This window comes from Ambystoma mexicanum, chromosome 14 (genome assembly GCF_040938575.1).
Source record: "Ambystoma mexicanum isolate Mex_15411 chromosome 14, UKY_AmexF1_1, whole genome shotgun sequence".
Lineage (NCBI taxonomy): Eukaryota > Metazoa > Chordata > Amphibia > Caudata > Ambystomatidae > Ambystoma > Ambystoma mexicanum.
In genome coordinates, this window is record NC_090940.1 from 387,908,308 (window position 1) to 388,052,486 (window position 144,179).

Genomic DNA, 144,179 nt, shown 5'->3' on the forward strand with positions numbered 1-144,179 from the left:
CCCCCGCATCAGAAGCAGGATGGAGAGTTCGTCCTTCCAGACCCTAAGGTGAGATGCTACGAGGAATCACAGAAGGGTTTCGAGGAGGGTGAGAGGGGAAAGTGGGAGGCCGATTGCATTACCCCGCATACAGTTAATCCCCTATTTTCGCCTACAGAAGGATACTTCTGCGAGCCAGACAAGCCAGATTTGGGGGCCCGGTCCAGTCCGCCTTCAGAACCCTGCGCATCACCTTAGAAGAGGTCACAGCAGCGCGAACCAGGCCAGCGCCTCCGTGGGAGTCAGGTGAGCGTAACAGAACGCGAAGCCTTCCTACAAATTCCCACCCAGGCGCTATGGAAAGTTCTGAGACTGATCAGTTGGCCCAATTACTGGGGGAATTACGGGCTGAAGTACATGCCGCTCGTCAAGAGACTAATGCCCTCAGGAGGGAATTAATAATATCAAAGGAAAGAACTGATGACCTGGCCAGACAGCTTTTGCAAGGTCAAGCTGGGCAAACTCCCCGCTCCTGTGGTTTCCAGTAACCCGTTGCAGATTAATCTACCTGGAAACATGCCGCTGGCCCCACCCGAACGCTTTGCTGGGGATCCCAAACGATTCGCCGTATTCATGAATCAGTGTCGTTTGCACTTCCTATGCAGACCTGGGGCCTTCCCTAATGATCAGACCAAGGTAGCCTTTGTATTGTCATATCTCAGCGGCTGCGCTGCCGATTGGTCAGTTGCACTGGTTACTCAAGATGACCCGATTCTCCGTGATTTTCAAAGGTTTCAAGCAAGCATGGAAAGGTTATTTGCTCGACACTCTCAGGGGCAGGCTCTGGATGACGAACTTCTATCCCTGCGACAGGGCAATCAGGACCTCCTATCCTATATTGCAACCTTTAATAGACTAATTGTGGAGACGGGATGGCCAGAGGATAAAAGAGTCACATTGTTTTATCGAGGCCTATGCGGAGAACTTAAAGATGTCTTGGCCCAAGTTGTAAATCCACCCCAAGAATGCACAGAGTATATAGACTTAGTGGTCCAATTGGATCACAGACTTCAAAACAGAAAAGCAGATCGGTCCAGGTTTGAGACCCGGATGTTGGTCAAGACCCATGCTAATCCCAAGGGAGTTAATGTCTCTGAGCCTATGCAAATTAGGGGTTAAAGGACCCTTAACTCAAAAAGAACGTGAAAGGAGGCGGCAGTTAAAATTATGTCTTTATTGTGGGAATTCTGGACACTTTCTACGAGATTGCCCGGCAAAACCGCCCCGAAAGGCGGTAGGAGCCGCTGATAAAAACCATGAAGACTCTGTTCCGGGAAACGACTCCGCCCGACAAGTGTAGGGGTTCGCTTGTCGAGCTTGAAAACTAACTCTCAGACCTCGCATTTCATTGTGCCAATGGTTCTCGTAGATCCAGAACAGCCTAAGCGGTTGCATGCAATAAAGGCATACATCGATAGTGGGGCTATTGGAAACTATGTGGATCATGAATTGGTCTCTAGGATTAACCTCCCTCTCCGTCCTAAAACCAGCAAAGATGTCATCACTACAGTCCATGGAACTGAAATTGCCTCTGGACAGGTAACACATTCCACCACTGAGGTGACTCTTATTGGTCCCGACGGCCATTGGGAGGGTGTTCTGTTTGATGTAATCAAGGCTCCACAGTTTTAGGTTATTCTTGGAATCCCTTGGTTAGAGACACATAATCCTCAAATTGATTGGCGAGCTAAGAGAATAACCTTCCCGGATTGTACACAAACCTGCTACCCAGAAAACCTGAAGATTAATCTAGCATCTGTAACCTCTGCCTCCATGCAACTACCTCCGGAATACCAAGACTTTCAGGACCTCTTCCAAAAGGAACAGGCCAACACGTTACCTCCTCACAGATCGTACGATTGCCAAATCGATCTGGTGCCCGGTGCACAACCCCCTTGTAGCAGGATTTATGCCCTTACCGAACCTGAGAATCTGCATTTGAGACAATATTTGGATCAATAGCTAGCTAATGGTTTTATTCGCCCGTCAAAGTCCCCGGCATCCCCAGGCTTATGTGAATCAGGCGTTATGTGTGATGTCATTGCTGCTGCTGTGGCCTTCCTAAAGGCACCAACATTAATTCTGTATTCATATATCTTTCATGATATTTTTGGTATTCTGTACATTTAAACAGTGGTAACCTTGCTAGCTATCTATTGCCGCCTTTCACTTGAGGGTTGTTAATTGAGGCGTGAGCGCAACAGAGGACTGCTTTCAATTGCTCTGCGCTTACTATAATTCATGCATGTCTGTTCCTACTCACTTGCGCACCTGAGTCAGCCCTCTCTGTATCCTTTGTGCGAGATGGTTGACATTGCGTGCACCACACTAAATTGTTTACATTCATGATCCGACTAGGCCTTGTGCCAATCGGCAGTGGTAGTGCATAGGGTTAGCAAGGGGTACCCTAATGGTGTACAAGTGATCCAGGAGGGTGTTAAGATGCATTTCTAAACTCTTACCTGATGTAAGACGCTAGGATCATTAGAACATTTTTTTTAAGTCTTTCCATAACTTTCGAGTTACAGCCCTCAGCAGTGTGTCAACTTGTTTTCAACATTGCAGTAGCGGCTGAAAGTGCACAATTGTGCCGCTTAAGCAAAAGTGGTTCTTCTTGGGAAGTCTGTGTCAAGTCAGGAAGGGGCCTAAAACTAATGAAGAATTGGTTCCCACTATTCGATTAGGGTGTGCCCTTGGCGTCAGATCAGTTTACAAATGGTGAGGATAGCTGGGGAGCGCAGGATAACCAAGCCAACATCGAATGTCTGCCACTGTCTGTCTGCTATCTAGGACTGAATGTGCTGCCGTCACTGTGTCTAGAGCTCTGGTTTTCTCTAGGCTGGACTATTTCAACAGCCTCTTTCTGAATCTGCTTGCTTGTACTCTCCGCAATACCTCCAACCCTCTCTTTGGAAATACCTTCCTTCCTACTCGAGCTCTTCACTCCTCCACCTCCAACTCCCTCAGGGTCTGCCGCTTCTACAAGCAACAAGTTGGCGGTAGATATTTCTTCGGCTGTGGCCTCCCTCTGGAACAGCCTGCCTGCCTCTCTGGAACTTGAGGAGAACATCTCCAGTTCCGGAAGCAACTCAATACCTACCTTCATCTTTGTCTCGGCGTTCTCTCTTCCTTCCTCTTGCTTGCTTATTTCTTGTGCCATACTGCACTGCTCACCCAGCCACCCTATGAATTTGGGCCATATGTACCTGCCTGCACATACGCACACCCGCAGTGGCTCCTGCAATCTCAGTATAATGTTGTACCACCTGACTTCAGGTTAACGTAGACAGAGCTGCCAGGCTTGTGTTAGGAGGGAGAGGGGGCTGTAGAAATAGTACATGTGAAATTGTAATACAAAAGGTCCAACGAAACACTGAAACACTATGTATTGAAAAGAAAAACGGTTTATTTAAAGACGATTAGCCCTACAAAATGATTGGGCCACATAAGTAATATCAGAGTGTATATAACCACAGTAAAGAAAACACAACACTGTTCTTTAAGGCACACAGACCAAACCATATAACCTTATTTAGAAAACCTAACAGTAGTTCTTTTGAAGTCGAAACTACTAGTTACATTGAAATTACTTTGAGTAATACAAGGGGTGTAGACCGTATCGATTGCACCATGATGCTGAATAAGATATCAAAAACTAGAATGAACTTCAATTGAATTGATATTTTATTTGTATCGCGCTCAAGTGTTTCAGATTGCGACGAGGCAGGGGAGGGGAACAAGGGAGAACAAAAAGAATGATCTTACTAGGCCCAGTGACATTGATAACGTGCAAGTGCAGCGGAGAGGGAAGGGGGAAAGTGCAGGCGGTAAAGGGGAAAAGTGGAAAGTGCTAAGCAGGGGAAAGTAACAACAACAAAGTGTTAATGCAGCCAGCAAGTTGCAAGTGTTAGGTGTAAGGTGCAGACAGGGGGTGTCTGATAAGTGCATAAAAAGGGGGGGACTGTAGGGTTACAGATACAGACCCAAGTGCAAGGGTTGCCAGCAGGCAGTGTAGGTGCATGGTAGGGTGAGCAAGTACCTGGGCCCGAAATCAGAAGGTAATCAGGTGTGGAATGCCAAAGCAGAACAGATCAACAGGGAAGAGAAGCAAAGGCAGAAGCAAAGAGGAGGGCGTTGAGGTGCTTCCGGAACCGGGGATGGTTCTCCTTAAGTTTGAGAGTGGTAAGGAGGCTGCTACAAAGGAAGGTCTCAGCTGAAGACAGATATCTACCCCCAGCATGTTTTTTTGAGAAACGACTGACCCTGTGGGAGTTGGAAGTGGTGTAGCAAAGAGCTCAAGAGGGAAGGTGTTTATGGATGGAAAGTGGAAGGTATTTTGGACCCAGGTCCCAGAAAGCCTTGTGGACAATGCAAAGGGTCTTGAATTTAATCCTTACAACCACTGGGGGCCAGTGATGATATTTCAGGGCTGGAGAGATACGATCCCTGGGCTTGAAGCCAAGGACAAGTCTCACAGTCTTGTCCTGGATGAGTCGTAAAGGGTAGAGAGTAGAAGCAGGTAGATTTAGAAAGAGGCTGTTGCAGTAATCCAACCTAGAAAGAACCAGGGCTTGAGAGACAGTGAGCTTCTGGGGGAAGGAAAGGAAAGGCAGAACACCTCTGAGGAGGTGCAGTTGGAATTTTGACTTTATAGAGACATTAGAGATGTGGGCAGAAAAGAAAAGCGTGGAGTCAATGATGACCCATAGGTTCTTAGCCTTGCAGGTGGGGGTAGGAGGAGGGCCAGGGGAGACCGGCCAGAGGGTGACAGGAAATGAGGGTGAGGGTGTGCCGACGAGGAGGATGACTTGACAATATATTTCTCTGATCTAGTGAAACTCAGGTAATAAGCACAGAGTAAAACCAATTACTCTGATGCAGGATAACACATTTGTTAAAGCAGAATTAGACCTTGGGGTGTAATATTCAATTGCAGTTTATTTTGAGTTGAAAATGTTACTGTGAGCGCATTTTATAGAGAGCTAGAAATCTATTGAATATAGAAGTCAACGTTTCGAAAAGTTCTGATTTTGGTGGACAAGGCTCGTTTGCAATGTTTTGTGGCATTGTATGTGTCCTGGGAACAAAATCAGCATCCAGTCCATGAGTATGCATGGCCAACACAGCCAATGTCAGGTCTTTGACAAATTCAAAATCCATTTCCTCGTATATTGGCTTGGCAACCCATTGTTTGCCTTGTTTGGTAAACGCAGTGACGTAACAAAGCATCCCAAAAGTTCCTGAAGTTTTCACTTGATCCCTCCCCACGTTCTCATTATGGGCAAGTACAGCAAGTCTTGTTCTGGCCTCCATACAGTCTATGCCAAAATGCAACCTTTTAGGCCTGTACTTTATGCACATATTATGGAACACCTCCAAATCTCCAGTGTGACAGAATTCTGTGAGTCCCTTCACGTCTCTTGAAAGAGTTTTATCGTACACAATCTTTGAAAGTGCTTTGTGTGTAGGTGAACATGGCACTAACCACTTCTTTCCTCCTCCCTCGACAAATGTCCATGTGCACAATCGTGGAAATGTTGGTTTTCTGTCCATGAGTGTACGTTGGAACAATGGTCATCAATGAACGCCATTTCTCAAGTAGAATTTCTAAAGATCCATCACAAGTTTTGGAGCACCACCAAAAATGGTTTCTGATAGACTGACACCACTTTAAAAGGCTTTCTGAACCCTTCTTTTTACCAGCAGCTATAATTTTTTTATTAATTGATTTGGCAACATGGCATACATCAAATTGATGCTGAATGTGTGGAAACTGCTCTCGCATGACCTTGGCTAATGAAACATGCCTTTCAGTGGCTATCAAATCTATTTGCATTCCCCTGCATTCCAGTTGTTTGATGGATTTAATGAAACCATGTTTCCATGTCTTGAAAGTGGTAAGTGAAGTACTTTGTGGAAAATGCTGGACTGTCACACTGTCAGTCTCCAGCTAGCCAGAAACGTTTGCCAAAGAATGTACTATCCATTGACATCTGTTTGACATTCCAAGCTTGACTAATAGCAGGGGATAAGAATTCCCATTGGAAATTGTAGTATTGGGTAATAGCAAGGAACTCGAGACCCACAAACTGACAAAAACTGGAAATCTTGCTGAAAAGTAAAGCTGCTGAACAAAGTAGATTTCCAGCTGGCACTTTGCCAAGTATCGGTTGAGCGGACCATGAAAATGTATTATGGAGGTGGACACAGGTTGCATGGATTTTCTGGTTGGTGCCTTGAAATGCAGGAGACACATTCATCAATGGCTCACTGCATATGTTGCCTCTTGATGTATGATCACATTTCAGCATTTGTACAATCTCTAGCAGGCAGCTGTCAAACAAAATCTATTTTTGCTCCTTTAATAGCCAATCGTTCAGCTGTAATGTGTTTTGTGAGTCGACAGTGGTGGACAAATCCATAAAACATGGCTAACTGATGAACTTGCTCAAGTTCTCGACTTCAGTCAATTGCGTTGAAGCATCAACCTCTGTCACTTCAGGCTCTGATAATTCAGCATGAATTGGAGAAACAGGTAACATTGAATGTTTTGGGGTACAACATTTTTAACAGGTGTAGATTGTGTGAAAGGGTCGGGGAGCAGTTGTAATGCATCATCATTGCCATCATTTTCAACTGTTCGAGCTTGCACAAAGTAGCAATGGTCCAGGGTAACTTTGTATGGCTTGAATGTTAGATTCCATTCATTTTCTGGCCACTGGACAAATGCATCACTAGTCTGAATTTTGACTGTGCCACGCAGCGCCTCAGATAGTAGTTGCTCTATTGTGAAATCCGTTTGGCAAGCAACACTTTTGGTTTCTTTCGATGTCTGTGTCTTTATACTCCTCATCCTTCTGGGCTTCTAACAGAATAGAAAAGATGCTCAATGTATTGCACACATACAGAAAATACGATGTTGCAACTAAAAACATAAAATGATGGAAACATCCGCCTAAAAACTTGTCAAAAACAAACTGGTACTTTCTTTACCCTTGTTGTCTTCATTTGCTTCGAAACCGTGGCCTTCTCTTTGCAGATTACGAAATCGTGCTGCAAAAAGTGTTTTATATGTTTTGAATACAGCAAATTTCTTTTCAGCGCAAACAAACATATGTACATATCTACAAACAGAAACAACTAGATAGCAATATTATTAAAATGTATTCATAATTCAATGTGATGCGAAATTTCACTTCATATATGAATACCTCTGTTCCATGCGCCTCTTCAAATTCCACATCTGGAGTCCATTCCTTGAATAGAATAATATTTTTAAAAAATCAAATGTCAACTGAAGTGCTGATTAAAAATGTTCATTGGACAGAGCACCTCCAAACTAAGTATTTTACATAGATTGCGAACCATATAGTGTTAGGTTTGTTTTGAGAAGAACATCCGGGGATGGGACTTGCCATTTTCTGTTGAATGTACCCACTCCGTGGAATAGAGCACATTTTGGATAATCATTGTGTTGATATACATTTAATGTGGATGAAATGAAATGACAAAGATTATGTGGGGCTAATTTATGAAGTGCTACCACATATATATTGTACTAATAGTTTGGTTCAATTTTTACTGTGAGTGAATGAGGCTGATTGACATGAGTTGCAAATGATGGTTTGATTGTTGAGGAATGATGGTTGTGTTAGGTTTTTTATAATCTGATGTCTCATGCTCTCCTGCAATATTTATGTAATTTAATGTGTGTATTCATTGATGATTAACTCATTGTCGAAAATAATGTATCTTAGTAAATACATTTTGATACCTTTAAAAATAAAAACAACCTCTGGACAATTTTTTAGTATCCTTAGGTTTGTTTTAGCAACACAAATAGAACATTAGTATGGACAGAACCTCAAACAGTGTACGTGACTTGGTCATAAGGTTCAGTTCATATTTCACCTGATAACCATCCGAGATGACACATGGACTTGTTTTGAGATAAGCCTGTAAAACATAGTGATTACAATGTTGCCCTGAAACGTATTTTGCTTTGTAATGTGTCCTTGGTGACTGTGCTGCATTAGGGAGGAAGTGCAATATTGGGACCAAAATCAGAAAAGCTTGAAACAGTGCACGGTTACATGCATTTTAGTCTCAAAGTATATCCATTGTAGAATGTACTCATGTAGGGTGGACTCTGATTCCTGCAAGTGAACTGTAAATACAAATACCTCAAACTCTGGACCTGTTGCAAAGGAGGAAGTGATTGCAGTTGAAGTTCCAGCATCCCCCTAGAAAACAGCACTTGTTTAAATACGGATTAAAAAGCAAAATGAAACAGAAAAAATGTGATGCAGACGAAGGTGCATACTAAACTGGAAAACTGAGATGCAGACTATGGTACACACGTACAGACACCCATACATGCCACTTTGTTTCAATAACCAGTACTACACATAATACATTTCAATAGGTTCCAATTCAAGCATAACACATGCAAGTAGTTAAATCGCATACAAAGAGTAGTATAATGTAATTACTTGGCAGGTGAGTGAGGTTGATGTTGACCCCGGAAAAGTAATTGATGCAGAATCTTGCTCCTTAATTTACAGACAAAGTCCGAAAATAGTACAATGGAAAATAAATTAGTACTTGAAATGTGGCCTCATGAGACGCTATAACATTTAATTTTGTGCAGGTCGGTGGTGCTCACCATTGGGATACTAGGCGTGTCAGTGGTTTCGTCACTGTCGAGGGTCTGCGCTTCCATCATTGTGCTCTACGCAAAGAAGGGTATGTCAACCAACACATTTCGAAAAAACAATTTCTAAGGGGCACTCTGGATGTTTTTATCAAGGGTCACATTTCATTTATTGGTTAGGGGCTCCAGAAAGTGAGGAAAGATGAAGTATACTAAGATGAAAGATTTGAAACTTCTGTTGAATCTGTCGGCTATGCAAAATTGAGTCATAAAATATTGATGTAGATAAACACCAATACACTACTTTAAATAAATCAAGAGATGGGTGATAATACTTATTAATGCAGTCCATCGTCCTGCATACCAACAAACATAACTAACTCAACATTCACTGCTCACCTCACCAGCTATCCACGGATATTTTGTTGGCATTTGGAAGCAATTTACAAAGCATTCGCAATCAATGTATTTTTGTGTACTTTGATTGTTCGTACATATCCTCGGTAAAGTGCAGGCTGCAGACGCGGAATCAATTGGCCCTCACATCAGCCGAGATTTCCTTGGTCCTACTTTCAATTTCGTCCACTTCAAAACTGCAATTTTTCATTCATCTTCTTATTAAATCAATATCCTTCGAGAATACATGCAGGATAGTACCCAGAACTTTGGCGTGGCTTGCAGAAGTGCAACCGACAACAACACATGAAGGCATTCTTGAAAAGTGTGCAATATCTGTATAAAGAAATATGAACAATACCACGAATAATACTGTATGAATGTGAATAAAGGAGTTATAGCAGAGTTTTGTCTGAAACATTTCGCCATGAACGTTCAGAGCAACGATCGATGAGCATAGAGAAGTAAATAGGTGATTTATCCTAACTTGGGTGAACAAATGAGCCGATTCAGTAAACAGGAACAAGTATCCAATGAACAGGTGGCTGTCATGATGCCCGCTCCCGGGGAGCCGGTTCAAGCCCTGCGTCCCCGAAAGCGGCCATCCAGTCCCCAAGGAAGGACCCAGCAACCCCATATAGAGGCCCTTTGGACAGTGTCCTGGCGCCTATGGCGCCAGGCTCATAAAAGACATCAGTCCTGGCGCCATAGGCGCCAGGCTCATTATGGGAGTGCTTGGGTGCACTTACCTGATACAGACCATGCTGCAGGATCCCGGCCTCCTTGAGGCCTGAAAGGAACTACTTTACCTGTGGGACTAATTTACCATCCGGGCGTGGTCGGGGAAGGATACATACCTGATTGGAGGAAGGATACATACCTGGAACTTCTTCCAAGGCTATTTAAACCCCACCCGAACAGCCACACTTCTGCCACGCCTGCCAGCACCCTGGATCACCTGCAAAGGAAGAAAAGAAGAGAACAGAAGAAGGAAAAGTCCTTACCTGTTAAATCCGCATCCCGGAGACATCTCGCCGACAATCCTGAAAAGGAAAAATTTTTTTAAAAGCTCATCGCGTCGATCGCTGCAGCGCCGCATTCCACTCACCTTTACAGGGCGCCTCCATGTTCTGCAGCAATCATCTGGATTCGCAGTCACGCCCCAGCGCCTAGGGAGAAAAAGACCAGAACAAAAAGGTGAGAGAGAGAAGGGAATAAGGAAAGCTAAATCTCCATGTTAAGACTTACCTGTTGATTCATTCCCTCTTCATTTCAGGTTTGCGCCGCATCCTGGCATTTCCGGCCCCCGGCCCCTAAGGGGAAAAAAGAGACATCAGCGTTAATGAGCGAATGAAGAGACATTACCAAAAAACGCTCATTAAAGACTTACCTGATTTCTACAAGGATTTCACCTCTCATCTCGGGTCGGTGCCTGTTCCGCGGCATTCCGTACCCTGGCCCCTATGGGGAAAAAGACACTAGCATTAGTACATTAATGCATGGACACAAGGGGAACCTCTTATCAAAAAATCTTACCTGGAAGCCAAGTAAGTTTGGTTCTCACCAATCCGAAAATCCAGTGAAGTAACTGGATACCAACGCGCCCCTGCATCAGAAGCAGGATGGAGAGCTCGTCCTTCCAGACCCTAAGGTGAGATGCTACGAGGAATCACAGAAGGGTTTCGAGGGGGGTGAGAGGGGAAAGTGGGAGGCCGATTAAATTACCCCGCAGACAGTTAATCCCCTAATTTCGCCTACAGAAGGATACTTCTGCGAGCCAGACAAGCCAGATTTGGGGGCCCGGTCCAGTCCGCCTTCCGAACCCTGCGCATCACCTTAGAAGAGGTCACAGCAGCGCGAACCAGGCCAGCGCCTCCGTGGGAGTCAGGTGAGCGTAACAGTGGCTCGATGACGGTATATTTTGTAGATCTCTGCAATGTTCGCCAGGTAAATCTCAAGGTGTTTATAAAGGATTACAAAAGTGGGTGTGTATGTGAACGTATGACATGTTTGTAGACACCCACTCTGCCTCCATGCCAATGATTCCCATCTTCCATATGCACCCACCTTGACGCCTTGCGAGCGCACAGGCGTAGGCCTACTCGTACAGCATATAGGGCAATAGGGCCAAGCTTCTTTCACAAATGCAAACATGCTTGTGTGGGTCTTTGCTTTTTTTGAAAGTGGCATACTTTTTTAGGCCATGAATACCAGTTTGATGACTTAGTTAAATATCTGGGTAGTAATAGTGAACACTGTTGCTGAATATATATTTTTTAACAAGCACAATTTGCATCTCCTTTCCATCAAAATACTCACCTTTGGGTAATATTCAAACTGTGCCCGAAAAGGAATTCATATCGACTTGGAACTGTGTGCCACGTATCAATGTTATGGCGCGGTACTACCCAGTACATAGGTGCCGACTGCCATTGATACCAGGGAGGAGGATGGATGGGGACGCGGTGAGCGCAAAAGGCATGGAACACGGCTCAATGGGCAACAACATATCTTGATTGTAGCGACAGGGTCTTGAACGGGGGAGTCTGGAGAAACTGGCATGGCCATGTGGACAAAATTAAATCATCGGCCCTGCAAGGCAGCTGCCAGCAATTGCAAGAGAGCCCACCAGACAAGATGTAGGTCCACAACACATGAACCTGATAGCCCACAAAGGATGCTATCAGTGAGCTAAAGAGGGCCAGTTCCTGTTTCACGGTACAAGTGTCCAACAAGTACAGAACTAGTATAACAATGCACACCTGTTTATTTGCGCATGATCTTAGGTGCAAACTGCCATCGATACTGAGGAGGGTGGGAGGGAGGGGGATGGATGGACTGGAACAGGGCAGTCTTGAGACACTGTGTCTGGGGAGGCCATGTGAACAATGGCCCCTGTGCAGAAGATCCCTTTGAAGTGCACATGGAGTTGGCAACTTGAGTGGTCCCACCCACCCAGCCCCCTTGAGAGCACACAGTCATAGGTGTGAACTGCAATTGATAGTAGAGGGGTGATGGATGGGCATGAGGCGAGCACAAAAATCCTGGAACAATGCTGAAGGGACACAGCATTTTATTGATTAGGGGGGCTGGGTCTTGAAGATGGAAGTCTGATGACACTGGGTCTGGGGAGGCCATGTGAACAATGGTCCATGTGCAGACGATCCCTTTGAAGTGCACATGGTGTTTGGTAGCTTGAGCGGTTGCACCCACCCAGCCCCCTTGGGAGGGCATGTACATCGCTGTGAATTGTCACTGATACTGTAGGGGGGGATGGATGGGGATGAGGTAAGCACAAAAGGGCACCAACCAGGGCTGGTCTGGCCTACAGGGTACTGTGGAGATTTCCCAGTGTGCCTATGCACCCTGGGCCTATTTTGTATTTTAATTTCACATTCTATCATAGGCAAAGGGTTGAACAAGCTCAAAATGTGTACATGACACTCAGATGATTGAGTGTTTTCTTGACTCACTGGAAACTCAAACAACTATCTGTATATGCTCAGTTGTAGTTTATTTAATATGGTGATGTTGATGGCACAAACTAACTACAAATTATATACTTTAGGTTGGAGCACAGTTTGGGAAATTCCTTTTACTGTCCTCTGTCACTGGGGAATTTGGCATTAATGGCTCGAATGACACAGGCGGGTATTAATCGTCGAACGTGGTATCCAAGCCTCCCAGGAAGCCATCACGTACAGGGGCGTAGGAGACACATAAAATCTGGGGGGGACCGGGGACATCTTGGGGACTTTGCTTTATTTATTTATTTATTGTGTTTTAGTCAAAACTCGATTTTTCACAAAATTTGAATTAAAATAGCAGTACGTATTAAATTACAAAAATCACTGTATAAAACAAGAGAAAAGAAGAAAAGAAAACAGAAGAACATTGAAGGATGGAGCAGCAAAGAACATGTCTTTGTATGTTGCATTTCTGGATTTTTCATCTGACTCTGAGCTCATGGTAAGAGAGAGGAAATAACAATTACTTCCAGTGGGCCACAGCTTGGACGCCAGCTCGTTAAGAGGCAGGTCACCTGTAAGTGGACTCCTGCCAAATAAAGGAGTTGCTGCCTTTTCTACCAACTGCAAGTTGCAACTTTTTTTGTGTGGGGCAAAGAGACGTGTGTGTCTCGTGGAATGGAAGGATGGGGGTTTCAAAGAAAGAGGAAATCTTGTTTGTACCTCTGAGTAAGTCTGTTATGGGAGTAGAGGGACCAGGAGTGTGATGTTGCTGCTTTGACTGTCCGGAGGTGGGAGGGGTACAGCAAACAAGGAGGATGAGCGATTGCAAGCCCACCTTCTTATAAGCACTCCCAAGGTCTGCGGCTGGATATGTCGGACCCGGGGGGTGCCTAGTCGGTGGGGTGTATGTGGAACCAGGGGGGTTTTCAGAGGGGCAGCCTGCTAAGTGGGCTGCCCTTCTAGCGCCCCTGCGAGGACCGGGCCAGCCTATCACGATGAGTGCCCTCTTATTCCATCTCATACTGGCTTCAGAGCATAGCCTTTCTTTGCCTTTGTTATTCTGAATGCAGAGCTGGACTCTGTTCCTTTCTCGTTCAACATTTGCTGCAAAGCCTGGTCTTTTTGATTCTCTCATATGTTACTAGGACGTCAGAGCATGGGTCCTCTGCCCTGTTACATTATTCAAAGAGCCCCTCTGGCCTTTCTTTGCCTCTCCCTTGTCTCACTGCTTGCTTGCTTAATACATACCTCCTTGCTTGAACACTCAACATATTCTCCCTAGCACAGCAATGGCAGCTGCAGTCTGTCATAACTTCTATTTGTTCTGTGTCTTGAACTGGCCTCTTATTTCCACTTTTCTGTCTGCAGGGCAAAGGCATTTGCCAGTCACTGCCATGATGGTTCTACCTGGCCATAAGAGGGCAACAGCTAGCCAATAATGGAAGAACATGGCATATTATGCCAGAGGCTGGCAACTGCCTTCCTAATGTCTACACAAGAGACACAACTCTTGCCTTTGTTTCTAACAGTAATTCAGTGGATGAAGAAACGCGAAAACACACATAAATCAAGGGGATGATGTCACACTTGGTTAAGACATTTTGATCACGCCAGGAGCTAATTTCCAGCTGCAATTAAACGATTACCTTTTAGACTTCTGGCTTTAAATAACATTAGTATCACCTGGAAAGCACAGAGGTTGCTCAACAGGGTTCCTGGAGCACGAGGGGTACCCTACTCGTGGGCATGGATGATTGGAGGATATTCTTGCCCTGGTTTGGAGCCTGGCCCCTACAGCCATGATGGGTGGAGAGGCCTATTACTTTTGTTTGTACATACCCTTTGAGGGTGGGCAGACATTGCCTCCTGCTTTGCCCTGTGGGGAAGACACACACAGAAAGAGCAAGGCACAGTGCCCTTGTGGTTTTTCACACTTCTTCCTCGGGGGGTGGGCACAATTTACTCCGCAGAGAACGTGGCACGTGCTGGGCACATTCTCCCACTTTGACAATGTCACCCAAAGAACGGAATTGGCCATTTGAAATACCTCTGTCGACTTATTATTGTGCAATCCACACTGATGGGTTTAAGCACGTGCTTAACGCGAGATGGCAATTAAGGGCGTTTGCCAAAGCACTCAAGAAGCACAAGACACAATCTTACCAGTGACATGCCATGCTCACTCATTCTGATCATGAATTGCCATTTATCTGGGGTCATGTTAAATGTATTTATTTATTACATGTGTAGCATCACCCAAAACCCCCAAGCATCAAGGTGCAAAGTAAACTGCATGGAGTGGACCACTTCCATTGGCGCACGTTTTTACTCTTCTGCCACAAAATGGAAGATTTTAGCGTAAAAGGCAGGTGAAATCACATTGCTTTTCCACTTTGGAAAAGTGTAAATACCTCGCGCAATTAGCGATTGCTGCCGGAATTGACAATGGCTTCCTCTGGACTCCGCCCACTTTTACCAGGTTTAATTTCCAAGCAGATCCCAGAGGAATCCCTTTCCTTATTTCCAGCATGAGGATCCATGCTGGCAGTAAGCCTGCATTTGTCTGGTGGAGCGGGAAATACAGACGGTCCTGGTGTGTCTACTCGGCTCCTGAACTTCACCCAGAAAATGCATGAAAATCTGGCCAATTAGAAAAAGCGACAGTAATAGTGTTTTCCACCACTTTTTCTGAACCAATTGACCTGGAAAATGCTGTGTTGCATCGGAAGCTGAATGCATTTGCTCTCCCTATTATCCCATCGGAGGATTAAGCCAGGTGCTGAACACAGGTGTTACATATTCCTGTGCACTGCACTTGGAGCATTAACTAACTGAGCTACCTTAAAAATGATATCTCCTCTGAGGCTTTACCTGCAGACTTGGGGTATTTCCCCACAGTGCCACAGCCTTTTTTGGTGATTTCGTTATGTCGCCATTCAATCTCTTGTAACTTTTTTGTTACATGAGATATCTCGCCCAATGTTGGCCCCTTTTTTCCCCACATGTCATAACACCACCCAGGAATCCTAGTTTGCTGTAGGGGGGTAAGAGAAAATGACCAAAAATGAGAACATTTGTTTTTTTTCAGAAAATGCCAATAAAATGTTGTACAAAGAAGCCTGTGGTGTTTTCCTTGTAAGAGCTAGCAACAAATGGTTTGCTGCGCTGGGTTCGCCATTTTCCAGGCTTTCAAGAACAGATTGAGTGGAAGCCAAATTAACATATTTTGATATGCTAATCAGCCGTTTTGTGAGAGGTAGGCGATTTTGGCATTTTTTGTCCAATAGGACATGTGTGGACGGAATGGAAGAAAAAGGTAGGAAAGCTGAATGGGAAGCCAGAAAGGCATAAATTTCTGAAAAGTAGGCAATATTCCAAGTTTAGGGAGGGGTGATTTGCGGAGGTCAGTTAAGAACTATGCAGGGAAAGATTCCATAGTTTGGGGGGAAATCGGGAAAATGACAGAAAAAAACACAATTTCCGCACATTTCACTCTGGTCACCGACCGAAACACGCAGCCAACAACACATGGCCTACCTTCCCGCATTACCACAGGTTTCCCAATGAAAACGGTACCTCACATGTGTGGGTGCACCTACCTGGGTGCAAAGGGAAAAGCCTAAAACACTGGTACCCCAAGTCTTTTCGCAAAGCCGATTTTCAGGAATTTTGAAAACCTGAAATTTGGTGGAAAAAACACAATTTTCATTTTGTCTGGGAATGTGGGTAATAAATTCTGGGGCAATGCGCGCAAGTCAGACCTCTGTGTATTCCCACGGTTGTCTTCTTTTCAGAAATGCATGGGGTACTCTGTTTTCCTTTGTGGCTTCGACGGCCTAGGCCCAAATCTGTAGGTTGTCTCCCCAAACCCTTTAGGGGTTACCAGTGATTTAGCCTTTTCACTTTGTGCCCAGGTAGGTGCACCCACACATGTGAGATACTGTTTATGTCAGGACACCTGGGGGAACGCAGGAAGGTAGGACTCTCTCTGCCAACCCACCAAAACACGCCAACAACAACAAATGTCCTACATACCCCCGTTCCCACAGGCATCCCGACAAAAACGGTACCTCCCATGTGTGGATGCACCCACCTCGGCGAAAAAGGCAAAGGTTAACCCACTGATAACCCCAAGCCTTTCAGCAAAGCAGATTTTGCTCATGTGGACAACCTACAGATTTGGGCCTAGGGTGTCGAAGCCACCAAGGCAAACGGAGAACCCGATACATTTCTGAAAAGAAGACACACGTGGGCACCCCCCTTTCCACTAAAAACATCCATGGTGGTTTAGTGACCCCCACACCCACCCGGTTTTATTTTTTTAAATTTTATTTTGCCTCTTTCCTAGGGGCAGATTGTGCTAACAATCTGCCCCCAGGGAGGGCTACATGAGACTCCCCCAATCCATTTGGGGTGGGGGGGAGAGGGCAAACCCCCCTTCCACTAAAAACATCCATGGTGGTTCAGTGGCCCCCCCGCCCACCCAAAACAAGTTATAATTTGTTTTATTTTTGTTTTGCCCCTTTCATAGGGGCAGATGGGCACATCTTGGGGGGGATGTACTGCCCCAGGCTTGGGGGTTGGATCTGCCAATATTCGCAGTGACCCCCACCCCAAATGGATGGGGGCATCTCATGTAACCCTTCCTAGGGGCAGAAATCTGTCCCCAGGGAAGGCTACATAAGGTGCCCCATCCACTTAGGGTGGGGGAGAGGGCTGCCCCCCCTTTCAATCACATAAAATCCTGGTGGTCTAGTGGGCCCCCCACCTAAAACAAATTATAAAATATATATTTTTGTTTTGCCCTTCCCTAGGGGCAGATGGGCACATGTGTGTGACCATCTGCCCCCAGGGGGGTGACAAAATGTACTGCACCAGGCTTGGGGGTGGGGTGGCTCTACCAATATTTGCAGTGGCCTCTCCCCTCACCCCAAATGGATGTGGGCATGTCATGTACCCCTTCCTAGCGGCAGAAATCTGCCGCCAGGGAGGGCTACATAACGTGCCCCCCCCCACCCACTTAGGGTGGAGGAGGGCCACCCCCCTTTCAAACACAAAATATCATGGTGGTCTAGTGGACCCCCCACCCAAAATAAGTTATATTATATATATTTTTGTTTTGCCCTTCCCTAGGGGCAGTTGGGCACATGCGTGTGGCCATCTGCCCCTGGGGGGGTCAAAACGTACTGCCCCAGGCTTGGGAGGGGTGGCTCTTCCAATATTTGCAGTGGCCTCTCCCCCCACCCCAAATGGATGGATGAAATCTCATGTACCCCTTCCTAGGGGCAGAAATCCGCCCCCAGGGAGGGCTACATACGTTGCCCCCCATCCAATTAGGGTCGGGGGGAGAGGGCATGCAAAAATCCCTGGTGGTTAGTGGTCCCACCCACACCCACCCCACCCAAAACTACATTTTAAAACAAAATAATCTTTTTTTTGTTTGCCCCCTTCCGGGGGGCAGATGATCACCCATCTGCCCCCAGGGTATTGCCCCCATGCTTTGGGGGCCAGGGGGGAGAGGGCAGCTTACATAGTAGGCAGCCCCTTCCCCCACTTCAAAAACAGATCCCTGCACGACACACCAAACATATTCTGGGGGGGATAAATGACATTACATCCCCCCACTTAAGATTGTGGGGGGGACTTGTCCCCCCTGTCGCCCCCATGTCCTTCGCCCATGATCACGTAAACAAACAATAGGCCACAAGCCTGTACCACCTGTGAAAGAGAAACATACATATTTCAATTGAATGAACCTGATAAGTGTACCACCTTACTTGAAAGTGCATCCTAAATTTGATGGCATAGTTGCCTTTAGAAAAGTAACTTTGCGGTCTGCACAAATTACAAAACTGAACACCCATTCTAGATTGAACGGTATGGGCCATAGAAAAATATTGTTTTTCAGTTGGAAGTGAAAGACACGTAAGCGATAAACACTCTGATCTCCAAAAAGTGCGAGAAATGTATTCAGTTTACAGACTAAATTCATTTGTCAGTGATCGATTGAAGTTACGACAATGCAGGAGAACAACATGAAATGTTAGTCATCTCAGTGGTCAAAATTAAATCACATCTAGAGTATACTTACTCGTTACTTGGATTGCGAGGGCGAACTGTTGCAGAAGGTTTATGCATAAGCACCATCATAATCCTCAACATGGACCTTGTGAGGCAGGCTGCCCTGAAGTCATGCAGCTTGGTAACGCATAGCGTTTGTGTGTCTTCTTCTGATATGTAGACCAAGCATCCAGTTCTCCACCTCGATTGGCATGACCTTGCAACGATTGCAGGTATACCAGGTGGAAACGTCTTCCATGCGACTAGCCTGAGGCTCACGCTCGGGTGATTCATCTTGCAAACTATCGTCTGATTCCCCATCGTTACCACAGCTTTCTCTTTCCATTAGTTCCTCTTCGCAATACTCAGGCTCGTACTGGTAGGGCTGTATTGTTGCCATTGTACGACAGATATTTCACCAAAACGCAAGTAACAAGTGAAATCAGTTCTGCTAGTGTAAGTACCTGTTTCCAGGGGCTTTGTACTAGGAATATAGCTGAACGGGGCAGAAACGAGTCACAGGCGATCTAAACTAAACACAGCAAAACTATTGACAAAGAAACTCCAATTTTGTCTGATCAGAAAAGGTCTGTTTATAGTTATTGGGGAAAGAGGCGTCCTGTCGTTTCCATGGAGACACGTCAATAGCTTGCGCACAGAGAACATTCAAACGAGACGTGCATTGGCATTGTGAAAAGGACCGAGCGCTTCTAGTGATGTCAGCTTCATGGGTGGGCGATCTGTATTGTTGCCGCGAGGGCACTTGAAATTAGGACGAGGCATCTGCTGATAAGATTAGCACAAAATGGCCAAGGCCAACATGTTTTGGCATGCGTAAAAGTGAGGAAAAACTAAAGTAAGATGAATAGGAAAAGGTTTTATGATCGATCACAATATGCTAAACATGACATGCCCGAACGATCGGGGCAATACAAATTTTGAGCGCACTTCCCCTTAAAGAAAGTTTTTAAAAACGCAGTTTCGGCTTAATCCCCATTGATTTTTACATAGAGAAAGTCAAATGTTTGCTCAAGGGCACAACCAAAACCACTGGACGAAATTGGATCGGTTATGAAACAACTTGGGCAATAAGCATTGACTCAATTTCCAGGAGGGGTCTCGGATCATTGCGTCCAGTCGTTTTTTAAATATTTGAATGAGATGCCCCATTATCCCTAAATAATAGCTATATCTCCCATGGTGCATTGCAGCAGAGAGGCTGACATGATTTTCAGAAATGCAAAAGCGGCAATTTCTTCCAAAGATTCTATTGCTATTAACATTTGACTTGCCGGATGGATTTGGATGACATTTTCAAAACAAAAGGTTTGTCAAGGGCTCCTCCAACCCGCACATTTTGGGTCAATACGTTATAAGTCACAGTTTTCAGCCAATTCATTTTCCCATAGAGAAAAAGTTCAGTATTTTAACAGCCCTAGCGCGAAAAACTGCTGGCGAGATTTGGACCAAATAAGAAACAACATGGGCACAAAGCATTGACTTAAATACTTTACTGGTTTGGGATGAATCCATCCAGTAGTTTTTAAAAGATTTGACAGAGAATGGGTGCCCCTGCTCCTTAAAACCTTTATAACAGCCTTGGTGCTTTTTATAGCAGAGCGGCTGAACGTAGCTAATATCTTTTGACTTGCTGGATGGATTCGGATGAGTTTTCCGTACAGTGTATCAAGAGCCCAGATAAACTGGAAATTCTGGGAAAAATTTGTTAGAAAAGGAAAACATTATTACGAAACATAAAAATGCTGTTTACAGCCTGCTTGCATTCATTTTTCTATTGAGAAAAAGTTCTGTTTTTGAACAGCCATAGCTTCAAACACTTGGCAGATTTGGACCAAATAAGAAACAATTTAGACACAAAGAATTTACTTAATTTTCTTGACTGGTTTGGGGTACACACATCCAGTATTTTCTATAATATATGACCGAGAACGGGGTGCTGCCTACGTTTTAATACCTTTCTATCAGTATTGGTGCTTTGCAGGAAAGACGCTTAGAGAGGATAACAACTTTTGACTTGCTGAATCAATTTGGATGAAATTTTCTAAAGCAACAGATTCTCAAGGGCCCCCCAAACTGGAAATGTTGGGAACGATTTGTCAAAAAAAGGCAAGGTTATTAAGAAGGCCATGACTAGTGGCCAGGTAGAGTTTTAAAATATACAGTGGGCAGAGCCCAAGGCAGTGCTCACTGGCTAGGGGCGAAGGGGCTGGCTAGTGGGCCCAAAATACTTGTATAGTGGCCACGGCCAAAGGCTGTGGCCACCTAGTGGGTGTAAAAGAATTGTATTGGGGCAACATACAGTTGACACGGCTGAAGGCCGAGGCAAGTGGCCTGTCAAAACATTAAGGTATAATAAAACCCTTGAAATTCACTGAAAAAACTTGAGTTAAAGTGCTGTTAAATTGACCAGATTTAAAGCAACAAAACCCTTGAAATTCAGCGGATGTGGGAAGTCATGACCAGCCTTGGTGCTTGTTCACAAAAAAAGTGAAACACAACTTCCAGGAACTAAATCACGCTCACCATACAAACTAAGTTTAACATTTAGAATGTCCACATACAAATGGTTAAGAAATGTATTTGTGTAAATGTGCGCCCTGATGAATGCGGGCTATGGTGCAGTATAAATAAATAAATAAAAAAAATAAATAAATAAACGTAAATGCTGCAGCCATGTTGGAATCCAATGGACATTCACGAAATTAAGATATGTTCTCCCAATATCTGTGTGACTGCTGTCATGATTAGCAATGTTCATAACTAGATATTGAAATGCATGGTGCCACAGTGCAAGCATTATTTATTTATATAATAGATTAACACGAATAAAGAAAAATACCCACACCGTGAATATCCTCCAGCTGCCCAAATGACTGAGAATAAATACATTCTCACAATGAAGTGCGAAGTGCTCAGCTGCTAGAAAATCAAAGCAGCATAAAAAGTCAGACTGCAAAATACTTAACTGCCAATGAAATAATGGATAACAGACGAGAAAGTCAAAATAATGACTTAGCCCCCAAGTGCAAAATGCAAAGAAGGCCGGATCACAGGAATGAATAATGCCTGTGAATCCAGAAGCAGGAAGATCATAATCCAATGTAATGAGAGCCTGAACATGAGCATTATAATAACCTGAGAACATATAAAAACCTGATTGCATAACACTATCAATAACATACAGTGCAAGATGCATGTAAAAAGCTCAATTGTAAAGTGCATACTGCCCCGGTGCAATTCGTTTTTTAAACATAAACAAAAGGAATATATACATCCTATATTCCCTCCAAAGTTGCCAAAGCACCCGAAAAGACACAAACTCTCGTGATAAAGTGCAAAGTGCTCAGCTGTTAAGCAATAAAAACAGCATAAAAGTCAGACTGACAATAAAGTGAAAGATGCATAGATATGATATATTTTATTTATATCGCGCCCATACACAAGTGTTTCAGGGAGTGACGAGGGTACAAGGGGGGAACAAAACAATGATTTTACTAGGCCCAGTGACATTGAGAACGTGCAAGTGCAGGGGAAGGGGAGGGGGCGAAAGTGCAAGGGGCAGGGGAGGAGTGGAAACGTGCTGAACATGTGATCAACAACAGGTAGTGTTGCCAGCAGTGGCAAGTGCAAGAATAAGGCACAGACAACAGTCATCTATTAAGTGCAGGAAAGGGACTGTAGGGTTGCAGATACAGACCCAAGTGAAAGAGTTCCCAAGGAGACAGTACGGCTGGGTAGGCAGGGATCTGGGCCCGGAATCTGAGGGTAGCCAGGTGCCCAGTGCCAAAACAGACAGATCAGCAGGGGAGAGGAAGAGAGAAGGCAGAAGCAAAGAGGAAGGTCTTGGGGTGCTTCCGGATCCAAAGATGGTTTCAACGGAAGATAGCTGCCAATAAGTGATGAATCACGCAGGAAAGTCCACTAATTGCATACCCAAATGCGCAATGCCCAAAAGCCAGATCACAGAGATAGTTGATAACCACAAATCCGTTAGCTGCAAAAACATAATCCAAAAGACTGAAAGCCTAAAAATTAGCATGATGCTAAACTGAGAATACACGTGTGCAAAATTACATAAAAGTAACAGTGATGTGGAGTACAGGATAAATGCGTGAAAATTGGCAGTGCAGAATGCAAACAGCAGCAGAATCAAAAGCAACCATAACATACACACATTGTAAAACAACATTACAAAAGACCTGTAAGAAAATGCAAATAAGAATGTCAACACTCAAAAATAAACATAAAAGTAGTGAGAGCCACTTAACAGGACATAGATTCAAGGAATGCTCAGTTACCAATGAAAGTGTATAATTATTTGTCAATATTGTGACCCCTGGGTGCTTTAATTTCAAATCTAAAATAGTCCTCATAGCCAGTTGATGTAATTTAAGAGTTCTATCTCCACCACGGGAATGCAGGGGCACATGTAAAACTCAAAAAAAAAAGGTGAAACCATCCAAACACCCCCTATGATGATCAGGAAAATGCAAAGTCTGATTTTTTCATGGCTCGTACACGTTGTAAGATCCAAACTCAACACACATACCAGAAACTCACTATTACAGGTTATCATCCCCTGAAGGGTGCATGTAATCCCAATAACAGGATGTGAATTAGTGGAAAGCAGAACAGCAAATTGACATACCTTACAGTACACTTTAAAAACACCTTTCTTGATTGTTGTAGCCATGTACTGCCATCAGCAATACTGTTGCTGGAAGATATAAAACTGGAAACAAGTGTATCCTTTAAAGCTGTAGTTTAGCCATGTCTAACTCCTGGAAGTTAGACATGGGCGACTGGGTAGAACATGTGCAAGATCTTTATCAGTTCCAAATAAATGACAATGCTTAGAAATAATCTTGCACAAAGATTGAGACTGCACACTGAAAGTAATAATTAACCTAATGTCTAAGGTTTTGTCACTAAGACCTCTTTTCTCCTCTTTGGTCAATAATGTATCACAAATTAAGATTCTAGCATTAGAAAATGCTCTTTCATTACGTTTTTAGAATATCCACAAGATGAAAAATGGGATGCTGCTGCAGAACATTCCAAGTCAAAGTTAGAGACATCCAAGCAATTTCTGCATAAACGCACACATTCTCCATTTGGAACGCTCCAGAAACATGTAGCGGGATGACTACTGGTGGTATGTAAGGGAAGATTCGAACTAGCAGGTTTCTATGAACAATAGTCGGCAGACCTACATCAGTTAGCCACACATGAATATAAAGAAAAACAATCTGTAAGACTATGGGTTTCAGTAAATTGTAAATTGATATTGTTCTGATTCAGAAATCGCGCAACTTCCAACCATCCATCCACATCTCCTATCCAGATAATAAAGAGTGTCAATAAAACACAGCCATGTAATGAAATGATGGGTCATAGCTTCATTTTCTGGGGACCAAACATGATGATGTTCCCACCAGCCCATAGTGAGATTGACATATGCAGGGGAAAACGTAGTCCCCATTGCTGTTCCTCTTACTTTTCAGGAGTAAGACTCATTAAAAAGATAAACATTGCTATTAAAGCAAAAATAAGTTATTTCCAAAATCATTTGAGTGTGGCTCAGATAATTCAAACATCAATTATTGAGAAAATGTTCACATGCTTTCAACCCTATACAATGCTCAATCGAATTGTATAGGGAACTCACATCAAGTGTGGAGAGTACAATACTTCCCATGGTATCTCTCATGTATAAGTTGAAAAACATGTTTAGGACCCCTTAAAAAAGAGGGCAAAGTAGGCACAAGTGGATTGACAGTTTCATCAATAAATTTTGACACATTTTCAAGAAGTGAACCAGATAAGGTGACAATCGGTCTGCCTGGAGACTTGGTCATCGACTTATGGATTTTAGGAATAAAATAAATAGTGGAAGTGACATAAGATGAAGGTAACAAAAATGTGTAGATATCAAGATACAAAATACGTCGTACATACCATTTCTGAAGTAAAACAGAAAGATCACAAACAATTTCAGAAAACTGATTGACAGATAACTTGATATAACAACCACAGTCACTAAATTGCCTGTTCACTTCAGCAATATAGTCTGATCGATTAAACAGGACTATACTGGAACCTTTGTCAGAAGGTTTGATGACCATGTCTGCAAGATTTTGTAATCCTGCCAAAACATTTGACCCTTTTTGGGAAAATCTGGAAATAGTATTAGACTTAGAGTGCCTTTGTTGGTTAAGATCACCAATTCCAAAGTCTTGAAAAGTCTCCAGGCAACCCCCCATGAGTGCTGGATTTAATTTGGATTTGTACATAAGTTTAGAACTCCTAGACCACCATATTGATATCAAAAAACAGATAAATTGACATCATAATTAAAGGAGGTATCAGCTAAATGAGCCAAATCTGCCAATGTTGGCAAATCCGCAATAGTGAGATTAGTCTTGCTGACACGGATCAGACATGGAACATCTTTCTTTGGATTCACCTTGAACAATTTAGTGAATTTCAACTTCCTCATAAACTGATCAAAATCTAACCCAGTTGAATATAGTCAAAGCCTGTACTGGGACAGAAATTCAATCCCAATTGTAGAATTTCTGTTTGATTGCCAATCAATACATGTGTAGATAGATGAACCACTTGCTTGGAAGAGGGGTGTACCATTTCCTGCCCCGTCCTCCAAAACATGTTGATCTCTCTGGAGCATTTTTTCAGATTACCCCACTTGCCTTGATGAGTTTTCCATGTTGGGAAGAATTTGCTCACTTTCCTCTACCTCTGCCGTGGCCCCTTTCCCTTTTTTGTATTTTGCCATCTAGGCAAAACTTCCAGGAATTTAATCATGTTCACTATACTAACACAGTTTAACAACTAGAACGTTCACATACAAATGGTTATCATACAGGTGGCAACCATGTTGGAATCCAATGAACATTCATGAAAATAGGACATGTTCTCCCAATATCTATGCGACTGCAGTCATGATTAGCCCACGGTCAAGGGTGCAGGCATTTAGCTCCCTGGGGGCTCATCTCGTGGACAACAGCTGCCCACGCCCCTTGCTTCAAAAGGATCTCCAACTACCCACAGGGTGCATGTGTTTGGCTCCCACAGGGCTTTCGGCATGTGGAAAGGCTGCCCTGTAGAAATGCAGTGACATGGACAAAGCAAAAAACGCATAGCGAGGCAAGGACACATAAAAAGGCTGAGATAGTGATGAGTAGTGTTCTTTCGGAGGCCCCGCTCCACACACTGCCCATAGAACTTTTCTTTTGCCCACGTATCTTACACTACAGGGCCTTGTGGCTGGGATTGTTAGAGCCTTCTGCGATTGAGGCTGTATTCCTCTCCTCACGTCACTCCATCATGCTGGCCCGACCAAAACGAAAAACACCAACTGTTAGATGGAAATTGTTAGCGCTGCCACTTCAAAAGGCACCAACGCTGGAAGTACTGAGGCACGGCTATGTGCACCGACCATGCTCATGGACGAGGTATGCACAATCATTATTTACTTTACAAATTTACTTGGGAGCAACCAGGATGCCTGGGGGAAAAATATCTTGACCTGAACATAACGCAGAAGCCAACCTTTACATTAGAGGAGGCAGCAGTGTGACATTGACTGTAAACAGCATAAAGAGCGGGAGTTCGGACAATTGTGAAGTTAATCCCATTCCAAGCGGACCAATACTCGAGGATTGATAACGCACCCCAGGGAGATTCACGCTTGGCATAAGGGGGTCGCAAGTCATCTATTCCAACAGTTATAGCCCCAAAGTGCTTTAATCAAAACAAGATTTTGATGACCAGCACACAATAACCCCAACACTGTTACTGCTCTAAATATCGCCATAAGCAGGCCAATTGCAGCGGAAGAAAACTCGGCCTCTGATCCTATGAGGGCTGATCAGAATGCAGCACCCTGCTTGCCGTTCTGCCGAGAACTGGGGGGAGAGTCGTTGCCTTTTACAAACAGCTTTCCAACCGACACAAAAGATAAGGGTCCCACAACCCCGCAAAACATGCACTCAAACTTGCTATTATTGTTATCAATCCTGTCACCAACTATGTCCCCAGTTGTGCATGCAATGAAAATGGAGAAAAAGGGTAATGATGATGCTGTAACCAATTTCATCGCAATCACAGTGGTGGCTCTCCTGGTAATGAGATTGACCCATGGAAGAAGCGTTGGACTATGTTTGCTGAAAATGGCTCCCAGCGGTGTCCTAACTCCCCCTATCACCCTAACCTCCCTAGAATGCTCACTTTGCCAACCTCTGACCAAGCCGATGAGGGAAGACGAATGGTAGAGGGATGTAAATGTAACCTTGTCCTGGTTCAACTAGCAGCAGCCTTAAAGAAGCGGCTTATGCTTATCCTCAACGCCCAAAGAAGTGGCGCAGTCACGGGGGAGGGACAACCCAGTATGGAGGACAACACAGGGGTCTCCCAGCCAACAGAGGGAGGAGCCCACTCCAAGTTCTGAGTTTTTTTTTACAAAAACGAAGTTGGTGCGCGGCTGCTGGATTTGGTCGGTAAGCCCTCCTTCAAAGTGCCAGGGTGCAAGAGGGCGGTGAAAAAATAAAAATAAAGTGGCTGCTGTTTGTGTGCTTCAGGGATAAGGAAGGGTGAATTGTGTGCCCAGTGGGGGAAAAAAGAGGAAGATGAAAGGTGCTAGCTCTGCGCTCTGGATCAGAGTAAGAAGAACAAAAGATGAAATGAGAGTTCTCCTTCACTTTGCTCCGTGCCGGGTAGCAGCAGCACCCAATAAATGCAGCTTCTATCTGGGGGAGAGGAAAGTGCTGCATGTAAGCTCTGTGGTAGTACCTAAGGAAAGGACAGCACCTGCCTGGGGGAATGTGGCCCAGACACCCTGCCACCAGCGTCATGCCAACAACCTCTGCCTGGGGGGGCGGAGAAGAGTGGCTGGTGCCACTCCATTTAGGTGATACTCATACCTGGGGGAGCAAAATATGTAGTGCAACCCAGATGCCCTGCCACCAGTGTCTCACTGCCTGCCCCAATATCTAGGCACTAAGTCGATGTGGCCCCTGGTGTCCAAGGAGTGTGGTTTTGCCAGCTTACTAGCTGTGCTCTTAACTATCCTGGACTGATATGTGTATGGTCAAGCTGGTTGCATGCAGCCCCACTAATGTTCAAAGAGGACTATATAAAAATGTACTTTGGGTGCTGTGAGCCTGCATGTCATTGATGTGCTTAAAGTGCTCCCAGTAATTGTGTGTGAAGCTGTGATACCGCATTTTGTCGGCATACTCAATATGGCTCCAGTGACTGACAATGGTATCGTCCGTTGGTTGAAGTTTTTCCTTCTCACGCGCTGAACAATGTTTGCCTCAGAATGTGGTAGACATACCAACAAGCCTCCAGCAGTCCACACACTCTGACCATCACCTGCAAGATATGTAAAAAGTGGTCAGTGTATGTTTTAATGTTTGTAACTGAGTCGAAAATGTATGTGGTTATCGTTTTATCTCACGGTTTCTAAGTGGACCAAATATTGTTGTTCTTAACTCTTGTTTTAGTTAATGTCTAGGTATATTGTCTTTGTTTTCTTTTTATGAAAAAGGAGGAATGTGGGGTTTGCCCCTTTAAGGATGAGTCATGCGATGTCATGACATACAGTGAATGAAAGGAGCCTCGGCCAGCACGTGCCTCAGAACAACGGCAGACTCCATGAATGACACTTCTGTCTCGTGTCTCATTGTTGGGCATGCAGGCTGACACTGTGTGACCACGGTCCTGCCACATTGCTTATCTGGGTGCCCCCAGATCACCATGTGTACCCTGGGAGCCCCCAGGCCACTGTCATGCTGTCTGATCACAGCACAGCTGCTAGGCCGGGAGCCCCCTGATGTATTGCTGTGTGACCACAGCAATCCGGGTGATCCCTGCAACTGTCCATGCCGTGTGACCACGGCACTCTTGGTAACTGCTGGGTGCCCTGAGCACTGATCAGGGCTGGCCTGTGTGAGCCATCCAGCAGATCACTGCGAGACCGCCAGTGAACCCCTAACTCAACCGGGCACGGATGCTATCGACCAACAACCTTGAACAACTCAAAAAGAAACCCACACGGGACACCCAATCTACCCAAGCTTGCCTTGAGAAAAACCATCGGTCGAAACACGTGTCGGCACCCAAATCTAAAGCGTGCAACTTATGATTGCATTTTGAACAATGTACGCACTAGGATGTATGTCACACAAGTGACAACCTATGATAACCCATGAGCATAATTGACCCACTGACACAATAAAAACACTTTCTCAAAGCCTAAAAGGTGTCAAATATTATTGAAAAATAAACTAACGTACTAACATATGACAACGGGTCAAAACTCAATCCAGCGCCAGCATGCAACAGGGTTCCAATCCCCACAACAAGTACAGTCCCAACAGTATATTTTTTTACCTCCTTGATGATTTTTTAAATTGTGATCGCAGACTATGACGTCAACTTGTGATGTCATGGGTGTTCGTATATCATCGAAATGCCCTTCCTTGAATTGCGAGGTTGAAAGAGCATGTGATGTCACTTCCGCTAGCTCGAGGATTTTGCTAAAATAAGGCCAATCTAAACATTGGGTGGACCTGTGAAGGCGTGAGCTGCTGAGAACAGTTTCCCAGCAGATATGATATTTATAACCGCCTAATACCCAGAGGTTTTTAAGCACGGACTCAGGGATTGAACTTGTGTTGCGCTGTGTCGTTTTGCTTCCAAGACGAGCACGTTGCCCCTGAGCTACCTTCCCAAGACGAATAGAAGGTGTCTCTTACTCTTTCTTAACATCGTTATTTGTGGTGCACATCAAAACCAAAGCAACATGTGTAGCTGAGGGTGGCGATGATTTAATGCGGCCGTTTGCTTTCTCCTGCGGGATTCTGTAAGAAGCAGGTGTGTCTATGCATCCGCTCCTCCTTTGTGCCGTGGGCTCCATGCGCACAACTCCCTGCCTGCCAAAAGCCTTCAGTCTGGAGCCATCAGGCCAGTGATTGATGGGTCACTGCTTCACAGGTGACAAGGCTTGTTAATTGCTGCTCATTCTTTTCTATAAAAAGGCCCGTTATTTCACATTACACAATTCCCCATTTTTTTTTTTATTTAGAGCCACCGGCCACTTTCAGCCGCTCCGAATCTTTCATTACTCAAGGGCAGGAACAATCTTATCTCGCCCCTGCTTCTGGTTCCTGCTGTACTCTTCGGGACTAATCCATTTTCACAGCGATTAAAAGGGCAATCAGGATACGGCGCGCTAATAAATAGTTTATGTCAACAAAAGTGACAGCATTAAGGGTCTCGCGGAGCAGGGGAGCAGCAAGGAACTTAACGGTTTGTGTTATGCTTCCCAGCCTCCGTGCTGCGTATTTGTTTTTAAAAGCAAAGGCTACATGCGCGAGAGCAAGGCGGGCGTGGCGTGTTTGTGCTCGCACACTTGAACATGACGTTCCTGGCTTGTGGCCACATGCCTTTATTTTATTTGATATACTTAAACAGTTGGAGTCATAGAAGAAGAACCAAAACATTGACCGTTATTTGAAAAAAGGGAAACATGCTTTTTTACATTTTTTTCTTTGTTATTTGGATATACGTGGTGTAACAGGCTAGTCGACCTCAGCTGCACACGTGCCCCGCTACCGGGTGCTGCACCTGGTGTGTGTTGTGGTTTTACTCTCCATGGGCATTCGCCTCTCCGTCTTTCTCCTCTTCTTGCTTATAGGCTGGGGTCCTGTTGCCCCGCTGGGCCATGTTGTGGGGCCGCACAGTCATGCAGGGGTCCTGCTGAGATGCCCGGTCATGCAGGTGCCATCGCTCCCACTGTTCAATGGAACAACTCAGCCCTAAATGATCTTTTAATCTTTTTTTTTTTTTTATTTTTTTTTATTTGTATATAATCAAAATTAGATTTTTACAAAAGTCGAGATTTTTCTTTCGTACTTAATCATCGGCTAAAGGGAGAGGTCAGACGAACAGAACAGACTCCTATGTTTTAAAGACGTGTTCAGAACACCGCAGGTTGGTGCTCATCAATTTCGGGTTTTTGTTTTGATTTAACCGAGATTTTTTCCAAAACAATGTTCATTAGCATGGAGGCTGCTATTAACCAACTAGTTTTACCCCCCGTGATCAGTCGGTTCCACCATGTATTATAGTCGACAACATAAGAAGATGGATTAACTATATGTCCAAGATAGGCTTCTCTTTCATGGTCAATCGACGGGCACGATCCTTATTTTGGTACCATTTAATGGGTGACCTCAGAGGATAGGTTTCACAGAAGATTCCTCATAATGTATGGGGGCTCCTGTCCTTAGGCATGGGGTGCCTGGGGCTGTTGCCCATTTCAGAGACAATTGTGTTGTTTCTTAAGAACTTGGGGCCACATTTCAGTGAGGAACTATTTTTTAACTAAGGATATCTCAAAAACCTACCCGGGATACCCTGTGAGCAACACCATATAACTCTGCACTATGGATGAAGTTCGTTGCTTTTAAATTCTTCCTAGAATTGCTGGTCGCCTCTCATTGTTCTACATGTGAGATGAAGCAGATTATGATCGCTTTTTCCCATTCTGATTACTTCGAAGGACATGATACTACGATCAATGTTTTCTGAGACAAAAATATAGTCCAGAGTTGCTGAGGATTTTTCACGCTCCCATGTTGGTATAGTGGGGTGGTTTATGGAATTCGCCACGTTGCGTAGATTTTTGGAGGTCATTAAATTGCGCCACTTAGAGCCTCTTTTCAATGCGGGCGTTGACTCAGTTTCTTTTTTGCAATTACAATTCAGATCACCACAGATGTGAATATTAGAGGTTTTATAGACTATCATAATTTCATCGATGATCCTGATAGCTTCATCGCAGAATTTATCGGTAGACGTTCTTTGGGGGTTCCAATATATATTAACAATTGCCCAAAGCGCAGATTCGTTTTTATGGGTCGTTCTTATAAGCACTCCCAAAAAGGCGTAGGTGGCTACAATGATCTTAAGGAGTTGAAGATTGGACCCAGACCGGATAGCTGTCAGGAGGCCCGAAGACGGTCTGCCAAAAGGGCCCTGTACCGCCGGAGAAAATGCAATCGTGTAGCCATCAAGTGCAGGTTTGTTCAAGAGCCATGTTTCCTGAAGGCAGATAATATCGTGGGTTCCCAGATTATAACTGCCGATTTCGGTCAGATGCTTATGACCTCTCGTATTCCAAGACGCTATCAATAATCTTTCATTTGTTTGTTCTTCGTTTGTAAAGTCGAGACACGACTCGACGTTAGAGGAAGCTCCTCTTTGTTGCTATTTCTTTTGTCCCGACATGAAGACATTTCGGAACCAAGACCACGAGTCCTTTATGGTTGTTTCTTCTCGGTGCGTAGCAGGTTGGACAACCTCTTGTTTTTTCCGAATGATGGGCACTGGCGAAGCTGGTCGTCTATTTTGTCGGCGGGGAAAATCTGGTGGCGAGATTGATCTTCTTTGGTCCTTCCAGTATTTCGGATCATTTCTGTCCGCCTTTCTTTCGTTTACGTTTCGGTAGTATCTCGAGTGTGTGGATCTTGGTTGGACTGTCCTCGACGTTCTAATTTCATGGGCGGCTGGTTTTTCCCAGCGGGGTGGTGTTCGTTCCCCTCTTTTCGATCTATAAAGATCTTCCGTTTGTGATTTGTATCTGTGTGTTTTTTTTTTGTTGGTGCCGGAGTTTTACTGTTTTCCGGGTGGCTATTAATGGGTTTTTGAGGCATAATCTCGGAAAGGATGAAACCTTCTTGTGCCACTTTGGCGTAAGCCTCTTGAGGGACGACCTGGAGCGCTGAATTCCTAATGTGTAAATAAGCCTTTGCTTGATTTTTTCTGTGATACGGCTCAATAAGCACGAAATCCTCGGACTTCAGCGTGTTGAGTATATCGACCCTTTTCAAAATTTTAAGGACGGTTCTCCTGTTCAAGATCATATAATGATCATCCACTGAATCCTGTTCAATCTTGAAAAGCCGCACAGAGTCTTGAGTCTTTTCGTTGGCTCTTACAGAGGATTCCTCTCGAGGTATAAGTTTAGCCTGTTTATCCTTGTTAGTTGGAGATCTGTTCGAGATAGAAGTATTGGTAGATTTTAGTTTCTCATATAACTGATCAATACTCAAATCCACAACCTGTTTAGTATCAATTTCAACCTTGCCACTATGAGTAAGTGTAGGTGTATTTCTATCTTCTTTTTTTGGTGGAAGCTTAGTTTTTTCCGGATAGCTGTTGTGGGTTTCCGTCGCCAGATCTGATTCAATCGCTTCGATCGAGTCATCATGTTGAGAGACATCCATCAAAGAACTTTGGCAGATAAAATCCTCCACCGAACGAGGTGATCGGGTGAGCTGGTTTATGTCAGTGGTCACTTTTTCGTATGCCATTTCTATATCTGTTAATGGTATTTTGGTTTGTTTAGACAACTCCTTGGCGGTTGTTGCTTGCTCCGTTATAGATTCAAAGTGCCTCTTAGGACAGTCTGGTGTTGAGATTTTTGTTAGCTTCAGTAAAGGTTGTGGGCACGATGATAACAGAGTTTTTTTAGTATTTGCTTTTGTCGACACTAACTTTACTGGATCAGCTCTTCTGTCTGACGGAATAGGTTTTTCAATGGAAAAGATCAGTGCTATTTTAGTAGAGATTAATTGCGGTGAGGTCGAAACTTCTTTGTTCGCGTGTGGGTTTTTTCCAGGATTTATTGTTTGAAGCTGTCGTAGTTTTTCTTCCAAGATTGATAGCTTCGCGTCCCAGGTTTCTCGGTGATTCTTATTGGTTTGTTCCAAGGCGGTGATAAAACCTTCTACGAAGATCAATTTTGTATGCATCATTGCCGACACCGTAATGCTATCCTTTAATGAATCATTTATGCTTTCATAAAGCTTCCCAAAGGGGGCTAAGGAATTGTGATTGCCGACATAATGGTTGCCAAATCATTTTTTTTCGAAGGAGGGGGGATTATTTCACTGAATCTCCTGTTTCTTGGTGGCGAGCGAAAACGTGGAGAAGAGTGTGATGGTTGTTCCGAGGGAAATATGCATTCATCTGTTTGGGTAAACTGATCCTGGTTTATTAGTGGCTCTGAGAAAATTTGGTTGGTGGGGTCTGGGAAAGAAGGAACCGGTTGGTCTTTGTCACGTTTTTTTCCCGGAGGTATATTGGTAGATTGAGGTAACGATCCGCCCAATTTGTCTTTTTCTTTAGACGGTATCACAGATTCGATGTTTATTAGTGATTCCGGTTGATCAAGGTTTATCAGAATTGGTAGCTGTTGTTTCGCAGGCTTACCTAGATTAAAAGAAAGGTTCTGCGTACTTTCAATAAGGTTCAATTGACTGTTTCCTACTTTGGGTTTTGTAGACAAAATTTCTTTGTTTTGGAGATTATCTGCATGCATGTCGTTTTTGGTACTACCTGGAGAATCCGTAGTTTTTTTAGGAAACAATGAAGTTTTTCTCGCTTTGGTTGCCAGAGGAAGGTCTTGTATCGCTTCCAAAATTTCTGCGTCCGAAAGTTCGTTAGCTTCATCCAGTTTTCTTTTGCATTGTTTTTTGAAGACATTTTTTAACGCTGATGATAGCAGAGGACGAGGCAAGCCTTTTCTCCCTACATCTTTTTTCTTATGTTTTTTTTTCAAATTTGGTATTTTTTTTAGATGGTCCTCTGGATTTGGTATCTTGAGGGTAGGTTTAAGTATGGGAAGTTCCATTGGCAGTTCTTCTGCTATCTCCTCAATGTGATCTATTGAAGCATTGGCATTGAGAGTTTTGTATGGACCAACGATCGAACAGTTTTTAAGTCCTGAGTAGATATCTGGAATATTTTCTTTCAATTGAATCTTTAGCGGAGGGGCATCACTGGAAGCATGTATTTGGACTGAAATTTCCACCGGAGACCGGTGAGTGTCGAAAGTTCCCATATTTTCCCTCGGGCTCTTGCCGAGCTCCGTTAGATCGATTATTCGGTCGTCAGTTACATCGGAAGTTTCCTCTACAGCAAACGGAGCGCTGTCAGGAGGCGAAAACCTCTGCAGACGTCCTTGCCTCAGTGCTTCTGTATTCGTGGTATTTGCCGTAGGAAGTCCTCCGTTGCCAGACTGGAAGCCCTCACTTGACTCCGCCCCCTCTCGGCCGAGCACCCGGCCAGAGAGCACAGGTGCAGGCGCCGGCGGTCCTCCGACCGCCGAAACGACCGCAGCTCTCGCCTTGTTTTGGCGGGGAGGCTCGACAGACTGGATGCCGGCACGGGAGGGCGAGAGGGAAATAGAGCCCCTCAAGGGAGACAATTGAGAAGCCGCACGGAGACCCAGCACCTGGCATCCCGACTGGTCCGTACAAACAGTCACGTCGCCGCCCTTTTCGGACGATCGTGGGCGCACCTCGAAGGTACGTATATCCTGATTTTTTCCGTGGGGGTGAGGATTCTGCGATACATCATCTGTTTTGGGGACCGTTGTGATACAGCTCGACCGCACCGGTGAAGACGGTGAAGACGTAGGGGAGGAACATGGTGAATGATCATTCTCAGAATAAGGGTTTTCAAAGTCATAGCCTGTTTTTCGTAGTGGCGGGGTACAGCCAGGAGTTATACTGGTCGCCGGGGTCAACGTTATGATCCTTGGGATCTTTGGTTTTGGCTTACCCGATGTTGCTAGCGTTGCCATCATCTTCATACCAGAGGTTTTATAATTGCTTCTAAGGAGTCTTTGCTCTGCTATAAGCTCAGAGCGCTCTTCTTGCGTAGGTTGTATAGCTTGTGAGCCCGTAAGTAAAAGGGTCGCTGGACCTTCGGCGGGTGTGGACACAGTTGGTAGAACATGGACCGCGGACATGACCGCGGACTGCCGGAGACTGCCTCTACCTCGCCTCTAGCTCAGCTCGCCGCTCCGCTCTGCAGACAGGTATATGTGGGTCCTCCCACAAACTGAAAAGAGTAAAGAGGGTAGAGAGACTGCCGGAGACTGCCTCTACCTCGCCTCTAGCTCTGCTCGCCGCTCCGCTCTGCAGACAGGTATATGTGGGTCCTCCCACAAACTGAAAAGAGTAAAGAGGGTAGAGAGACTGCCGGAGACTGCCTCTACCTCGCCTCTAGCTCCGCTCGCCGCTCCGCTCTGCAGACAGGTATATGTGGGTCCTCCCACAAACTGAAAAGAGTAAAGAGGGTAGAGAGACTGCCGGAGACTGCCTCTACCTCGCCTCTAGCTCTGCTCGCCGCTCCGCTCTGCAGACAGGTATATGTGGGTCCTCCCACAAACTGAAAAGAGTAAAGAGGGTAGAGAGACTGCCGGAGACTGCCTCTACCTCGCCTCTAGCTCCGCTCGCCGCTCCGCTCTGCAGACAGGTATATGTGGGTCCTCCCACAAACTGAAAAGAGTAAAGAGGGTAGAGAGACTGCCGGAGACTGCCTCTACCTCGCCTCTAGCTCTAATCTTTGATTTTTACAAAACAATGAGGAAAAAAAGTAAATATGTAATGTTTAAAGTAATTCAAATGATAATTCCTGTTGGCAACATCTTTAACTGAACTGTTTGTTGGTGACGTCACAAAGTAATAGAGAGTACGCGTTTCGCAGTGGACCCTTCTTCAGGAACTTGGAATCATCAACTTCTTGTATGTCCTCTATTTAGAAATGTATCAAAAATATGCTCTATGCACTTCATGCTGTATCAGTCAATTGTTATTTGTATGTATCAAATACCCAAATTGATTTGGTGCTCAGACTATATATCCTTGTGACAACAGCAATGATCTTATGCAGAAAGTTAATGTCCCCTCCGCGTTAGTTCTATGGCTGTAGACACATAACCACACGCTATAAAAAGAAGTACATCGTCACATATCTATCTTTCTGTGGCTGTAATCCAAGCTCTCAAATGTTGTCGAAATTACCCCTCTGTTGTCTTATTTCACTTAACGGCTTGGGTAAATGTATTCAGCCTATTTAAAATAGGTATGGTACCCCTTAACTGGAATAAAGCTAAAAAGCTTCATAAGGCCTCATAGAATAGCGAACTTTAGACTTGCTAGTTTTACTCTACCCCCCCTACCCCCCCTCCCTCTCCCCTCCCAGCCCTGTATAGTCTCATCTGCATTGTGGCAAGGAGAAAAAGGAGTGTGGAAAACATCTTTTGTTAAATATGGTCTTTAACCGGAACTAGTTGTCATCAAGACCGGAAGTGGCAGTAGGCGCCATGCTGGTAGTTTTCATAGAAAACGTCCTTCGTAACATATGTAACCCACTGCAACACTTTTGCTGCATTCAGTATTAGGAATGCTAAGTTGAAAAAGGGAAAAAGGGAATGTGATCTAATGATACTAAGGATTGCAAAGAAGATCCTAGGATTGATTTACAATTACATTCTAAAGAGAGACACTAGATTTGTTGTGAAAAATACAGCTAAATTGTGCATGCGTTCCAAGACCAATTTACAAAAAACGGAACTGGAAAGATACTAGCTTAGGTCAATCGGTTATTCGATCCAGACACAATGATCCGTTTGCCTGTTTAGATATCCACATTGATGGCAAGCAGCCCTTATAAAGGAGAGACGTTCAGTTGCACACTTATATATACATATGTGGGATGACAATTTCCATATCTCACAATGTGTAACACAGACCTAGCCAATTTCTTTCACTGCAATAACATGGGTTATATTAGTAGTCACCTCCTATAAACTGTTGTGCATAAGTCTGTTTCGAAAGCCGCCAAATCATGTATGTGATTAATTGTCAAATTGGAAATTTTGAGCAAATGCATTTTTCAGCTGACGATATCCATATCTCTCAATATATGACTGATCTCGCCAAATACTGGCACTGTAATAACATATAGTATATTGCTGGTCATTATAATACATTACCTGGATTTGCAGATAAACACAAGTGAGCACAGTTTATTAACGAGTCCTCTATGTCAAACCCACAGACAGAAATAATGTACTACATTCAGGGAGTTTTCATCCCTAATCTGCCATCACGGGACTACCATTTGTTAAGGGTCAGACGAATTGTATCGGAACCCACTGAATTGCAACGTCAGAGAACAATCCTGTTTTCCCATTTCGAGAAGAGGGGTTACAACGAACATGTACTTGAACAGACTTCTAGGAAAGTCCAGTCAGGACAATCAGGCCTATCGGAACCGGGGGACTCGTGGACCAGTTTTGGGCTACACTTTCCAGTGAAAACCGGAATGCAGGAGCACGTCTTCCAGAGTCGATACGGCCATGTTTTACTAGCTTTCCAAGAGATTCTGTTGAATTTAACACAGATGTATGCCATCACATAACCCACCTTGGAACCCACCTTGGACTCATTAGGAAGAGTTTCTAACTAAGTATTAGTATCCAGCATTGTTCATTTTCTGGGGATGTTACTATTATGACGCACAACAGAGGATATGACAAGAGGCTAAAGCCGTGTTTGGTTAGGGTTCTGTGTATTTTTTTGTAAATGTGGAGCATTTTCTTGTAACAGTCCAATAAGCATACTTTTCAACTAACACCTGATAAATATATTTGGTGTTGAATGTAGATCCACGGTTTCCAGTCTAACAGCCACAGACAGCTTTATCAGAAAGATTTGGGAGTATGCCTTTTCAGGGAGCAGTACAAATCTTATTGTTTTCATCTGCCAATTATGCATTATTAGTACCTGGCGAGGGAGCAATCAGAATGAAACAAGCATTCTGATTGGCCCTCGCTGGGGCACTACCCAGCCAGGAATCCCTGGATTCCATGCCTTTAGTGAGGGGCTGCCACGCCCCCCCATCGTGGACAATGAGAAGGCTCGAAGCAGGGCCATCCCCGCTCTGAGCCTCCACATGGCTGGAGGCCGCCTTCGTCCCCCGCCGGGGATTCAGCTATGTTTTTTTTCTTTTTTTCCCCCTCCCCTCCCTGCCCTCCTACCCCCACTTACCTTCTGCCTGCTTTGTTCCCGATGTTCCTCGCAGCAGGGGCATTACCGACTCTGTTAATGCCCTGGGGCCCATAGTTATAGGCCCGAGCGAAGGGCATATTGCTTAATTAGCACCCTGCGGTAGGGGTACCAATCAGGAGGCTAGGAACGCTGGCTGAAACTGGCACTCTCAGCCCACATTCCAAGTCGCTTGATGGCTGGTTTGCCCACCCCTTTCATCTTCCCCTCCACCCTCCGGTCCCATTTTTAAAACATTCCTCTCCCTCTTCACTTACCTCATTTTGGCAGTGGCATGTGTCGCAGCCACAGCTGCGCCTTCCGCTCTGCTCTGTATGGCCACCAGGGAAAGTGAAGAGGGGCTCTATATGAAGCTCTGCCTCCCCTTTCCATGGTGGCCATCTTTGAACAGTCTTTTCTTTCCGGAAACAGGAAGAAAATAGTTTCAATTAGCATCCTCCCTGCCCATGGATCAGGTGCTAATGTCATTAACCACCCGTTCCAGTTACTGGAACAGGTGGTAACGGGCCCGTGCCATTACCACCCATTCCAGCCACTGGAACGGATGGTTAACGCCATATTATTATGTTATTTTATTTTGCTTCAATAGCGCTTTGTGCCAAAGTGCTTTACAAAGCATAATGAAATGGTACATAAAATGATATGACAAAAATGAGCCGACCGAGAGAAAAATCCAGCACAAAGAACAAAAGAAAACCACGCAAGAAGAAAACGATATGAGGAACTAAACAATTTATCACATTAGTACCAGGCGAGGGTCAACCAGAATGCAACATGCATTCCGATTGGTCCTCGTGGGGCATTACCCGGCGGGGAATCCCTTGCACGCTGTACGTGCCTTTGGTTCCTGGCGGGGGACGTGGCACCCCTTAGCCAATGAGCAGGCTCGAAACGGGGCAATCCCCCGCTCCGAACCTCCACATGGCTGGAGGCTGCCTTCGTCCCCCGCCGGGGACTCGGGTAAGTTTTTTTTTTTCCTCCAGCCCCCACCCCTGCAAACTATCCCCTTCCCTCCCTCCCAACCCTACTTACCTTCTTTTTTCTTCTTTTCTCAGAAGCGGACGTGCTGGGAACAAAGTGTTCCCAGTGCATCCGCCCCCGATGGCCGCCATGGAAAGGGAAAACAGACTATGCTTTCCCTTTCCCGGCGGCCATTTTTTTTTCTTTTCTGTTCCAAAATGCGTTTCGGAACAGATAAAAAAGCAATTAGGACCCCGGTCTAACAGGCCGGGGTACTTATGGCTATAAGCCCCTCGACGGCGGGCCAATAACGCCCGCGATGTATGCCCTGGGGGAATTACCTGGGGCGGTATTGGCCCGCCGTCTCATGGCTTATTGCCACAATAAAAGCCCAGCAATAACATGAACGTGAAGGCCAACAACAGGCCACCCCTCACACATCTTATAGGACAACTAAGATGAGAGGCCAAGCATAAAAAATAAATTGACTAAATACACTGCTGATGTAGGCTACACTACCAATGTCCCAGTGTCCACACAATAGACAAGTGTTGACGCTAGTTCTAGGAGAGGATAATATTTGATTTAATATGTTCTTTTGTTATTATACCTGGTGGTGTTTTCTGTTTCTTTGTTTACATAAAAGCCCTGTCATCCACCATAGCAGAGAGGTGAAAGGGCTGCCTTTAGGGGTTGGTACCTCTGATTAAGAAACAAAAGGAGAGACAGTGCACTGCTATCATACATTTTGGGGAAATTATTCCTCCTTTTCCTCCTGAACCAGAAGTGCCAACCCCCCGCAGGAAGCTCTTCCACCACATGGGAGAGACCATGTCTGTTTCGGTCCAAAAACTGCCTCCAGCGGTCGTCCCCTCTAGGGCTAGTGAGGTGAGCCCCTCATTTCAAAGGTTAACTCCAAAGTGGTATATTCTGAAACTTAGGACTGCAAGGGTGATGCACACAACATTATTGATAATTTATCTCAGTTTCACAGGAAAGCCTAGTATTGGCAAATATTACTTTAGCGGTCTAAATCTCCCAGAGGAAATCTCTTGAGGTACCCACCAATGTGGTCTCTAGCAGCACTAATCAAGATGTTCCTGGGAGTTTTACTTTTTACTTTACTTTATTTAATTTATATAGCGCAGCCAGGGTACCCAAAGGCTTAAGGGCGCTTACAAGACCAAACAACACAGATACAAGCACGAAAACAAAGACCAAAAATGATACATTCAGTATAAAAGATACAGAATTAATTCAGGAGATTACAACAGACTCAGGAGGTGTAAAGGTCTGTAGCTTTGTTGGTGAGTAAGGAGAACAAAGAGGTATACTCTAAACGTTCATCAGAGGATCAAATTACAGCTCGAAGGCCCTCTGGGTAAATATTTACAACAGCTAAGAAACGCAGGTAGGGTACTGTCCCGACAGCCCACTAAGACACAATCACTGTTAGGTTGGGAGCACCTGTCACTCTGGTCCATTCTGCGCAGGATTTTTAAATCGGAAAGTCTGACCACACCAGGTCCAGTTCTCTGCCGCAACCAGGCAAGAACCTTATTGCGCAGACCTTCTCTAGTCTCTTTTCCTTCTATTTTGCGAATGTTGGTTATAACAAAATTTCTTCGGTCCATGATGAAATCGTACATACTCGTGTGCTTTTTTGTTGGCATTTGTGACTTTTTTAGGCGAATGTTCCATGTGGGTAGAGACTCACAATTAGCTTTCATCGATGTGGGCAGATTGGACGTTTCTCGAACGGATTTCTGGTCAGATGGCAAAGAGGGGAGCAATATATCCTGTACTAGGCTCTTGGGGGACGAAGTGGAGGTTGTTATTTTCTTCCTGCTGTCTAATATAGGCATAGTGGAGTTAGGCGGCCTCTCACTACAAACATCAGTTTGTATGTCTTGATCTCTTATCTCCTTTAAAATACGGACTTGCCAAGCATCGTTGACCTTTAAAATCTGCGGTGGGGCTTGAGGACTGAACAGCTCGTCTGTTTGTGACGCAGTATTCACTTTAGACGGTCGCATGCCCGCCACCCAATCATTAAGGGCGTCAGCCAGTAGACCAAGGTCAAAAGGATCCTTGCATAGAAGTAACTCTTTGGCTATACTGGCCATGAGAGTGGACCATTGTGAGGGGTCAATGTGCTCAAATTGAGCTAAAATAGGCCTGGCACGACTTGGGGAACATGGCCTTGATTGTTACCAGTGTAATTCATTAATTTTCCCTGACATTGGATTTGACTGGGGTTAGAACTGGCACCGTGGTCTCAGCAGTGCTAGGTTTTTGTAGGCACTCTGGTGACACAGGTTCTAGGGGGCCAGTTTTAAAGGAGGAACTACATGGTTCCTGACTGGGTGTTGGGTGGGTTTCATGGCCACATAATTACAACATTTGTATAGTCAAATGTTAATTAAATCATATGTCTATTGCTGATAAGAAGATAATCCAGTACTATGCCTGATCCTCTTGTGACAGAATGCCATCTGTGCAGGCAGGCAGCCCCAAACTGTTTTTCATTTTTGTAACACAAAATGCTTCTGGGAATTCTGCCTCTGCTAATTAGGTCTTACTTTCATAGTGTTCAGTGATGGAAACCATGTATCTCTGCTGGAGCTGTCCACTGACAAGCCCAGTCCCTGCCATGTAGTTTGGCTACTTGGCAGTTACAGAGTAACGTGAATGCATTCCTATAAAAGTCCTTCTGGAACCCGAAGCTCCAACAGCCAGGAGATGCACTTAACCGTGGGCAAACCTGATCATCCCAAAGGTCTGGTGGCAGAGTCATTGGTAAAATATAAATGTAAAACCATATTGGGTTTAATATGGTGGCCCATAGAAGATAATCTTATACTGGATAAAATGTGTTTGCTGTAATTTTATTGTCAACCTGGTTTGTAGTGACTCATTAAACAAGGTTTATGTATCTCTGGTAGGGATGAGTATCACCCAAACAAACTATGGGGTCTAGCCCTAGAAGCTCAGTTTGTTCTCTGCTTGGAAAGCTTGTCACCATCCCAAGAGAATGACATTCCTCCATGAGATAAGTAAGGGAACAGTGCTTCAAAGGAAAGCCCTGCCGGCGCAATGGGGAAGGCAACCTCTGTGGCAATTAATCAAGTCGCTTTGATTTAAGGCAGCCAGGCAGACGGAGGAGTTAGAATAGCTCAGGAGGGAATTTACAGCCAAGAGACCAGTCCTGCTAGCTTGGAATTCTTATGCCACTCACACTTCTTGCGCCCTCTCCCAATGTCCTGAAAACAAAGCACTTTGTGACATGTCACAGCAGTCAATATTGGACCCTTACAGAAGTCTTTAAATGGACAAATCGATTAGTGTACAATGGGGTGAGACCCTCCTTCATTGAAACATCTTTGGATCGCACAGTGAAGGCTTCTTCACCTGGAACTTTATTGGGGTACAGTTTGCCCAAAGTCCTCTGCCATAGAGGTGAAGAAATATAATTGAAATGAGGGAGCAATACCCTTCCCTGACCACTTCAGAGGACCATTGAAAGCAACTTGCTGCTTGTAAAAGGTCTGCCTGCCAACCCCTCCAAGTGCTTTCTGGCAGTCTTCCTGCCTGGGAAGGGCAGAAGAAGGAATTGCCTAATCCTTTGTGACCCTGCAATCGGGCTCCACAGCAACCCAGAAGCAAAGATACAGTATTGGGCTCCAGTATTGGGCTCCACAGCAACCCAGAAGCAAAGATACAGCATTGGGCTCCACAGCAACCCAGAAGCAAAGATACAGCATTGGGCTCCACAGCAACCCAGAAGCAAAGATACAGCATTGGGCTCCACAGCAACCCAGAAGCAAAGATACAGCATTGGGCTCCAGAGCAACCCAGAAGCAAAGATGCAGCATTGGGCTCCACAGCAATCCAGAAGCAAAGATGCAGCATTGGGCTCCACAGCAACCCAGAAGCAAAGATGCAGCATTGGGCTCCACAGCAACCCAGAAGCAAAGATGCAGCATTGGGCTCCACAGCAACCCAGAAGCAAAGATGCAGCATTGGGCTCCACAGCAACCCAGAAGCAAAGATGCAGCATTGGGCTCCACAGCAACCCAGAAGCAAAGATACAGCATTGGGCTCCACAGCAACCCAGAAGCAAAGATACAGCATTGGGCTTTTTTATCTGTCTCAAACTGCGTTCAAGCTGGCTTGACTGCTTTCTACTCATTTTCATTTGATATAAAAGCTTGATTGGACATTTCTTTAATTTGGTGCCACAGTGCGATTGCTGCTTTGGATGCTTCCTTGCTGCGCGCACCGCTCTTCAAGAGTGTAGCCTGCCCTAGGCCCATACTACCTTTGAAGAGGCAAAGCAGGTGTACCATTTATGGTGTGCCAGTTTCACTTTTGTGATTGGGATCATTGATGGATTAGTAATACTGCAGGGCCTGAGTAGCGGTTTAAAAACCACTACTCATCCCTGTATTCCTGTAGCCTTTATCGTCACCCCAATATACTTTTATTTTTTAAGGATGTCTGTGTATTGGGGACTGAACATGCACACTCCCTGGCTTCCTCTCATAATCCCTCCTCTTCTAAAACTAAGCTTCAATTTTGCCCTTTGTCCCCCAATGGAGGTGCAGGTGTCACAGACATTTTATCCTTGCATCCAAATATTGAGGCAGCCAAATTGAGTATGATGGATGATTGTTACACACACTTTAATTTTCGTCTTGGTTGTGTGAAATTAGCACAAAGCCCAGTGTGCATTATGCATTTAGGACTGGCATCTGAATGAACACACAATCCTACTTGTTTCACCTCAGCTCCAGCAAATTCAGCACAATCGCTGTTTTTATGTACGAGAAGGGGCTTTAAAACAAGGAGATGCAAGGACCGCCATCTTGAAGACAGTCTTTGATGCCCTTCTGCCTGGATGACATGGAGGACCTGGCAATCAGTTCAGGGTATTGATTGCAAATCTGGCATAGGGGAAATGAGGAAGGTGAAGGTGGAAGAGGGCCTGTCTAGGGGGGGGTCTAATACAAAACGAGTCTGGCATCATTAAGAGGGGATTTTGCAATTGTGTGGCTGCCACGCAGCGTGATTGTATGCTTTTCAATATTACCCACTCACTGCCTCTGTTATGCCACATTATCATATTGTCAATGAGCCGATGTATCAGGCATTTCTTTTTGGTACAGGTAAGTGGTAACTAATAGTTTCAAACAATCACGCCATCCATCATTGCCAATTTCTGACCTTAACTCACCCGACTACCACACCAGGGTCATTTATGGTGACCTAGCTCCAAGGTAATGCAGATCGTCTCAACACATAAAATCTAAAAACTCAAAACGTATAATTGAAACTGTAAGCTTCAAACAATGAGTCTACCTGTTTCTATGCATTTTGCTGAGTGCTGGGACTGGGACTGCTGAAGCTGCTGTCCAGTTGGATTGCCAGACTACTGGACACATTGCATAGCATTAAGAACCTGGATCAGTGGTCTTTAAGCTGTGGGCTTATCCACTTATGGGAGCCAGAAGGGTATTCGGGGTGGGGGTCTTTAAAAAGGGATTACGTTGACTGCTTTTTTTTTCATAGATTCTTTTTATTGGTTTTATCAGTGCAAGCTGCAGACATGTCGTCAGACATCGGTTAAATGTACAATGATTGGTGAAAAATCAGTAAACAAATAGTTGACTATAACAGTAAAAGTCCTTGGGTTGCGGCGGAAGTGGGGAACCGGAGGGGGAACATGGAAACACTTGACTGCATATAGTGTTATGTGAGGGATAGCTATTACATCTTAGGGTTCGGTTGCAGTACACATGTGGTGGAGGCTAGTAAGATGCATTGGTCCAGGGTCCGGTTTCTTCATGGAGCCTTAGCTTGGCGCAAGGCGCCTAGCATATGCTCGCTGCTCTCCTCTAGTTCTTCAGTCCAGTTTTGCCGTCCAACAACGGGTTAGGGGTTTTCTCGTCACTCCTGGAAATTGCTGCCTATAGTCCTGAAACAGTGCCCAGGTGTTGTAAAACCTGCACCTATTACGAAGACAGAAAGCTGTAATTTCTTCTGGCGCCACTATGTCCCAACACTTAGACCACTACATGGGAGTTGCCGGGCCTTCAGGATGTTTCCACAGCCTTGCGATTGAGATTTACGCTGCTGTGAGTAGGTGCATGCACAGGTCTGCTATACGACCGGTTAGTGGCAATTGGCCATTGCCTGTGGCTCCCAGCACAACTATGCCTGGGTCCCATCGGATCGTGAGACCAGTGATCGATTTGATTTGTTCCAGGACTTCTTTCCAAAACTGCTTGGCTTTGGGACATGACCACAAGAGGTGGAACAGCGTGCCTGTGTCCAAGCAGCCTCTCCAGCTCCTTGGTGGGATTGTTGGGTTGCATTTATTGACAGTGACTGCTTTTTATAGAACATATAAACATTTGTAGCTTGTAGGGGTCCCTGAAGCAATATTCGCACCCAAGGGTGAGCTCAGTATCCAAAAGTTTGAATACCATCAACCTAGATGGTTATGGTAAACTGTGACATTGAATTGTGGATTTGCCCAGCTCTGTGAGGGCCTGAGAAGCACAGTGGAGAGAAATAATGACTACATTGTCTTTAATCATACCAAATCTTTCATTTGCGGCTGGCACAACCGGAGCCCATGGATTTGGAGGACGCTGGTGGGGGCGTTTAGTCATACTGATTTATGTCATGATCTTTTCAAAATCATTGAGTGCTTGCTGCATCTTGACGGTTCGGCCCTGGTGCCCAATTGATTCCGCTCAGCATGACCGGGCTCACTGGCTTGGAGGATGCTAGCAGCTATTACCTCTGTTGAGGCTTTGAGACTCTTAGGCTTTCAGGGATTTGCCCTGTACCTTGGTACCCAACTTCAGGCGCACAGTGCAACTGGGGGCTACTGGACTGGAGGACGATATTGTTAAAGATATCCTAAAAAAGGTTGTTTTTGGAAACATTTAGAGCTGTCAGTATCTGAGAGGGCTCCTTCAGCAGAGGCTGTATGCAGATAAGAACCGGGAATGGGCTTTACAATCTGGGCTCTTATTGACTTTCTTCCATGGTCACACCAAGTTAATAGGACAATTTGCATTATTGTAATTTTATTTGATTTCATGGATTTCAGTCGCCAAGAGACAATAATTGATTTTGAGATGTTTTAACTGCTTGCATATTTGACGTAAACTGTTATCTAGAATTAGCTCTAATTTTTGGGGATAATTAATTATTGAATTGATTATTGAAGACACATTTTTAGGGTCACCTTTATCAGATTATACTTTTTAATCTACAGTTTAAGAATAGTGAAAAGGAAAGATAAGACCCATGATTTTCCGGATCACGCCCAGATGAAGTCTTCAGTTATTGTGGCCCCAATCGCTCAGGCTAATGCGTTGATCGGGGAGACTGAATTCTTATAGGTCAGTTTGGATAAGATGATTGACAATGTGGAAGCACTAATCAGAATGTTTGTGTACACGCCATAGCCAGGTGGGAGAAAGCTAAAGCTATTGACAAGACATTTAAACCACAATTCACCCACTAACGGCTTAATATTACGAGGGTCAGAAAAGTGTATTAAGGGTCCCCAGGAGATTTCATTAGAGTTCCCTAAAGAAGCAAGTACTCGGGAGCTTTTTCTGAGAAACATAAAAATGATGGTTGGTAGCCTAGCAGTAATCGGAAATCCTAGAGAAGACCAGGTTATTGGGGGGTGGAGGAGTATGTGATCCCAGTTAAGGAACATGCTTTTAATGAAGCAAAAGAATCCAAAGTTCCATAGAGACAATGAAAGAAATGCCTGCATGTAGCAGACCTCATGACCCTCATATACCTCAAATAGCATGAAATATCACACTGAAAAACAGATATGAAGTGTTATCTGATAATGAAGGCATCTTAGAACCAGCTGGAGTAGGGGAGGCGCATTGAAATAGCTCTAGCTCCAATATTAATTGATTAGCTAACCCGCATTCTGGTGGCAAGGGTAGAAGAAACGCAGGTGGCAAGAGGAAGATCTATCAACCTACAGGACTGGGGAAAAATGAAAGGCAAAAGCAAATGATCAGGTGACCATGAGTCATATAGGGGAGTCACGGGACACAAAAAAGAACAAGACGAAAGAGACTTGTAAAATGCACCTGCCCGTCCACATTTCAAAATGGAGCTTAATATTACACGGGTGTCAATTGTCCCTCTAGAATTCTCATTCGAGATACTAAGGATCCCATGATCAGCGCTAAATAAAAGAACCAATCAGGAAGTGTGCCCTGAAGACATAAGTCAGTGTGCTACAGCACAGAGAAAGTCAGAAGTGTGAATCAGTGATCAAGCTTGCAACTAATCAAAATAAGCTTACTACCAAGAGCAATGTGAAAAGTGGATGTTCACTTATTGATGCAGTCCCTTCGGTTACAGATAGGTTTTCTGCTTCAAGCTTCCCACCCCCTTAATGTTTGTGTAAAAGGGAACACTACTGGGGAAGGACGTTGATAAAAAGAGTAGATTGAGTGCTATTTATTTATATATTTAATTTATCTCTAAAGCATGATACAAAAGCCAGTGGGCATGGATGCGCTAAGACAGGACAAACAGACACTCAAATAACAAAAGGGGGGAGGGGTCATTCAAGACCATGGAACTCATACCAAGAAGCAGGTCAGCAAAAAAGCCTGGTTTTCTTTCCTTTTGAAATCCGGAAAAGCTGCACATGCATGCAAGTCAGGATTAAGAGCATTCCATAGACAGGAGCTGCATTTGGGAAGGATGCACGAGCCGCGCAGGACAGTTTAGCGCACAGGATAATCAACAAGAAAGTGTTATTAGAGCAGAGGGCTCTGCAAGCTGGTAGTCAAGTAAGGTGTTTAGCCAGATGAACGGGACATTGTCCATAAATGCAGCGATGGGAAATGCAATGGACCCGAATCAAAATGCACTTGCTCACAGGGAGCCAATTTAGGGCCCGACGAGCAGCTGACACATGATCTGTTCTGAGAAGACCTTCTACAATGCGCACTGCCTTGTTCTGGATGATTTGGGGCCCAGATAGGTCTCCACTGAAAATGCCCAGCAGGAGACTAGCACAGTTTGTTTGTTTGTTTGTTTGTTTGTTTGTTTGTTTATTTTTTTCGTAATGAGTAATTGAGTGTAGAACCTATAATGGCGCGAGCCACCAAGGCACAGTTGTTAACCTTCAGGAACGCCCACACTTGAGCAAGCAGCTTCAGATAGTATGAAGTGGCCGCCACCAGGGTATTTGCCTGAGCCCTCATTGACAGCTTCTGATGTAGTGTAACGGCCAGCATTTTTAGTTTGGGTTGCATTTTAAACAGACTCCCCGCCACATCAAATTGCTCATATTCTTTCCCTAGTTTATTAATTTGGGGCCCAGTACTGACCACCATGAGTTCGATTTTGGTGTTATTTAGTGCTAGCCTATTCGCCAGCATACACATTTAGATCAGACTGAAAATGTTATTTAGGAATTTGGAGTCAACATCATTGTCGCCTGACAGGGGCACCAGGCACTGCGTGTCATCAGCATAGTTTGCATAAATGGTGCCAGCAGCGTCCAGTTCATCAAATAGGGGGCACGTGAAGATATTGAATAAAGTAGGGGACACACAGGATCCCTGTGGCACCCCACAAGAAATCAGGATCTCCTCTGCACAGGCATCTTGGACACAAACTCTGGTTTTACGCTCAGATAGGAAAGAGAGTAGCCATTGATCCGCCTCCACTGAGAAGTGCGCTGTGCTACATAGCCTATCCACAAGGATGGTGTGATCAACAAGATCTAACAGAACCAGCAGAGCTGTGTCACCCCTATTGAAGATGTTTAAGATGTTAGATTTAAGATCTAAGAGGGTACATTCTGTACTATGTGCACGGCGGAAGCCCGATTGTTTATGTCCTAAGATGTGGAATCCGAAACATCGCTGTGAAAACCTTTGATATGGGCAATATCTATGGATTAGGAGAAACTGCACAAACCTAGAAGACTTCTACAACCATGCCCAGGATCTTGACCGTGGACTTGCTCAAAGGGGATACCCCTGCAACTGGTTATGAAATCTAAAAAACTTGCAAGATTCTCCGATAGGGAAACCCTGTTGATTTCAAAAGAAGGCTCAAAACATGATGAGAGGATAACATGTGTCATCACTCATGGGACATACACTTTCCAAATCCGCAAGCTAATATCGAAATACTGGCCACTCGCCAGACTGAACCACCCAAATGATCAACTACATAGGTTTGCATTCAAACGTGCAAAAAATCTCCGAGATCACCTGGTCCACTCTAAAATGTGTAAAACCGGCACTGTGCTTGGGACTCTGGAACCTTAGAACTACAACCGTGCATTACCTATGCGGTAGCTGCACCGCATGTAGATACACTAAGAAAATAAAGGAATTTTGCATTAATGGCCAGATATGGACTCTCCACAACCTCACCAATAGCAAGACCAAACAGGTAATCTACTGCCTTGAATGCCCTTGTGATTTGAGGTACGTGGGCCAGACAACGGGACCTGTTCACATTAGAATCTGTGAACACAGGTCAAGGATTAGATTCCTGCACCACTGGTAAATCACTACATAGAATGCCAGCATTGATGACCATGATGTGTCCTCGATGTAGTCACTCAATCCACAAATATTTAGGTAGTCTACTACAAAAAGAAGCTAGGTGAATTTATAGATTGGTCTCCTTTCACAGGGGCCTCAATGAGGAATTTGTACCGTCCGTCTGACTGGCTACCCACATTTTGTAAGATCAAACAGTTTAAGTGATTAGGCTCTCTTTGATTTTTTTGCCCGGGCCATTACATGATGGGATCCCATGCGCTCACAGCGCTATATTCCCATCAGCCCTTGAAATATGGGGCTATCTCCTAAATAGATTATTGTAACAAATTGGATGGGTTCCATCAGATTTGCAATCTCTGCACCCACAAATGCCAGAAGGGACACATTAGCTTACCATTAACTTTGCTCGGTGACTGCAATTTTTTCCAGCAGACCAAATGTCACTTCTATCTTTTCAGAACCTTAAGGTACTGAAGCATTTATTTTCATTGATATATACAACCTCTACCTTGATTCACGTAGATTGTTCTAAATAGGAAGCCTGCACTTCATGCTAACCGCACCGTGCAGCCATCTGCGTTACTACTTTAAAAGCCTATGAGAGCCTTTAACGCTCTAAGCATTCATATTTTCGGACCTCTCTTGTTTGCGCACACTGTGGACCCCGTACCCAAGTAAAGTCCATCAGCAAACTAGACATTAACACACAACAGTCTGTTACATACATTCAGATACTAGCAGACACAAGTCTGCAGCCGTGACAGCAAGTTGCCTTGGCAACGTAAGTATCATACGGACTCCCCTCGCACAGCCGTATTCACCACTATCTTGACTGAACTGTGAAATCGAAAGCTAGTCACCGTGGCAACCAGAGCAGCAGCACGGCAATGCCGCATGTAGTACTTTGCGCGATCATTAACTATGTGTATAAAGCTTTAGATCACTATGACAACACAGGGTTGTCAGACGGCACGGACACGTGCTGCGTCTTCATAACCTGCGGAATTCAAATAAGGTATTTCACAGTCATGATGTTTCGTCCTTGATCACTGTTTTGCATTTATTCCATTGTACATTACATTACAACGGTTCTATTTTTATCCAATTGCTCAAGATCAGTTTGACGATCGTTACACGGCGCCCTAAGTACTATCAGTCCCTGGTCACCTTTATAACTTCTAACGTGCCAGCATGAAAACTAAAACGACAAGGTAGGATATTATCGTTGTTTTTGTGCAATGATTGCAATAACTCCATATTCAATGCTACTGCATTGTAATGACTTTTTACAACATAACTTCCATTGGCAGCAATGACCTTTTAGCATATATTTTCTATTGGCATACTGCACGCATCTACCACATCCTTGTGTCCATCTATGTTCAGCTACAGGGACTTCAAGCTACCTTCCTCCGCAGGGCTCTGATCAATTGTCCAAGAACTAAGATGTGCTGCCGAGCATTATTCCTCCTTATCACTAACCAGGGGACTACAGGTACATTTTATCACTATAACCAATTGTTTCTCATTTTATCACTATAACCAATTGTTTCTCACGATATACAGATACATGGTCCCCATGTACTACACAGATTGTATATGTTATGCATTTGTTCTCTTGCATGCCACATGCTTTTACTGGCTTTTGAGTGACACGTACGATTCTCCATTTCTAGTTACCATTAATTGGGACTCCAGTTGGACCTTGAGAGAAGGGCGATGACCTAGTGTGAGGAACCCGCAACTTTGGACATACCCCTTCACACCCCTGCGTGAAGCACAGGGTAAGTGACATGAGGGGTACTCATAACATGATGGGCAGTGAAGTCAACAAACTGCTGAGTATCTCAAAATTTCCCCAAGATTTTTCTTTTAAAACACCATTCCAGAACAATTCGTTTCTGCCCCTGCTAGGGTACGTTTTCCCGCCCTGAGTAAGGCGTGTATGGATGTCATCACTACAGGCATGCCGAAACATGCATTAATGGTCAGAATACAAGAAGGGGCACTGCTAAACATTCACGTCTCGCCCACGCTATGCCATGATGCAGCACCTGCATCATGGCATAGTGAGAAGATCAGCATCCTGCGATTCACAGGTGATGTGCTTCTCATTTCAAAAACTATTTGTGGGCTTAAAAAGCAAATGGCAAACATTGAAGAGCAATGCAATATTAAAGGGACGAGAATGTTAATGAATGCAAACAAATTGAGGTTAGGAAATGCAAAGGAAGAGATTGAAGAAGTGGCATATTTTGAGTACCTAGGCATCAGATTCAATAACAATTGGTCCAGGAGTAGGCAAGTCAATAAAAGTTAATGATTGAAAAAAGAGCAAGGTCCTGAGTACACATATTTGGATGTTAACAATACCATTCGCACCACCCCGGCGGTATTGAAGATGCACAAGGCAACACACAGCCTTCCACAGGGCCAACATTTGGATACATTCTGCAATAAAACATCTTATTAATACAGAAAAACAGTTTCCCCCAACAAACATATAACTACCCTGCAAGACGATGTGAGAGCAACTTGATGTGTATTGAATGTCTGGTACAAAATAAACCATTAAAATAGTGTATATGATTATGGTCCAACCCCCAGCAAGAAGTATACAAGAGGGCTATATTGGATGCCTTGGCAGGAGCGGGTCGTTCATCCCTTTCTTGGGTACAGCATGTCAGAAATGTATGTAAGCCTGTTGGCAGAGAAATCATCTATGATCTATGCATGTACAAAAGAAGAGGTCAAAGAATTGTACAGCAACTATGTACTTATGAAACTTGAGAACATTTATTAAATATTTGCGAAATAAATTAGGCATATAACACCTCCAATACAAAATTGAAATGTATGATCGCATATACAGTCACAGAGGGAACGTAGACTATCCATTAAATTCTGGCTAGGTTTATTTCCAAAGACCATCAAACATTTGTTTTATTTAACTGCATCAAATGTAATGATAGTAGGATGCCTGATGTGTGTCATGGCCTGATTAATTACAAAGTGCAAACTACACAAATGGCCATGAGTTTGTGTAGAGTGACCATGCATGCAGATGTCATTTTTGATGTCTCAACTAATTTATTTAAAGCATGAATATGCATACAAAAGTGCAGAAAGATTATATTGATATAAGTAGACCAATTATTGCTATTTGCACATGTCTAACCGTAATGAAATTTAAACTTCTATTTGAAAAAGGGGTAGGCATTATTTTTATTTGTGAGTGTGACATGATTTTAATGGTGCCTTATGTATTGTATGGACAATGGATTTTGATTTCGATAAGTTGCTTTTGTTTTATTATTGTTGGTGATTTCATTGTAAATGATGCTTTTGTGGCTTTGCTGAAATAAAGCTGAATTGAATTGTCTTCACTGATGCAAGCATAGCGTTCTTTTTATCACTGATATATTTGCCAAATATAAAGATCTGCAGCAATTTTGATGTTCTTAAAATGCTTGTTGACTTTATGCAAAGTAGCCATGAACCTTCATGGTGTTTTTTGTCCCCTTCAATACTCTCTTGGATTTAGCAAGGGTTCAATAGGAATGAACCAGAGTGTCCATCTTGAATTGATAAGTCTTTTAGAAACTAATGCACAGGGTTCTTTTAGAGAGTGCACTGTTCTTATTAGGACTACACTATATCCTGGAAATGATCATTAGACATAAACATTGTAACATTTTAAAATGACCCAGTTTACAATGTTGGTAAAATTAAATATATCAATTTTTTAATAGTTTCACTTACAAAAATACACACCATTTTATGTCTCAAAATGTCCTCCAATCTTGAAATACTCAGATAGAAAACAAAGAATGTTTCTTTTGTGAGGACCAGGACAATGGTTAAGGCGTGTTGTCCACTGATTGACAATGCACCGTTATAAAAAAAATTGAAAAAAACAAACACAGTTGTAGACCGTGCAGCCTGTCTGTCTGGCCCCTTTAAGGGTTTGTCAGAACCCCAGCACTGCTACAATCTGCATACCTATGCTCAAACCTTAAGTTAGTATAGTATGGAAAGGATTGTATACATTATTAATGAAACTTTGTTTGAATTGGACCACATATAGATTGGTGACATGCTGTGCAAAAATAGCTTACATTAAACTCCCTTTTGTTTGGGGAAAAATGTGTACTTTGGACATAAAAGGATTCCTGGTCATGGCCAATTTTGCAAGTCTCAAAATAAAGTCCCTTAGGACAGACTGAGGAGTGGGACATGATTTGAAAGTGTGTGCAAGGATTTCTAATGTCCCTAATTGAGTAATGTTGCTCAATAGACTTTCTATGTCAATGCAATAAGGATATCCATGAAAGTGTTGAAAGGTACAACTTCGATTTTGTGATCTTTTCTGAAGAATCACAGATACGTGTTGGTATTTGAGTAACAAAAGGCTTGATGAAAAAATCCAAAAAGGTGGATGGTTTTTCAAGAACCAAGCATCTTCCTGAAATGCATGGCCTACCCAGGGAGTTATATATGTGCTTTTATGTATGTTGGGAAGCAGACTGAATGCAGGGGTGATGAGACCCTTGTTTTTCAAAATTGCTTGTTCATTTGCTCTAATACAATCCTGTAATAAACCAACACATTTCTTCCGTAGTTGTTCAGTTCTTTTGCCTCTAGCAGCCCGGTTGTATGAGCACAGGTCTAGGAGGAGTGTGGGGCCTTACTTAATTTCAGGTGACTACACTGTGAAGGTTTATGCCTCTAAATAAAGTTTTAAATTATTGAATAGGGCTAAATGATCCCAGCAAGATTAATTGGGAGCTCCCGGGATCCATGCAGATACTTTGTAAGGATGTACATTTTAGGAATAAACAACAACAACATTGGCAGATAAATACATCAGCAACACAGCTACCTCATTTGTTTGTCTGGCAATGCTAATACCACCTATATGTTTAGATCCTTACATATGTCAATCCCCAAGTAAGTTGTTTGGGTCACCATGTCACCAGTGGTATTCCGACACATAACGTTGTCTGCATATAAAGAGCATTTCATGTCTGGCTCTGTCAGCCTCAAAAGGAATTGCACCCTAGGATTGATGGACACAGGTTGCAAAGGTCTCTAAGTATTGAGAAAAGAGCAGAGCAGACACGGGACACTGTTGTCATGTTTCTCATGTAATCTAAAAAAAAAAATGGCACCTCTTACTACCACCATGACTCTTCGCTGGTAGTAATGGGCATGGAGGCTTCCACAAATAAGATTCAATGGATTCAATGTGGTAAATAATTCTTCCCAACGGACCCTGTCAAATTACTTTTCAGTACCTGAAAATATAAGGGCCATTTAGGAATGTTGTGTTGTGAGTTCCTACCTAGATATAAACCTGTATTGATCATCCCAAAATAAGTCATTGCTTGCATCTGATAAGTACACTTCAGTTATTGGCCTGTACAAAGATATACATTGAAGATTCTTACTGTTTGGGGAAGATGATAATTTCCACCAAGAATCAGGATTCAGAGTTCCTGTTGTGGCATAAAGAGAAAGAAACATACCCTAAAACTTACCATAATATATTGCACTCTTTGATCGGGATACCATACTCAAAGAGACTTTACCTGCTGGCAATCCATTCATGTTTTTAAAACAAATCTGTTTCTGCCAATTGTTTTGTCAGCTACTACTTGACATTTTTAGACAGTCTGAGTAAAGGAGCACTGCACAACCAATTGCCAAGTTTAGCCCTTCGCCATTGACTATGTAGTCTTCTTCAATCTACTGCAGGCAGGGTTCTACCCCGTAGGGGGACTGAGTCAGTTATTTTGTGTTTGTTGATTTACACATAGAACGGTGTCACAGCCCTGTTCTTTTTCATGTGTCTTCTGGATTTGACACTGTTAACCATTTGCTTCTTTTGTATAGATCGGAGAATGCATGATTGTACTGTCACCTTTTTTCTATGGCCCATGCTTACCCCGTCTTGAGTCCCTGTTTTTAATCTGAGCAGCTTGCACTTGTTTGTTTGGCTCCCCAGAGGTATTTGCTTTCCTAATTAGGCATTCATGTTTATATCCACCAATTGGCTGGATTCATACTTTATTTCATCCTCCACTCTTACGCTTATGTTTACAATACCCTATTCTGCTTCATATGTATAGTGACAGGATATTGTAGGCCAATAATGTTAATTAATGTCGGAGTCCGTTGATGGCTGGATTGGCGATCCCTGGTTGAGAAAACACAAAAGAGGTGATGTCTGGAAGGTTTAGAATTAATCTCATCCTCTGGCAAATGCTCTGGGCAACCCTCCAAACCATAATTCTTCAGCCTGTCAACCCATCACAGAGAGGGGAAAGACCATGGGCCTCCTTACTAGCATGGCAGTGAAATCGGCGGTAATTCTGCCTGATGGAATTACTGTTACCACTGTGTTTTCCAAATTAGGAATCGACGGTGGCGTGCACCGACCATAGTCGGTAACAGTAAATCCGTCAGCGGAATTACAGCCCAAAATTGAAAGACAGCAGTAAATCCATCAATTTCTGGCAGATTTACAGTTACAACATACTCGTCCGAATTACTGTTCGGTAATTCCGTTTGCGGAATGGAAAGTCATCATGCCTCGAACGGGAAGTTCAGTGGCGACCAATTAAATAATTCAATTCACTCAAAATCACCATTTAGAATTTCTATCTGACCCTAGAAATCAGCCAAAACATGTCTGGGGGAAAAAGCAAAGCCAACGTTCCAGGAATGCTGCTTCAGAAGTCAAAATTCAGTGAGGAAGAGAACAATGTGTTCGCTGACCAGGTTGGTGCCCATTTTCAGGAGTTGCATGGGGCCAAAAACAGAAAACTCCCATCAGCGCAAAAACACCATTTGGAGCGAGAACCGAGACAAGGTGACGGCCGTTGGGAATGTCCCACGGGACTATGAGTACATCAGGAAGAAGTGGAATGACCTCAAAGCCAGGGTCCTCACCCTCATAGCCAATCACTGTCATGAGTCAGCAGCCATTTGAGGAGGTACACTGGAGTCACAGCAGCTCACACCGTGGGAGAAGGCAGTGAGCACCATCTTTCACATGGCCTGGGGGGTGTTGGATCAGCAGAGGTCAGAGCTGGCAGCCAGGAAGAACCCGGTGATGAAACGTGGGCCCACTTCACACCATTGTCAATATAATGTCAAAATACACACTTGCAGTCATCCAGCAGGAAATTGGCACAACGTATGATACACCACAAGTCTGTACATCAGGGGGCAGGGTAGGCCTGAACCAACCAAAAGGCCCTACTATGCTGAACGAAGAAGGGCGACCCTAGGCTCTGGACCAGGGTATTATCATACCAGTATATACTGAATAATTTTCCAGAGGAGACTATTCAGATATTGCGTACCAAAAGTATTATTTATTGAACTTGAATCAAAATGTACAAAAATAAATCAATCATGTATTACTAAACGCTCTAAATTACACAAGGTTACAGGAAGAACACAATTTAAAACATTGCAGACAATCAAACACATAGCTGCAATTAACAAATCAATCATTCATCAACCTACATTCTCATACATACAGAAAATACATCCACACAAATGTGTTTTAAATGTAAAGACTTATTGCAATTCATAAATTCACATCTCCAACAATCTTCAAGATTGTTGGCGATGTGAATGTATTAATTGCAATATTTCTGATCCATTCCAATATTTGGTGACATGTCTCTACATTTCTGAAATATTATGAAATTCTCTTTAAATCTTCTTCATGTCATTATCTGAAAGTCTTTTTACACGAACGAGAACATCTCACAAGCCATTACCCGCACCCAGCAGCACATCCGCATTGGTGAACCACCCAGTTCTGTGTCGGCCACCCCAACAGAGGGATCTGTGGCAAGCAGCCCACAAAGGCGCTTACAGCGCTCAATCAGGCGTCCAAGCACCATAAACCAAAAAGGTGGCAAGATGAGGAGATTGTGAACATGTACATTTGACTGGCTGCATTCCACGAGTGCGTGGGGAGGTGATGGTGTTGGGGATGAGGGTGTGCACATATGGAATAAATCACTGGTGAGTCCAGTCAATGTATACAGTGTTCATTTAACTGAAGTGATGTATGTGCATTCAGTGAATGGTTACAGAGAGAGCTGCATATGTGTGGAATCAAAAATAGTTGTCCATTGGGTCCTGGCAGACAATGCATTGTTCTCTTACCTCCCCACATATATCATGTGGTTCCCTGGTGTCACCCACAACTTCTTCATCAGATTCAGGGGTGGATAGTCCTCATCTGGAGGCATTGAAATGTTCAATCGTATGCAGATGTTGTGCAGAATTGCACATATTATGATGATTTTCCCAACTTTAACAGGGCTATAGATGAGAGTGCCACCTGTCCGGTGTTGGCACCTGAATCTTCCCTTTAGCAGTCCAAATGGGCACTCAATGCACATCCTGGTCATCTTGTGTGTACCGGGGTCCCTCACACGTGTTATCAACCAATGCAACTGCGGATAGCCTGAGTCACCGACAACAAATTGAAAGGACAGTGTTGAACATGACTGTCTGTCAAAGTACATATGTATTGTCCTATTGTGCTGGTGGCCTTTGTGTGCGCATGTGTGCTAGTGGATAATGGACTGTAGATCAATGGGGATGCAGGGGTATTGGCTTTCGATGGGAACTTGCAGTGATTCACAGTGTGTCCGGCTTCATGGTTCATGTCCTTTGGTCTGTTTGGAACTCACCCCTGAACGTGACACTATGGGGATGGCGCTAGGCCATTTACTGCCCATGATCATGCATTGACAGGGAATGGCTTGTTGGATTTGACAGAGGCTTTGATTGGTGTGAATAATCGTGTGCCTGCATTCATGCATACCAGGATGGTCTATAGAGTTTCCACAAGTCACTATGTGATGTATGGAGTAAGGGCGTTGGTATCGTACCTTTCTCTTCTTGGGTTCTCACTTCTTTTTTTTTTGTGGGATTCCAATACGCTCTTATCTTGTGAGGGCATGTCAGTGGCGTTGAAGGGCTGAGGTGTTGCAGTTGTTAAGAGGTACGGTCTGAGATATAGGGATTTTTCTCTTCTCATGATGTTTGTTCTGTTGGCTGTAGTGTTTGTTGGGGTGCGTTCTGTATTCGTGATGGTTTCTGCTGGAGGAGGGTGAGGGTGTGGATCTGTTCAGATTGTTCCTTGTTGCGATTCTCTTTGGCAGCATCCAACTAGTAGGATGGCTAGGGTATTGAGGTTACAGGGGCGGTAGCTCACCTGTAGGGCCTTTTGTGGTTTGGTTGGTTTTGACTCTTATCATCCTGCGCTCTGATAGCTGGGTGCCCTATATGGGTTGTTGTCCAATTAGTGGGTTAGGTTCTGGTGTTCCTCTATCTATGGATGGACGGGTTAAGTGGGGCTCTGGCAGAGTACTACGCATTTGAAGAGGGCAGCGCAGTTGGCTATGTGAGGAGTGTGATGGGTTCCTGGTTACATTGTGGCGTGACCTGGCTATTGTTACTTGCTGGGTGTTCTTGGGCAAATGGTGGGTCTAGGATGGCAGATGGCAGGCAGTGGAAAACACACCTAGGTTTGAGATTCCTAGATAGTGGGAGAGAAGGCCTGGGCTTCACAGAGTGGCAGTCAATGAGAAAATACACCTAGATTTGAGACTCCTAGATAGTGGGAAAAAAGCCTAGGTTTCGCAAAATGGCAGTCATTGAGAAATGACACCTAGATTTGAGATTCCTAGATAGTGGGAGAAAAGGCCTAGGTTTCATAGAATAGCGGTCAATGAGAAACACCTAGATTTGAGACTCCTAGATAGTGGGAGAAGAGGCATATATTTCAAAGAATAGCAGACAATAAGAAAACACACCTATATTTCAGACTCCTAGATTGTGGAAGAGAGACCTAGGTTTTATGGAATTGCAGACAATGAGAAAACACACCTAAATTTGAGACTCCTAGTTAGTGGGAGAATGTCCTAGGTTTCAGAATTGCAGACAGTGAGAAAACACACTTAGATTTGAGACTCCTGGATTGTGGGAGAAAAGGCCTGGATTTAAGCCATCTAGGGCCTGTAAGTTGGAAGCACACTGGACTCCTCGGAGTGTGTCCTCGGTGTGTATTTTTGGTGGTTGAAGTACTTCTTGCACCAGGCGGTGGTTTAGGGTGGGGTGAGTGTTAACGTAGCAATCACTAGCTGTGGTACACCCTACCTTGTTTGTTGATGCAGGTTGACGTCTGTCTGGACCTCTGATGTAAACGTCTCCTCTGCCTTTATGCAGTGGTTGAAGTGGGCGGAAGCAGCTGGGAGTGGTGCTCCTCTACTTTCTTTTAATTAAGTTTTACTGTTCCTATACTTTTTTTATTTTAAAATGAAACTGTTCCGGAATGGTTTCGTTTGAAAATAAGTGTAGGAAGAAGTTGGAACTTGCACTTTTAGTGCACTGCACTGAACATTCCCTTAAACAGCAGGCACATGTGTTTGGTGGTTTGTATTGTGCGTGGGAGGGGTGTGGTGATGGGGTTTGTGGGAAGTGGGCACAGGTCAGTAGAGAACATAGTTCCACTACTTCTTTTCATACACTTCGACCACTGCCTTTATGGTGCCATTCTCCTTCACTGATGTGGCCTTGCATGTCGCTGTAGCGCTATGATATGATATGGCATTTATAACGCATCTGTACAAAAGTGGTTCTAGGCGTGACAATGAACAGTAGCAGGTTGTGGATCCCCTGGTTCATATCTGGTTGTGGCTGCATGTTGCTTGAGTGTGTTTGGGGAAGGTATGGCTCTTATATCCTTTTGGTGGCTATTATTGCCACCTGCGGAATCATTTTCTTCACCTGGATGTTAAATGTTGGAGGTAACTGCACTGTGTTATTGGCAGAATTACTGCCCATTTTTGGAAGTATTTTGGCAGTATTTATACTTGTAATGTGACACAATCACCATTTTTATTAATGGCACTAATTCCGACGGCGGAGGAATTAGCAGGAGCAGTAATTTTTCCGGTTCGCTGCAACCTCTACTTCCGTGGTGTGGTAAAAGTGGTGATAGTTCCGTTACCTCCACTTTTATTGTATAATGCCAAACTCACATTGAAGGCCCATATGAAAATCAGGCTTGGCCTGAACCCAAAAGAGGTAGTCCAACATGAACTGCTTGTTCACATCTCTTCTACATGAGAGCCCAAGCACCCTGAGACATGTTTCAACCTCATTGGGCATCATCTGTGAGGTGTAGTTTGGTATGTAGGGCGAGCAGGCACAGGACACATGGCAGGGCATACCCATCCCACTCAGTGTGACTTTGATAACGCAAAAGAGGTGATTGGTGGACGGCTTTGAACTAATCTCAATCTCTGGCAACTATTCTAGGCAATCCACCAGACAATAATTTTAGAGCCTGCCAAGCCATTACAGAAAGGAGAAAGATCATATGCAAATCAGGCTTGGTCCCACCCCTAAAGGGACAGTCGAACACATAATGCTTGTTCAAACGCCCTCCTCAAGATATCACAAGAAACCCGAGTCATGTTCAGCCTCATTGGGCAACATCACTGAGGTGTTGCTTGGGTCTTTAGGCCCGCCAGGCTCAGGAACCATGTCTGGGCATACCCGTCCCACTCGCAATGATTTTGACAACACAAAAAGGGTGGTGGCTGGAAGGTTTAGAATTAACCTCAACCTCAGGCAACTACTCTGGGCAACCCTACAGACCATCGTTCTTCAGCCTGCCAACCCCCTACAGAAAGACGATATGCAAATCTAGCTTGGTCCTACCGCAAAAGGGGCAGCCCACCCAGAACTGCTTGGGCACAATACCACAAGCAAACCCAACACTCAATGGTTGATACATAACTCAAAGAAGACTGACATTTTGATGTATGGCAGTAGTAAAGATATGTGCCATTCTCTTAATCCGGCTATTGGTGAGTGCCTTAACACTGTTCACTGGGTGGAGAGCCTGTGATTCAAACTCTATTGTTACTTATTATTGGCCCTAGAAGTAATGCGGCTGCTAAATTATTGATACTTTTCTTTGAGTTTCTCTCCTTCTAATCAGATGTATGTGATCACTGCCACCATCCATATAAGGGTGTATTTGACATTATGCAGGGCACAGTATGCTAAGCCACAAGTAACCCATGGGGTTGAGGAATGCCAGGGACTATACTGATAAAAGGCAGGGGTCAGGTTTCCCAAAACGAACACAATGTTCTTGTGCTTGTTTGTGAAGTGGACGCTTGTTCCCCAAAAGAGGGCCACAGTAGGAGAATGCATGAACTTCAGTTAGGTATAAACTACACAAATCACGATTACTGACTTCAGTCCATCAGACCGCAGAGGAGGTTGGGATATCATTTTGTGAATCAATTGGCTTGAAAAATGTGTTCCAGGCTGTAGATGCTAGGTTTGTCTGACTGGCATTTAAACGATATCAGTTTTGCCACTTTGAGGCATGGGAAAAAGTAAAGAACTGTGAAATTGTGGTACTGCTTTGAAGCTGTGTCTGTATTTAAGCCCCTGCGTTCTGCAATCTTTGAGGTGTCTGATATTTCGGTATTAGACAGTTTTAGCAGAACCCAGCTATAGTAGAATCAAAGCAACTGTGACTGTTGTTCTAAAGGTTGGAGAGAGATAGGTGAAGAATTTCCTTACAAGGCGCAGGTAGGGTTCTATGTTACTTTGCCAACAGGGTTTTTTTTTTTATGTCATTTTTACCGTAAAAATGAAAATGAAAACACTAATTGAGTTGTATTCATTTTTATTTTGGGGGTCTCCACAAACTCCCACGTCCCCAATGCTTTTACACACACCCTAACCCCTCCACACCCCTTTTCACCTCTTGCCCCCTATATATTCCAATTTGTTTTTTCGTTGTAATTTTTTCGGTGAAAATTACATTAAAAAAACTCGTCTCGGAAAAACAATGCGACTCTGCAGGTAGTAAATTCCAATCTCGGAAAAGCTGGATAATCTGCAGGGCATCGACAGATCTTCTCTAGGAGAAACCTTATATTCTTTACTTTGTAACAGGAGCATGACCGGTTCCCGGTTCAAGAGACCATAAAGAGGTCATTGTGGGCTTGGATGCCCTTTAATATGATTGTCTTGGGTTGAGCATCCGAAAAATGTTGACTTCCTGGACCTTGTGTTCTCGCTCTACTTTAATTTTCTGAGTTCCCAGATTTCACAGGCAAAACATTGTCTGTTTAGCTTCAACTCAACCAAGAGTATTTTGTCCACTTTCCCCCTAAGCTGCAAAGCCACTCTGCCTTTTTTGCTATTACATTCATAGTTTGTATATGGTTGTATTTACAGATACTGTGTATACTCCAAGTTCAATGAATTTGTTGAACAGACACGTTTGAACATCTTTTGGGGTTTGTGAAAGGGATAGCAATGTAGCATGGCAATACTGAAATATTTTTGATTCCATGAAAAAAGTGGATAACATACATTTCTGGGCTGTATAGCTAAAGGTATAAGACGTTTTTGAACCGCTAGAAAAAGGTCACGATGGCGTCCCAAAGAATCCGAACATTTTCCACCCCATTGTTGATAACTGAAAACCTCTGAATTCCTCTGTAAACCAATTGCAAAAATCCTCGACAGAAAGCAGTTTCAGATGAAAATTATTATCTCCCTTGTATGGCCGATCCCATGGAACTTCAGTTGTATGTACTTAGGTTGGGAATCCATTGTGGATGCACCCTCATATACTAAATGAGCTAAATGTATCAAAAGGAGGGACATAAGTTATAGATCTATTTTGTCAATTTGTCTTTGGAGAGTACAAGCAGAAAGAGCTCCCTCTTCTAGGTATCCAGGTATCTGCAATCTGGTCACATATTTCAAAACCTCGTAATGCTAGGTTTGCAACAAAAAAAAGGGGTTCCTGTTTTCTGGTCTAGAACTTAGGTCCCCAAAAATTATAAAGATGCCCTTCACACTCCCATTTCCTGCACAATTTTGGGTTAGAGCCATCCTAGTTACATGCACTTATAGAAATTACCAAAAGCTTCAGAGCTAGAGAGATTTGTGGAGGCATACGAGCAGAAACCCAACATACAGCTGGGTTCAGAGTACTCTTGGTCAACATAATCAATGGGTCAAGGATGATTGCATCTCCTTTATTATCAATGTATTTGAAAGTTCACACTCCTTGGTTCACACCTACTGCACTTTCCCGTCCACACTTGGCATATGGTTCAATTATCAAATTGTAACATTTTGACATACTCATTTGGCGTCACTTCAGTCACGACTTGAACATTTAATTATATCATCATTCTTACTCCTAGAATCAAACCATATAAAATGTTGACCAACCACTAACTCCATCCTAATAATCAGCTGTTTTCTTATTTATTTTACCAATTCTAGCCCCTCCACGATAGTTTAGTTCTGTTAGACCTTCCACTCCACTGCTGCAATTAAAAGCAGCCATAATAAAATGTTTGGAACTCTTGTCTGGCTGCGACTGTGATGCAGAACTCCTTTTACAGAACCCTTTGAAAGTGAAAGAAAAAATGAAATTGACTGATTGGATAAGAACCATTGAAGATATGCGAAAAATGAAAAGATCAGCTTCCCTGTCAGTATTAGATAAACGCCTTTCAACCGTGCCGGCTTATTTAAAGAAGTCCCCAAATCCGCGGTTTAGGTCTACTTTTTTGAGGTTTCGTCTAAATTTAATTCCTACCTTAGAGTTACTAGCTATTAGAGATAAGGAAGGAGCGATTGTACCGATTTGTGATAGGTGCCCAAGTAGTGATCTCCAGACTACCAAGCATTTGCTATCTAGTTGCTCTGGGACCTGGAGCCTTAGGGCTGGCCATTTTAATAGATTTGTTCATGATAAGTCTTATATTAATTCCGAGGAGTTTTGGGCAAGACTGTCTTCTGGGAATGAGTCGGCTTTATCAATTGAGGTTGTAAGGTGCTTAAGGGAACTGAAGTTAGTTTTAGACTGAATTGTTAATAGTGATTTGTATTCCTGTGTTTTTTCTTTTTTTTTGCTTTTTATTCAAGATGCTTCTGTTGTTTTTAGAATATGTAAATTTCTGTTGGTTTGCATATTGTTATTTTTTGTTGAAATGTGTTAAAAGTCAAATTGGCTATTGCACAATAAATAAAAAAAATAAAAAATAAAAGCAGCCATATTTTGTTTTAATGTTCACAACATCATCTCACTCACTTCACCCACGCCCACCCCAGACTACACTTCTCGGATGCTCACGTGTTGACCCACCAATAGGAGATCATACACATACCTTGGGCAAGAATAGGGAGACATCACTCTACTACTCTTAACCAGCCAGTTGCACAAACAACTCCCAATCTAATTCAGGTTCTAGAATCGGGAGAAGATTATAGCTTTCCTTATCCCACAGTTATTAGACGATTATAATACATTTACAGTGAAAAGTGAAAAAGTGTTCACAAACAAACTAGTCCAATAAATCACATTCAATCCATGCTCAGATCCTTTGCATTTCTTCTTTCCTAAGCTTTGTGAACAGTTAATGTGTGCTTCTGATGATAAGAACTGTCTGTTTGCCCCACTTTATGAAGGGACAGATGTGCTGGATGTAGAGGAAAGACATACCTAGTCTTGCCTTGGACCTCTCTTCTCTTGTGAGAGGTATTTAAGATAAGCACATGGATTGTGAAAGTAAGCAGATTCACTAAGATAACTGGGATTTTAGTTTTTCTATCCTTAACTCTAGGGTTCTGACGGGTGTTCTGAATCCTTTGCAGAATATCAATGCCGGATTGCGAATCAAGAAGAGTGTTTATCAGCAAATCAGATACAAAACCCTCCAATGTCCTCAAGCGCTTCTTTAGAGCTCAGAAATCCTTGTCTTATTCCTGATGCTTTTTTGCTGTATGTGTTCTATTTTAAATCTTGTTTCTTGAGCTGTAACTGCATCTTGAGTGTCCTACAGGCTGCACGCTGTATTAGACGCTGAGGTATAAAGATCTGTACGTCTTGTTTCTTGAGCTGTAACTGCATCTTGAGTGTCCTACAGGCTGCACTCTGTATTAGACGCTGAGGTATAAAGATCTGTATGTCTTGTTTCTTGAGCTGTAACTGCATCTTGAGTGTTCTACAGGCTGCACTCTGCTTTAGACAATGAGGTATACATTTATTTCATTTATTGGTTTGTAATGTGTCGAAAGCCTGCAGGCATCAGGGAGCAGACATAAAGACAAGATACAAACACTCAAATTAAGACGAGACACGTGATGGATTAGCCAGGTGCTACCTGGAAAGGGGACTGGGTCAGCACTTTTATTTAAATAACAATGTCTTCACGTTTTTTCTGAAGAAGATATAATTGGACTCCAGTCCAAGCCTTAACGGTAGGTTGTTCCACTTTTGTACTGCCATCACAGGAAATGGCTTGCCAAGGCCGTTTGAAAGCTTGTAAGGCGGGCATATGATCTGTCCCAAGTTCTTCAATCTAAGCGATCGCCTGGGTATACAATGATAAATCCTTTCCTTCAGGTAAGCAGGTGCTTTCCCAAAGAGACATCTATGGACTAGAGTCATAGTTTTAAATTGGATCCTGTCCTCCACGTAGAGCCAGTGGAGAGCCACTCTGTCTGCCGTAATATGTTCTCTCCTTGATTTTCTCTTCATTATTCTAACTGCATTGTTTGAATAATTTTGCATTTTGTTATGAATCCCTTATTTGCTCCTAGCAGAAGTGCATTTCTATAATCAAGCCGAGACAGAATGGTGGCCCTTGCAACCGCAGCACAGTTTTCTTCACTCAGGTATGGCTGGATAGCCTTGAGGAGCCGTAAGTAATACGAGCAGTTTTTATGAGGTACGAGACCTGTGCTTCAGCCCCCATAGATGCTTCCAGAAACAGGCCTAAGGTTTTACCTTTTCAGCCACGCCAATTGCAGAATCTTTGATTTTAAACGATTCATATTCCAGGCTTAGATTAGCCTTGGCATGGTGAGATCATAAGATCTTCATATCTGTTTTGCTTCCGTTAGTGCTGCCACTCTAGTGCTGTCGTTGATGTAACAGCCACTTAGTTCCACCACTATCTGGATGTCATCTGCACAGTTCGTAAAGTGGGCTTCAATGTTATCGAGCACTATGCAGAGTCACCTCAGGTAGACATTAAAAAGGAATGGGGACAGACTAGCACCTTGTGGTACCCCGCAGTGGATGGGGGTTTCTTGGGAGAATTTTTCTCCCTAATGGATTTTGGACTTTCTATCTGCTAGAAATGACGCCACCCACCTGGTGGCTTCATTAGAGGAGTTTGCCACCTCCTCCAGAGCCTGCTGGAGCTTTGATGGTCTAAGATATCAAAAGCTGTGCTAAGATCTAATAGCACGAGTAGGCCCATTTTGCTTTTGTCCCTGATGCTTCACATATGTGTTATCAAGTCCAGCATGGCTGTCTCTGTGCTGTGAGCCACCGTGAATCCTGACTGTCGAGCATACAAAATGCCATTTGCCTCGACGTATGTTTGCAGCTGTGCTGTTGCCACTTTATCCAAGATTTTTAGGTTAAAGTTAGTTAGTTATGGGGCGCATATTTCCAGGATTCCTTTGATCTAGGCCTGGTTCTTTCACTAAAGGTGTGATGGTGACTGTCTTGATGCTTTCTGGTATAGTGCTGTCTTTGAAGGAAGCGTTCACTATCCCTGTGAGCAGTGGTGCAAAAATGTCTGTTACCCAAGATTATTTTTTGGGGGAGGATAGTTTCTGCACAGGAGATTGATTTCATAGCTGTCAGACATGTTACCATATCCTCTATGGTGATTGGATGGAATTTACATTTTTTTTGAGGTAATTCAGTGAGTTAACGGGTTATCGGGTCAGGCTTGTCTTTAGGACTGATTTTCGCTGTTAATAACTCCCTTGCTTTCCTGATTGTCATTGTGAAAGCCTCTCGTACCTTGTCACAGTCCTCCTGGGACGGAAGAAAGGGAAGAGATATGGCTTTTGGTTTTTCCGTTGATTCAAGGATTTCAAACATTTTGCTAGTAGAATTGGATGCTGCTGTAGTATTGCGAGTATTTAAATATTTTATTTTAGCTTAGAGAATACCCTTTTTGTAGCATCTCTCTGAGACCTTCAGTGTTCCTTGTTAGCTTGTGATCATTCTTTCAGCCATCTACCCTCTCTTTTCCTCCTTTCTCTCTTCAGCTCCTCAAGCTCTGGGCTAAACCATTTTTGGTGTTTTTTGTTCTCTCTAACACGTTTGGTCTTGATGGGTGCAAGTTGGTCTACTAGAGTTGTGCATTCTAGAGGTATGATTTCTTCACATGTGTCTCCCTCTTTAATGTCCCCCAGAACCTTGTTTATGCATTGTTCTAGTTGGGCCAACCCTATTTCTCTATTTCTCAATCCTATTCCTCAATTCTGGACTGTCATTAGAATAGATGATCGGCCTATTTTTTACCTGGGACTATTCCCCTAGCTTTCTTCTAGAGTAACATCAATAGAAGATTTAGGTGTCATTAATTCCAAATGATTGATAAACTCATAACCCCTGATCACAATGTAAAACGGATCACTCAGCCAACCTCTGGGAAAACTAACTCTACAATTGAACGCAGGATAGCACAGGGGCAACGCGCTGGTCTTGGAGCTAGTCTTGGAAGCAAGACCATGCACAGCAACAGAGGTTTGAATCCCAGATCTGTGCTAAGAAACCAAACTCAGGTATGGTATTAGGCATGTTATAAAAAACCAATTACATTTAAATTAAATTAAACTGCACGGGGTGGAGGTTGTGGTGAAATCTCTAGAAGAAACGCAGCAGGAATAAATAATACATACACCAGGGTATTCTTACTTTAGTGCCCTGTTAATAATATTGGATATTATTGAATCTGGTTACGAGGAACGAATAAGGGCAGACAAACCAAACTGGTGAAAGCTCTTTCCATGCAGTGAAGTGGAGGGTGTGGTTGGAGGGGGCATACCTACAATTCAGCACAGTAAATAAGCTGTCATATGGGCTACTACTGAGCCCGGGCATGATATAACAGTTGTACCTACCTGTTAGTGCACCATTTAGACACAATGAAGGCCAGAAGGGATGGTAACAGTCACCCATGCAGCAGCCACAGGATCAGTAAAGAAATGCTGCAATGCCACTGAAGGAGCAGCCATGGCACCTTTGGGAGCTTATACTGAGGCAGTTCCTGTTACTGAGCTACAGCGTTTGCAAGGCCAAAACATTATGAGAACCTGGTCATCTCCAGCTCTCTTGAAGCATCACTGGACAGATTATCTAGTCTTCGGGCACCAAACCGTCCAATGGCACTCCTCTTACTATGGGGCACCCTTAAGGTTCCTTGATTTGTGCGTTTTTTGACCAGGTGGTAGGACAGGTAGACTAACATGCTCTTTTCCCCACCATCCAGCTTTGCGCTCTTCAGTACATCTCTACAGGTTTCCTAGAGCTGAGTGGTTTCTTCACCATGTTACTGCTGTTTATGATAAGATATGATATTGCATTTATAACACACCTGTGCACAAGTGTTTCTAGGCACAAGACAAGGAGGGGGAAAGAGAGGGAGGACAAAACAACGATCTTACTAGGCCTTGTGTCATTCCGATTGCGCAAGAGCAGGGAAGAGGAAAGGGAGAAGTGCTGGGGGGTGGAGAAAGAAGTGCAGGTAGCTCAAGATTGCACCCAGTGTGTGGCTGAGTGCAGGTAAATCAGGAAGTGCAGCCATCGGGTGGCTCATAAGTGCAGAGTGAGGGGACTGTAGGGTTGCAGATTCAGACCACAAGTGCTAGGGAAGCTGGGAGACAGCGTGAGGTGCAACTGGACATGCAGGAGCCTGGGCCCAAGTTCAGAGGGTGGCCAGGTGGCCAGTGCATGGAGCGGTCGGGGATCAGCAGGGGAGAGGAAGAGAGAAAGCGGAAGCGAAGAGGAAGGTCTTGAGTTGCTTCCGGAACCGGAGATGGTTCTTCTGAAGTTAGAGAGAAGCAGGTTCCAGAGGGAGGTTAGAGCCAGCCGAGGACAGAGATCTGCACCCAAATTCCACATCTGCTGCCAGGCTCACATTAGCAGGCGTCCGGTGGCCATCTCCAAGCAGCAATTGCAGCCTCGACTCGACTGAGCAGAGGTAGGCCCATTTCAGTTATCTTACGGCATTATTAAAAATTATCAAGACAGTAATCACCTCTAGTTAACTAAAAATAACTGGGCATGGAGATGAAGGGACTAAAGTGAGATGTTCAAGTGAGTGGGTGTGAAGGAGCACCCATCTGGCATAACGCACCCCATCTTTCTCTCAAATACAAAGCATAACATTTTTTTCATTCCAATTTCTATTTCTGCTTCTATGTTAATTGACGGTCAAGGAAATATGATTGGTTTCGCTACTTATGTGTTTTGACTGACCTCTTTGTTACTGTTGCTAAGAATAACTTGCTGGAGATCCAGTTTAGCATTCAGACCTCATTCCATGCTTCTCTGCATGCAAAGAGCATGATCTGCTGCTCACATTTTCTCTGAAATTGTTATTTTATTTTATTAACATGTGTCCCACGCTCACATACAAGGGCATCAGAGCAGTATATGAAACAGTGTTACAAAAGAAGCAAACAATAAAAAAAAGCATAACACAGAGAACCAATAATGCAATTGGCTCATTCTGGAGACAAATGAGATGAGAACAGGCGGATTTACACCACCCTTCTCACCCTGTTTGAACACCTGTGCCTTTAAAGAATGATGGACGATTTGGTAAAATGACAAGCCACCTGATAGGTGTTGGGTTGGAACATCACTGGCCTGGATACAGTGATCTTGGGTGCACTGAGCAAAAAAAGAGTGAAATGAGCTGGTGAGAGGTTTTCCAGATAAGAGTACAGATTGTATATGTAATCCTTTGAGCCACCAACAACTAACTTCGATTTTTTGCACCAGGGAGTGACATGATCCAATGACTTGAGTGTAGAAATCAGCAGCCCCCTTCTGTACACGCTGATGTTTATGCAACAGATGCATTGAAGACTGGATTGCAATAGTGACAGTGAGAGATGTAAGACGCCTGGATGAGGACGGTGGTATCTGGTGCAGCCAAAAGAGCAATGAGGCAGAACTGATGGTGGGCGCTCTTAACAACTGCACTTATATGGGGTTCAAATAACTTAATACCTGGACTGAAGCTAAAGTCGAGCTAAACTCTGCTGGCAAAATGAAGGGGATCTAGCTGATGCCTTTGACTTGCTGGCATTCTGGGAGAGACAGCTTTTCTGCAGCTTGCACAGTGAGCAAGCAATCTCCAATCCCTGTGTCATCCCATAACTCTCTATTCCTGTCCGTACAACTTGGGTATTCTCAAAATACTTCTGAAACGCGAACCCTAAATTGGTGATTGGAAGAGCAAAGGGGAGCATGAAGACGTTGAGGAGTAGCTGAGAGGGCTGGGGCTGGGGCTGGGGCTAGGGCTGGTGAACTCTGCAAGACACCAAGGAGGCTGGGCGTTACCTACCTGGCAAGACCAGACCCAGATCTAGCAAGTTCTCATGATGTCTGGTATCATACGTAGCGGTGAAATCCAACAGGATAAGCATTGCTGGATAGCATGATTGTGCAACCAAAGGCCATGGATCAGATTATTGAATTCACTCTAGGGTTCCCGGTGGATAGTAACCAGCTTCTCTAAAACATGAGTGGCAAAAGGAGGTTGTGATGTTGATCTGTAATTATCCACCATTGCATGATCAAGCTTGTTTTCTGGAGGAAGATGTACCTCCATATTTACACATATGTATCCCTTTTTCATAGATCTATTACTGTCCTGAGTTTGCAGTGCCAATATTTTACAGTGATGTATACATTTTGTAATTCCTTTTTCGGTGGGTATGTATCTCCCATCTGTCTCCGTCGATTAATTTTTACGTGAAAACACAGATGTTTGTAACATCCTCATGATATTCAAAAAGAAATGATTAAACTAAAAAATAACTGTTTATCAGTCCGAAATTGAAAATTGAGGACCTGTGCCATGGTTTAAACCTTAAAGACTTTAAGTAACTTATGTTGCATAAACATACAGCCCTTTACTCCTTGGAAAACACATATGGTACCTGTGACAATACAAGCCCGAGTTCAATGGAGTAGGGATAGCTCAGGGGCAACGCGTTTGTCTTGAAAGCAAGACATTGCCACGCAACACATGTTCAAAATCCGATTCCATGTTTAGAAATCACTCGCTGGTATTAACCGTGCTATAAATTAACAATAAAAGAATTTATGATTTCAGAGTTCTATGGATCCAACAGTAATGATTGACTGTTTATGTGGACATTTAATAATAGTCGACTCAGTGCCAGAGACACAGACCAGTATGCCACCCTGGTCAGCCTGCCAACGATCACAATCGGAACAGAGTCTAACCATCAATAGTGGAGGGCTCTTAGAAGTGCTGGAATTCTACTGTCTTAGCATTGTACCGCATAAGAAAGACAGGGGAGGGCCGAAGGATCTGCATTTACTATAAAGGGTGAATCTAAAATGGTGGCTTATCATTTTATAACTTTCTGTAGATGCCTGACCTACCAATAGACTATTACACGAAAGAAAAAACGAATTATTCCAAGAGGAAGGTCAAAAGAGTGGAGCAAGCCCCTATAAAGGTTGTCTCGAAATCCTCTGAAGCGTACACCTTTCCTGCATCAGTGCAGAACACCTTGAGCTGAGAGGTGCATAAAACCTCAATCTGAGTTGGGTTCAAAACGTGAAGCTAAGTGGTGTTGCAAGCTTAAACCTGGGCAGTGCTGAAAAGATTGAATCTTAGAGATGAAGAAAGCTTGGGCATGAAATGTGATGTAAACGTAATCTTGAGAGGGGATCAAACATTGTGAATACCAAACCTTGAGTGACTGTAAGAAGGTGAAATCCCTTGAAAAACGAGAGTTCGTAAGAAATAGAGATGCATGGATAAAAAATAAAAAAAAATAAACCCCTTCTGCTATTCATAGGGTCCAGCAGCCATAAGTAAATGTCTGGGACACCCAGTGAAGACCGAGGAGCCTGAATGGCCTCTTCAACCAACGCTAAATCTTCCAAGCCTGCAAAGTAGCTATTCACTCTATTTAGTCTGTTGACAGTCTGCCCCATGACAATGTTTTCTGTACACAGCGCAAACAGTTCTGCGATCAATATATGAACTTCTGCAGAGTTGAAAGGAGTCTATCAGCCGCAGCATTCAAGCCAATGTTTGCTGAAGGAGGAGAGAGATTCTTTTGCAAATGTGGCTTTTAGAAGGTTTGAAAGGATTTTAGAGTTGATACTGAAATCTTAAAGTAAATATACTTATTTCAGCCCTGGGTCAGACTGGGCAATAAAAGTGTCTCGGGCACCAATAGAAAAGTGGCCCACCGTCGCAAATGGTAATTTATTCCTTTTGCGACAGACTGTTCAAGTAATACCTAAGTGTGTATTTAAAAAAATTATTATTCAGCAATCTGGTCAAAACTACTAGTCGAATGGTCAAGGAACTTATCAAACTGGGACACATGGGCCAAAAAAGTGTCCCACTTTGACCGAAATAACTGTCCACCCCAGCATTTTGCATTTTTGGTTCGGCCATGGGCCTATTTCTCTATAGGCCAGTCCGAGCCTGTTTGAGTCCTGTGTGGCTGTGTACATGGTGTTACTGAGCTCGTGCATGGTCAAGAAAAGGCACACTCAAAGTTAGGGTTTGTTGGAGTATGTACAATGTAGGAATACATAACTAAGGATAAAAAACACCCAAGTTTAACAGCTCATGAAGATCATGGAGCTCAGCTTAGAAAAGTACGATAACACCTTTAGTATAAACTAACCTTACACTGAAACACCCTCTCAAAATTACTTCTCCTTGAGCTCAGCTCACTAACATTCGGCCATAGTCTCAGGATAACTCCTCCTGGAACACTGTTTAATAAAGTTCACTTCAATCTCAGGATTAGTTTTCTTTAAGCTCAAAGTTTCTGGTTTTACGAACCATACTCCAGATTACTTCCTTCAGAGAATAGTAAATCCAGAGTCAGTCACAGTCCTAAGGTTTATAAGTGACCCTAACACTTCCTTCTTGTCTCCTGGTTTGGTGAAGTCCTGTCATCTGCTTCTCATCCTGAATAGGGTGGGCCATCCTTCTCAAGGGCCTCCATTCCATGTGTGCCTACACACTAGGCCTGTAATAGATTGGGGCAATGATTTGGGCAGGCTGACAAAACCCTACAATATCCATCAGGAAATTGTTACATAGTTTCCCTTGTTTGTAGTGTGTGCCACATCCCTGCACACAGGTCCTAATTCTGTTCCCAGAAAACCCATCCTTTTCTGGCTCCTTGATGGTCGGCAAGAAACACATTCCTAAGGGAGCCTCTCTACCTCTCTCTCCTCCTCTCCTTTCCCTTCTTTTTTAAAATTCTTTTGTTCTATCATTTGCCACTTGTAATATCTCTTCCTCTTGTTTCCTTTCATTTCAATTGTGTGTTTCCTTCAATCTCTTCTGCTGTACCCTTTTCCGTCTACTGCTTTATGTTCCACCTAATAAACTTCTTCTGGCTCTCTTCTCCTCCCTTCTCCCAATTCCTTTTATTTTCTTTCTTTAACTCTTTGCCGTTTCTCTCTGATGTTCTTTCCACTACCCTCCTCACAACTCATTGACATCCCTTATCTGCCATTATTTTCATGCCCCTTCTCACAACTCCTCAGTGCTTTCTCTTTGGTACTTCTTCCACCACCATCCTCACAACTCTTTGGCCCCTTCTCTCTGGTGGCCTTTCCACCACCATTCTCAGAAATCTCTGGTACCTTCTCTTTTCACACTCAACCTTACTGGATCCTCCAATCTTCCTCCTGTTAATGTCTCCACCTCCTTCTCCTTGTTTGCACACATCTTGATATTCTCTGCCTCCACAAAGCCTTGTTCCTCCATAATTCCTCCACCTCCTTCAGGGTCTCTGCAACAGCTTCCTCTCTCCTGCAATCGCTTTGCCTTCATTGCCAGCTCCTCGCACCCATACTAATGCCGCAGGGATTATGGATTTTATTGAGCCTCTGCCCCTCATCCTGGGTTGTACTTCCTCTGAGTGTGTGTACCTTTGGGTGATATGTGATTAGGGACTGTGATGAGAAAGTTGGATAATTTTGTTTACATACACCTGCAGTTGTTGCCGCTGTGTGGGACTTTGGTGGAATGCAAAACAAGCTCTTACATGGGGGTGTCCACCATCTTGTATGGACCTACAATGTTAGCAGGTTACCTGGTAGACTGCCCTCGCGTAATTTTCCAGCGTCTCATTATTATTATTTTTACTATTATGGTATTTATTGAGCACTGACTTAGCTTTGAGAAGCAACAGAGCGCTTTACAGAGGTGTACAACAGTACAGATGCATAACAGAGCACTTTTCAGAGGTAACAACAGAACAGATATACAGCGGGTGGTAGGATTCAGATGGGCGGAGAGGATGGGTTCAGCTGTACTAGGGGGCAGGGAGGAGAGGGGCGGATGGCATCTAATGAGTCAGGTGGCGGGGGGGGGGCGCGTGATGGCCTAGTTGTTGATGAGGAGAGACTCCTTGAAGAGGTGGGTCTTGAATTTTTTTCTGAGTTGTAGGAGCGTGGGGGCGAGTCTGATGCTGACAGGGAGGAGGTTCCATAGTGTTGGTGTAACGCTCACCTGATTCCCACGGAGGCGCCGACCCGTTCTGGACTGCTACAACTTCTTCCACGGTAAAGCGTAGTGCTTGGAAGATGGACTGGACTGGACCCCCAAACCTCGTCTGTCTGGCCCGTAGAATAATCCTTCTGTAGATGGGAAAAGGGAGTTAACTGTCTGCTAGATTGTGTGTGAGATTCCCCCCTTTTTCCCCTTCTCAACCTCCTCGAACCCTAGCTGTGCCTTCCGCAGACTCTCACCTTAATTTCTGTATGGACGAGCTCTCCATCCTGCTTCTGACGCAGGGGCGCGTAGATTTCCAGTTACATCACTGGATCTCGGATTTGGCGAGGGATCGATGTCTGCTTGCCTTCACCAAAATGCTGCCGTAAGTATATAGTTCAAAAGATCAAGTCTTATTTGTCCCTTGGCCTTTGTTTAATTTTCAGGGACTAGGTGAGGAATCCGTGTGGAGGAATGGATTCGCCGAGGTAAGCTCAGGTGAGTACTTTTAATGAAGGTGTGCCGTAGTGGTTTGCTCCGACACCTTAATGAGTGTGTCTTATTTCCCCATAGGGGCCGGGGTACGGAAAAGCCAGAAAAGCCGCTCCGACCCGAAAAGGGAACTGAGGTCCCAACAAAATCCAGGTAAGACTTAAGGTGAGTAATCTGTCCTTTTGCAAATAGTTCGTTGCTCACCTTGTTTTGTCCTTTTACTCCGTAGGTCTTGAATGCGACCGATGTCGCCTATGGGCGCTGAAAAGGTTGCCGGCGCCACGTGAAGGTAAGTGGAAGCGGCGCGGCAGCGTGAGAAGCGGAGCGCTTCTAACTATTGTCTTTCTTTTCCATAGGTGCTGGGATGCGGCCGATGTCGCCTATGACCGCTGAAGAGCTAGACAGCGCCACGGAAGGTAAGTGGAAGCGGCGCTGCAGCGAGCGATGAGATGCGTTTCTAACCCTTGACTTTCTTTTGCAGGATCGACGGAGTGAAGAATCCGGATGCTGGATGAAGGTAGGTAATGTCCTAATGCTTGCCTTTGTCTCCTTGCAGGTGTTCCAGGTGCTGGCGGGCGTGGCAGGAGCCAGGATGCAAGAACCGACTCGGTGAGCGTCCTGCTGCAGATGCAGAATAACACGAAGCACGTGTGGCCATCCGGGCGTGGTTTAAATAGCCTTGGAAGAGCTTCAGGTGAGTGTTCTTCCACTGGCCCCACCCGAGTAAGAAAAGAGTTCCTGAAAGAAAATAGTTCCTCCCCAGCCTTAGTTGGCTTTGAGCTTCAGACAGCATGGTCTGCCTCGGGTGAGTATGCAGCATGGTCTGCCTCAGGTGAGTTCACCCAAGCATTACCATATATTCTGCCATGATGAGCCTGGCGCCTATGGCGCCAGGACAGATGCCTTTTATGAGCCTGGCGCCAAAGGCGCCAGGACAAGGTCCAAAGAGCCCCTATAGGGGTTTGCTGGGTCCTGCTTGGTGAGTATGAAGTCTGCTTCCGGGGACGCTGGGCCTGACTTGGCTCCTCGGGAGCAGGCATCATGACAGTTGGGGCAAAGTCATAGAAGGCCTGCTTTCCGGTGCTTACCTTTTTGCAGCAGCGGATCTCAAGTCTGCACGTGTCCTGACTTCTGGTGGTGCACTGTCTGCCGTACAGGCTGAGTTTCTCTGCGAGGTAGCTGTGTGACTTGAGGGTGACTGCTTTATAGATGATGCAGCAAGACTTGAATGTGATTTGTGCATGCAGTAGGAGTCAGTGAAGATCGATGAGGGCCGGGGTGATGTGGTTGTATCTGGGTAGAACCTTGATGAGTCAATGCGGGCCTGTTTAGGGCACTTCTCAGGGGTACAAGTGAGGACCATGGTGGGTCTTCGAGGAGGGCATTGCCCCCAGGCAGGTAGGAGAGCACCAGTGCTTGAACAGTGGATGTAAAGCTGTTCGGAGGGAGGAAGGGCTTGACTTTCTGCATGAGGGAGAGTTTACACCAAGCTGTCTCTGTTTTCTTAGCTATGTGTGTCTTGAAGAAGAGGTGTTTGTCGAAGTGGAACCCAAGAGACTTGGGTGTGAAGTCCTCAGGGTTCATGCTTGATAGCCAAGTCCCTATGCCTGGGTGTTCGGTGGTGTTGGTGGAGAGTAGGAGTCTTATTGCTGCAGCTTCTTCAATCATTCACATAATGCCCAAGCACGTACCCACACTTTGTAAATACAGGTAAGTCTTTTGTTCTCCTCTGCATTACATGCTGAATTGGAGGCGCCATATTACAATGACATGTTTTAGAGCAGCACGCTGAATCCTTATGAGGGGCCTTCCTTAAAGGCACCAGCACAACATGGTAAGATACCTTATGACAGTCCTCCGCCACCAAGCTCAGACCTGGAGGTGTCATCCAGTGTATTGTCGCACCTTCTCATGACTCTACGGTTGGTGGCACCCATCCGTTGTGACTACCCCAAACCAACTCCCCCAATGAAAATCAGGGGGATTGGTCACCACAGGGAACTAAGCAGTATTTGACTATTGTTATTTTTAATGTTACTCTGTAGTTTATGGAAAGAATGTTCTGGTATTATGCTATTTTTATTAACGTGTAGGTTGGTTGTTGGTGTTGATACGCATGTTAGAGTAGTAGTGTTTGTGACTCTGCCATTATGGATATTTTGAAAGTTCGTATTAAAAGTGTGATTGCGGCAGGCTTATAGCTTTGGCACCTATACACCAAAGTATATGAAACTTTCCAAAATGACGGTTAAAATCACTGCATGATGACGTGTCTTTGTCGCAACACCATTCACAGTGCAGGTATTTTCCGTGCCAATTGTGGTGCAGATCTTTACTCTGCTGTTAATGGCTGCACAGCAATAGCCGGTACCTGGGTGGGGAGGATGTGGGAGGTGCTGGGAAGGGGCAAGTAGGGAACAGAAAAGGTGCAGCGCTAGAGTGGGCAGCTGGAATCAGAGAGCTGGTAGACCGGTGTGGTGCAGGAATGGTAGCTGAGTGAGGGAGCTTGGGGCAGACAACAACCGAGGGGTGAATGGGGGCGTACCCACCCTTCCAGTAAAGAGACTAGTGAAGGGATGGGGTGGAAGGGTGGAAGGGTGGAAGGGTGTCCTCAGTGGAGTAACTTTGATGAAAATGTTGGGGTGGGGGACATGACATCTGAAGAAAAGGTGCCCCAGCCAAATGAATGGGGACAGAATGGTGTGCCATGAAAGTTGGGGGGGGGACAAACACCCCTGTCCCCCCCTAAAATTACACCCATGAGTGTCCTCCCCCTTTGGATGTAACGGTGGCCTCAGTGTCGGAGCCCACAGTGACCATGATGCTGCAAGTGAAGCCGCGATAGGAACACACAATGTACATAGAATACAATGTGATAATTGCCGCATTGCCAAGACATGGAACCCTCTGCATTATTGGGAAAAGGTTTGTAAAGTTCCATTCAGGGAAGGGGGCAACATTTTTGGGTGGATTTCCATTCATACTCCCTTATGTTTTGCTCTCACATGGAGCACAAAACATTTGATAGATATAGAACAAACTTAAATTAGTATTTGCTGTGTTGGCTTTGTAACTACTGCCGCACCACCAATTGTGTGGATTGTGGTGATGTTAGTACTTTCATTCCCTGAGATTTTGCCTTTTGTGATTTGATTCTATGTACCACATTCTATGTTCATGGTTTATTTTAGACATTTGTGAAGCCATTTCTTGATAATTTCTAAACTGGGTCTAGGCCCACTAGCTGCTTATGGACTGTCACTAAATGTCACCTCTATGATGACTGAGGTGGGACCTAGAGGGTTCAGGTCTCATTCCTTCAATAAAATAATCTGTAGAGGGGACAACTATCAGATTCTAGTCCTGTCATGTGGCATTCTGCAAAATGGTGTCACATTTCAAGACATTTCAACAAATATATTTTATAAACACACCTGTCTCATTTACCAATCCCAAATCTTCTAGGTCTATTTCACCTTAATTATTTATTTTCTTCACATGTTTACTGTGTTTCATCTTACGCCTACCTTCTCCACTTGCAAAAGTTCAAAATCCCCAACTCAAACGATATATCTCTCAACTCTTTCTTTTACCAACCAGTCAGTTTGTGAACTTTTTTTTACATCCAATTTGTAAATCATCACCTTGTTTCGACTGCTTCATTTGTATTTTCCGCTTAGATTCATTACTCAATGATTGTGCAATTACATGTTGCAGTGGTAGATTTTCTGGAGTTAAGGCGCATGTCTTTCAGATAATTTGCATAACCGCAAAGCATTGTTCAGTGGCTCTGAAGTAGAGGTGAACTTCCAGGGATGGCCACTGGGTGGCGCTGGAGCCTGTCTGGCTTGTTAGCAGATTTAGCCTATTCTACTCCTACATTTCAGGCAGAAGAGAGGATTATTCAATCATTTTTTAAATCCACAATAACCTTGATGGTGAATGCTGCAGCTAGGCAGATTCCGCTAACTTAGATATCTTCTGTGCATTTCTCAAATCTGCTAAAAATGAAATTGCAAACCGTTTTTTCATTTCAGGTGATGACTATAGAGGATCACCCTTTCTCCCTCTTTCTTGAGATGCCAAGGGATTTCATAATTCTGGCTTCAGAAGCAGGTCTTGCTCCACATCAGTGCATGCTCTCGGGTAGTCATGTGGAGTCTTCACAACCTCATCTATGCTTCTTCTCTCCAGGTCCCCCAAGCCTACCCCCATCATTGGCTTCAATTGATCTCCAGCTAAGATGTTCTTCAGTTTCCCCTCTTCAACTGATGCAAAGAGGGGAAATCACAGCAGGCAGCTAATGCAGTAGAAACACCAAATAGTGTAACTGGAACAAACTCCCCACCATTGACACACCTGACATGTAAGCTACTGCGTTGCACAGCTGTGTCTGTCTTCTTTCTTTGCTCTCCCACTCCTTGCCATTGTTTCTGTTAAAGAAAACAACTGCATCATCAGTTACCTTTTTTATGTTATTTTGGTTTATAGTCTTTCATGGATCCTTGATATCCTTTGATTTATTTTCTAGTGTCACGGCTCGCTCCCTTCGCTCCCGTTCCCGTCACTTGGGGGCATGTTTTGGTTTTTTTTCCCTACTGGTCATTTCCTCCGAACCTTATGCTACAGTGCTGTGATGAATTGGGAGCGCTAAAACCTTATTTTCCAAGTTACTTCCCTTCCGGATCCATTCCAGGTTTTTGGCAGCCAGCATGCTACGTTAATCTAATGACTATGCTTCCCAGAATGCCTGGCTCACTGCCTCACCTCCTCCCTTGCAGATCAAGGTTGGGTGGAGGATAGGCAACACCTGTGGCTGCAGGTGCAGCAGGCGGCACACCTGAGGGGTGTGCTCGTTAAGGAGCTTTAAAAGCCTCAGTTTACTTCAGTCCAGCGCTGGTCATTGTTGCAGTGTTCCTGTTGTGACTGGTCCCTTGTTCCTGGTTCCTAGTTTTTGTGCCTGGTTCCTAGTTCCTATTTCTTGTTCCTCTGCCCTGGATTTCGAATTTATGTGCTTAATTGATTTCTGCTTTCTGGATTTCCCTTTCTGTCTTCCTCTGCCTGCAGGCAGCCTTTCTCTGTGCTTTACCCTTTGATGCTGCCCAATTTGCCTGTGTTCTCTCTTTCTTTGAAGCTGTCCTTTGCTACTGAAAAACGTGATGCATTAGTCTTTCCCTTTATAGATTTAGTTTCCTGCCTTTTCTCCTAAGGTTTCCTTTTGTGATATCATTTTCCCTGCTCCTGATCCTTACTTTCTATTGGGATCCATTCCATGTTTTCCATTGCACATCTGCATTTATTTCCCATTGATTATTAGGTGTGGGGTGCTGTTGTAACTAGTCCCAGTGTGAATGCCCTTTGTTTTCCTCACTATTCTATAATCACTATTCCTACTTGCCCCTTGACTAGGGTCTTATGTATTTAGTTTCCTCCTCCCATTGCTGTTATAGCCTTCAGGGTCCCTGTTTGATCAACTGGGTTTGTGGGTTTACTGACATTCAAGTGGTCTTTCCGGTCCTCGTGAGTACTGTTTCTAAGTTCCTTATTCAGTATCATCCAGAGTGTCAGCTCACAGATCCTGTCCTTGCTTGCCCTCTACGTGGGCTTAGCGCTGTCAGTATCTGTAATAGCATAGTGGGTAAGGAGTTTGCCGACTTTCCTTTCAGTCATAAGGAGGTTCTAAGTGCTTACCCCACATCCCTTTTCATATATTGGTATTATAGTTTCACTCTATTTGCACTCCTGGGTTTTAGTATACACGAGTCTTGGGTATTGTATGCACGTTGTTAGATTCAAAGTTGTTCACTGTGTGATTCCGTGCACATTTCCCTTGCCATATTCATTGCCTTCTTCCTTTCTTAACATCTAGGAATGCACCTCTGCCTTTAAACCCCTTGCCTTTTGTTGATCGTCCTATCCTTTTTTAAAACCCAAAACTGAGCAGAATGTCTCTCAATTCTTTTTCAATTTTTACATAACATATTGAGACAGTTATGTTAGATAGAGACTATGAATTGTCCTGTTTACTTCTGATTTGTAGACACATTTTTTTATTTGGGTGTGAGATTTACTCATACTTTGACCCCTACTGACCATGTAGAAAAGCAGACAGTAAGAATGAAAGAGGCAACTGGGATTTAGAAATTCGCCTCAACCTTTAATGCTCAACCGTTGATCACATGATCCATGGCTACAATGCTAAGGCCGGTTCTGTGGCCCGTTATGGAGTTGGTACCTGGTGTTAACACAATGGTGATTTTCTGCAAAAAATGAAAATAGGTTTTATAAATGGCCATTGTGTTTACCCCAGTTTGCACCAAACTTTGCATGCCACAAGGAGCTGGGAATGCAGGTTGCCATCGGTCTTGGGCACATTGGCCTATATCTTGGTGTTTTAGGAAATGAACTTGTTAAACTCCCTAGTATAATTCTTAAGCATATTTTTGACAGGTGAAAGATCTAATGCCATTCCCTGTGTGGCATACATAAAATCACTGTTGCAGCTGTTTGTGCCCTGAAGCTTTTTAGACCAATAAGCAGATATGAACAAGGAAGTGATTTCTTTGACTAAGAGAAGTGGAATAATCTCATGGACTATGAAGAATTGAAATAATTATAATTGTTCTTTATAACATGCTTAATACTGGAGACCAGTTTCTAAGCACGAAACCGGGATTCAAACCTTTGTTGCTATGCATTGTCTTGCTTCCAAGGAAAACGCTTTGCCCCTGAGCTATCCTCCCAGCCCAAATAAGTCAAGTGATCGATATCTTGACTTCATTACTTTTTGTACCGGAAGACAGCCATATCTCATATAATCTCCTTATTCTAAGTATCATATTTTATAACAAATTGTGTTTTTATTGTATTTAATTATTTAAATGCAATAAGGACTAGATGGCATGGTAGCACTACAAATGTTCTAAAAAAAACGTGTGTCCTTTCTGTCCAGAGGCTGAAGAGTCGGTATTATAGTTCTTGCTTTTTTGCCTACCTGTAGCCAATTTAGGAACAGAACACTGAGACCAGTTCTTCAAGTTTCAAGATTTAAGCAAGGTCGTCCTGCAATGTATATCTTACTTTGTGCAATTTTGCCATATTACACTTGGCCTCTCCGACATTGTATGCAACAGGCATTGAACATGTGGAGTAACAGTAGGAAATGAAAATTGTATGTAGTCCCCGTGTCTGTCACGGCAGTATTATAGTGACTAGGCCCTGTGATCTCCCATGTTTACACAGGGCTGCTTGCGTATGTGAGGCAGACACTGTAGGATGTACTGCGCATGTTTTTGCAAGAAAGCCTCTCGCCTAGCATGCTTCAATGCTTGCTTTCTCATCTCTCTCTTCTGACTGGTTTCCCTTTTGGCATAGGAAGTGGGATCTAGGCTCTCGCTTTCTTAAGAAAGGCGGCACAGGGGAGCGGAAGCCGCCATCTTGCTAATGCTCTTGTTTGACTCAAAGCATATGGGGATCTTTAAGGAGTGTGGGCTCCTTGACTAACTGAGTTACGACAGGGTGGCCTCACTGATAACACTGGCTTACATGAACGAGCACAGCTGGTGTCAAAGGCTTATGTAATGAGGCTTTGTTATTTGTTAGTGGGATGAATGTATAGTGCAACCTTGACCTGTGGAGACCACCCCTTACATTTAAAGCATGAGCCCGGGTGAGTTTAAAGGCAGAGGGCTCGAAGGGAAGGGAACGCTCATAACTGTGGGGCTCGTGTTGCTGTTGGATTTGTGCTGTCACTGCTTTCTACTAATAAAGTGCTCACCAATCCACAGGAGTCATGAGTGATCCTTATTCCTCACCCAATATTAGAACCAAGAGAGGGTAAAATGAATCTTTTACTTTTCAACAAGACGTGGTTAAGTGTGGTGTTGATAAATCTATGATTCATATAGTTTAGAAATTATGATTTTAATAGCATTCATGCTGCTACTTGTAAAACGGTTATGGTGTTTTTACAGTACTTATCATTTCTTTATTGGAAATGTGTATGGCGCCTATACACAAGTGTTTCCAGGTGCCATAGGACAAAAAGGGCAGGGGGGGTACACAGGAAAAAATATAACAATAACTGTCATACTAGGCCTTGTGACATTCTGACCAAAAGTCACAAAAGTGCAAGGGGAGGGTGAAAGTCAGGGGGGAAGGGCTGGAATGGTGGAAGGGGAGAAGAGGGGAGTGCAGGAGGCAGGGCCGAAGGGGCTAAGCAAGTACTAAGGGGAACCACAGAGTGCCAGGGGCAACAGGAGAAACAGGGGAAAGGGAAAGCAAGTGCGATGGACGGGGTTGACCATATTCAGGCTAGTCTGGGAAGGGTGCCCGAGGACAAGTGCTGGTTAAGGATGCTGGGGTAGACTGGTTGAGGAGGGCCTGGCCCCTGTAAGACTCGTGAGGGACCAGCCACCAGTCTCAGCAGCAGGGGGAAATTTGGACGGGAGGGGCAGAGGGAAGGAGAAGGAGAAAAGGAAAGTCTTGAGAACGTTCCAGAATTTAGGAAGATCTGGCTTAGGTGTGAGGTGGGCAGGGAGACCATTCCAGAGGCAGGTTCCTGCCGAAGAAATAGATCTACCTCTCTGTCTGATCTGCAAAGAGTTGGAGCTAGAGGACGGAAAAACTCTATCAGGGAGGTATTTAGGGAGAGAAAGCTGCATGTAGCGAGGTCCCAGACCCCAGACAGCCTTGTGGGTGATGCAAAGGGTCTTGAATTTGATCCTTGCAGTCATTGAGAGCCACTAAAGAGATTTTAGGACCGGAGAGATGTGGTCCCTGGGCTTGAGGCCAAGGATAAGTCTTGTAGCCCTATTCTGGATTAGTTGAAGAGGGCAAAGTGAGGAAAGAGGCAGATTGAGGAAGAGGCTGTTGCAGTAGTCCACCCTAGAGAGAACCAGAGCTCTGGAGACATTGAGCTTCAGGGGGAAGGCGAGGAAAGGGAGAATGCCTCTGAGGAGGTTGAGCTGAAAGTTGGACTTCTTGGCAAGGTCCGTGATGTGCGGAGAGAAGGAGAGAGAGGAGTCGAAGATTACCCCAAGGTTTTTTGCCTCACAATAGGGTGAGCGGAAGGGTCCCAAGGAGGGTGGCCAGGGAGTGGGAGGGAAACTGGGAGCAGGCGTCCCAATGAGAAGGATCTATGTCTTACTGGAATTAAGACAGATATTGTTAGACATGAAATACTTATCATTAATTTCAAAAGAAACATCATGTTCACCAATCTGGTACAGTCAGATGCCAGATCTTTTGGCTGCATGTTGCCTATCAATCCCACACGACAGAGAGCACCCCTTAAATTACAAGAAACCAAAGATTCCCTATTTAAAACATGTCATCCATTGACATAAGCAATAGTAGACTTATTGACATGCTCTAGGGTTTCCTAAAGAATCTCTAAACTATATGTCATAATTTGCTTGTCACTCCATCAGCCTGAGCTATACATCGTTGTGAAAACTATAAGGGTCTGTAAGGCATTCCCTGACAGACAGGTGGTATTCCTTTGGCTATAAACCTCTATGGGCTCTGGAAAATAAAGAGAAAACCCTTAACTTTCCCTATCTTCCAAGAAGGGTTTCCCTGCCTCAATCGAAAAGACCAAGGAGTATGTCAGGATTTCCTGCAAAACTGTGTCAGAAGCCTATTTCCTTCCCTTACACTTATAAATAAACTAAAGGATTGGTGTGCCTTCTTAGTGCAGAAGAATGGCTCCCTTCTCCTGCAGAGCAGACTACCGTGCCAGTGGTCTTGAGAGACTCTCTCCTGAGAAAATGGCACCCTTCCCTGGTCGTAATCCCATTCAAAGGCACAACACACAGTTCCAGTTTGAAAGTCTCACTTCACTTATAAAACAATGTTCCAATTCCAAAACATTAATATTCCTTCCTGCCCATTGTCATTCTTCACCAGGGGTTGCCTGGAGAATGCCTCCCTTCTCGAGGTACCTGTTTCTATTACCAGGATGAAAGTCTCCCTTCTCCTGGTCTTAAGTACAGTTCACAACGTCAGGGGAAATGCCTTCCTTCCACTGGTGTTACTCAAACTTCTTTATTCACTTTGTTTCCTAAAATACCAGGGGCAATTACTGCCTTCCCCTGGTCTTTCTCAGGCTTCTCACAATGTCAGGGGAATTTCTCCCTTCCCCTGGTCTTTCTCAGGCTTCTCACAATGTCAGGGGAATTTCTCCCTTCCTCTGGCCTTTCTGAGGCTTTTCATAACATTCAAAACACCAGGGGGAATGACTCTCTTCCCTTGGCCTTTCTCAGACTTCTCACAATGTCAGAGGAAATAATTGCCTTTCCTCCGACTTTTCTCCAGTTTCTCACAACAACAGGGGGAATGACTCCCTTCCACTGGTCTTTCTCAGGCTTCTCTGCTTATTGTATAGAAGACCTGGTTCACTATCCTACCAGGTACTGCTATTGTCCATATAACTGTAATACTTTCTTTTCTGTACTTAGGGGTCCTTACTTCAGGTACAATTATTCATTCAAAGTCTCTTTCCCAAGCCCTTCTCTCAGCCCTGTTCTCTAGGGTACTTCCACCCTTCTTTATAGGGCCCCAGGCCCTTCTTCTGTCCCCACCAGCTAGCCCAGCAAGCTGGTGGGGACAGGGAGCTTCTGTTCGAGCTCTGGACGGCCCCAGGACTCAATCTCTTCTATCCCACACTCTCCACGTGGTCTGCTCCAGCTACAGCATCTCTGTAGCTGCTGCTCCCCGCTGGCCTGCATTTACGATGTGAACCTCATCGTCCCTTCTCTTCTGTCTGTATCAGCAGCCTACTTTCAGTCAGGAGAAGGGGCCTTTCTCTTCCAACCCTTTTTTTCCATGCTTCACTTTCGCGCCTCGCGTCTCGGTTTCCCAGGCATCCCTTCGCCGCGCTGCCAACCTGCTTGCGGCTCCTCTAAGGAGGGCTCAAGACCATTTTCAGTCCTTCTTCCCTTTTTATGTTCCACTTGTTCACGTATTGACCATCTTGACTTGAATGCTGGTTTTGTTAACACTGAGTGTTCTTCATTACTCCAAGCCACTTATTCGTCTTGGTACTGATGTTATCATTCCCAACTGGGTTACTTGGATTCTTCCTCGTCCCAGTCTTCACATATGACTCACATAGGTAGTCCCTACTCTTCCTCATCTCAGTACTTCTTAAGGAGGTTGAGTTATCTACCCTACACAAGTACATGGAAGTGTGGGGCACTATGATACCCTGTAAAGTGTAGGAGGATGAGGGAGGTTGTTGTACAGTCTGGATATACTGCATTCTTCCCGGGTAGTCGTCTGTAGGATCCATAGGTGAGATCCCTCTCCATGAGATCCACCCACCAAGTACAGGTAGCAGACTCAGCTCCAGGGCCTCGGGAAGGGGTCCGCTTAGAGGAGAAGGGACGACATCATAGAATTTATCACAAAATATAGGCTATCCTTTGCTCCAAAGGCCACTGCCCGCTAAACCTCATTAAGAGGGTTGATGGTTGCTGGTACCATCATTACATCATTTATTAAATCATTGTCATCTAGAGAACTGGTCCCAAAACAACTAAAAATCTAAGAGGTGATTCTATTTTATTTCAAAATACATTTTTGAATCCTGGCCAGATGCCTAGTTACAGACATGTTCGTATTTTGCATAGTGTAGTAGAAATCCAGTAGTTGCCTCATTCCAGGGCAATCTTAGGAAATCCCTGGCAGTCTGGACTTTATTTGAGGCCTGATACTGAACTGGCACTGCTTGGTGCCATTGATTGGATACCACTGAGAGATGAGACAGATGCTTCTTTGCCCATCTTCGATTTTGAAACACCTAGCCCTTGCCCCCATAACAGCCATGAAATGCTTCATAAATTTCAAGGCATCTATCAAGATCTTTCTTTTCTAGCCTTCACCTGCTTATTTTCCCCTTCTGCGGTCTCCTATCCCTGCCCACCACCTCCTTTGCATATGCTGAAAACTCTCCATCAACCAGACCTACAATTTTAACTTCTTATATTAGCTGCATCATTCTTGATCTGTGGTTTCCAGTGCCAACAAGCAAATTAGTTTTGGGGTTGAGCAATGTATAGGACAATAAACATAAACATAGTCTGCTTCTGCTACGTTATAGAGGGAATTCAGTGTTACAACCAATAATGGATCATCCTGCAGCCTTTAACACCTGATAGCCACACAGAGATGGACTGGACATCAAAAGCAGCCCAGAAGAATGTGGTCAAACTTTAACCACATTACAAAACGTGAGCACAGGAAACATGTTTCATCACCTGAAGAGGGTCTCCCATTGTTCTAACATTGTAAATTACTGTAAGGTTTACTAATTTGCAATAACTTCGAATTCCTTCGTGAGGAAATAATTGTGTACATGTATTGAAAGGTTAAAGAGGATTGGGGTGGGGATAGCAGTGAAGGGGGGAGAGGGATCTGGAGGAAACCCCCCCAAAAAAGCATTTGAAAAGAATATGTAGGTATTACAAAAATGTAAATTACCACAAAGTAATGTAATGTCTTGTAATGACATAGAATCCTAAAGAGGGTTATGGGCCAGATTGAGGTTATCCCTATGTAAAGGCTAGAAGAATTGAGCAAAACATTACGACATATTTTTTGCATGTTTAAGGGATAAAAGACCATGTGATTTAGACTATATCTGATCTGAGTGCACTGTGTTCTGCAGTTATAGTGGAACAGTAAAGAATACACAGAGTAAAGCATCTACTTGCATATATTTCTCTTGAATAAATTCACACTATTTACCCAGATCCCCAAAGGTCGGCCACGCTGTAGAATGTTTGATCCTGTGCTTCATTCCGCTGTATATGTAAATTAGGCGGGTTGACAGAAGACCTGTGCTGGATGAGTGGTGGCTGCTTATAGCAGTGCATAGGGTGCCCACCCTGTCAGCCCCTAGATTCCCCCACTCACCTCCCGCGTATGCAGAATTGAATGCCACTTCAACAATTCCTCCCATCCTCGTCGAGCTAAGCATCTCATGTGAGGTGTGGTTCAATTCTTTTCAAGCATATCTGGGAGCAGCAGAGGGGGAGGGGCACACATCTGATATGGTGATAAGACATGGTTTGGGGACGGCAGGACTAAGGATTTTCTGGAACTTGCTAAATTTTCTTGTGCAAGGGGGTGTGCAAGGCCAAGAGGTGCTTCCCCCCATAAATATTGGGATCCATTCCATGTTTTCCATTGCACATCTGCATTTATTTCCCATTGATTATTAGGTGTGGGGTGCTGTTGTAACTAGTCCCAGTGTGAATGCCCTTTGTTTTCCTCACTATTCTATAATCACTATTCCTACTTGCCCCTTGACTAGGGTCTTATGTATTTAGTTTCCTCCTCCCATTGCTGTTATAGCCTTCAGGGTCCCTGTTTGATCAACTGGGTTTGTGGGTTTACTGACATTCAAGTGGTCTTTCCGGTCCTCGTGAGTACTGTTTCTAAGTTCCTTATTCAGTATCATCCAGAGTGTCAGCTCACAGATCCTGTCCTTGCTTGCCCTCTACGTGGGCTTAGCGGTGTCAGTATCTGTAATAGCATAGTGGGTAAGGAGTTTGCCGACTTTCCTTTCAGTCATAAGGAGGTTCTAAGTGCTTACCCCACATCCCTTTTCATATATTGGTATTATAGTTTCACTCTATTTGCACTCCTGGGTTTTAGTATACACGAGTCTTGGGTATTGTATGCACGTTGTTAGATTCAAAGTTGTTCACTGTGTGATTCCGTGCACATTTCCCTTGCCATATTCATTGCCTTCTTCCTTTCTTAACATCTAGGAATGCACCTCTGCCTTTAAACCCCTTGCCTTTTGTTGATCGTCCTATCCTTTTTTAAAACCCAAAACTGAGCAGAATGTCTCTCAATTCTTTTTCAATTTTTACATAACATATTGAGACAGTTATGTTAGATAGAGACTATGAATTGTCCTGTTTACTTCTGATTTGTAGACACATTTTTTTATTTGGGTGTGAGATTTACTCATACTTTGACCCCTACTGACCATGTAGAAAAGCAGACAGTAAGAATGAAAGAGGCAACTGGGATTTAGAAATTCGCCTCAACCTTTAATGCTCAACCGTTGATCACATGATCCATGGCTACAATGCTAAGGCCGGTTCTGTGGCCCGTTATGGAGTTGGTACCTGGTGTTAACACAATGGTGATTTTCTGCAAAAAATGAAAATAGGTTTTATAAATGGCCATTGTGTTTACCCCAGTTTGCACCAAACTTTGCATGCCACAAGGAGCTGGGAATGCAGGTTGCCATCGGTCTTGGGCACATTGGCCTATATCTTGGTGTTTTAGGAAATGAACTTGTTAAACTCCCTAGTATAATTCTTAAGCATATTTTTGACAGGTGAAAGATCTAATGCCATTCCCTGTGTGGCATACATAAAATCACTGTTGCCGCTGTGTGTGCCCTGAAGCTTTTTAGACCAATAAGCAGATATGAACAAGGAAGTGATTTCTTTGACTAAGAGAAGTGGAATAATCTCATGGACTATGAAGAATTGAAATAATTATAATTGTTCTTTATAACATGCTTAATACTGGAGACCAGTTTCTAAGCACGAAACCGGGATTTAAACCTTTGTTGCTATGCATTGTCTTGCTTCCAAGGAAAACGCTTTGCCCCTGAGCTATCCTCCCAGCCCAAATAAGTCAAGTGATCGATATCTTGACTTCATTACTTTTTGTACCGGAAGACAGCCATATCTCATATGATCTCCTTATTCTAAGTATCATATTTTATAACAAATTGTGTTTTTATTGTATTTATTTATTTAAATGCAATAAGGACTAGATGGCATGGTAGCACTACAAATGTTCTAAAAAAAAGTGTGCCTTTCTGTCCAGAGGCTGAAGAGTCGGTATTATAGTTTTTGCTTTTTTGCCTACCTGTAGCCAATTTAGGAACAGAACAAGTTTCAAGATTTAAGCAAGGTTGTCCTGCAATGTATATCTTACTTTGTGCAATTTTGCCATATTACTCTTGGCCTCTCCGACATTGTATGCAACAGGCATTGAACATGTGGAGTAACAGTAGGAAATGAAAATTGTATGTAGTCCCCGTGTCTGTCACGGCAGTATTATAGCGACTATGCCCTGTGATCTGCCATGTTTACACAGGGCTGCTTGCGTATGTGAGGCAGACACTGTAGGATGTACTGCGCATGTTTTTGCAAGAAAGCCTCTCGCCTAGCATGCTTCAATGCTTGCTTTCTCATCTCTCTCTTCTGACTGGTTTCCCTTTTGGCATAGGTAAGTGGGATCTAGGCTCTCGCTTTCTTAAGAAAGGCGGCACAGGGGAGCGGAAGCCGCCATTTTGCTAATGCTCTTGTTTGACTCAAAGCATTTTGGGATCTTTAAGGAGTGTGGGCTCCTTGACTAACTGAGTTACGACAGGGTGGCCTCACTGATAACACTGGCTTACATGAAAGAGCACAGCTGGTGTCAAAGGCTTATGTAATGAGGCTTTGTTCTTTGTTAGTGGGATGAATGTATAGTGCAACCTTGACCTGTGGAGACCACCCCTTACATTTAAAGCATGAGCCCGGGTGAGTATAAAGGCAGAGGGCTCGAAGGGAAGGGAACGCTCAGAACTGTGGGGCTTGTGTTGCTGTTGGATTTGTGCTGTCACTGCTTTCTACTAATAAAGTGCTCACCAATCCACAGGAGTCATGAGTGATCCTTATTCCTCACCCAATATTAGAACCACGAGAGGGTAAAACGAATCTTTTACTTTTCAACAAGACGTGGTTAAGTGTGGTGTTGATAAATCTATGATTCTTATAGTTTAGAAATTATGATTTTAATGGCATTCATGCTGCTACTTGTAAAACGGTTATGGTGTTTTTACAGTACTTATCATTTCTTTATTGGAAATTTGTATGACACCTATACACAAGTGTTTCCAGGTGCCATAGGACAAAAAGGGCAGGGGGGGTACACAGGAAAAAATATAACAATAACTGTCATACTAGGCCTTGTGACATTCTGACCAAAAGTCACAAAAGTGCAAGGGGAGGGTGAAAGTCAGGGGGGAAGGGCTGGAATGGTGGACGGGGAGAAGAGGGGAGTGCAGGAGGCAGGGCCGAAGGGGCTAAGCAAGTACTAAGGGGAATCACAGAGTGCCAGGGGCAACAGGAGAAACAGGGGAAAGGGAAAGCAAGTGCGATGGACGGGGTTGACCATATTCAGGCTAGTCTGGGAAGGGTGCCCGAGGACAAGTGCTGGTTAAGGATGCTGGGGTAGACTGGTTGAGGAGGGCCTGGCCCCTGTAAGACTCGTGAGGGACCAGCCACCAGTCTCAGCAGCAGGGGGAAATTTGGACGGGAGGGGCAGAGGGAAGGAGAAGGAGAAAAGGAAAGTCTTGAGAACGTTCCAGAATTTAGGAAGATCTGGCTTAGGTGTGAGGTGGGCAGGGAGACCATTCCAGAGGGAGGTTCCTGCTGAAGAAATAGATCTACCTCTCTGTCTGATCTGCAAAGAGTTGGAGCTAGAGGACCGAAAAACTCTATCAGGGAGGTATTTAGGGAGAGAAAGCTGCATGTAGCGAGGTCCCAGACCCCAGACAGCCTTGTGGGTGATGCAAAGGGTCTTGAATTTGATCCTTGCAGTCATTGAGAGCCACTAAAGAGATTTTAGGATCAGAGAGATGTGGTCCCTGGGCTTGAGGCCAAGGATAAGTCTTGTAGCCCTATTCTGGATTAGTTGAAGAGGGCAAAGTGAGGAAAGAGGCAGATTGAGGAAGAGGCTGTTGCAGTAGTCCACCCTAGAGAGAACCAGAGCTCTGGAGACATTGAGCTTCAGGGGGAAGGCGAGGAAAGGGAGAATGCCTCTGAGGAGGTTGAGCTGAAAGTTGGACTTCTTGGCAAGGTCCGTGATGTGCGGAGAGAAGGAGAGAGAGGAGTCGAAGATTACCCCAAGGTTTTTTGCCTCACAATAGGGTGAGCGGAAGGGTCCCAAGGAGGGTGGCCAGGGAGTGGGAGGGAAACTGGGAGCAGGCGCCCCAATGAGAAGGATCTATGTATTACTGGAATTAAGACAGATATTGTTAGACATGAAATACTTATCATTAATTTCAAAAGAAACATCATGTTCACCAATCTGGTACAGTCAGATGCCAGATCTTTTGGCTGCATGTTGCCTATCAATCCCACACGACAGAGAGCACCCCTTAAATTACAAGAAACCAAAGATTCCCTATTTAAAACATGTCATCCATTGACATAAGCAATAGTAGACTTATTGACATGCTCTAGGGTTTCCTAAAGAATCTCTAAACTATATGTCATAATTTGCTTGTCACTCCATCAGCCTGAGCTATACATTGTTGTGAAAACTATAAGGGTCTGTAAGGCATTCCCTGACAGACAGGTGGTATTCCTTTGGCTATAAACCTCTATTGGCTCTGGAAAATAAAGAGAAAACCCTTAACTTTCCCTATCTTCCAAGAAGGGTTTGCCTGCCTCAATCGAAAAGACCAAGGAGTATGTCAGGATTTCCTGCAAAACTGTGTCAGAAGCCTATTTCCTTCCCTTACACTTATAAATAAACTAAAGGATTGGTGTGCCTTCTTAGTGCAGAAGAATGGCTCCCTTCTCCTGCAGAGCAGACTACCGTGCCAGTGGTCTTGAGAGACTATCTCCTGAGAAAATGGCACCCTTCCCTGGTCGTAATCCCATTCAAAGGCACAACACACAGTTCCAGTTTGAAAGTCTCACTTCACTTATAAAACAATGTTCCAATTTCAAAACATTAATATTCCTTCCTGCCCATTGTCATTCTTCACCAGGGTTTGCCTGGAGAATGCCTCCCTTCTCGAGGTACCTGTTTCTATTACCAGGATGAAAGTCTCCCTTCTTCTGGTCTTAAGTACAGTTCACAACGTCAGGGGAAATGCCTTCCTTCCACTGGTGTTACTCAAACTTCTTTATTCACTTTGTTTCCTGAAATACCAGGGGCAATTACTGCCTTCCCCTGGTCTTTCTCAGGCTTCTCACAATGTCAGGGGAATTTCTCCCTTCCCCTGGTCTTTCTCAGACTTCTCACAATGTCAGGGGAATTTCTCCCTTCCTCTGGCCTTTCTGAGGCTTTTCATAACATTCAAAACACCAGGGGGAATGACTCTCTTCCCTTGGCCTTTCTCAGACTTCTCACAATGTCAGAGGAAATAATTGCCTTTCCTCCGACTTTTCTCCAGTTTCTCACAAAAACAGGGGGAATGACTCCCTTCCACTGGTCTTTCTCAGGCTTCTCTGCTTATTGTATAGAAGACCTGGTTCACTATCCTACCAGGTACTGCTATTGTCCATATAACTGTAATACTTTCTTTTCTGTACTTAGGGGTCCTTACTTCAGGTACAATTATTCATTCAAAGTCTCTTTCCCAAGCCCTTCTCTCAGCCCTGTTCTCTAGGGTACTTCCACCCTTCTTTATAGGGCCCCATGCCCTTCTTCTGTCCCCACCAGCTAGCCCAGCAAGCTGGTGGGGACATGGAGCTTCTGTTCGAGCTCTGGACGGCCCCAGGACTCAATCTCTTCTATCCCACACTCTCCACGTGGTCTGCTCCAGCTACAGCATCTCTGTAGCTGCTGCTCCCCGCTGGCCTGCATTTACGATGTTAACCTCATTGTCCCTTCTCTTCTGTCTGTATCAGCAGCCTACTTTCAGTCAGGAGAAGGGGCCTTTCTCTTCCAACCCTTTTTTTCCATGCTTCACTTTCGCGCCTCGCGTCTCGGTTTCCCAGGCATCCCTTCGCCGCGCTGCCAACCTGCTTGCGGCTCCTCTAAGGAGGGCTCAAGACCATTTTCAGTCCTTCTTCCCTTTTTATGTTCCACTTGTTCACGTATTGACCATCTTGACTTGAATGCTGGTTTTGTTAACACTGAGTGTTCTTCATTACTCCAAGCCACTTATTCGTCTTGGTACTGATGTTATCATTCCCAACTGGGTTACTTGGATTCTTCCTCGTCCCAGTCTTCACATATGACTCACATAGGTAGTCCCTACTCTTCCTCATCTCAGTACTTCTTAAGGAGGTTGAGTTATCTACCCTACACAAGTACATGGAAGTGTGGGGCACTATGATACCCTGTAAAGTGTAGGAGGATGAGGGAGGTTGTTGTACAGTCTGGATATACTGCATTCTTCCCGGGTAGTCGTCTGTAGGATCCATAGGTGAGATCCCTCTCCATGAGATCCACCCACCAAGTACAGGTAGCAGACTCAGCTCCAGGGCCTCGGGAAGGGGTCCGCTTAGAGGAGAAGGGACGACATCATAGAATTTATCACAAAATATAGGCCAGCCTTTGCTCCAAAGGCCACTGCCCGCTAAACCTCATTAAGAGGGTTGATGGTTGCTGGTACCATCATTACATCATTTATTAAATCATTGTCATCTAGAGAACTGGTCCCAAAACAACTAAAAATCTAAGAGGTGATTCTATTTTATTTCAAAATAAATCTTTGAATCCTGGCCAGATGCCTAGTTACAGACATGTTCGTATTTTGCATAGTGTAGTAGAAATCCAGTAGTTGCCTCATTCCAGGGCAATCTTAGGAAATCCCTGGCAGTCTGGACTTTATTTGAGGCCTGATACTGAACTGGCACTGCTTGGTGCCATTGATTGGATACCACTGAGAGATGAGACAGATGCTTCTTTGCCCATCTTCGATTTTGAAACACCTAGCCCTTGCCCCCATAACAGCCATGAAATGCTTCATAAATTTCAAGGCATCTATCAAGATCTTTCTTTTCTAGCCTTCACCTGCTTATTTTCCCCTTCTGCGGTCTCCTATCCCTGCCCACCACCTCCTTTGCATATGCCGAAAACTCTCCATCAACCAGACCTACAATTTTAACTTCTTATATTAGCTGCATCATTCTTGATCTGTGGTTGCCAGTGCCAAAAAGCAAATTAGTTTTGGGGTTGAGCAATGTATAGGACAATAAACATAAACATAGTCTGCTTCTGCTACGTTATAGAGGGAATTCAGTGTTACAACCAATAATGGGTCATCCTGCAGCCTTTAACACCTGATAGCCACACAGAGATGGACTGGACATCAAAAGCAGCCCAGAAGAATGTGGTCAAACTTTAACCACATTACAAAACGTGAGCACAGGAAACATGTTTCATCACCTGAAGAGGGTCTCCCATTGTTCTAACATTGTAAATTACTGTAAGGTTTACTAATTTGCAATAACTTCGAATTCCTTCGTGAGGAAATAATTGTGTACATGTATTGAAAGGTTAAAGAGGTTTGGGGTGGGGATAGCAGTGAAGGGGGGAGAGGGATCTGGAGGAAACCCCCCCAAAAAAGCATTTGAAAAGAATATGTAGGTATTACGAAAATGTAAATTACCACAAAGTAATGTAATGTCTTGTAATGACATAGAATCCTAAAGAGGGTTATGGGCCAGATTGAGGTTATCCCTATGTAAAGGCTAGAAGAATTGAGCAAAACATTACGACATATTTTTTGCATGTTTAAGGGATAAAAGACCATGTGATTTAGACTATATCTGATCTGAGTGCACTGTGTTCTGCAGCTATAGTGGAACAGTAAAGAATACACAGAGTAAAGCATCTACTTGCATATATTTCTCTTGAATAAATTCACACTATTTACCCAGCTCCCCAAAGGTCGGCCACGCTGTAGAATGTTTGATCCTGTGCTTCATTCCGCTGTATATGTAAATTAGGCGGGTTGACAGAAGACCTGTGCTGGATGAGTGGTGGCTGCTTATAGCAGTGCATAGGGTGCCCACCCTGTCAGCCCCTAGATTCCCCCACTCACCTCCCGCGTATGCAGAATTGAATGCCACTTCAACAATTCCTCCCATCCTCGTCGAGCTAAGCATCTCATGTGAGGTGTGGTTCAATTCTTTTCAAGCATATCTGGGAGCAGCAGAGGGGGAGGGGCACACATCTGATATGGTGATAAGACATGGTTTGGGGACGGCAGGACTAAGGATTTTCTGGAACTTGCTAAATTTTCTTGTGCAAGGGGGTGTGCAAGGCCAAGAGGTGCTTCCCCCCATAAATATGAAGAGAGCACAGCACGTATTGATTTTTCATTTTTGGTAAGAGAACCAATGTGGTTTTTGAGTGCTTTTACTTTTTCACATGCAAGCAACATAATGATGACATGAAGGGGTGGACAACTCCCTGGTGGAACTCAGGGGTCAGATGGCTACTTGAAAATGCATGTGTATGCAGGAGATATACCCACATTACCAGATAATGTTACAAACATGTAATCAAAGTCTACAGAGGAGGTCTTGGGAGTATAGGGACCCCTCTCTCTAACAGGCATCAGAAGCAGCTTGATGCATTAAATAGTCTCACAAGTCTGTGAAAAAATTAGGTATCATTCGGCACAGTACACCAGCACGCAAATTTGGAGGTATAAGTTTGGACAAAGTACATTTTTTTGCTCAGTTGGAGGAAGTCATTATAGGAACAGTTACTAAAAATGGCTCAGAGATCAAGCAGATAATGGATATTTCAGCATGACTTGCTCTGCAGCTGTCAAGGGAAATTTCAGCAGAAGCTATTTAGTTGCCAATGGGAAGTACCAAAGAGTTGGGTGAGTCAGTTACGGTAGTGATGACGAGGGATGGCTGACGCTTACAGGGGTGTGTCCAAAGTGTAGGCTGAAATGGCGCATTGCCAGGATGTGTTTCAGAAGCAGTGAGAGTAGGAATATCAGTCAGGGGTTGGAGGACAGTATGGAATGGGAAGAATCTGATGTTGTACTGGTGATGGGGAACTGTGAGGCCAGTGGCCCATGATGTGGCATGAAGACTGAAGGAAGACAGTACATGTTTTGTTAGACATAGGGTAACTGTACACCATTGTGCTCATGGGTGTGTTTGATGGTTTGTTTGTGGATATACTGGCTTTGATTACATATGCCCTTAAGCTTTTGGGAAGAGCCCCATGACATGAGGAGATTAGGTTACTTGTGGTGTAAACTGGAGTTTATTGTTAGAACAGTGGTTTGCTAAATGTTTTTGGTTGAAAATGGGCCTGCTGTGGTGAGCTGTTTAGACCAAAGAGTTCACAGTACTTAGCTGCATCTGGGGAAGAATGTACAAGTCCTCACTGTGAGTGGTGCAGTAGATAGTACCCAAACAGATCGTTTCCAATTAATCGTATGTTAAATCTTGCCGAATTCGGCCAGTACCATTCGATCGTTTGGAAACAATCAGTTTGGGTAATCAATACCAAACATGGGTACCGGGGGTTGCGGGGGTGTCCCTCGATCCCTATGTTTGGTAGTGATGGCCTTTGGGGGTAGCAGGGGTGTCCCCCGCTTCCGGAGATTTGGAGTAAAAAGATGAGCAGACGCCATAAAGGTAAGTAGAGGGTGGGTGGGGGAGTGTATCGGGGATGGGGGGGTTTCAGTTTGGCCGGATTTGGCTGTGACAAAATTGTCATTGTGGCCGAATTGATCATTGTTCCACGGCCAAATCGTATACATCCATGCAGTATGGGTGGATTCCATGAGGGACGGATATCAGTTTTATTTTGTGATAGCATATGCTTTCTTAAAGGCTTCAGTAGCCACATTGACCTTAACAGGGTAGAACAGCACAGGGATCACTAGGTGCAGCAGGTGCTGATAGCACGCAGAAAATAATTCAAATTTGAAATTTTCTGTGGTGTGATGCTGAGGTCATTGAATCCATTGAAAGTTCAGAATGGTTAGTGCCTGTTATGATTGTACAGAAGCCCAATAACACTGTCTGCATTGTGGTATTTAATGGCAGCCACAGGATCAAATGAACTGAAAGGCCATGTTAGGCCCAAAATGTGCAGAAATACCTTCTTGTCATGGGAAGGCACACTGGCCGACTGAAAAGCCAGCATCAAAAAGATTTCAACACTGCTAATGTGCCTAGTGAATTCAAACTGTATGTACTTCTGCAGTGGAAGCAAGAAACATGTGGAAAATAAAACCAGGCTACAGAAGGGAACTTGAAAGGCACATTGTGACTGCCAAACTATAACAAAGGCAGACTTTAATGCTCATCTACCACATCAAAATGCTGTGTGAATGACAAAGAACTAAAAACCAAAGGCCTACCCTTCATTACTTTATGGAGGAAAATTAGAAGCAGCCTTTCATTTGCATCTGCCGCATATCATAATGCTGTTGTTCAATAAAGAGAAATCAACTTACTGATTAGGCCTTACATGTGATTGATAAAACCAAGAAAAATGAAAGGCTTCTTCCACATGGAAAGCGTGGCATTTGCAAACACAGAAACTGTGATCATGGAAGTGGGTGCACTTAGCAGCTGAAATAATAAACACATGGAGTTAGAATTTCCCTTGCTAAAATGAACATATCATGATGAGAAAATGTAACCTTCACTTAACAAATACAAGTGTCTGTGTCTAGAGGCATGAATGTAAGTTTCTGTTTCTATTCAGAAGGCACAAGCGACCAGGAAATAATTTTATTGGGGCCTGTTCTTTGAGATAAGCAACAGATAAAGACATTAGCTTTGGGAAAAGAAAGGCTGATGACTTTACACTAGGCTAAAATCAACAATTGAGCAGCAGAGACTGGAGTAGATGTCTGAGGGGAAATGAAACCTCAGACAAGAAATTAAACATAGTATGCTGTTTGATGGTAAGAATTATATGCATGTAATTATGTTCTCACAGGTTTATATTAGGAATCACGTTTTGCCCAGTAACTTTGGAACAATGATATTGGGACATGTCTCATTTTAATGCTCATACCAAAGAAGGATGTAACTGTGTACAAAAGTTGGTGATAACTGTTATTATTGTGTGTGTAAATTTAAAAAAAACAGTTTGTCCATGCAACCTCCTGCCGAGATAGGAGGCATCTTAATAAGTCTGTCATGATTAGCTGAATTTCTATACATATATATATTGTTAGGTTTATGTGTAAAATGAAGAACGTTGCCATGTAGTGACATTTTAGGTGAAAAATGTATAAGTGTCAAATGTAAATGCTGGTGGGTGGATTCATCCTTCCCATCATTTCAACTACATCATCCTGGGGGCCTCTCCATAGACAGGGGCTGGGCCTTGGGGGTGGAGAGAACCGTTAGGGTCGAATTAAAATGCAGGGCTGATTAGTTAACACCTCCTGATTTCAATATTTTGGAGGTGTGGCTTTAAGTGGCTGCACAAGCCAGAACTGCCTACAAATCATCTGGGTGTATACTAAAAGAGGGCTGCAGAATTTAACCTTGCCAGGAGAGCTGCCTAAATATCATCTGGGTGGAACTATTGGAAATGCTGCACACTTAACATTGCCTGGGCGACAGCAATTGGGAAAGACTAAAGAGGCCGGATTTTTGCAAGGAGTGCACATTATAGGGATGAACAATGGTGGCTATCCATGATTGAAGTTCCAGACCAGATCCCTGGGCTTCCCTGAGAGAGGGTCCAGAAATACTGTCTTTCCTGCGCACTAAACACACAGATATCCAATGTAAGTAGTTTGTCCAACCGCACCAAGTGTGGCGATTTGTTTGATTTAATACCTTCCCATTGGTTAATGGGTGGTGGTATGGAAGTAGACCCTTTGTACATTTTGATAAATAATAATTCCATTAATAATTCACAGTGAGGATAAAAGCTATAGTTTGTCTGTCATTCGGTACAGGTATTTTCCATGTCAACTCCAGAATTCCCTAAAGGCAAGGAGTGTCCTTGTCCAAAAACTAAACTGCTAACTGCCACCATTCCTCAGACCTGGCCTTTAAGCAGAGGGGTGCTGAATGGAACAGAAGTTCTCGGTTTGGTGCTGGGTAAGAGAAGTGCTTTGATAAATGAAACAAAGTGTAGTTTCTAATTGCAAAAAGGAACACTATGTCCTGAGAGTGAGAAAGTGACCCTGACAGAAGAGAGATTTTGCATTGCTACAGGGTGAAGAAGGGTTCTATCAACCCAAAATGTTATCAAAAGTCTGTTGTGCTTTTCAACTGCTAGCAGTTGTAAGTGCGAAGGAATATTAAACATATAAAGTGCAGCGTGTGTGAAATTGCTTTTGAAAACAGAAACATTTTGCATTTGATTTAAATCTAAACCTTATCAAGGAATGCTAATGCTCACAATCTTGTAATGTTCCAAGGTATGGTTTAATTTTGACATTATTGGGCTTTTGTGGGATAGGAGGGTTGAACTGATTATTTGGCCTGTATTCCATGCTCATGGGACCCAAAAGTTTTTGTATTGAAACTTTATTTCTTGCCACAGAGAAGGTGGCGTGTGTAATCATTAGGTGCCAATATACTGAACCTACTATTTAATAAATATACATTTTTTTCTGTACCCAGCCTGGTTTTTGGCTTATTGGTGGCGCAGGAGGAGGGATCTCAGTGGCCCTTTACGAGTCGTAGACAGAGCTAGACCGAATCAAATAAATAATATCTTGTGGGGTGCTTTAACTAGTGGGGGCTCCGCATGTTGATGGTAGTCTCTAAATATATCGTTACAGCATGTGCATTGACTGTAGGAATCGAAAGAGCAGCATTTGGGTGGACAGACACCTGCTTCCAACCATTACAAACTAGTCATCAAACTACCTCACTTCTTTTGTTATACCGCTAGGGGTATAGGGTTATGGCACATGCTATTTGAACCTGCCTTTTCTCAGACTGTGTTTCAGAGTCTAATGCAGGAGTGTTTGAGGGTGTGACAGGTTTATTTTTATTTCAAGACGATACCCTAATCATGGTGTAAAAGAAGAAATCCATGAAGCCAGGCACTGTATGGTCCGGGCAATCCTTGTGAAGAAGGGACTCACACTCGATTGCTTAAAGTGTTGCATAAAGGTCAAGTGGGTCTTGTGCCTCAGCCATACAAACTGACTAGGAGTTTGGTTAATAATATTTTGGCACTTCTCTCTCCAATATCCAAGGATCGGGTGCACACTTTGTTTTGGAATGGCTGAGAATTAGACCAAATTTGTGCTGGATTCTATTGAGAAGACAACGCAGATCAGGATATTACTGACGAGAGAAACAAGGTTTAAGTAGAATTGTAATTTTTCAAAATGAATTAGATGATTTGAAGGCTGCCCTTAACACAGCCCTTTTGTTGGGCATGGTTGACATCAATTGCAAGACAGTCATCACTATGAATGCAGGGCAGGCGGTGCTGGCCTCAGCCAGTGTCAGAAGGTGACTTAGGTCTTTATTGCCTTGCATCAATACCTTTGCGAGAAGCAGAGGTGAATTATGCAAAGATTGAGAGGTAGGCACTTGCACCATACTGGGCGATCAATCATTTCGAGACAATGGTGTGCGGAATATCGTCTCTTCTAAGGACGGACCATAAGCAGTTGGTTCAACTGCTTTCCACTGTGGATTCTTAAATGGATGTTTCGATGGATGGTCAGGAAAGGTGCAAAGGGCGCAAATGACCATGCCACCTCTGCACTGGAGTTGGTTGATGAACAAGCGTTTAATGGCAAAGGTGCAAAGGGTAGTGGGACTGGAGTTATGGACCAAAGATCGAATCCGGGATCAGGAGGTCAGGTGGATCAATGAAGGACTCCAAGAGGTTTGCTGTGGTGCTGCAGAAGAGCTTTGTGATTACACGCACGGTTTTGCCACATTGCATGCGTCTAAAGGCTAATTCCTCCAGCTATGTTGAGGAAGAGACACATTAGCCTTTCTCATGAGGGACACTTGGGTCACTGCATGTACATGAGGTATCTGCAAGAGGGCTTCCGGTGGCCAAGTGTGGGTGGAGGATTGGAGGAAGTATTTAGGAACTGTGTCCCCTGGGAGGAGAGTCCACTTTGGTCCAGGGTGCAGATCCCTAAATATCAGTGGAAATATGTTCATGAGTGAGGGGCTGCCTGTAACATTGGTTACCGACAATGGCATGCAATTTTGGTCAAGCAGAAGGGGATGTTTTGGACAGGATTTTGCATCAACCATGTTAGAAATACCCTATATTACCCTGGAAGAAATGGTTTGTTGGCGCTTGCCGATGGGTTTATCATGGGTTGTGCTCACTTAGCCATTGCCGAGTGACTTCAACTGGAAAACATTTCTCTCTGAGTCCCTCACAGTTTACAGATTGATTATGCCTTCTATCACAGGAATAGAATCATTTTCAATGATGAAGCAAAGGCATCTTTGTTGCAGTTGAAAAGAAATCCCCCATGTGTTTAATCCCATAACCCAGTCTGCTACCATTCCCCAAATAGGATATGAAGGCAAGTGTATTGCATGCATTTCTCATAAAGGTCCTGTTTGTTTGGATCTTAAAACATTATCTGCATACAGCAGGGCCATATTTCTTTATCTATTCTTTAGGCTAATAATAATAATAAGCCCATAGTTCAACATAACTAACAGTGCTCGGCTGAGTCAACCCCATAATCCATGCCAGTGCAGCACCGATCACCCGTAGGAGGTTTTCACCAGTGGTGTTGCTAGGTCTGGAAAAAGATCCAGGGCTACGCTAACGTGGGGACTCAGGGCTAGCTAGCATTTTGGTTGTAGTCCTTGAGCTGGAGGGCTACAATCAAAAGACCAGGGGATGTGGCCCTCCAGCCCCCCTAGCAACACCTCTGGTCTGCACCCCGGTTGTAGTTTCTTTCCAGGCGAATTGGGGAATTTAGCCTGACATAGGAAGTCACCACATAAGCCAACCATCTTTTCCCTAATATCTGCATCCTGGGTGGAATGCAGCTATCGCAGAAGTTGCCAAGGATAAACTGGTCTGTTTATGGCTACGTCACACAGTACATCAGATCTCACCCCAAAGTCCTTAACAAATATATGTAAACTATGATGAGTGACTCGGCCTGCCAGAACATGCTACTGAATGCAGTGTTGAATAAAGACTGTATTTAGGAAATAAAAAGTAGTATGAACAAAGACATTAACCACGACTTGAGAAACATAAGACATATAACACAGTTCGGTTTGGACCTGGATATAATTCTAACCAGTAAGGTGCTTGGCAGGGCAGGGTGAAGATGCAGGAACTCAGGAGGGCACACAACCTGCGACCGTCTTCCGTTAATAACGCAGCTTGCGCCTAGAAACAAGGAAACAGGGATTGGATAGGGTAACCAAAACAATGATGGGTACAGGACAATAAGGAGGAATGTACACGTGTGGCATGGAGTGCCATGTCACTGCTGGAATAGTAGAAATGGTCATGGTGGGCCGCCCTGATGTCACTGCTGGAATAGTAGAAATGGTCATGGTGGGCCGCCTTGATGTCACTGCTGGAATAGTAGAAATGGCCATGGTGGGCCGCCTTGATGTCACTGCTGGAATAGTAGAAATGGCCATGGTGGGCCGCCCTGATGTCACTGCTGGAATAGTAGAAATGGTCATGGTGGGCCGCCCTGATGTCACTGCTGGAATAGTAGAAATGGCCATGGTGGGCCGCCTTGATGTCACTGCTGGAATAGTAGAAATGGTCATGGTGGGCCGCCTTGATGTCACTGCTGGAATAGTAGAAATGGTCATGGTGGGCCGCCCTGATGTCACTGCTGGAATAGTAGAAATGGTCATGGTGGGCCGCCCTGATGTCACTGCTGGAATAGTAGAAATGGTCATGGTGGGCCGCCCTGATGTCACTGCTGGAATAGTAGAAATGGTCATGGTGGGCCGCCTTGATGTCACTGCTGGAATAGTAGAAATGGTCATGGTGGGCCGCCCTGATGTCACTGCTGGAATGGTAGAAATGGTCATGGTGGGCCGCCCTGATGTCTGTGCTGGAATAGTAGAAATGGTCATGGTGGGCCGCCCTGATGTCACTGCTGGAATAGTAGAAATGGTCATGGTGGGCCGCCTTGATGTCACTGCTGGAATAGTAGAAATGGCCATGGTGGGCCGTCTTGATGTCACTGCTGGAATAGTAGAAATGGTCATGGTGGGCCGCCTTGATGTCACTGCTGGAATAGTAGAAATGGCCATGGTGGGCCGTCTTGATGTCACTGCTGGAATAGTAGAAATGGCCATGGTGGGCCGCCCTGATGTCACTGCTGGAATAGTAGAAATGGTCATGGTGGGCCGCCCTGATGTCACTGCTGGAATAGTAGAAATGGTCATGGTGGGCCGCCCTGATGTCTCTGCTGGAATAGTAGAAATGGTCATGGTGGGCCGCCTTGATGTCACTGCTGGAATAGTAGAAATGGTCATGGTGGGTCACCCTGATGTCACTGCTGGAATAGTAGAAATGGCCATGGTGGGCCGCCTTGATGTCACTGCTGGAATAGTAGAAATGGCCATGGTGGGCCGCCTTGATGTCACTGCTGGAATGGTGGAAATGGCCATGGTGGGCCGCCTTGATGTCACTGCTGGAATGGTAGAAATGGCCATGGTGGGCCGCCTTGATGTCACTGCTGGAATAGTAGAAATGGTCATGGTGGGCCGCCTTGATGTCACTGCTGGAAAAGTAGAAATGGTCATGGTGGGCCGCCTTGATGTCACTGCTGGAATGGTGGAAATGGTCATGGTGGGCGCCTTGATGTCACTGCTGGAATAGTAGAAATGGTCATGGTGGGCCGCCTTGATGTCACTGCTGGAATAGTAGAAATGGTCATGGTGGGCCGCCTTGATGTCACTGCTGGAATAGTAGAAATGGTCATGGTGGGCCGCCTTGATGTCACTGCTGGAATGGTGGAAATGGTCATGGTGGGCGCCTTGATGTCACTGCTGGAAAAGTAGAAATGGTCATGGTGGGCCGCCTTGATGTCACTGCTGGAATGGTGGAAATGGTCATGGTGGGCCGCCTTGATGTCACTGCTGGAATAGTAGAAATGGTCATGGTGGGCCGCCTTGATGTCACTGCTGGAATGGTGGAAATGGTCATGGTGGGCCGCCTTGATGTCACTGCTGGAATAGTAGAAATGGTCATGGTGGGCCGCCTTGATGTCACTGCTGGAATGGTGGAAATGGTCATGGTGGGCCGCCTTGATGTCACTGCTGGAATAGTAGAAATGGTCATGGTGGGCCGCCCTGATGTCACTGCTGGAATAGTAGAAATGGTCATGGTGGGCCGCCCTGATGTCACTGCTGGAATAGTAGAAATGGTCATGGTGGGCCGCCCTGATGTCACTGCTGGAATAGTAGAAATGGTCATGGTGGGCCGCCCTGATGTCTCTGCTGGAATAGTAGAAATGGTCATGGTGGGCCGCCTTGATGTCACTGCTGGAATAGTAGAAATGGTCATGGTGGGTCACCCTGATGTCACTGCTGGAATAGTAGAAATGGTCATGGTGGGCCGCCTTGATGTCACTGCTGGAATAGTAGAAATGGCCATGGTGGGCCGCCTTGATGTCACTGCTGGAATAGTAGAAATGGTCATGGTGGGCCGCCTTGATGTCACTGCTGGAATAGTAGAAATGGTCATGGTGGGTCACCCTGATGTCACTGCTGGAATAGTAGAAATGGTCATGGTGGGCCGCCTTGATGTCACTGCTGGAATAGTAGAAATGGCCATGGTGGGCCGCCTTGATGTCACTGCTGGAATAGTAGAAATGGTCATGGTGGGCCGCCTTGATGTCACTGCTGGAATGGTGGAAATGGTCATGGTCCAGAGTGCCCGCTTGAGTTCTGAGAGGGGCGATTGGTTCATCTGAAAAGAGCAACCAGTTCACAAAGTCGTCCTGTGGGTCTGAAATATCTAACTTTACATAAAGTATCTAAATCATCTCCATGAGCCAGCCCTTCATGCCAGTTGTGAAGTACATGATGTATACCGTCAACCCCATGGACTATCGGATTGAGTGCCAGGCACAAGGAGCAGCTGAGATGAGTGACAGTTACAGGGGGGTGCTCTGGAAACCTGGGCCCCACAAATTATATTTATTGGAGGAGGCCAGGTGAATGTGTGCATGGGTGTCGAGTTGCATCGCAATACTCAGGCTGCCCAGAGATGCCTGGTAAACAGCAGAGAACAGATGCAGGGTGGCATCACCCATTCCCAAACATTTTGTTGCCAGGCAGTGGGTGACTCTGCACACTGTGCTTTGCCCTGGGTACAAAGAACACGACGGAGAGACGATAAGGACAGTGAATCTTAGGGCACGTGTGTGAAAGGACTGATGAAAATGATAGAGGTAATTAAGATAATAAAAGAAAGCCACGCCAATTTGTGAAGCTTACAGTGCACTACCAGAAGTGGCAGCCACAGTAATTTACGGTAACTCAGTTATAGCTACTCTTGAGGGCAGGCAAAAGGCTGCAGTGCTGTATGTCTCTGTTGAATTGTTCACCAACTATAGGAGAGGCTGTGGTGTACTAACAACACACAAGCCCACAAAGAACGGCACATGCACCAGGATGCAGGGTGGCAGAAAGAAGGGAGCAAGCAGCAACAGCACATGCACCAGAGCACAGGCTGGAAGAAAGGCCTATGCAGGAAGCAACAACACAAGAACCAAAGCACAAGATGGCAGAAAGGCATGTCCGGGAAGCAACACATGCACCAGAGACCAGGGTGGCAGAATGAATGGAGCAAGAAGCAACATCACATGCACCAGAGCAAGGGTGGCAGGAGGCCCTAGGCAGGAAGCAACTGTGCATTCACCAGAGCACACGGTGGCAGAAATAACTGAGCAGGAAGTAACACACATGCACCAGAACACAGAGGGGCAGAAAGGCCTGATCAGGAAGCACCGGCACATGCACCAGAGCACATGGTGGCAGAAAGAACTGACCAAGAAGCAACAGCACATGCACCAAAGCACAGGGTGGCAAAAATAACAGAGACAGAAGCAACAGCACATGCACCAGAGCACAGGGTGGCAGAAATGCCTAGGCATGAAGCAACAACGCATGCATCAGAGAACAGGGTAGCAGACAAAACTGAGTAAGAAGCAGCAGCACATGCACCAGAGCACAGGGTGGAAGGAAGGCCTGAGCAGTAGGCAACAGCACATGCACCAGAGCACAGGATGCAGAAAGGCATATCCAGTAAGCAACACATGCATCGGAGACCAGGATGGCAGAATGAATGGAGCCAGAAGCAACATCACATGCACCAGAGCACTGGGTGGCTGGAAGGAAGGCCTGGGCAGAAAACAACAGTGCGCGCACCAGAGCACAGGGTGGCGGAAAGAACTGAGCATCAAACAGCACATGCAACAGAGAACAGGGTGGAAGAAAGAACTGAGCAAGAAGCAACATCACATGCACCAGAGCACACAGTGGCAGAAAGGCCTGAGCAGGAAGCAATAGCATGTGCACCAGAGAACACAGTGGCAGAAAGAACTGAGCCAAAAACAGCACATGCCCCAGAGTACAGGGTGGAAGATTGGTCTGAGCAGGAAGGATTCACAGCTGACCCCGAAAAGCTGGTAAAATACAAGGGAAAGAATTAATCGAGGCAGGCTAATAGCGAAACACTGGGCACTCAGGCACTAAGTCTGGTGACATCACAGGTGCCACAACATGCCCTAATGCAGAACGCAGAGCTCTTGGGCACCAGCTCAGGTGACAGTGCAAGAGACTTAAGTGCCAGGATGAGCGTTAGTGTGAACAAGGACTTCAATGTTGGGTGAGATAGTGATGTGGATCGTTCAGACATTGGATTGGGTGCCAACGTCATCTATGGATTCAATTCATCAGGTGATAGTGATTTGATAAGCTTCAAGAGTTTTCTCCACCTGCTGCACAATTCCTTTCTGTCCCAGGGAAACCAGTGATAAAGCAGAAACAGTGACCGAGGAGTTTTGAGCACTATACAAACGCTGCATTAGCATCAAGCAACGGGGTGGACAGAATGATGTCTCTTCTCACGCACTGTCTTGGTATGGGAAGACCAGAAGTTTTTGAAAATCTACCCTAACTAGGACCAGAGGAGGGTGTGGGTCTAAATGTATATTAAGTAAGTTTGAAAAAGTTCTATAAGCATTTTGAGGCAAAAGACGGTGTGATTTTAGTGGGGCAGAGCTTTGGAATGAGTGCACAGGAGGAAAGGGGCACCGGAGGGTTTTGCCTTGTCATATAATTTTAGGGCTCAGCTAATGACCAATCTCTGCTGCATTGTGTGGAAAGGAAGATACATGAAGAGTTGTGGCTGGGAGGAGACCCTTCCATTGACCAAGTGTTTGCTGTCGCTAATCGGGTGGAACAAACTATGTAAACTGCTATTGTGTTGGAGAATAAGGATACATATGACGCTGTGAGCCTGAAATACGCGTTACTCAGGGCCCCACCAAGGACAAACCAGTTCCCAAGAAAGGTGGCTACAGGTTTAGCCCCTCACAAAAGAGCACCAGCTCAGATAAGTGAGAGAACAGTGTGAAGGATGAAAGAGGAGTTTCAGCTGCAACAGTTTGGTACACTTAGCTTAAAGCAGGGAATGCCCTTTGTGCGACATGTGGGGCGTGTGGCCGAAGGGGGCATCAGGCTAAATGCTGCGGGGTGGACCAAAGTAACATGATGAAGGAGCTCACGCTTGAGTAAAATGTAGTGTAGCTCTTGGTGTGGAGGGTGCGGAAGCCAGCATTGAAGCAGAGAGTGGCAAAGCCAGGGTAAACATCAACAGGAGGGAAACAGCTATGGTGATAGACTGTTACTTAAAGTATACCCTTATACAGTGCCAAGGAAAAGTTCTGAGGACATGTTACAAAAACAAAATCTAATTACAGCATTTAGACATTGAGACAGTGGTGTATGGGGTCATGCACAATGATCTTGTATGGTGCTTCTGTGCCAAGTTCAGCTTCAAGGGGACACAATCTCAAGGCAAGATAAACATTTCTGAAAGGGGGTCATCTCTAGTCCTGAACTGGATGACCCAAAAAGGCTGGAGATAAAACTAGACCCATGTTGACAGCAGTGATAATGACATGCCACTGGAGAAGCACAAAAGGGCAGGCAGACATTTTCAGGAAAGGAAATGGGGTGTTTGAAAGGCTTCACCCACAGAATTATATTGCATAAAGACATCAGGCCCGTATTGTACAAAGTCAGACTAATCCCAAATAAGGTTAGGCAAGAGGTAAAAAAAGAACTACTGAAGCTGGAAAAAGAGGATGTCATAGAGCAGATAGAGGCATCTAATTGGGTTTCCCCATTGGTTGCTTTTCACAAACACATGAGGAAACTGAGGGTCTTCGTGGAAATATGGGCCTTAGCTAGGTGTGCGATCCCCGACAGTCCCCAACCCCCCTCCCAGGCAAACTTAAATGAAATGCTACACAACGTAGGGAAGGCAAGAATATTTTCCATGCTGGATTTAATGTCAGCCTATCATCAGATCAGACTGCCTCCAGTCTACAGAATCTGCACATCTTCATCACCCTGAAAGTATATTTGCATGCGCCTCTGGCGAGTAGCAGCTTTGGCAGTCTCCTAACATGTTGTCTAATCTTTATTCAATGGAAAGTGTTGTTTTTTCAGGATGACATGCTTTAGTTAAGAGAGGTGATGGCTGGACATCATAACCGTTTGGACCAAGATCTAGCCATCCAGAAAGACAGCGGGGTGACTGTCAACAAGGATAATTGTATTTGATATAGAGAGATCAAGTTTTTGAGCCATGCCATTTCAGAAAGAGGAGTGGAACTAAGGAGGGATCTGATCAATGCCATCAAGAACACGCCTGAGACAAAGAAGGAGGAACTCCTGTTGTTCCTCGGGATGGCAGAGTATCACTCCACGTTCTTTCAAACTATTTGGACAACAATACGATCATGCAATGCCTGGTCAAAAAGGGTATGTAAGGCCTTGAGTGGAGTGCGGAGTACCGCAGGGAGCTCCGAAAAATGAAGCAAGGATTGACACGAGGACAAAGCACTGAAGAACCAGGAGTATATAGGAAGAACCATTATTAGCACAGATGCAGGCAATTTGGCACTGGGGGCCAAGCTGTTTTAGGTCACCAGTAAGTAGGAGCATGCCATTGCCTTTGCTTCCAGGCTACTTGAGGGGGCCAAATGGCACTTACCCAGTGAAATGGGACATTGAAAAACTCTGGAATTTAATTTGGGGTGCAAAGTTTGAGCTTGGGACCAACACTAAGCCTCTATGAGAGCTCTTGATAGCCAAATGAATGGACCAGGTGTCCACACACATCCGCAAATGTGTCGCACATTTGATGTAACATATGTCTCATGGCTGAAGAATACAATGCCAGACAGTCTGCCTGGGCTGACATCTAATGTGGAAGAAGAAAGGGATGAGGAGGAATAGGAGCAGGGGCTGTCGAAAGAGCAGAAGGTGGTCACAAGTAAGAATAGGTAGATGCAATGGAGGAAGAAAGCAGACTTGGAGGCATAAAGGAGGCCATAGTCATTAACAAGTTGATGAAAGCAAATCTGAGAATACTGGGCTGTGAAATATTGGTGGCCATTAAAATATGAGCTATGTGTTTGGAGTGGATTGGCTGGAAGGGAAATTCTGAAGTGCAAGACATTAGGCCAGATAACTAGTAACCTCTCCACGATAGGGACATAGAGCATAGTGTAAGAGTATGTCAGGGGACGGGCATGTACCCGAAGATCCATGGCAGTAGGAAATGCACTCTTGGGCAGTTTGAGGCTGGACTGACATCGAGTCACGACAGAATTCTATGTAGTGCTAATTGATCATTTTCACACTGAGCAGTTGTCAAGTTCACCAGAGAAATATGCACCCAGAATATCATACGGTTTTTAGGCGAGTTGTTTCAGAGGGTGCAATCCCACATGACCGTATTACACGACAATCGGGTGCGATTTAAGTCTATGGAGAAGGAGGAACACATGAGCAATGTTGAAATAGCCAACAAATCTTGTACCGTGTACAACCATTAGCCGAATGGCATCATACAAAAGTGCAATAGGATAATTAAGAAGTGCAACCGTAGGGTCCTTGCTGCTGGGCAGAAATGGAATGAAGCCTTGGTAGAAATAGTCACGGCACAAAGATTCACACCGATTCCACCATGAAGATTAGCCCTTTTAGGTCCTCTATGGATGTGCACCCACCACTAAACCATACCCACCTTGGCTACAGAAGGTCAAGGCCCTTAGTGCTGACTGTGATGTAGCCAAGGAAAGTATCCCACAAACTCAACTGCATAACGCTGTGCACTTTGACAGTCATAGAGCTGTGAGGAATATTGGGTAAGAATAAGGCTACCCATTGCACCCGCAATAGGTGCAGGTAGTTGACCACAACAAAAAAGGCCATTGAATGGTTCCACAACACAGGGTGATGAATGGTATGGTTTGCAAGGTAGAGTATGCCTTTGTGAGGAGTGGGGCTAAGGAGTGAAAAGGAATCCTACACAAGAGAAGGGTGGCCCAAGAGGAGGCTGGGGTGAGATCCATGGAATGGACAATGGTACAAAGATGGCCCTGTTAGGTGGGAAACATGTATAGACCCAGTCCTCTAGAATGAGGCCCAACTAGCACCACTTTGCATGTGCAATTGTAAATAGTGCAACGCCATTGACTTAAGATGGGAACAATGTTGTTGTGTTCTCTTGGACGAGGCATGAAACAATAATAGTGATACAGTTGTGCTTTGCAAATCAAGATGAGCTGTGCAAATAACCAGTAAATAAAAGCTACAGAAAGGTGTTCTGTCTCAGTGTTTTCACTTCAGCACACTACAACTACAACATGAGCACTAAGCACCAAGCATTGTTGTGTTATGTGAACATAATATTAGATAGCCTCTCATCAAATACTGCTGTAGCTGCCAGTCCTGCAAGAGTGCCCAGGACCTACCCCCCACTCGCTAGGCCAGGGTCTCTTAGCATTGCCTTTTCACACCCTTATGTATGGTGTCTCCCTTCTAGCCATTACCCCATATCATTGTGCAAACCCCAGTAGCTATTAACATGGTTATACATAATCAAGCAATCCCCATTGCAACCACCCCACCATTGAAATCCACTTTCCCAGAGCCCCTCACCTCCATCCCTACAATCACATGGTTATACCAATGGAACACACCTCTCAGGCAGAGTAGGATGTCATGTCGTGCCCACATTTATGGGAGGACAGCGTTTAGGGCCACTTAATAGTAAGCAACACATACAGGGTTAAAGGGGTGGAAATGAGCAGAGAAAAAGTGTGCCCTTACTGGTGAAAAAGAATAAATGACACGCAAATCGCTCACCCCATATGATCCTCAACCATTGTCTGGAGTGAAATATAAGGAGTCATTGCTGAGTGGCACAGGAAATGCATTACAAGGAATTCGTCCACGTTTAGTATATCAAAGATCCCAATATGCCTGTCCCATTGGGATTAAACGACTCAGTCTCTGCGACCTCTGTCTTTGGTGTCAATGTAGAAATTGCTGACACATGCCCTCCATCATTGTCCCCTGCCTGTTCTCCTCCCAGAGGTTCTAAACGCAGCAGAAGACCTGAATGTAAGATTGAACACATGGATTCTGCGTAATGCTATTGTTTTAGGAGGAGTATATGTCTGCCCATATTGTTATGTTGTTGAACAGCTGTTAGGGTGATTTAATGAGAAGTGGCAAGTATGAGGCGATGGAGGGATGAGAAGGGGTATAAATAAGAAAAGTAAAATGTATGAGCTTACTGGTGAAAAACAATAAAGGAAACGTAGTAGTAGTAAACATATGTATTTGGCTCAAACATATACCAGAGGAACAAGTGTTTCAAGGCACCATACCTAATGCCATTAGACTGAGCTGCCAGAAACTCCAAAGACCAGGTTTCTGAGTTTGGTATTAGCACTATAGTCAACTGACTTCCTCTGCTCTGTTGTTCTAGGCTGCCTCCCATTCTCACTTGTCTTAGGTCAGTAAGTCTACTCTACCCACACTCAGCATTCCCATATGTGAATTGCCTTTATCTCTGCACCCAATCCGCCTCTACAGCATACCGCGCCCAATCCAGGTGTTTCTGGGTCACAATTCTCCCCTTGTGGTATGATTGGGTTGAATACTCGCTGGTGCGCCTGCTTGCGGTCCTTAATGAGCACTGTGCTGCTATGACCCATGTTACTAAGGAAGAGTTACCTCTATCAGAGCATGAATGCCTAGCACCATAAATCACACAACTTAAAACTCTGCAGCATTTCATACAGTGGAAACCAGTGGCCATGGCCTTTTGGGTAGTGGTCCTTATGCATTACAAGCCTCCTAGCTCCATATCTGCACTCACATCACTCCCATCTTTTAGACCTGCCCCTGGTGCACCCCTATCCTCATCTTGGATGGGCTACTCTCTCCCCCTGCAATCCTGAGCTAATACCTTTAGTTAGTCTAGACCTTAATTCAGCACTTTCTCCACCATCCCGTTTCTAAATCATTCTGTCCTCTCCTCGTCCCTGGTTTGTTTCACCTTCCTCCACAATATCTGTTCTTCAAGTCACATTCTCTCACCACATTGTAAAGGACCCATGTCCTCCGCTCTGTTATCAATGGTAAATTCTGTAAGCATTTCTGTGCCAAAAATGCACTTCTGTCAATGTGATTTCTTCCAATAAATAAATGTGAAGTTGTAAACAAAAAAAAAAGAAACTTTCATCTCACAGAACCAAACAGGAATGCCTGGTTCCTCCAGGGCAGCTAACAGTCACGGGTGTGTGAACGTTGTAGCACAATCTCAAGCAAAAACAGCAAAAGGAAGTTCAAATTCAGTACACTGGAGGAACATCTGAACTTCTTGTTCTCAGACTGCAAAAATTCCCTAGGATCTGGTTTGAAGGCAGCAGACCTGTTACTCTTATCACACTTGAAAAAAGTGATGCCCCTTGTTTACACAATGTACATTGTCCTTTGGAGAGACAAAATCAAGGACACACACACACACACACACTCCTGGTAGAAAACCCTTACATGAATTCCTTTGCATGCACCATCAGCCATTAAAAAAAGACCTGGTCATAATACAGGCCAACTAATGTGCCCTCAAGCACATCAACAAGAGCTTCAGGACACAAAAGATCCATACATCCTTTTTGCTCAGAATATCCCCGTTTTCTGGTGCTGGCCTCATTATTAGCCAAATGCATTTCCCCTCTCCCCCTAAATAAACAGTGATTATCCCAATTAAAGAAACAAAGCTCGTGCAGGCCCTTTAATTTTACCGAACTATTGTCCAATAGCCATCCACTCACTGGAAGCAAAGATGATTGAGGGGCTGTAACCAAAGAGTTGAAGGGTTACAGCAGGAGTCTTAATCGACCTGGTTTCAGACCAGGGAGAAGCACAGAAACCTCTTTTCTAGATACTGTCAAGTACCTCGTATTGTCGCTGCTCTGTTCATGGCCGCGTTGAGTTGCTCTTTGTTTTTTCTGTATTCTCCAGTGTGACCCTGGGACCAACCCTCAAGGTTTCTTGGCATTAAGTCGAACAGAAAAAGGTACCCTGGGGCAGACTCCCTACGCCACAGGACAGCTTCCCCGCATTTTCTTGGCGTAAGCACAGCGCCAGCTGCTGGCCGGGGAAGCCAATATGAGTTGATAACAGATACAAACTTCAGAAGATGTTGGTCTGGGTGGGTCCACAGGCAAATGGAGCAGCAGCCCAGAATTAAACAGGCTGGGAGACTTGGGAGGAGAGGGGGTCAAGGTGGACAGGCAGGAACCAGGAAGGAGGAACCAGAATGAAGGCAGCAAACAGAGGCAAAAGATGAGAGCAAGCTAGGCAGAGAGAGAATTAGAATTAGCAAAAATATTCAGGCATGCCATTGACATCCAAAGGAGGAGGTCATGGTGGTGAACGACCGTACGGATCCTCCAAGTACGGTTTCAGCAAGGAATAGCGAACGCACACGTCAAACAGCCGGTAACTGCAAGCGGAAAACCACCAGTGAGACACAGGCATTGATGCAAAAGGAACCCAAAAACCGAGGTGCCGGCTTGACAGGGAGATTCTGAACAGGTAAGTCTTTACTTGACAACCACACTTTGTCCCCAATCTTGATTTCAGGAGCCACAGAACATTTACGATCTGCAGCATTTTTTAACAGCATGCTCGAATGCTGGAGATCCTGTGCCACCTTCCAATGTAAATGCAACAGTTGTTAGAGCAAGGCATTGGCAGAGGGTACCGCACTTGCACAGATAACGAAAAAGGTAGTATCTTGGGATGACGCCCATAGGTGCAGAAGAAAGGACTCGTCTTGATGGAGGATTGCTAGGCGTTGTTATAGGCACGCTAAGCCATGTCCAGACACTCGTACAAGTTAGAATGTAGAACATTAGAATAACACTGCAGATACTGCTCTAGGGACTGGTTGGTACGTTCATTCTGACCATCACTTTGTGAGTGATAACCAGAATTTAAAGTGTGGTGGATTCCTAAAAGATTGCAAAGGGCCTTGCAGAATTGAGAAATGAATTGTGGTCCTCAATCCAATGTGATCTTGTTAGGAAGTCCATGCAACCTGTAGATGTCGTGAATAAAGACTTGGGCCATGCATGGTGCTGCGGCTACAGTAGCAAGCGGAGTGAAGTGTGGCAGTTTGACAAGGGCACTGTATGTTGAAGGGCATCACAGGTATTTTGGAGCAGTGAGAAAACAATGCATCCATGTATTTATGTGAGGCCCCGCAGTCCAGCAAGGCAAAAATTGATGCAGCAGACAAACCATTGTCCCAACACAGGCTAGTTTCCGAAGACAGCTGGCGGGCCTGAGGCATAAGGTTCCTTTTCAGTAGGGCAAACAGAAAAGGGTACCCTGCGGCAGACTCCCTACACCACAGACGGCTTCCCTGGATTTTCATGGTGTAAGGACAACGCCAGGCACTGGCCGGGGACGCCGATATGAGTTGTTAACAGATACAAGCTTCAGGGGATTCTGGTCTGGGTGGGTCCACAGGCAGATGGAGCAGCAGTCCAGAATTGAACAGACTGAGAGACTTGGGAAGAGAGGGGCCAGGGCGGACAGGCAGGTACCAGGAAGGAGGAACCAGAACTGCGGGTACAGTAACAAGCGGAGTGAAGTATGCCAGTTTGTTGTGAATAAAGACTTGGGCCATGCATGGTGCTGCGGGTACAGTAGCAAGCGGAGTGAAGTGTGCCAGTTCAGCAAAGTAATCCACCACAACCATGATATGGTTACATCCATGAGATTCGGGCAGGTCCACAATACAGTCAGTGGCAATGGTATGTCAGGCAAAGTGTGATCTTTACAGTGGTTGAAGACCAGCGGGATATCGACTATTGGTTTTGTTCTGCGCACAAACAGGGCACTGAAGAACATAGTCCTGTACAATTGGATACCAGGCCACCAAAAATGTTGAGACCAGACCCAAAGTCATCTTGATCCACCTGTGGCCGGCTACAGCGGAATCGTGACGACTGGACAGAAGAGCAGACCTAACCACCATTTTGGGCACATAGAGGTGGTTACCCTGAAACCATAACCCCTCAATTTGGCGCATCAAATAATCTTGCTGGAAGGTGCCGATAGTTGGGTCTTGAGCAGTGTCTTCTCTGCTCAAAAGGAGTTATGTTGTTTAGAAAATGCTTAGCCAGTTGAACAGGTTCACAGTATCTGGTACTCATGCTTTCATGGTTATGAAGTCAGGACAAGGCATCAGCTTTCAAGTTCTGGGCTCCCAGGATGTATGTTATGTTAAAATCAAATTGCAAGGAGAAAAAGGCCCAACGTGCCTGATGACTATTCGTACAGTGGATGTTCCAGAGAAACTGCAAATTATGGTGGTCGGAACGTACCTCCCTCTTGTGACGCCCACAAGAAGTATGTTTCTTAGGGTGGCAGGCAATGGGATGCTCCGCACTGGTGGTAGGATTATATTATATTGTAGGAGCACAGCTTGTATGGCTTTATCTGAGGCATATGTTTTCACTATAAACTTGAGTGTGTAATTTGGATGCTGTAAAACTGAGGCTGTTGTAAACGCTATTTTGAGAGCTAAAAAGGCAGAGTCAGCGGTCTTGTCCCACAAAAATTCCTTCCTGGAATTGAGGAGGCGAGTAAAATCCAATGTCAGTTTGGTGTAGCCAGCAAGAAAGCAGCGATACAAATGGGTGAATCCTAAGAATATCTGTGTTGCCTTTACATCCTGGGGCACTGGCCAGTCCAGAACAGCTTTGGTTATTCAGGGATCCATGTGAATGCCTGAGGAACTGATAACATATCCCAAGAATTCAATCTGATCTTGATGGAAACCATTTTGTCCGCTTTAGCAAATAGGTGGTTATTCGCTAAACGAGAAAGAACCTCAGAGACATGATGTGTGTGTTCTTTCAGGGATGGAGAAAAAATGAGAATATTGTCCAGGTACACCCAGATCGATACTTCTATCAGATCAGAAGAAAATGAGTCCATGAAATGCTGGAAGACGGCAGGGGCATTATAGATGCTGAAAGGCATTACACATTATTTGTATTACCCCAGAGATGTTTTATACAATGTCTTCTATTCATTACGGTCCCTGATTCACATCAACTGATAGGCACCCCACAGGTCCAACTTTGTGAAAACCGCAGAAGAACGTAGAGATTCCAGGATGTCAGGTATGAAAGGTAGAGGATACCCGTCCTTCACTGAAATCTCGTTCAATAGGTTATAGTCTATATAGGGATGTAGGGTACCCTCCTTCTTGGAGACAAAAAACAGGGGAGTGCCTTCCAGTGATTTCGATGAAACGATATACCCTTTCTCCAAGAAGTAATCGAGATATCACTGTAGTTCCTCTTTCTCCTGCACAGTCAGAGAATAGATCCTGCCTTGCGGTATTTGTTTCTCTGAAAGGAAATCCATTCCACAATGGTAAACACGATGGGAAGGCAATGGAAGTGGCGCTGGCTCGGGAAGCAAATGAGAATAATGATCATACTCCTCGAGTACGTTCTGTAGAGTACATCCAGCAATGGAAGCTTTTCAAGCAGATCCAGAAACAACGTTCAACAAATGTACCAAAGGACATTGACAAGAGGGAACCCGTAAAAATGTTGCTGACCAGTCTATGTGTGGGCAATGCTGATAAAGCCAGGGCAGACCCAAAACGATGGGATAAGATGGAGTCTGGATAATATTGAATGAAATGACTTCCTTTTGGTCAGCTATTTGTATTGACAAGGGCACTGTATGTTGAAGGGCATCACAGGTATTTTGGAGCAGTGAGAAAACAATGCATCCATGTAGTTATGTGAGGCCCCGCAGTCCAGCAAGGCAAAAATTGATGCAGCAGACAAACCATTGTCCCAACACAGGCTAGTTTCCGAAGACAGCTGGCGGGCCTGAGGCATAAGGTTCCTTTTCAGTAGGGCAAACAGAAAAGGGTACCCTGCAGCAGACTCCCTACACCACAGACGGCTTCCCTGGATTTTCATGGTGTAAGGACAGCGCCAGGCGCTGGCCGGGGACGCCGATATGAGTTGTTAACAGATACAAGCTTCAGGGGATTCTGGTATCGGTAGGTCCACAGGCAGATGGAGCAGCAGTCCAGAATTGAACAGACTGAGAGACTTGGGAAGAGAGGGGGCAGGGCGGACAGGCAGGTACCAGGAAGGAGGAACCAGAACTGCTGCAGCAAACGGAGGCAGAAGATGAGAGCAAGCTAAGCAGAGAGAGAATTATAATTAGCAAAAAAAACAGAAGGCAAAATGCTAGACAAACAGAGCGTGTTAAGACACAGCGTTGAGGGAAACAGCTGCGTTTATATTGCCTGCACCCGTGTCCTCCATAAGTGGCATCATTACCATAGTAACTGAGGACGCCGGTGGCACAGCGCAAGCAGGGGTGACGGATGCAAGGTCCTCGAGCATGCCTGCAACACTAACCATGGCGGTGCCCATCTGGGATCCACTGAGACGGCCGCCGTTGCAGGACCTGACTCAGCATTGTGGCGCAAAATGGTCACTGTGTCCACTGGTTCCCCTGTGCCTTAGACGCTAGCGGGGGTAGCACCGCCAGGTGAGTTGCTGTGGGCCATCACAGTGATCAGGCCTCAAGCCTGACAGATACCAGATAAGACATCCTACATGACCTATATTCAAATGACCTGGTAGCCATCATCAATAAGGATTTCACAACAGCATATTTTCACTTTGCCAATATGTTAACTCGTCTTTACATTTTCTGTATAATTTACCTTCAAATCCCCTCCACCATTTTCTATGCAACTCAGGTTGAAGTCTTGTCGTTGGCATTGCAACCCACAAATCCTAAATCTGTGCCAATTAAACCTTTATATTATATTTTCCAATGTCTCGCAAATGAATATCTGATTGTTTATGTTAAACTGGAAGGCGAAAATGCATTCTGCCCCATGAGCACCTGTAATTCCCTTAGCAGAAGCCAAGGGTCATGAGCTACTACTGCATTAGGTCAGAAACTCTTGAAACTGCGCACTTTAGATTTACAACCTGTACTTCATGCACCCAGCTAATATTTTAGAAGCCTACATTTTGTAGTTGTCACTTTTCATGATTTAACATGTTGAGTGTTGCATGTGGTTGGTAGTTTGTGAAAATGTAGCATTTTAAATGTTCTGCTGTCAGGGGCTTGACGGCAGAGACATGCTCACTACGCTGAGGGGAGGAAAGTGCACAAGAGACAAGAGTGTAAGGAATCCTGCAGACAAGAAATTATAGGCAATAACTAAATACAGTCAAGAAAGGGAGTGAACTGAAAGGGGCAGGGAGTACAAGTAAGACAAACACGTTAGTTTCCCAAATTATGTGTACACAGAATAGAAAAAGAGTTTCCCACTGGGTCAGGGGAACCTCTAGCTTTCTGAGCTGGTCACTATTACAGGACCCCACCCTGAATGTTCATGGAAAGTAGCAGCAGGTGTGGGTGTCTGTGTCTGGACCCTAAGGCACGAATAAGGAAACAGTACTCACAAGACTGAAGCCCATACGGGTCCAGCAGGAACTGAACAGTGACTGCCTCCTGAAACAGGAACCAGCACACTGTTCACAATATGGCATAAGGTACAATACTGAAACACGACAAAGGAAAGGGGCAGAGATTGCCTGTTGGGAAACCCAGCAGCCAAACTCTGACAAAAAGAATTGCACACGCACAAGTGAGGACAAGAATAGTAACACAAATATCCAAGTAAAGAACAGGAAGTCAAATTGAGCAAGGGTCAGGACTGAGAACTGGAAAAAAGAGAAAGCAAGGAGACACAAATCTTAGTGCAGGGGTACTGAAAACTCAGGTCTGAAACTCTGGATTAGGATAACAAGGACTGTACTGGAGACTGGTAACAAGGAACTTTAACTATGGACTGGAATAACAAGGGCAGGACTGTAGATAGATAACAAGGAAACTCAGGACTGGAATTTAGGATGCTAAAGCCAGGTAACACAGACTTCGAGTAAGCACAGAACTGCAGACAGGGATCAAGATAATTGGTGGTTGAGAGCAAGGAGCTGCAGACAGAACAGAGGACTGCAAGCAGAGGAGCAAAGCTGCATTGCAGGAAGCACATAGGTGCAGGCCGGACGGCAGGGGGTGCAGGCAGAGTAGCAGGGCTGCAAGGCAAGGAACACAGGGCACTGAAAGGGGAGAAGGTACTGGAAGCAACAGGACACAGCAGATATCCAAGGATCAAATAACAAGGGGCTGGCAGCGACCTCAGTGCAAGAGCCTAGTGCTCCTGCAGGCAGCTGCTTAAATACTGACCTTCCCTGTGCTAAAGCAGGCATGTTAACAGCCTTGTTCACGACTCATGAATGTAATCTGCCTCCTCCCTCTCTGGAAGTGGGAAAGTAAATGGAGCACTGTTCTCTAGGGTGTCTGGAGATCGTACTTCTCAGACTGCTGCACAGGAATAGCCAGGGAATGAGAACTGCCAGAAAGTGCATTATGGGATATGTAGTTTGTGAAATTAAATAATGAAATACCAAAGTCTTGCAAACAGAAACTAAAGATAAAAATGTGACTAAGTATTGTTCGGAGAGAATTATAGTAATGTATGTCCCAAGTAGTCCAAAATGGTTGCCAATTGGTGCTCCTGTGGCACAGTCATGACAGCTACAGATAAAAGAACCACAAGGCTGTTTTTTAAGGAAATTGCATTTTTTGGGAGTTAAATTCACCTCCCGCAAGCCTGTTCTGTTTATTTTCCTGGCTCTCAGTCACTGAGGGCCAGCAGCACAATAAGTACCATAGAGAAATACAGAGATCTCGTCCTTTGCCTTTGTCTTGTTGGGTTCGGAAGGAGGGGCGGCGTGTGGGTCGGTGAGGGAATGCGGTTCGGGGGGCGCAATCCCCTGATTTTGAGGTAATCCCACAGGAGAGGGTGCGGGTGTAGGGCGGGGAGTAGCAAATGGAAGTTTGGGGTGTTCAACCCCCCGAATTTAAAAAGAAAGAAACCACGCAATGTCCTTTACCTGCTTTGTGAGGGCCGCACAAAATCAACAGAAAAAAACGGTCTTTTTTAAGTGCGACCTTCAGAAAGTGGGAAAATGACATAGAACCATCTTGTCTAGTGATCAGCAAATGCATTTCAGATTTGTATCTTAAACTGGTAGGCCAAAATGCAGTCTGTCCCCTGGGGGCCTGTAGTACAGGCCAAGAGCCACAAGCTGTCACGGTCTTAGGAGAGAAACTCTTAAAATGGCAGTTTAAGGTTTTAACCTGTAATTTGTACACACTGTTGACATTTTAATAGTCTACATTTTGGTGTTCATTTTTTGTGATTTATCATGTTGCATATGGTGGCAGAGTGTGAGAATGTAACATTGTCCGTGTTGTGATGCAAAACCAAAGTACCACATTGCTTTTTAAGCAAATGCCATTCTTTGGGGTGTATGTCCTTCCACTGCCTGCAGTCGTGTTCTGCTGAACTTCCAGGATCACAGTTACCCAGAGCCATTAGGCCGAAAAATGCCTCAGAAAAATACGGAGATATCTTTCTTTAGTTTAGCAAACATTAGTTTAGCAAACATATTGACTCCCTTTAAATATCTCGTTTAATCTACCTTCAAACCACCCACGTTTACCGTTTTCTCTGCAACTCAAGTTCAAGCCTTATCATTGGCGTTGCAGCCCACACACCATAAATGAGTGCCAATTCCACCTTTACGATATCTAGCAAAGAATGATAGGAGTTTTCCACAACCAATTTTCATTTCAGTATTGGAAGTTCATAGACGCACATAGAAGTCCCACTTTGTAATGGACTGGGTTGCATTCTGATGGATGGGTTTAGGTTATTGCACTTTACTGTTATACCGCATATGAAATTAAATGCCTAGCTGTGTTCAAACTGCAAGTGGCCACACATAATAAAGAAAAGAAGTGTTAATATATTTTTCAAGATTTAAGCTAACTCACTCTTTAAAAAATTTGAAGAATTTACCAATACATTATACAAGTATTTGTACTTATATACAGCGCCATATGTTCGTGTATGTTGAATAAACAGTAGATCTTCAAAGATGATACTCTTTACTGATTTTTATTAACTTTACCATTTAGCTGATACATAATTATTACACAGGGTCTATCTGTATTCATTTTTCGTAGGCAAATACTGCCAATTTAAAGAAGCCCCCCTTTCAGCATGAGGAGATGTCAAACTTTAAGGCCATCAACCTTTCTTAGAGAAACTCCTTGAGCCGCATGCAGCAGATCAACTTTCCCTTTACACAACCACTCGCAACCTCCTTCAGGATTATCAGTCTGGCTTACCTCCTGGTGGTGGATGAGGCCATGTTGTTCTTGCATGACAGTAAGACCTGTTTCCTTGAGGGTCTTGATCTCTCAGCAGCTTTCGATATGGTACACCATGAACACTGTTAAGCATTTTATCCGCATGCTGGAGTTTAGTGGGACCAGTACTTGGGTGGCCGCCTTCCTGAGTGATGGGACACCGGTAGACCTCAAGTCTGTCCCCTTATAATGAGTTGTGGGGTGCCTCAGGCCTTCATGTTATCTCATCAATACTTAAACATGACTATAGGGCCGCTGAGAGATCTGATTCCAGTCTTGTATTTGTATTTGGTTTATTTATAAAGCGCAACCAGGCCCAGGGGCATACGGGCGCGTACGTTTTTTGATCATGTTACATAAGAGTACAGTTACATTAGCAAGCAGTAGGCAACAGTTACAATAGTTGCGGTTACAAACAAATACATACATTGGTATTACAGTATTACTAAGCTCTAGAATGTTAAGCTGTCAATGTGTCCAGGTAATGAAGCCAACGTTTGGTGTTGCGTTTAAATAAGTTAAAGGAGGTTACAGACCCGATTGGACTAGGTAGTGTGTTCCATAGCTTTGAGGCTTGTACAGGGAAACTAACTCCTCCCGAGTTATGGAGTTTGAATCTTGGTATAGACATAGGGCCTCATTACACGGACGGCGGTAAGGGTTTACTACGCCTTGCTACGAGGTCCCTTTGCGGGTAGGTACTTTAACGCCTGCTGTTTAGCAGGCGTTAAAAACCAACCTGCAAAGGGACCAGGGTGCTAATTACGGTACCGCAATTTGCGGCACCATAATTAGCGCCTTCCCCATTCCCATAGAGCCCTGTGGGGCAAAAATGGGAATGGGGAAGGCCAATGGGGGAAGGGGGAATTACCGCCCCGCCAACCTTGGAATAGGGCGGTAATTCCCCTTTCCACCAAAGCGGTGCCGGTATTTTACCGGCATGGACCAAGGTGCTAATAGCACCTTGGTCCTCCGCCTACCGTGTAATGAGGCCCATAGTGTTAACTTAAGCTGTTCTAAGTGGTCTTGTAGATGTGTGTGGGGTAAGTTGGTTAGAGATGTAGGATGGTGCGAGGTTAGCCCTGGCTTTGTGGGTAAGGGCAAGAACTTTGAGGGATATTCTGTGCTTTATTGGGAGCCAATGCAGATTACGTCTAGTCTCAGAGATATGCGACTTCTTAGGGATGTTGAGGGCTGCCCTAATGGCGTTATTTTGAGTTACTTGTAGTTTGTGAATATTTTTGCGGCTAGTGCCTAAGTAGAGGGCATTACAATAATCTACTTTGGACAAGACTAACGTTCTAGCAAGAGTAATGCAGTTGGGAGGGAGATAAATGGCCTACATGCGGTAATACGTTTACATGTGTAGGCGGCTGAAGACGCTACTGCATTGGTTTGTTTGGTGAAGGATAATGTGGCATCGAGGTAGATACCAAGGGTTTTAGTATTATTGGAGACAGGGATGGGGTTACCATCAATAGTGAACAATTTGAAAGCAGTATTTCATTTTTTTAGTTTAGCGTGAGTACCAAGGATAATCAACTCAGTTTTTTTCGTCATTGAGACAAAGTCCATGGTGTGCCATCCACGCTTGTATTACTGCATATATTTCATTGAGGGTTTTGCTGTCAGTTTCATAGTCGCAAAAGATAGGAATGAGTATCTGGGTGTCATCCGCATAATTAGTATACGTGACACCCAGATAGTCAAGGATATCGAAAAGGGGCTTCGTAAATACATTATAGAGCGTTGGGGACACTACAGGGGACTGGTGAGGGTTCAGCCGAGTCAGTAGGAGAAAAGACCCTCATGGTTCTGTTAGCCAAGAAGGAGCTGATCCAGGCAGTGGCTGCGTCGGAAAAGTGAGATGCAGATTTCAGGTGGTGGCAAAGCGTTTGGTGGTTGACCAAGTCAAAAGCTGCTGACAGATCAAGCAATAAGAGCAGTGCTAGTTTGCCATTGTCTTTTAAAATTTGAATCTGAGTGGTGAGATCTATTAGGGCAGTTTCCGTGCCATGTCTAGGTCGGAAGACGGATTGCCTTAGTCCCAGAAGATTGTTTGTTTCTAGATAAGCCTGTGTTTGCAGGTAGGCTGATCTATCTAGTATCTTTAGTAAGAATGGTACAGTTGTTATCGGCCTACAGTTAGATGGGTTGGCTGGGTCAAGAGTGGGTTTTTTGATTAGTGGGATGACCAAGGCATCTTTTAAGTTATCAGGCACTACTCCCGTTTTGAAGGAGGCGTTGATAAGGTTAGTAATGAATGGTGCCAGTTCATGAGCTGCTGCTTTGATAATCGGAGCAGGACAGGCGTCGCCTTGGCAATTCGATGGTTTAAGTTTCCTAATGATGTTTTCTACTTCCCCAAATTGAGAGGGGTGAGAAACTAACTGGTTTACAGGTTGGCTCAAAGGTAGGTGACTTGTTAGGAAGTTGTTTGTGATCAGGGTCAGCGAGTAACAAGTCTTTTTTTGCATTGATTTTAGATTGTAAACGGGCTATTTTATCTAGAAGTGCCTTCTGGATGTTGCTGCACCATAGTGCATCTGTGACACATTTATCAATAGGGGCAATCTGGGATTCTAATTCTTTTAGAATCTTAAAAAGTTCTTTTGTGTTAGATTCTGCTTGTTCGATCCTTTTGTTATAGGTGTCTTTTTTGGCAAGTATAATTGCTTGTTTATTGCTAGAAGTTGCTAGAATTAGTTCATTTTTATTATTTACAGAAGGGCACTTTTTCCAATGTGCTTCTGCAGTTCTCTTAGTTTTACGTAGTTCTCTAAGATGCGGTGTGAACCATGTATTCAGGTGACGTTGTGGTTTAGGTTTCTGCAATTGTAGGGGGGCGATGGTATTCAAGGCTTTCAGTATTGCCTGATTGTAAATGTCTACTAAGACGGTAGGGTCGGAGGTGGCCACGTTGTCAAGAAGGGGAAGTAATAGCGGTAGGAGTTTATCTGGTGTAATGTCTTTCTTATTTCTAGTGCGGGTGGCTGGAGCGATGATAGGAGCAGGGTGTTGTGTGTTGGCTTTGATGGAAAAGGTTATTTTATGATGATCCGACCAAATACATGGATCATTGGATAGAAGATCGATCGAGCAGTTAAGGTTGGTGAGCCAGTCCAATGTTCTTCCTTTGATATGTGTGGGCTCATGAATAATATGGGTATGACCCAAGTCTGATAGGGCGTTAGCTAGATCACAGGCATTATTATTCGTGGGGTCATTAAAACCAAGGTTGAAGTCCCCTAGTAGGATAGTTTGTGAGTTAGGTTTAGTGTCAGTGGATACAAGGGATACAATATCCTCTATGAATGAGGAAATGGGTCTTGGTGGTCGGTAGATAAGGTGCACTGTTGCTGTTTGGTTAGGTGATAGTGGCAGTTTGATGGACAGGGATTCGACAGAGGGAATTTGAGCATCCTGAATGACTCTAATGTCGTAGGTGTGTCTGAAGATGAGGGCAGGTCTGCCTCCCTTCACTTGGTTGGTGTTTCTATTGCATCTTATGATAGCATATTCATTTGGTATAGCAAGGGCAAGAGATGGTCCAGAGGCTGCATTAAGCCAGGTTTCCGTAACTGCGAGGAGATCAAGCTTTTCATGAGTTATGAAGTCAGCGATGTCCAGTGCGTGGGCGGATAGGGACCTAGCATTCACCAAGGCTGCTTTGATGAATGTGTCTTTTGCAGGAGTTTTTCGCAATGGTAGAGATGGGCCATGTATGTTGATGGGGGCTAGCTTGCTGTCTAAATCAGTGGCCAGATTAGCTAGAGTATTGTTACTGCGCCGAAGTTTGTTGCTCTTGTGGGCGTGTGGTTGAGGGTTTTTGAATCGCAATCGTGCTCCTAGTCTGGAGTTTCCAATTGAGATGCTTGGGTGGTAAGAGCACGGTAAGGTTGGGGCATAGTTGTTAGTGATGTTGTTACAGGATAGGGATGAGCTATTATAAAGCTTCAAGTATGGACATTGTTTTAGTGGGGTGGTTCTAGAATTGAGTCTGAGGTTTCTATTAGTAATAGCGCAAGGTTGATTGGGAGTTGGTCTGGTAGCAAAGTGGCGTATCCAGAGTGCTGGATCATCCAAGTAAGGGTTGGCAGTGTCCATAGTAGTAGTCCACAAGGTGTGGGTAATAGCTAACTTAGGTGTGCTAGTGTGTGTGTGTTGGTTAGTATGTAGGTAGGGCTGGCCTGTCGAACGTCTAGTGTAAATGTACATTAGGTGGAGGAGTGTGGTCAGGCACCAATACATAGTGGAAGTAAGCTAAGCCATTGGGCAGGGATGGAGGACTCAGAGTGTGTAGTGAGTACTATTTCTGAATGCAATGGATAGCATCAGGTGATGGCATAAGGCTAGTGGCACAGGCATTACATGAGTTCAGTTAAGAGCACGTAGTTCAGGTTAGGCAGACTGGCAGGTGTGATGGCTAACCTTAATTCATTTAAATACAAAAGGTGACTTGAACGTGGCCGTATGTAATATGTAACATTAGGTGACAACAGTTGGCTACCAATACATAGAACGGCACATGAGTCATGTTAGATGTAAGTTGGCAGAGAGTGTGAGTGCGGCTAAGCATACAGACAGCGAGCATATAGGCAATGATGGCAAAGTATTGCAGTAATTAAGCATAGCGCATGGAGACGGTCTTTCCGAACACCAATATGTAGATGGCACCCAATGATACCTTCAGGTGTCATCTATGATTGACATTCTCCTTTTGGGGGACTGCATTGGTGCCCTTGAGAATTGGATGTCTTTACTTTCACTCAAATTTAATCCCACAAAAGATTATTTTGCTTTTTCATTCTTCTTCTTCGTGCAGTCCCCACATTCAAGAGTGGTTAAGTTTGGGGGGGCTTGGCCAGCGAGCACGCAATAAAGACGTGATTCTTCGGCGCTCCCATGGCCGCCTGTAATATCCTGCAATATCCTGTGATATGGAATGTGAAAACGCTTAAAAATGGCAACTCCGGGCAGCAGAACCTTGGGGCAACGCCTGGCGGTGAAAGGAACCCAATCCGTGAAGGGAAACGCAAGATATCTGCGTTGAAAGACTGGCGTAAATTTTGCCCAGCCCCAATCAAGATGGCCACCCATGAGACACGGCGAACTGCGGTGGGACGAGCGGAGGCGGCTTGTGACCCCCGACTGCCAGATCAGCACCTGTACCAGCACCCTTGAGGCGGCCTGGAGGCACGCCACCACGAGTCTTGCTGCTGTTCCCGTGTCCAGCGGGTGCTGGAGCGAGTGGAGTGTGCGATCCTGCCCGCAGATAAGGAGCGGACGGCCCGGACCTGCCCCCGGGGAGCAGCCTGGGAATAGGACAGAGAGCGGACTCCTCCTGTGAGTGAAGCCGACGCGGGCAGTGGCGCCCCCGGTGTGATGCTGGAAATGCATCAAAGGGACAGGGCCTCTGAATCCTTGTCCTTTACTGCTTTTTATCATGTGTTCTGTCATGTTTTCTGCCCAGGAGTCCATGTGGGACTCCTGGCAGTGCAACTCTCTCTTTTGGTTTGGTGAACAGACCCATGGGATACCCTTATGGCACCCATGGGTAGGGGTACAACCCTGTGCCCCTAGTGTATGTTTTTGGGCCCCTGTGGGTGGCCCACAGAGCAGGGTATGGGCTGGTGGCAGCTCCATGCTGAATTTGACAGGTGCTCTGGGTGTCCTCCATTTTGGGATACCCAGGCCCTGCCATTGGGATCAGTTGATTCCTGATAGGAAACAAGATGGCCCCTGTGGCCTCTTGCTTCCTATTGCCTGTTACCTTGTTTCCCAAAGTCCTGGGAAGCCCTGACTCTGTCCCTTCCCCCTGACTGGCTGTTGGGTGGAAGTTCCATATATGGTGTTGTTGTGAAGGCCCAGCTAGACTGACTGGAGCCTTCCCAGTGACTGTATGTTGTGGGTACCTCCTGTGGGTGGGACCTGGGTGAATGGAGTGTGTGACCAATATACACTCCTTGTTGTGGTTGTCTGGTTTCTGGCATGAGAGACAAAGACTGAGACAGCCCTGCCCGAAACTGGCCTGAATGCAGTGTGTAGTGTTGAATGGCTGGGTACTTGTCCCAATCCACATTCCTTGTTGTGAGTGTCTGAAAGGGAGGAGTGTGGCCTGAATGCACTGTGTGCCTGATTGGCTGACTGACTGCATGAATGCCCTTCTGTATGATTGGCTGCTGAGTGTGTGCCAGCAGTGTGGATGAGAGACAGAATAGTATATCTGGGGACCTCTCACCACTGGTAATTGTTCAGAAGCATTCAGAAGCGTTCAGAAGCGTTCAGAAGCATTCAGAAGCGTTCAGAAGCGTTCAGAAGCGTTCTGGAGTTGAGTCTCCACTCTAAGAGTAACTGGAACTGCTGATCCTCGACGTCCAGCTGGAAGAAGAAGACTTGCTGTTGCATTTGCTTCGACCGATCCGAAGGCTGCCGAAATCATCGAAGACTGACCCGAGAGAGGACCTGGTAAGGGGCCCTCTTCCCGTGCTCTGAGGGACCATCGAGCACCGCTCCATCTTCGCCGAAGCGCCCTGGAAGACAGACCCTCGAAAGGCTGCCGACCCGAGACGGGACCGCCGAGGAGATCGAAGTGAAGCACCCGGACATCGCCGCCGTCGAAGTCCATTGCCGTCGACCAGGGTTCGCAGGTTTGTGTAACCGCTGGAGGCCCGTCGAAGTTGTGTTGCCCAGCCGTGGGAACCACTTGCCGCTGTGCCGCCGACGACCGGAGCCGCCCGCTCCTTTGCCTAAGAACATTTGAATCGAAGGACTCCCTCGTCCGCACCATCGACCGCTTTATCCTGCCGGAGAAAGTCGAGGGCGACCAACGCGCCGAGGAGAAACCTGCCGGTGGGTTTCCCGCCACCCGAAGACCACAAAGACTCGAACGACTCGACGCCCTTGTTAGGCCTCCGTCTCCACAATCTTTGCGGTCCAGAACTATTGTCACCGAGGTGCCCCGCACGCCTCTGCCTTGCAGGACGCCGACGCTCCGACGAGCACCGCTCGGACGAAGCTGCCGCCTCATCGACGCCGTTCTACCCTGTTTGTCGACGGACGTTCGACGCCCCGTGTCTCCCGCTAGAAAGGGAAGGCATTCAAGAAGGCCCGTCGATTCCCCGCCGCCGAACGCCGAGTTCCTCGACGCTTCTCGACGCCTCTCGACGATCCGTGACTCCCGCTTGAAAGGGGGTCGCTCAAGAAGGATCTGTCGACGCCTCTTCGAAGAACTCGACTCCACCAGGTACATTGGGGGGGTAAAAACATTATAGGAGGGAATAAGACTTGCAGAACAATATATGGACTGGGCTTGTGCTATATCTTTATTTTACAGGTTGCCCAGGTGGGGGGATCTCCACACAGAACTGTGTCTAGTGGTAGGGGCCAGTATTCTGCCTATTGCTCAACCATCTTATTTTCTCTCCTCTCTCTATTGCTGGTTTCACTCTATTGATCTGTGTGACATTGTTACAGTATTGTTGATGCACTTTAATGAGATCTAATACAAAGGGTGGTACCACTTTAGAATTGTATATATTTGCCATTGTTGATTTTCCTAAGTACAAAGCGAGTTATTATGATAAGTGTACATAACCTTGAATATTGATTATATAAAGACTGTGTTCTAACCAATACAGTGTGTGGACATTCCTTTGTGGGGGCTTGGGGACTACACTGTACTTAAGAACCAGCCTGCATCACCTCCTGAGAAGCTAGGCCTTGATTGCTCGTCCATTGCTACCGTAATAGAGAATCTTGGCTGGGGTCTTCTGTGCCTCTCTTCTACCATATAGATAGCAGAAGTACAGGCACCCCCTACCGGTCCTTTACACTGGTGGCAGCGGTGGGATGCTTATGGTTTTAAGAATCAGTGTGTAACCGTGCCACTTACAAAATATCTGCACTTTATTAAATTAAGGTTTAGTTGTGTACAAGATAACTGCATTACAAACAATGGAATCTATTGCAAATGGCAAATTGACTCGGATGAGCTTGGAGGCTCTCCAGAGTGCTTGTGAAGCCAGGGAGTTAGACTTTGTGGATAGGTCTAGGGCTGAGCTGATAGCTGCCCTGGTGGACTACCAGACTGATGGTGAAACTCTTGATGAGGGGGGAATGCAACCAATGAGGACTCTGCCCCTGGGGTTTCTGCTGAATCTGTTTCTGGGAATGCCGCCATTCCTGCTGCCTCTGTTCCAAACCCCAGCATTTCCTTGGAGCTTGAGTTATTAAGGATGAAATTGGCCTTTGAATACCGCAAGTTGGAAATAGATGCTGAACTTAAGAAAGAGGAGTTGGCTCAACAAGTGGAGCTCAAGAATAGGGATCTTGAACTCAGAAATAAGGACCTTGAACTCAAGAGCCAGGACACTGAATGTCAGAGAATCCAGCTAGAGAAAGCTAGAGTGGAGACTTCAGCTAAAACCAGTGAAAGTGTCAGGTCCCCAGCCACCAAGTTTATGAAAGATTTGGTTGGTGTATTTGTGGAGGGTTCAGATATCCTCCAATGGATTGAAGCGTTTGAAATGGCTTGTGCGATTCATGATGTTGATAAAAGAGATTGGGCTAAGTGTTTGTTAAGCAGAGTGCCTCAAACTGGATATGACTGTATTCTGAAGCTGAGTGTGGAAGAAAGGGGTCAGTATGATTGTATGAAGTCTGCTTTGATTGCCAAGTTTGGCAAGACACCTACCCAATACCTTAGAAGGTTCAGGGATTTTAAGAAAAGAGAGAATGTGTCTTGGGTTGACTGGGTGAGTGCTGCGCACATGAACATGATTGGGTGGATTAATGGATACAAGGTTAAGACTTTTGTTGAATTGTCCCACCTCTTGTTTTTTGAGCATTTTTCTGAAGCCTGTTCACCAGAGCTGCGTCAGTATGTGGCTGACCAGAACATTTTGGACCCCTTTAAGCTGGCTAGGTTGGCTGACAAGTGGGTCTCCCACCGGGTGTCCCCTAAGGACTCCAGTGGGAAGGACAAGGACAAAGAAAAGGGGGCCTCTCAGAAAGCTGAGGAGTCCCACAAGCAGTCACAGTCGGGTAAACCTAAACCTTCCTCTCCCAAGACCCAAAAATCTAGTGGGGATAAGTCATCTGTGGGTGGGAATAAGAGAGGTGGTCCACCTGCTGCAAAGCAGGCTCCCAGTGGTTCCAGTACCGTACCCCGCACTCCTGGCGCTTGTTGGGACTGTGGGGCTCTGGATCACAAAAGGGGTGACTCCAAGTGTAAAGGTAAGGCACTTGGAGTACAGGCTGTCAGCCTGACCTACCCTTACCCCGTGTCTGAGGTGGAGGCCACTGTCCTCCCCTCCTCTACCGGGATCACATTTGGTGCTCCGGTAGAGATTTCCTTAGTGTCCCTTGGGGCCTGGGACCAGTATGTAGAAGTACTGGCGACTATCCCACAGAACACCCGCAGGTTTTTGAGAAGTGTCCTCTTGAATGGCCAGCCTTCTACTGGTTTGAGAGACACTGGGGCAAGCATGACAGTGGTGGATAGGACCATGCTCAAGCCAGAGGACTATGTAGGTGCTCCTCTGAGAACCACCAGGTTAGCTGGTGGGCCTCCCAAATTATCGCCTGTAGCCTTAGTCACACTCATGATTGGAGACAAGACAGCAAAGCTTCCTGTCCTGGTTCAGGACAATGTCCCTGCTAACATTCTGTTAGGAAATGATCTAGTAGAGTTGGGGTTGATCTCGGATGGTCTTCCCATGACTGCTGCTGCAGTCACTAGGTCACAGGTGACACTGGGTCTGGCTGTGAGTCAGGTACCCGAGCCAAAGGCAAGGCCTAAGGCAAGAAGAAGGAAGACCAAGAAGGCCACCTCTGTGGAGGGAACACCTTCTCTTCCTGCTGTTCTGACAGCACCCATTGGGATCCATGCTCCGGACGGGCTGGGTCCAGTGGAAAACCCAAACTCAACTCCTGTGGGAGAAGAGACAGAACCCGGAGGATCATCCCGACCTTCAATGCTTGTTAGCTGAAGGGGGACCCTCCCGGGCAGACTTCTGTAAGGGACAGAGAGAGTGCCACTCTCTCGAAGGACTGAGGAAACAGGCCCTGTCCCAGGCACAAGGAGAAGTTCCTAGGACATTCCAGATTTATTGGGAGGGTGAGCTCCTTGTTAGTGAGCCCACTAAGCCTGAACCTGGTGCCCTCAAGAGGTTGGTGGTACCCCAGGTTTACAGGCCCTTCCTACTGCAGTTGGCGCATGAGGTGCCCTTGGCTGGTCATCTTGGGACCAAGAAGACTAAGCAGAGGCTCTCTGCCCATTTCTACTGGCCACGGATGGGAGTAGAGGTGGAGTCCCACTGCAGGACCTGCCCAACTTGTCAGTTGTCTGGCAAGACTGGAGGCAGTGTCATTGCCCCACTGCAGCCATTGCCAGTGGTTGGCACACCATTTGAGAGGGTGGGCATCGACATCGTCGGTCCCCTTGACCCTCCCACTTCAGGTGGACATCGGTTCATCCTGGTATTGGTAGATCATGCCACCAGGTACCCTGAGGCAATACCCCTTCGGACTGTTACTGCCAAGGTGGTTGCCAGGGCTCTCCTGGGCATTTTCACCCGTGTTGGATTCCCCAAGGAGGTTGTCTCTGACAGAGGATCCAACTTCATGTCTAGTTACATGAAAACCATGTGGAAAGAGTGCGGGGTAACCTACAAGTTCTCCACCTCTTACCACCTCCAGACCAATGGTCTGGTTGAGAGATTTAATAAAACTCTCAAGGGCATGCTAGGGGCTTTGGAAGAACCCCTAAGGAGGAAATGGGATCTCCTCCTACCATGCCTGTGTTTGCTTACAGAGAGGTACCTCAAGAGGGTGTTGGTTTCAGCCCCTTTGAGTTACTCTTTGGACATCCCGTGAGGGGGCCCCTCGCCTTGATCAGAGAAGGCTTGGAAGCCACCCCTCCAGGTCCCGCCAAGCAAGTGGGGGACTATGTGTTAGGCCTCAGACGGAGGATGACACAGACGATGGGTCAGGCAACAGCAAATCTCAAGGTCAGCCAGGAATTGAATAAGTACTGGCATGACCTTAAAGCCTCGCAAGTGGATTGGACTCCGGGACAGGAAATCCTTGTGATGGAGCCTACCAAGCCTAGAGCTTTGGCAGGCAAGTGGACTGGACCCTTCAGGATCATCTCCAAGATGGGCGAAGTCAATTATCTGGTTGACATGGGAGCCTCTGGGGTAGCCCCTCAGGTATTCCATGTCAACAGGCTCAAGCCTTTCCACCGGTGAGCAGAAGTCTCATGTCTCTTGCTAGCTTTAGGGCAAGAAGAGGATGAGAGTGAGCCCCTTCCTGATTTGCTGCATAGCAACCCTCAGGATGGCTCAGTGGAGGGAGTACACCTCTCTCCGGATTTGACAACAGAGCAACAGAGGGCCTGCAGGGCTTTGCTCCAACAGTATGCCTCTCTGTTTTCACTGACGTCAGGCCTTACACCGTGGTGTAGGCATGAAATTGACACTGGTGACAGTGCGCCTGTCAAAAGCAGGTGCTACCGTATGTCAGATACCGTCAAGAACCACATCCAGGCTGAGGTCGCCAAGATGTTTGATCTGGGTGTTATTGAACCCTCAACCAGTCCCTGGTCCAGTCCAGTGGTCCTTGTCCCCAAGGCAAGTTCCCAGGCGGGTACCAAGGATTGAAGGTTCTATGTGGACTACCGAGGAGTCAATGCCGTCATCAAAACTGACGCGCACCCATTGCCCAGGGCTGATGAGCTCGTGGACACCATAGGTGCTGCCAAATTTGTGAGCACCTTTGACCTTACCTCAGGCTATTGGCAAATAGCTCTGACGGACCATGCCAAGGAAAAGACGGCCTTCTCAACACCTGAGGGACTCTACCAGTTTAGGGTCATGCCTTTTGGGTTGAAGAATGCCCCTGCCACCTTCCAGAGATTGGTCAACCATGCGCTCAGTGGGCTGGAAGCCTTTTGTGTGGCTTACTTAGACGACATTGCCGTCTACAGTTCCACCTGGGAAGAGCATTTGACACATCTGGATAAGGTGTTGCAGGCCTTGAAAAGGGCTAACCTCACTATCAAGGCCACCAAGTGCCAGATAGCTCAGGGGAAAGTTACCTATCTTGGTCATGAGGTAGGAGGGGGTCAAATCCAACCTCTCTCCAGTAAAGAACAGGATGTACAGAACTGGGAGACTCCCACTACTCAAACCCAGGTGAGAGCCTTTTTGGGCCTCACTGGGTACTATCGCAATTTCATGGCAGACTATGGAACCATAGCTGCACCCCTGACAGCTCTAACTTCACCCAAACAGCCTAGGAAGGTTAATTGGACCGAAGATTGTCAGAGGGCCTTTGATGGCTTGAAAGAAAGTCTGTGTAGGGCACCTGTGTTGTGTGCGCCTGACTACAGCCGACCCTTTATCGTCCAGATGGATGCCTGCGACACCGGAATTGGAGTTGTCTTGTCCCAGTTAGATGACAAAGGGAGACAACATCCTATCATATTCATCAGTAGACAACTCAAGGGTAGAGAACTTAGGTGGGCTACTGTTGAAAAGGAGTGTTTTAGCATAGTTTGGAGCCTTAGGCATTTTAGGCCCTACCTTACGGGGTCTACCTTCAAGGTCCAAACAGATCATAATCCCCTGAAGTGGCTTATGCAGATGAAGGGTGAGAATCCGAAATTGCTCAGGTGGTCCATTAGCCTGCAAGGGCTAGACTTCACCATAGAGCACAGACCAGGGAAGAGTCACGATAATGCAGATGGCCTTTCCACAAGGTATGTTGACCGTCTGGATGAGGGTGTCTATCCCGTGGAAGATTAGACACCCTCCACCTCAGTCTGGGGGGGGCGACTGTGATGCTGGAAATGCATCAGAGGGACAGGGCCTCTGAATCCTTTTCCTTTACTGCTTTTTATCGTGTGTTCTGTCATGTTTTCTGCCCAGGAGTCCATGTGGGACTCCTGGCAGTGCAACTCTCTCTTTTGGTTTGGTGAACAGACCCATGGGATACCCTTATGGCACCCATGGGTAGGGGTACAACCCTGTGCCCCTAGTGTATGTTTTTGGGCACCTGTGGGTGGCCCACAGAGCAGGGTATGGGCTGGTGGCAGCTCCATGCTGAATTTGACAGGTGCTCTGGGTGTCCTCCATTTTGGGATACCCAGGCCCTGCCATTGGGATCAGTTGATTCCTGATAGGAAACAAGATGGCCCCTGTGGCCTCTTGCATCCTATTGCCTGTTACCTTGTTTCCCAAAGTCCTGGGAAGCCCTGACTCTGTCCCTTCCCCCTGACTGGCTGTTGGGTGGAAGTTCCATATATGGTGTTGTTGTGAAGGCCCAGCTAGACTGACTGGAGCCTTCCCAGTGACTGTATGTTGTGGGTACCTCTCCTGTGGGTGGGACCTGGGTGAATGGAGTGTGTGACCAATATACACTCCTTGTTGTGGTTGTCTGGTTTCTGGCATGAGAGACAAAGACTGAGACAGCCCTGCCCGAAACTGGCCTGAATGCAGTGTGTAGTGTTGAATGGCTGGGTACTTGTCCCAATCCACATTCCTTGTTGTGAGTGTCTGAAAGGGAGGAGTGTGGCCTGAATGCACTGTGTGCCTGATTGGCTGACTGACTGCATGAATGCCCTTCTGTATGATTGGCTGCTGAGTGTGTGCCAGCAGTGTGGATGAGAGACAGAATAGTATATCTGGGGACCTCTCACCACTGGTAATTGTTCAGAAGCGTTCAGAAGCGTTCAGAAGCGTTCTGGAGTTGAGTCTCCACTCTAAGAGTAACTGGAACTGCTGATCCTCGACGTCCAGTTGGAAGAAGAAGACTTGCTGTTGCATTTGCTTCGACCGATCCGAAGGCTGCCGAAATCGTCGAAGACTGACCCGAGAGAGGACCTGGTAAGGCGCCCTCTTCCCGTGCTCCGAGGGACCATCGAGCACCACTCCATCTTCGCCGAAGCGCCCTGGAAGACAGACCCTCGAAAGGCTGCCGACCCGAGACGGGACCGCCGAGGAGATCGAAGTGAAGCACCCGGACATCGCCGCCGTCGAAGTCCATTGCCGTCGACCAGGGTTCGCAGGTTTGTGTAACCGCTGGAGGCCCGTCGAAGTTGTGTTGCCCAGCCGTGGGAACCACTTGACGCCGTGCCGCCGACAACCGGAGCCGCCCGCTCCTTTGCCTAAGAACATTTGAATCGAAGGACACCCTCGTCCGCACCGTCGACCGCTTTATCCTGCCGGAGAAAGTCGAGGACGACCAACGCGCCGAGGAGAAACCTGCCGGTGGGTTTCCCGCCACCCGAAGACCACAAAGACTCGAACGACTCGACGCCCTTGCTGGGCCTCCATCTCCACAATCTTTGCGGTCCAGAACTATTGTCACCGAGGTGCCCTGCACGCCTCTGCCTTGCAGGAAGCCCGCTCGGACGAAGCTGCCGCCTCATCGACGCCGTTCTACCCTGTTTGTCGACGGACGTTCGACGCCCCGTGGCTCCCGCTAGAAAGGGAAGGCATTCAAGAAGGGCCGTCGATTCCCCGCCGCCGAACGCCGAGTTCCTCGACGCTTCTCGACGCCTCTCGACGATCCGTGACTCCCGCTTGAAAGGGGGTCGCTCAAGAAGGATCTGTCGACGCCTCTTCGAAGAACTCGACTCCACCAGGTACATTGGGGGGGTAAAAACATTATAGGAGGGAATAAGACTTGGAGAACAATATATGGACTGGGCTTGTGCTATATCTTTATTTTACAGGTTGCCCAGGTGGGGGGATCTCCACACAGAACTGTGTCTAGTGGTAGGGGCCAGTATTCTGCCTATTGCTCAACCATCTTATTTTCTCTCCTCTCTCTATTGCTGGTTTCACTCTATTGATCTGTGTGACATTGTTACAGTATTGTTGATGCACTTTAATGAGATCTAATACAAAGGGTGGTACCACTTTAGAATTGTATATATTTGCCATTGTTGATTTTCCTAAGTACAAAGTGAGTTATTATGATAAGTGTACATAACCTTGAATATTGATTATATAAAGACTGTGTTCTAACCAATACAGTGTGTGGACATTCCTTTGTGGGGGCTTGGGGACTACACTGTACTTAAGAACCAGCCTGCATCACCTCCCGAGAAGCTAGGCTTGATTGCTCGTCCATTGCTACCGTAATAGAGAATCTTGGCTGGGGTCTTCTGTGCCTCTCTTCTACCATGTAGAGAGCAGAAGTACAGGCACCCCCTACCGGTCCTTTACACCCGGTGCCATACTTCCACTCCCGACAACCGGTGAGAGACATGGACTCTGCCGGCAACGGGTAGGCCGCGTGTGGATTCTCAGCCTGAACTTAAGATATATAGGCAAATCCCGAGGCACCCAAGGGGGAACGCTCCTGCGACAAAACACAGCATACGCCCGCACACGCCAACCGCAAAGGCATTGCAAGCACTGGTAAAGGTTTGAACAACGCCATAAGAAGGAGTGCTCCTCCAAAACTTGCACCGGACGACCCGCGCAAAGCAACATCATGGGCAAAGAAAAGAGCAAGAAAACCTCGACGCAAAGCACTATGGACCAATATGCTATGAGCACATCTACTACAGCACTAAGCGTCGAGGACACAGTAGTGACCCCCCCTCCGCCAGACGAGCCCCTGTCGCTAAAAGATGTAATGACCGCCATCGCCAGCTCGCGCTCCTCGGTGGAACAGAAAATGGACACCATCTCTACCGAGGTCTCCTTCTTCCGCCATGACCTCCAGAAACTCTCGTCTCGGACCGGGGAAGTGGAACAATGATTTTCTGGCATGGAGGACGACCTTGGTGGGGTGCACCAACAACTTACACAAACATTAACCCGACTGAAAACCCTGGAAGCCCGAGTTGACGAGGGAGAAGGCAGGTCCCGCCGCAATAATATTCGCATCCTGGGACTGCCGGAACACACAGAGGGACCCAGTGTGGAACTCTTTCTGGAAAAGTGGCTGGCGGACCTCTTTGCGCCAAAGACCTTCTCGAACTTTTTCTCAGTGGAACGTGCACACCGTATGCCCGTGGGTCGCCCGGCCCCGGGGGCACCCCGAGGACAATCATTGCGAGGCTTCTTAATTATCGTGACAGAGACGCCATTCTACAAATGGCCTGAACAAAAGGGTCAATGACATATAACAGAGCCAGAATTGCCTTTTTACCAGATTATACTTGTGAAGTCCAGAAAGCCAGACAATCCTTTGAGCAATTAAAAAGGAAGCTTCACTCCATGAACGTGAGATACGGGCTGCTGTTCCCAGCCCAGTTGAAAATTCAACATGAAGGCAAAACTGTACACTTCACCGACCCACAGGAAGCCTGGAAATGGGCGGAGACCCACATCGGAGGTGACTGGACCGGAAACGATCAAAACCGCTGGGGTAGACCAAGGCCCCGACCGCAGGGAGAAAGACCTGCCCAGCAACCTATACCAGAGATCCCAATTGAGCCAGACGGAGACCCCAATCCCTAGCAAGGCTTAAACAGGAAACATCAGCCAGACCCAGGAATGGACTGAACCACTAGTGCACTCAAGAACCAATCCTTTTCCTGGCAACCACCCGTAATGCAACACTTCTCCTGAAGTGACAGTAGCAGTGAGTTGCCTTCGCTCCTGTATAAAGGATCAAATGAGTCACATGCTGTCATCATTAACATACCATGCCATCGGCAGACGCCACACCCCCGACTCAAGACACCAAATCCACAAAGGAGTAGTAAATCGGTGGGAAGGGGGGAAAACAGTTCATATTAGTTAATCTGGCGACATAGTTTTAAACACCAGTAGAGTTTGGGCGACAGATACTTCGAATTAAACACTGGCTCGGAAGAGGACCCAGTGATACTATGGGAGGCACATAAGGCGGTACTTAAAGGGGAAATGACTGCCTGGACGTGCAATAAAAGGAAAGAACACCATAGGAAAGTGACGGAGGCGGAGGATGAGGTAGAGAAATGGGAAACCAGATACATCTCCGATGCTACCCCTGAAACACATCGCTACCTCTTGAAGGCGAGAGCAGCCCTCCATAATACGGTGCTAGATAACGCAAGACAGGCGCACAGGGAGTCAAAGACCAGAATTTATGAGCAGGGCGACAAAGCAGACAAACTATTGGCGTGGCTGGAACGACGTGAGGAAGGGCACAGACACTTCCGGCAGGTTACTGACAGCCAAAATGAGCCAGCCCAAACAGACCAAGAGATAGCGGAGGCATTCGCCAACTTTTATGCCACGCTCTATGCCGCCCCAACGGCCCCTATAGACTCATCCCTCCTAGATGAGATCGCGCTCCTGCAATTATCAGAAGTGCAGAGAACTCACCTAGATAGGCAACTGGATGAAGCTGAAATAGCAGAGGCAATGACCCAGCTACAATCTGGGAAAACACCGGGCCCAAATGGTTTCCCGGCCGAGACCTGGAAGAAGCTGGGCAGCAACAAGATGGCCGCCCCCCTCCGTGACCTGTTCCTTGCAGTCAGGGAACAGGGCACCCTTCCACTAGACCTACGAATGGCCAACACTGTGGTAATTCCCAAACAAGGCAAACCCCCAGACCAGTGCACATCGTATAGACCGATATCGCTTATTAACATTGCAGCCAAAATCCTGGCCAATAGGCTCCAACTGGTCATATCCTCATTGGTTCATCAAGATCAATGTTTCTTCATGCCGCAAAGATCGACTAGAATGAACTTACGCCAATTACACCTGCTATTGGAAACTGTCAATACACCACTTGCACTACTCGCAATTGATTTCGAGAAAGCGTTCGACTCGGTGGTATCGGCAAGTCTCTGGGCAACAATGAGGGGCATGGGCATCGGTGAAACCTTTCTTAGCTGGGTTCAATTTCTATACGAGGCCCATTAGCCGCAGTTAGGGTGAACGGCTGGACCTCCGGGACCTTCCCGCTGGGTAGAGGCACCCGGCAGGGCTGTCCTCTGTCCCCCCTCCTTTTCGCCCTAGCAATTGAGCCACTGGCCCTATGGCTCCGACAGGTCACCACATGGTCTGGATTCCACTGGCCAGACGGACGAGAGGACAAGCTCTCCCTTTACGCAGACGACCTACTACTCTATCTAAGCAACCCAGTCCACGCATGTGCAATCATAACCCGAATGCTAAAGACCTATGGGGACTTCAGTGGCCTCAGAGTAAACTGGGGAAAGTCAATCCTCTTCCCAGCAAGAGGCAGTGACCTAGCAATTCCCCGGGACATCCCATATCGAGTAGAGAGAGAGGGCTTCCGCTACCTGGGCATATAGGTCTTGGGGGCTCTGTCACACTATGTGCTTCACAACCTGCAACCACTAATTGACCGCTTCGCTGGGGATGTACAACACTGGATGCTCCTACCCCTTACGCATATGGGCAGAGCGGCCCTCTTTAAGATGATGGCACTTCCACGTTTCCTTTACATACTGCAAAATGCCGCACTAGCTATACCAAATTTGGAATTCATCCGGGTGGAACGCCTCCTTAGGAAACTGATATGGAAGGGAGGGCAGCCCCGAATTGCGCTGACCACGCTTCAATGATCTATCTGGGAGGGGGGTATTTGAGCCCCACACCTTAGGTCCTACTACTGGGCCAGCCAATTAAATGTAGTCAATTACCTCATCCACAGGGATCGTGAACTTCTACACATTAGAGCTGAACTACCTATTATTCAGGACACCCCACCACTCGAAACAATATACCAGAGCCTACCCAGACCCCCCGCACAAACAATGTCGTCCCACCCCGCGACCATCTGGAGGCAGGCTCACATGCACATAGGCTGGGGGAACAGGATCACCACGGCACAACCGCTGTGGAACAACCACATGTTGTCAGAGGTACGAAAACTGACCGCATGGACCAGGTGGGTGAGGGTGGGGATAACCACGATAGGAGATGTCGTTACCGATGGTTCCATCCTCCCGTTTGAAATGCTCCAGCAGAAATTTGGAATCCCAGCAGCAGAACACTACCATTATACACAACTAACACATGCCCTCAATGGTCACAGGCAAGCACTTACCGGGGAATCAGATTACACACCCCTAGAACACATCCTACTTACACAACACATCCCCACCAAGGTAACAACTATCCTATATAAAGCTATTAATGCCTTCGCTACCCCGGAACTGGTCAGCCTTAAAGCCAGATGGGAGACGGATGTTGGGGCCATTGAACCTGAGGACTGGATTCAGGTTCTCATGCACCCACGCGAAATTGCAATAGACTCCAGAATAAGACTGATTCAGCTCAACATACTCCATAAGGTATACTACCCCCGTGTAGCCCTTTTCGGTTGGGGAAGGGCAACGGATCCCAACTGCTTGAAATGCCGGGGGGAGGAAGGCACATTCATCCATCTCCTCTGGGAATGCCCCAAAATCAAGACCTTATGGACACAATGCTCTCAAATACTAGGAGCGACTCTGGGTCACACGATAGCATTATAACCTGCAATAACATTACTGGGGAGGGTATTTTTCCACAGCAATGGGCAGTGGAATAACTTTGCTGAAAATGTTGGGGGGGACATGACATCTGAAGAAAAGGTGCCCCATCCAAATGAATGGGGACAAAATGGTGTGCCATGAAAGCTGGGGGGGACAAACACCCCTGTCCCCCCTAAAATTATGCGCATGGCAATGGGCCTGATAAAGCGTGACATAGCACAGAAATGTGGAGCCCCAGAGTGCCCGACAGTGGCCCAATGGTCTAACGAAATGGACATCTGCGCGGTGAAAGAACACAGAATATACACAGCGCGGGGGTGCCCGGCAAAGGCTACAAGAATTTGGGGAAAGTGGGAAGCATGTGTGACCTGAGAACTGCCAGCAAAGGGGAGAAGGGGGGGAAGCGCAGGAGCGCAATACGGAACACGGCAAGTAACATATTACTGGAAAGTGATGCATAGAGTGGCAAGACACGAACAGATCGATGGACCAACCCGGTGACCGGGGGATGGAGAGCGGGTGGGAAACTGTTGGTATGCTGTATGAATGTTTAAAAATGAACCAATAAAATATGTTATTAAAAAAAAGAGTGGTTAAGTTCTCTAGACTTCTTAGGAAAACTTTTGGCCCTGGTCTGCTTAGAAAAAAACATTTTTCCTCTGCTCCAATCTCAGCTTATTAAATTGTATTTTTTTCAGTTGCTTTTATTGAAAAGAAATATGATTTTTATAATTCTGGCGCACATCCACACAGCTGTGCAGGTGTTTATTTTATCTCGGCTTGATGGTGGCATCGATGACTTTCTGAATCATCTTTTGCCCCACTAAGGCATGTTTTAC